Below are 132,391 nucleotides of genomic sequence, written 5' to 3'. Positions count from 1 at the left end.
ATCTTTACAGGTAACTTTTATGTAGCCCTAAGCAGATTTTTCTTGGTTGCTCGAGTCAGTTACCCACACTTGCAATTTACCCTTGCAAGTATACGGTCTACTAACGCTTTTTCTATCCACTATTCCTTTCCTTTACATTGTCTTACTCTTCTGTTTTACTTGGATTTTTGAGAATGGCCTATTCAATTTTGTGACCAACAGTTACAGAGTAGTTTTGTTGGTAACATTCTGTGTTTTTCTGGTCGTTATTATTTCTTTCTCTGGCTCTCATAAACTCTTTATAATCAGAAGTCATCTTCTTCTGTAATTCTCAGAACTTTCATATGATATTCATTTGAACCTATGACTAATTGTTCAATGTAAAATATTTCTTTTTATTGTATATAATCTCCTCATAGACACTTTTCTCTGGAATTTTTGTCTCAGACACCACTCTTTAGCACAGGTACAAATCGATTTTATTTATACACTGCTATTTTTGTAGTAAGACTTGGGCTTTTGAGTAGGGTGGTAAGGTTTGCCTCAATCATCTTGTTTCCACTGTTTTTACTGCATGATTGTTTGGACCACAATAATTTCCTTTGTTTCGATGGGGCAGTTTTCTGTTACCTTACTCACATTGCTCCATTTTAAGTCAGCCAACTTTGTCTTTTTTGCAACAGGATTCTTTTTTTTTTTCTGATGGTGATTTAACTCCTTTTATTTTGACCAACTGGTTTAAATAACTCCTTTGGCTTCTCTGTTCTTCGGTGACAGATAATTCCTTTTGTCTGTTTAATGTAACCTTCAATAAAATTCATCACGTTACACTTTCTTCTCCTGTAGCTATTGACATATCCTGAAGAGATATCATAGTTGGGGATGTGAATGACTCTGACATTCATGTTACATTTCTTATACCAAACTGTAGTTTTCTTCTGTTTTATACATGTCATATCCATCCAGTTGCCATTCTCCAACCTTCACAGAGGTTCTAAATTAATATTGCATTTCTTTTTCTAGCAGCTGCCACAAATAAAACCCACCGAAATACACACTATAAATATATATATATATATATATATACACATACTTGAGACAACGGAACTCACCAACTGATCATTGTTATCTTACAAAGTACATATCTCTCTCCCAAAATCTACATCAAGTAAAGAAAAACAGAATGGGCTCAACACATATTCTCTCTCACTATTGAGATAAAGTTTTCTACAAAACTGCTTTGGAAGCTTGTAAATTATGTTTTTTTAAGCCATACTCATACTTACAAACACAAAACATTAGGTATAATTCCCTGCCCTTACATCTGACAGGGATTGCACCAACCCGATGGGAACTATCCTGAAAGGCATCCCAAGCGATTTTGAATTTTGATAAAAGGTTTTTACATTCTACCAGAAGAAAATGAGAGGAATTTCTATATTGGAGAACTCTGAAGAACTGCATGGACCAACCAGAAATAATCTGTCACCAACATAAAGTCCAATGCTGAGTGTTCGTGCAATAGATTACGACGAATATAAACAGCAAGAACTGAATAAGTCACACAGAGTTGGTCAGTTACTGGAATCTCCTAATCTATTAAGTTTCAGTTTAATTAATCTACTACACCTAAATAATCGTCATTATTACACACGATTTTTAGATGTGTGTATGTTTGTGAGTATATTTTCATACACAAAAACTAAAATAATATTGAAATATATATACAAAAACGGCTTGTTTTGGTTGAGAAAATATTTTACGTAGAAGAGCAAACAACGTTTCAACCTTCTTCGTTCATCGTCAGGTTCACAAAGAAAGAAAGAGGTAACTGACCGGAAGCTGACCACATGTTTGGAAGAGGTTGTGTAACTGAGTGTCGGAATGTAGGTGGCGGTGTTAAATGTTTGAATATATAATTTTATTTATTTTATTTTATTAATATAGGTATAAAGGCGTTCCTTTATATTGGTTTATTTTGGGTTTAAGGTGTTGTATAAGTAAGGCTATTTTTTTTACTCACCATCATGCCCCAAGTTGGATAAAGCACATTCTCATACTCTACAAAGTCATCGAATAAACTGAGCCACTCATCATAGCTGCCAAGATCATCTCATATAGTTTTGAAAAGTTAAGATACATATTTCACGTATCAATTGGAACGTCAGTGTTTTTATTTGGTTAATTTAATGATTACTAGAAAAGTTGGGATTTTTTTCCAGTTTTCCGAAATCAGTACAGTTGGAGTTTACAGGAGCTTGGTGATGACCTCAGTCAATAACTCACTTTTAAGTTCATACAACAATATGAATGCTAGTTAAACATTGCCAGAATAAATAATCATAACTCGGCTTTTTACACACACTTACTAATAATAAATTTTGACTTTAAAAAATTTGTTTTCGTCAAAGTTAGTATTGCTTAGTACACCTGGAGCTCTGAACATAGACTTCTTATAGAATCAGTTTTTTCATTATTTAGAATTCCCTTGAAAAAAATGTTTTTTTGCATAATTTTTATGTACAAAATAAGCAAATATACAAGTGTTTATCACTATGAAGTCAGATTTTCTGATTATAAAAGATAAAATATGAATTTATATTGTTGCAGCATTATGATATTTTTGGGTGATTGTGCGGATATTTTGTTGTTGTCTTTCAAAATTTGTAGGTGAAGCGTGGGTTTCAATAGATTCTGTAGAATTGCTACTGTGATGAAACTGCTCAGTTGTGAAGGAGAGCTCTTGTACTTAACTGGGAGATCTCTGATTAGATTGATTTGTTCTGATTTCTCTGTTTACCAACAAAATCTAAACATCGTTAATTTTCAAACCTAAGTCTGTTGAAAATTTGCCTGTTTGTTTCTAATATATATATGTATATATATATATTTAAATATTTCTTAGTTTGTAAGTACTCTGTCAGTATGAAGTATTAGCTATTTCAATATGCTTAACATTCAGTGTTTGAGGCATATTTGGCTACCATTATATTTTTAATAAATAAAAATTATCTTTATACATATTCTTTTTAAGATGATCAATACATTTGTAAAATTATACAAAAACAGGAAATTCTGTATACAACAAAACATCTGATGATACAGAACCATCTGCAATAAAATTATATCTCGCTGCTTTACCAAAAAAGCTGTTTATTCAAAATCTTTTTCAATGACATTCCATCTGTTAATTATCTTCATGGACAACCTCTGATGCAGAATTTCAAATTGCACATTAATTTTTGAGTATGTAAAAACAAGGAAATTCTGGACCCACGTCTACTGATTTTAAAGATGATCAAACTTTTTTTTCACCTATCTCATATTTTTCATAAGATTAATATAATTGCAAAATGAATCCCAATAACCAATATTACATTCTTACATGCAATTTATGAATACTAAAGAAAATTCAATCCATAACTTAAATTCATTGAAGAATTTAAAGCAAGTGCAAGAAATTGTTTTGATAAAGGAGACAACATGTATGTATTCATGCTTAATCAATGGCACTTTAAAATAAACCTAGTATATATAATAACAAAGCTGTTTTTTAAGATTTAATTTGTGGTTAATATTTCTGCTGTTGAATTTTACACATATATAAAGAAATAACAGCATAAATTGCTCTAAACCTGACCGAAGGTCAACATGATCTTGCCTGTCAAAAAGATTTTCACGTCTAACATCAATATTTGAAAGGAACAAAGAAATATAATCACCAATCTTCCTGCTGCCATAAACAATTGTACTGTAGTTATGAACAAAGTTCACTATCTCAGTAAGAAACATAAACTGATTCAGAATGGAATGTACACAAAATTAAAAAGGATCCAACTATGAATAAAAACTAAGGTCATTGGGTTATATACATGTAAACCATTTAACAAAAAACAAAATATTTATTCTAATGATTTCAACACCTTGTAAGTAGATCGTAACAGGTTATCAAACTTCATAAATCATTAAACTAAATATTCCTGATTCTACTCAAGCTTTTCCATGACATACAATAATAATTCAATCACAAAATTAAGCACATAGTTCCAATTCTGGATGTGATTTCTCCAAATAACATAGAAAGTTTTATGACTGAAGTAAAGAACATTTGAATAAAATCTGAAGCTTTCAGTTTTGCCTTACACAGCAAGTTCTCTAACATTCCATTAAAAGACAGATGAAGCATTAATGAGGTTGTTAAAAATCTTGAGATTTTGTGCTTAACATATTAACAAACTGATAGCCATATTTCATAGTAATAAATTCATATTTCAAGCTATCACCTAGATGTACAGGTACTATATCAGAATGTTACTGTCATGTTAGACTAAAAGTTGATTTTTTTAGTGATAGTGCTTTATCTTTCCTTTTTTTTTTTACTTTAAGACATTGTTTCTATTTTTACCTGAGTATTGGATAAATTTTTTCATATTTTTATTGTGTATCTTTTCCCAACAATCCATATTGTGTATTACATGTCGATATAATACATTAGCACATAACACAAATTAATCTAAGGACAAAAATAATTAGTGGGAACAGACAGAGTCATTAAAATGCTGGCCATGTTTGAACCAATGTTCGTGGTCCATGAAATATTATAGATTGTGTTTTAAGAAAGTTTGTAGTGCATGAAGCAATCTTATGTACTGTAGCATGTATAAAGGAAAAGCATTAGTTATATTCAGTATTTAGCAATTTAAATATGCTTAGAAAGAAACCTGTAGAAGATGGAATTCAATACACTATTTTCTTGAAAGGCTCTTGAAACATGTGTTTGTTGCCACTGGCAACATTAATTATCACAATCCTTAACAATAATCAACGGTTTCTATTGGAGAAATGATTAAAATTGATGTGAAAATTTAAAGAAACAACAAAATACATCAGCATGACAGACTCGGTAATTTCCAAAAGTAATTAAACTGTGGCTACAGTGGTTTTCCTTTGTGGTTTTTCTGCCAAAGGACAGCATAGGCTACTTTGAGTGAGGAACAATAAGAAAAAGGCTCGATAATACATTTGAGGAATCCAAAACAATATAACTTTCATCTTAGCAACTGTGTTAGATCAATTTTAAAAATTATATTTTGTTGAGATTGTTTGTTGTTTTAAAGAGCAAAGTTACACTGGGGCTATCTGCTGTATCCATCACAGTAAATCAAATTCTCAATGTTGTAATTCTGTACACTTATCACTGTCCCACTGGTGGACTTTAAAAAAAATAGAATCAAGTGGTAAATGAGAGTATGCTTGAAAAAAGCATTGATATCGCTAATTTCATAATAAAATGTATTTGAAGATAAATACAGGAAAAATTAATCCTCATCTGTTAAACATTTATGGCTGGAGTTCTAGAATTTATTCTGTGATTAATACAATGAACTTGCATGCTTTAATAGACATCATTGTTTACACAGTTCATGACAAAACTACTCCCACCAGTTACATTATATTTGTTACCAACAGTCTCTTAATATGGTAGAAATTGCACTTAGATAGAATGAAAAGTTCCTGTCAACCCCAACAATCAGTGAGTATAATGAGTTCCTCTTCTCAAAAACTGGAAACATATAAGAAGCAAAGAAAAACTACTTGCTTCCACAAAATACAGAGTAAGTACAGCTCTTATTTAACAACTTCAAAAAAAAGTGAACAAATATACTTAAGTGAGAAATTCTAATCATAAAAGTGAATATTACAACTGCCTCCAATAAACAAATATTAAGCTTGATGTGATTAAAAATATTTACAAGTCCAATTCCTGGAACTATCAAATTTTTAGATTGGACTGCAATTAATTCCATTTTTCTTGGTCAAAGGATAGTGTGGTTCTATGTTTTATAAATATGCTACTTGTTACTTTTTCTTTCAAATCATTACTTATCTACTGTCATTGAAATACATGTGAGCTTAGTAGTTTGTTTATTAAAAACAGGCTAATCAACCTTCAGCCTGACGTAAAAGCTATATGCATGACTCAGTTACCAAACTGTAAATTAATGTGTCCATTTATTTTCATATTTATAATACCTTATAATCATGTGATTAATTGTGACTAGGATTAAAGTAGTAATTTTTTTTCAAAAAGCAAAACTTAATTCATACAAAATGATACAGCTGTTTGGGTTAACTAACTTATACTGCTTACTAGTATTTCTGTTCTCTTCTTTCTCCCTTGAAGGTGTATTCCTGTACATGGTGAGGAGACCTCCCAGAGAAGTTTCTGTACTTTTAGTTTACCTCACCTATGTTCTTAACAACCACCCACGTGTTTACCGTGTGTGGCAACCCGTGAAGAGGAGGAGAGGATCCTGGTGGTTGAGGTTTCCAGTCCTAACACACCGCTTTGGTCTTGAATTCTTGTAGACAGGCAGTCTTGGATTGGCTCACCCAGGATTAATCGGCTGGTCCACTTGGGCTAGGATAAGCCGAGAACTTGTGTTAGACGTTCTCAACGGGTGTTGTAGACATTATATCTGATGCTGACATTTGGATATAGTTCTCATGAAACCCTGGTGCTGCTGCAAAGTCCTTGTTTGGCATTGCAGTGCATCCCCATAGGGATCCGTGGTGGGTGGGAACAGTGAGCAATGAAATATATTCTATTTATTATGAATGCTTACATCCATTTAAAAAATAAAATTGAAAAAAAACATATTATTGGAAAATGACTATGAATGTGGTGTGTGACAGAGGATTTCTCAGACAATTAATTCATAATGAGAAATTTAGGGCAGATGTCTCCATTCTTCAATCAAATGGGATCAGAGGAGCTTGCTGGCTCCTCCAAGTCAGTAGGAGAGCTGAGCTCATGAGACATTTTGATGGAAACATCCTGCCTGTCACATGGCATAGGAGGCTAAAAAATAGGCCCATGATATTTTTCGTAGAGACCCCACATTTTCAAATCGTATAGCTTTTCAGGTGGCCCATACATACATACGGCCACGTAAGATGTTAAAGCCAGAATAAATCTTGGATAAAGTTCACAGCTAGCATCTCTTTTACAACCAGTTTCATACATTATATCGGACAAGATTCGGAAGGTCAGCAGGCAGTATATTTCCCTTTCCCTTTAGATCTTGCTCTCAAAGGGCCAAGAAGTTGCTGATACTCTCGGTTAAAGCTTTTCTCGTACATCCAGCACTTTTGTTTTATCCCCTACTTTCTAAGCCAGCAAGTCCCAGGCAGAGTGATTGCCTCTTTTCTTTCAAGCCAATTGTTTCTATGGCTATAGTCACCCTTTTACACTAGTTAAAGTTAAGCTTGCTCTTCATCAGTCTGGCAGTACATCTATTGGACCCGATGATATTCACGACAATATGTTGTGTCATCTCTCTCCTGCCTCTCTTGTTTCTTCTTCTAGTTGTTTTTAACTGGATTTAACAGGAAAATGCTTTTCCTGATACTTGGCATCTACCTATTATCCTCCTTTTCTCTAGGCTTGGGAAAGATCCCAAGATTCCTAATAATTATCGTCCAATTGCTTTGACTAGCTGTCTGTATTATGTTTCAAAGAAGATGGTTAATGTTCGTACTGGAATCAAACAACCTCCTCTCGCCAACTCAGTGTGTGGGTTCTGACAACAGCGCTGTAACATGGGCATGATTCGACTTGAAACGTCGGTTAGAGAAGTCTTTCTCAAGTGACATGTGTCTGTATTCTATGACGGCCTGGGAGGGCCAGGTGGGTTAAGGCGTTTGACTCATAATCTGAGGGTCGCGTGTTCGAATCCCCGTTGCACCAAACATGCTCGCTCTTTCAGCCGTGGGAACGTTATAATGTGACGGTCAATCCCGCTATTCGTTGGTAAAATAGTAACCCAAGAGTTGGCGGTCAGTGATGATGACTAGCTGCCTTCCTTCGAGTCTTACACTGCTAAATTACGGACAGATATCGCAGACAGCCCTTGTGTAGCTTTGCACGAAATTCAAAAACTAGCAAACAAAAAAACTGTATTCTTTGATCATAGAAAAGCGTACAACACTACATGAAGGTATGACATTTTGCAAAATTTCCACTCACATGGTTTGGGAGACCAGTTGCCCAAATTTATCAAAAAAAATTATGTACAAGCATTCCAAGTCAGTGTGGATTTGACACTTTCCCTTTCTTTCCAACAGGAACTTGAAGTCCTTCAGGGTTGTGTCTTGAGTGTCACACTCTTCAGTGTGAAGATTAATGCTATCATTAGACAACTTCTTCCTACATTGCAAACTAACTTTATGATGACGACTTCCACATTTAATGTAAGTCATTGAGCATGAGATTTATTAAGCGGTAACTTTAGATGGCTCTCAACTGTTTGTTGAAGTGGACCACAGCAAACGGTTTTATCTTTTCTTTCTCTAAAACAGCTTGCATGCATTCACTTTTGCTGCCAATCGGGTATTCACCCCGATCCTATATTTCGTGTCAGTGAAGCTGTATTTCCCGTGCTCCCTGAGGCAAAATTATTAGGATTATCTTTAAAGATAAGCTGACTTTTATTTCATAAACCAACCAACTACAAACAAAGTGTATAAGAACACTAAAAGTCCTCCATGTCCTTTCTTCCACTTCTGGGGAGCAGTGGAGTGGATCGATGTTCTATGCTGAAGATCAATCATACCCTCATTCGATCAAAACTGGACTATGGGTATGTGGTGTATGACTCTGCAAGGATCTCAGCCTTGAAGATGTTGAACCCGTTTACTATTTGGGGCTTTGGCTCTGCACAAAGGCCTTCCTCACTTCTCCAGAACAGAATCTGTACTCTGAGTCCCATGAACCTCCTCTACACCTCCACCATTTGCAACTTTCTTTACTGTATGCTTCAAAGCTTCTAACTTTACCACAGCATCTTCCCTGGAGTTGTATCTTTCTTCTTCAGTAGCTCATGCTTTTTCTCATCTCACCATGGATTATTACCATCTCAAAACGTACCCTTTCTTTGGATCATCTGAGGAAGACAGGTACTCCCGATTGGAATTATCGTCTTCTGTTTGACAAACGTTTTTTGAACCATTCTTCCATTTCCATGTACACAGATGGTTCGAAATCAGGTGACTCTGCCATGGTTTGTTGTGGTGTGGTGATTGCACACAGAATTTCCTCTACAGTTCCTGTGTTAACTGTTGAATTGTACGCCATTTCTCTTGCCCTGGATCACGTAAAAGCTACGCAATTTACTAAGTGCAGTATTTGTATTGACTCGCTTAGTTCTATACTGGGCCTGGAATTGCTTCACGTTAGTTCTCACCCTATTCAAAACCAACCAGCTCATTTCTCCTTATCATCTATTTCTATTCAGATTTTTGGATACCACGCCAGTATTCGCGGGAACAGGCTCACTGAACCACAGCTAAGTCTGTCTGCTCCGATACTATCAAAGCCGTGCCTGTACCATATTTGGTTCTGTATTAAAGGCTCGACTCTGCGTCAGTTGACAGTCAACTTGGAGTAAGCCTTTATTGCTTTTTTGGCCGTTTTGTTTCCGTAATGATCGGAAGAAGGAAGTTGTCCTGGCTAGTCTGAACATTGGTCACAGTTTATTGACTCATCGTTTTCTTTTATCTGGGACTGATGCACCAATGTGTAGTACTTGTGACACTCAGGTTACAACAGCTCACATTTTATTGTTGTACCGTCGTTACGACTTTGAACAACGGCACCATTTTAGACATGTTTTTACCATAGGTTTACCCCTGCATTGGATAATGTCACTGGCGATGGCGACACTGTCCATATTATTTGTGTTTTTTAACTGCTTAAGAGCCATTGGTCTGTTTAATTGTATTTGAGCTTTTTATTCAAATTTTGGCCATTGGTTTGTTTTAACTAAATTTCCTTTTACAAATTTTAATAATTCTACTACTATTTTTTTATTTATTACTACTATTTTTTACTTATTTTTTACTGGTGTTTGGCCCAGATAGCCAGCCTAGTTGCTTCGCTCAATAAACGCCAACCAACCAACCAATTCTTCTTCTTAGGTACAACAGAAAAGGGTGAGGTGTTCCAAATACCAGACTGCTGTCTGGTTGTTTTGATTCTGTCATGCATATACATTCAGGCTAAATAACATGCCAAAAGACATTATACATTTTGAAATTATCACGTTATTTTGAATACGTGATGAATATCAGTCTTCATGTTAACTGGTTCACCTACCCGTAGAATATACGTTTGGACCAACTACACTGTATTTAGTAGCATATACTATTTGTTTTAGTTTTCCAATGCCATGAAATTGTTTGTTTGTTTTGAATTTCGCGCAAAGCTACTCGAGGGGTATCCGCGCTAGCCGTCCCTAATTTAGCAGTGTAAGACTAGAGGGAAGGCAGCTAGTCATCACCACCCACCGCGCCAACTCTTGGGTTACTCTTTTACCAACGAATAGTGGGATTGACCGTACATTTTAACGCCCCCACAGCTGAAAGGGCGAGCATGTTTGACGTATGGCGATTCGCACCCGCGACCCTCAGATTACGAATCGAACGCCCTCACCCACCTGGCCATACCGGGCCTATTTAGTCATTCTCACTAAAACAGATATATGCTGCAGTAGAATTTCAGCTCAGCTAATGTATTTCTTATGGTAAAATATTACAACGTTATAAATAATAAAGGCCCGGTATGGTCAAGCGCGTTACGGCGTGCGACTCGTAATCTGAGGGTCGTGGTTCACATTCCCATCGCGCCAAACATGCTCGCCCTTTCAGCAGTGGGGGCGTTATAATGTGACGGTCAATCCCACTATTCGTTGGTAAAAGAGTAGCCCAAGAGTTGGCGGTGGGTGGTGATGACTAGCTGCCTTCCCTCTAGTCTTACACTGCTAAATTAAGGACGGTAGCACAAATAGCCCTCGAGTAGCTTTGTGCGAAAGTCAAAAAACAAACAAACAAATAATAAATAATAAAACAGTGCCTTATATTTAAAAACGTAAAATTATTATCACATTCATTTAAAATATTAGGGATGTAAATTACTAATTATTTATTTAAAGTGATTTTAAATAATGAATTAGACTGATACAGATTATAATGATTTCACAGGCAACCATATCATTGTATTACACACTAACTTCAATAATATTTAACATAAAAAAAGAGGACCACTTAATTAATTTTTTTTTTTACACTTGCAATTGCAGTGTACATTATTTAAATATATTGTAATAGAACAGTAGAAACTGTTTTTGCAGGGGCTTTTCCAGGGTTGTTTTCAATTTTTCGAGAAGTAGTTGCCTTAACTATTTCATACATTTACCACATGTACTAAAGAAAATTACACATTAGGAGACTTTTGAATGTTCTGGACTTCAGAGCGAACAGCCTGCTTCGGTCAAAAGAAAACTGTAACTCAAGGGACACTGAGTGTGTTCCTTTCTTGTGTTTTCAAACATTATTTCAATGCACTTCTCCCACTGGCATATTTAGGTAGGAGCAAGAGCGGCTCAGCCTCAGGGTCCATGGTCTTAATGGGGGCTCATTGATAATTTTTTCTGTGTAAAATGACATGAGATGTAGGGACCACAAAAATTATTAGCGTCTGAGCCTTAAAAACACCACTGCTTTATCCATACTTGAGAAGAGAAATTGATCATGCAATTATTAACCACACAAAAAAAACATCCGTTCTGATGCTCTTAACGGTATTAACCCAATCTTTGTATAGTGCATTGCTCACCACTTTACATTATACATGCACAATGGTCTTTATTTACAATGGAAAAGAAAACAACCTTAAAGAGCATTCTACTTTTTGTAAAACATAGCTTGCTCAGCCACATACGTGTATCCTTGTATTATTGATACAATGATAAAATCCAAAGTATTCAATGTGACAATGAGTGTAGGTTAATTGTTGCTACATACCATTACCAGTGTTGCCATGCTAATTTATTTTTCTTTAAAGTTTTTTTTTATTATTTTCAACAATAAAGCAGACAAATAAAATAATTTCTGAGTAAAATTTCAAAATATGTGGATTGTGTGATTTCCCTTTGATATAATTCATGAATATTTTTTTTTCCTTTTCTTGACTAATTCAAAATTTGGTTGAATGGAAAATACCTAATAGAGTAAATAATATGCATATTTTAAAATATTTTATTAAATGTGATAAAGCATGTAAAATGGTATATATAAAAAAAAATCACTTGATATTCTCTCATTCAAGCTTTCTGGCAGGCAAAAGCCTGAGTAAAATTTCAAAATATGTGGATTGTGTGATTTCCCTTTGATATAATTCATGAATATTTTTTTTTCCTTTTCTTGACTAATTCAAAATTTGGTTGAATGGAAAATACCTAATAGAGTAAATAATATGCATATTTTAAAATATTTTATTAAATGTGATAAAGCATGTAAAATGGTATATATAAAAAAAAATCACTTGATATTCTCTCATTCAAGCTTTCTGGCAGGCAAAAGCCTTGTTGTAAGAAAAACTTAATCAAAATTTTCAATCTTGTAGCTAAAATTGGTTACACATTAATAAAAGAGGATGTACACATAAGCACGATTTCGGTCTCATTTAAGTGAAGTTTTAGAAAAACTAATGTAATTTTAAAGGTTGATGACTAATGCCACAGTTTATTGTTGCCCAATAAATCGTTTATGGCACTATAAAAGAAAATGATGATTTAGTATCTATTGCAAAAAAACAACAAACTTAAGCTAGGTAAACAACCATAAGCTTTTATTTTGTCACTAACACATTTTCACTTTTCTTCTTTAAGTTAAGATTGTAAATCATAATATTTAATGCATCTTTGGTTTAGTTTAAAAATTAGTATCATTCTGTTGCGATTTCATTTTCACAATTTTACCATTTTCAGCTACCTATTTCAAAATGATGTTCCCTATCATCTGTGGATCCATGTCTATTTGAATGTATAAAACGTGAATGAATTATGGTTAAAACAATATAATTTATATTTACAACGACAACAGTTTCGTAGATTAATACTGTACAAACAAAGTAACTAACTTCCTTTCAAGAACATGTAATGCTGTAATGATTTCCAAATGACGTTTCACCAAAATTTCTCATAATCATGTGACCTGTGACACAGGGAAATATTGGGTTGAGGAATAATTCATGAGCGTTTTTTCAAGTTAAAAAAATATATTCATAAATGAAACGCTTTCGCAAAATAGTTCATGTCATTTGGTAGATAAATTTTTGCTCTAATAGATGGTGTGTTTGATTTTCATATGTCTTTAATTTTTGCTTTCATTTTCAGCTCATTAAATGGAATGTCAAGTGGACAAAATCGACCATTTTCGACACCATCTGCTTTTCGCATTTAATTTCTTGCAATTTCGTTTAAAACAATGCATACTATATACCTAGGTATTACATAAAATAAAGTATCATAATAAATGTTTTGGGTGTAATGTGTTCATGCATTGAAGTATTGTATAGTCTTGCATGTAATGCTTGAATGAAATTATTTAAAAACGCTCACGAATTATTCCTCAACCTAATAGATTGTTACTGTTAATTATGAAGCCAAATTTTAGATATTTCCTAATGAAGTTAATAAGAAATTGCAAAAGAAAAATTTATTTATATATAAAGTTTAACACACATCATATTAACAAGCAGTCGTGGCCGAGTGGTTAAGGCGATGGACTTGAAATCCATTGGGATTTTCCCGCGCAGGTTCGAATCCTGCCGACTGCGAATTGTTTTGTTTCCAGTTACAATTAAAAAACCGTTAAGAGGCAATGTTTCGAAAGCGCAATGTTTTATTTTAAAAACTGTTTGTAAAAAAAAAGTTTTTCTTATCGAAGAATATGTTCTACATTTTGTATTCCAAATAATTATAACAATAAAATTCACAGATGGCAGCACAGATTTGTGAATCAGAATTATTCATTCAACTTGTAGTAATAAAGCAATATACTTCATAAATCATTAAAAAATAAATATTAGTATAGAAAATGCTGGATACCATTTATTCTTAATGAATGCTCAAGTACGAGTCTCAACTAACGGATGGATTAGTTAACTGAATGCAGAATAAGATTTTAATGTGTGATATATTTAATTACTAAAAGCCGTTATCGTTTTGTCCTTGTACAAAATAATAATATTGGAAGTTATAGAGCTTTAGTTGTTGCTGTTTTTTCCTCAGTGGTTGTTACTCATCATGTTATTTTGATTTCAGTTTACTTGAATGATAAAGTTAGCGCTGTTATCGTATTCACCACATCGTAGTTTGCAATTGCATCAATTGCTCAAACTTTCTGGTAAGTTGCGCTGTAAGTTAGAAAACGACTAGTCTATGAACCTTAACAAAGAGAAGAAATAATATGCATATAATATTTGAATAATGCATACTTCAGCTTAGTTTAATATTATTAAAGACACATATTAAGTTCTCAAATATTTTATTGTTGCAGAAAATGTAGCTGATTTATATCGTCAATTCCTACACGATACTTTTATTGCTTGTGCTCTTTCGTGTGAAATTGTCCAAGAGATATACCTCTGCATTACAGCAATAATCAAAGTAAATGGAAAGGAAGGAAGCCAAGCTGATCTAAAGGCGATCAGTAAACTTTTACTGAATGTTCTCCTAAATTCATCATGATTCTAAAGTTTTATACAAAGTTCACGAGGAACTAGGCTCAAAAAAAACCAAACGGAAAGCTATTGAAGATGAGTAACCCCCAACTGATCCACTTAGATCTCCTCAGATGGTCTATACGATGAGCTGTGTAGGTTGTCTAGATTCCCAAGCCAATTAAACCGTAACTGTTAGAAGTGATTAAAAACGAGTTTGTGTGAGTATACAAAGTTCATAAACTTGACATTATCTTTTTTCTTTTCTTTTTTTTTGGCAATAAGATTGTCATTATGCTGTATACACGATGTACCCTGGATAAGGAAAAGCTAGGAAGTATTGGAAGCCTCAAGTGTTATGGTCATTGATATGGTAACACGTCGCACAATTAGGCACAAGTAAAGTAATGCGCAAAAATAAAATGACATACAATTTATTGAAAAGAAGCTACATATTTATTTAATTTAAATTTTTCTTGTTCAGAAATATTGTTTGCAAAATGCTATTGCCTAGTTTATCCTGACGCCATTTCATGTCTCACAGTAAAAGTCTGGGAATTTTACTTCCCAAAAATGATTGAAGTCCTTAATCCCATTATATGTTTTGTTAAAAGACAAAACCAGATACTATTTAGTAAATGTGTTGTACGTCTTAAACAGTTTCGTGAATTATTTCTACTGTAAGAAAAAACAATCAATGGATATAAATTACACCCCTCTGTTCTTTGGATTGAGGGTGGAGTCTGTATTGGTTTCTTACGCGGTATTTCCAAGTAATTGCTTGAATATTTCTAGACACTCAAAAACCTGGGTTATCTGCTGTGTCCACAGAAATAAATTAAATCCCTGATTTTAGCGTTGTAAATCCAAAGACTTACCACTCTCCCACAGGAAAACGTGCATTAATCTAAAAACCAGGCTTAACAACAATAAAACGGTTTCTAAGTGCGGATTCGTGCTGGCGTTCTCTCAAGAATGACATGTGATAGAAACAAAATACATGCAACGCTAATATTTTTTTAATATTTTACATTATTTATAATTAATTAAAACGTCAGGAAAACATACTCAAAATGTATTTGTCAAAATTTTGCAGAAAAAGTAATCGTTTTTTTGACAAACAGTTATTTTACAATTGGCAGGCGCTGCACAGTTACAAGAAATATTAGCCTTGTGTGATTGACTAAGTCATAGTCTCCAGTTTAATTAAACGAGTTTTAAACATTCATATTTTCTCATATTAAGCTCTTGTACTTAAAGTCAGCTCGCGTACAAATCACAGACACGATGTTTTCAGCATATGTATATATATATGAAGAATATAAATCCTTTATTTCATGAGTGGAATTAAATTCAACTGTACAAAATAATTAATGCATGAATACAAAAGTAAGTGAGCAAATAAACATTCAGAGGGTTAACTGCATTTTATAAACATAAATAATATTTTATATACTTTTGTATGCGAGCTGTAGTGTTACAGGTGACATATCTAGGAGATATATATCTGGTTCACAATGAATCCCTGACCATTCGGAAGTGTAATGATGCTATATTTAGCTTAAGGATAAAAATTTCTCTTACAGCTCTTTCAAAACAAAGATATTTCTACAAAGAGCTTCTAAACAATCTAGAATTAAAATGCACAACACTTTAAAGAAAGTGTCTTAAAAGTCATCCAAAGAGTTAAAAACTCGTATTAAAAAGCATTCAGTACAACAGTGAGTTCCGAAATCACCTCTCAAAGCAGTGGTCATAGTTATGAAGGAGAATTTTACGACATCAAATACATTGAGAAGATTGTAAACAAGAATTCGCTGAGTAAACAAAATGGGATATAAATCGAATTGGGAGTAGTATAGGTAACGTGATACACAGATTATATAAAGTGTTATGCATGCTATTAGAATCAAAATAATAGATAAACTATAAATTTCAACATTATAATAGAGTTTAAGATATTTTTTAAATCGCAAAATATATAAGCTTCATAAGAAATCTGCTGAATTATATTTTAGTGATATATTTACATTTACCCTACTCTGTCAAGCAGAGAAACCACAACTTGAAGGTTTAGCGATTTAGCATGAACGTTTTTGTTTTGTTTTTTATCGTATAAACGGAGTATACAAATATCTTTATTTCCAAAGGTTTGAATCAGGGTAAATCCCACTACTAATCGCATACTCAACTGACCTTGAATTTAAAAGTCTTATTCATTTCGTTAGAGAAAAATCAAATGACACAACTACTAAACAGGATTAAAAAACATTTTGTCTTATCTTAGATCTAGAAGAAACGTAAATGATACCTTACAGTAATGCATACACACAGAACATTGAAGATATTAAAACTTCACTAAAGTGCTTGAAGGTAGAATAATATTTAATATGTGTTAATAATTTAAAAACATTTACATGTTGCAAGAATACAGCTCTTTTATTGATTATTCAACAAGAAGAAACAATACGAAACCAAAAGCTGAAACTAACCTGTGATTGTCGTGAAAAAGAAAATAGCATTTAAAACAGTATGTTAATTTCATCGAGCATGAAAACAACTGTATAAATTAATATTGTGTTTACTTTGAAACTTGTCTCAACATGTTCAAGAAATTTCAATATTATTTTGTCTGGAGTACATAAGAATTATTTCATAGCAAAATTAGAAGTACTGTTATCAAATATTATTCATAAAGTTGTAAACACGAAGTGTTTGTTTGTTTGTTTGGAATTAATCGCAAAGCTATACAAATGGTTATCTGTGATCTACCAACCACGTATTCGAAACCCGGTTTCTAGGACTGAGAATTCACAGATATTCAGCTGTACCACTGGGCCTGGCATGGTCAGGTGGATTAAGGTGTTTGACTTGTAATATGAGGGTCGCGGGTTCGAATCCCGGTCGCACCAAATATGCTCTACCTTTAAGCCATAGAGGCGTTATATGTGACGGTCAATCCCACTATTCATTGATAAAAGAGTAGCCCAAGAGTTGGCGGTGGGTGATGATGACTAGCTGCCTTCCCTCTAGTCTTACACTGCTAAATTAGGGACGGCTAGCGCAGATAGACCTCGAGTAGCTTTGCGCGAAATTAAAACAAACAAACAAACAGTACCACTGAGCGACAACGGAAATGTCTTTACTTACGTGTATATAAATACTTTAAAAGTGTTTCCTCTAATTACCTTTTCTATGTTTAACCGTATAATTATATTGCAATAGTAGTATATCATTATGTAGTTATTATTGCATTGTTCTGTTTTCTTTTCTTTATTCGTTCTCCATGTCCTTAACGCCTGTCAGATGAAACGTGCGTACAAAAGTTATACACTTATACCAATCTTCTTATTTCAAACTGCAATGGCTGTTCCATAGAAACTTGTATACAGCCTGACCATGTGTTTATATCCTAGGATAAAGTAAAACTATTTCAACGGTTTAAAAAGACACTTTCATAAGTGCTTATTTAGAATATTCTTTGGCATAGGTAACCCAAAGAATGTCCTGTTATGAGTTTAAATTGTGGTATTGTACTGTTCTTGGTTTGAACTTTGTCGTGTGCCAACATATAAGCTATCTGTTCACTCCAACATATAGTTAAACTGCGAATAAGGAGTCCGTAATTAAGTAAAAACACCACTATTGTGAATAAACCTATTGTTTATTTGATCCCTTGTGTTTGTTTTTATTTAGTGTCCGTTTTAATCGTAATACTTTAAATTCCAGCAGAATAAATCCTGTAGATTTTGCAGTTACTTGATTTTTATCTCTTGGACATCAGTGTACCTGAATTACATAATCTAGTTACCAATTCACGTTTTAATGTCATGCCAGCAGATCTGTTTATTTTGGGCTTATTTTCTCTGAAATCTCCTTTTTATTTGACACTAGTTCTGTAACTCTCATAAATCGTGTCTGATATGGAGCTGTAGTTAAGAGGGTTCAGTAGTGAATCCAAACACGTTTGTAGAAGGACAGAGCAACCCTGCTGAAATGTCAGTATTCTAATGTTTGTGGACGTTTCTACAGAAGCTTCATATCTAATGCATGTTAAAACAAATAAGCAATCAAAAAGTAGTAAAATGATTGTGATTGTATTACACAGAATGTTAACATTTGATGACTTTATTATGGAATTATTCCTCGTAACTACAGGGTTAGAACTGATGACTTACGCGCCTAGAAGCGCGATCAACTCTGAAATGTAGGTATAATAGTGTAAGACGTGGAATCCGTGTTGGTGGTCCCTGACAGATGGGAGTGGAATCCCATTTGGAGTTTGAATTTTACTCTGTAAAAAATGTTAAAAACACGAAGTAGCGATAGTTCATCATCCTATTTTAAATACCTAAAAAGTTAAAATAAAGGGTTTAGTTGTATAAACATATGATACGAATAAAATCAACAGAAAAGACAAGTTAAATAAAAGGGCAAACTGTGTAAAAAATGACGGAACAATGAAGTGAGAAAAACTTGGCCCCTTTTCTGTAGCATCTAGAACAAGCAGACCTATTACATTACACTTTTTTTTTTTTTTTTTGGTATTACTTATAGATTTTCAATTGCATATCGAACTTAAACATTATTAGTGATTTGTTAAAGAATCATGCTACAATTGACCAATCATGTAGTTACAAGATACGGCAGTTGTTACTAATGAGTTCTGCGGTGAATTACAGACTTTTCACTCTAAAATCCGGGATTCGATTCTCTTCGATTAACATAAATATAAAACCAACGAACATACCTGATAATCGTAAAAGTTAATTTGTTAATGACATATATATATATCCTCTCCTTCCTCCTGTGTGATTTAAGTCATTCTTTCTGCTAACAAGCTTACAGAATTACCTCCAAGTGACTCTATGACTTTATAAATTAAATATATTCTTATGCTATTTCTCTATCCGTATAACTGTAATTTTTATGTGTATAACAGTAAATGAATTTTTGACACTATGTATGTAATTTTACGTATGTTAACAGTTATCGTATTATAACAAGCACAAGATGGTTATAATGTCGATCCCTGGAGCTGAGCCCATAATGAGAAAATTAAAGAGTGCATGTTGCGGTCTTTTAGAGTTATTATCAAAATTATATTAATTCTTTCAGCATGACTTGGTTTCAGGGACCGATCCGCTATGACCGGGTGGTGAGGACGCTCAACTCACAATCTTACCAAACATGCTCGCCCTTTCAGCCGTGGGGGTGTTATAAAAGGACGGTCAATCCCAGTCAATTATTTGTTGGTAAAAGAGTAGTGCAAGACCTAGCAGTGGGTGTGATGACTAGCTGCCTTCTTTCCAGTCTTTCAATGCTAAATTAAGGACGGCTAGCGCAGATAACCCTCATGTAGCTTTGCGTGAAATTCCAAACACACCAAATCACTAAGATTTTTTTGAGGTAGAGGATATTGTTATGTTCTACAAAGGCGGATAGTGTTTCTGTATGTATATATTGTTATTGTACTTCCGTAAGACTGCATACAGGTTTCAACTTGTCTCAACTTATGTTTGTAGTTTTTATTTTTATAATAAATTGTATTCCATATGCTTTACAAATGCGAATGGTTTTATTAGGTAAATTGTGTTATCAAGGTTTCATTGGCGGATGGTAATACTTGACATATTGTATTACAAAGGTCAGTGCACGTTGAACATGTTTTTATACACAGATAATTCAACAGGATGGTGAGCTCATCGCAGGGTGTCTTAACATTTGATCAAACATACCGTAGTTGCCCAAATATAATATACCTTATATATAACGAGCACCCAGTCTTGAAAGGTTAAAATGAAGAATTTCTTTTTCACACACAAGTTATACAAAATGCAGTAAATAGTTTCTAAGTAGAGTAAACAAATATTAATGTAATAAAAAATTTTGGAAATCTCTCATTGATTTGTGTGTACAGCTGTGTCAATTTTACAACATTTGTTGAAAGTTTATACATGGCAATACACTAAGCAATTCATTCGTCTTCACATAAATCCTTTTCTGATTTCCATATAATGTCATCATCCATACCGCCAATTGTATTAGATATGCAACATTTTTTGACACCTTTAACGATTTTTGGTGGTAACTTCTAGTAAAATACTTTTAAAAATTGAACATTAATAAACACAAAACATTTTCAATTTTTGGAGAGATATTTTTAGGAAAAAAGTTTATTATATTTATTATATTCGGGCAAATACAGAACTTTTTTTTTTCAGTTTTGTATTCATTTGTTGTATTGATTACCCGATAATATTAAAAGTTGTTGTGTATAAAATTCCTGATTTGTCCACGTATATTTAATACACACACTTGAATTACACTAAAGTGACATAACTTTAGTCTCGTACATTTTACAACGCAGAAAATGAAATATTTTACCAAAATGGGCTATGGTAAAAGCCCATGTGCTATAACATTTTCTAACTCCACCTGTCAGTTTCAAGAGGAACTGCTTGTTTAGGCACATGACGACCTTTTCTGCTCTTTGTTTGTTCTAAGATTTTTAGGTCAAATGCTTTTCAATTACTTGAATTATTGTTTGTTTGTTTGTTTTTCTTATTTTCGAGCAAAGCTACTCGACGTCCATCTGCGCTAGCCGACCCTAATTTAGCATTGAAAGACTAGAATGAAGGCAGTTAGTCATCTCACCCACCGCCAACTCTTAAACTACTGTAATGAAAAATTAAGATTGACCGTACATTATAATTCCACCACTGTTGAAAGAGCAAGCATATTTGGTGTGACGGGGATTCGAACCCGTCACTCTCAGATTACGAGTCGATCTCTCTAACTACCTGGCCATGCAGAGCCTCACACCATCCGAGTTGGATCTTTTCGGCAGTATTAGTGAGAGTTAGAAATATGTGCAAGATAATAATTGCAGATGTATTGATTTAAAGGTTTATCTATAAGTTGTACTCTAAAACCACAAAGTTTTCTACATAAAGTTCCAAACCCGCAAAAACAGAGATTTGTAAAACTTTTCTACAGAAAGGTAAGAATAGTATGCCTACAATGGTATTTGTTAAATATACGAGGGATGTTCAAAAAATACGCGGACTGTTTGAATTGCGCGACTCCAGTTGGTTCCAGGGGAATCCGCTTGGTGTCGCTAGGTTCGCACAGATCAGCTGATTACGACGCCATTTCCCAATTGCAGATATCTTCATTTGTGTATTAGCTACGCGGTTTTAAGTGAAGTGCGATGTTTTCGTTTGGCGGATTTCAGAATGAATGACTTGAAGGAGCAACGACTTGCTGTGAAATTTTGTGTTAAACTTGGAAAATCTGCGACTGAAACTTTTGCTATGCTTAACACGGCTTACGGTGATGTTGCTATGAAGCGTACAGCATGTTTCAAGTGGCATGAACGTTTTAAGGATGGTCGACAGTCCATTGAAGATGATGAGCGTCCTGGACGTCCTTCCACGTCAACTGACGACCCACACGTCGACAAAATCAACATACTGGTGCGGGCAAATCGACGTCTGACTGTCAGGGGAGCTTGCTGAAGAGTGTGGGATATCAGCTGGATCTTGTTACGAGATTTTGACCAAAAAATTGAAGATGCACCGTGTTGCTGCGAAATTTGTGCCTCAGAACTCGTGCGTTTTTGGCCAAACACTCGATCACTGTTCTTCCCCACCCCCCCTACTCACCTGACCTTGCTCCTTGCGATTTTTTTTGTTCCCCAAACTCAAAAGACCCTTGAAAGGAAGAAGATTTGAGACGATTCCCGAGATTAAGGCAAATGCGACGAAGGAGCTGGAGGACATTACAAAAGTAGCGTACCAGGACTGTTTCAACAAGTGGAAACAGCGTTGGGATAAGTGTGTGCATTGGGGAGGAGAGAACTTTGATGGGGTCCCAGACCTGTAACTTCTAAATAAAGTACATTTTGTTTTATGACGTCAGTCCGCGTATTTTTTTTGAACAGACCTCGTAGTTATTTGCAAAGATCCTTTAAATATAAATTTTAGTGAGACAAATATCAGGCCATCCCATAAGTGACGTCTGAAAATTTAATACAGAAAGTGCATCATAATTTCAGTCTTTGTAGAAGGCTTTAATGACTAAAATATATAATAGGACTTGTATACCAATGTTTAGACAAATAAAAGAAACTAATCCAACTACACTTTTTCAAATCATTAATCAAATAAACTCTTATGAAGATGGATGTGTCTGAGGAGCACAATTGGCATATAATGCTGTATGAGTTTAAAAAGGCAATAGTGCAACAGAAACTACACGAAACATTCAAGGTGTTTATGGTGCCGAGTCTCAACGAAATAAAATGTCGAAGGTGGTTTAAGAAGTTCAGATCATGTGACTACAGCTTAAGTGATGCTCCACGTTCAGGTCGTCCCGATGAGTTTAATGATGATTTGCTGCCGGCTGCACTTGATGAAAATTGTGTTGCAACAGTCGAAGAACTAGCACAGAAGTTTGATTCAACCCATTCAACAGCTCACCGTCATCTGCAACAGCTTGCTTAAAAAAGTGTCAAAACTTGGAAAATTAGTCCCCCATGATTTGACAGAAACCAAACTTAGAGCAAGAGTGGACATTTGCACTTATTTGCACTCTCGTAAACGTGACTCACCTTTTTCAGACAAGTTAGTGGCTGGAAATAAAAAAATTGAAATATTATAAACATGTTGAGCTCCACAAACAATGGCAGGTAAGCTGGCTAAAGCACAGCCCAAAAGGGACCTCCACCCTAGGAAAGTCTCGTTAAGTGTTTCGTGGGATATGTTGATGTGCTCCACTTTGAGTTGCTGCCACTCACTGTAACGATTACATCAGACTTCTATTGTCAACAGTTAGAGCGCTTGAACGTTGCACTGTAACAAAAGAGGCCTGCTTTAATCAATCGTAAAGATGTTGTGTTTCACCAGGATAATTCACGGCTCCATACAGCAAGGATCACATCTGCAAAGATTGAAGAGCTAGACTGGGAAAACTTCCACATCTTCCGTATTCTCCAGGCCTTGCCCCAACTGATTATCATCTATTCCAAAGTTTATAGAACTTTCTTGATGGAGAAGAGCTTGGAACACATGAAGATGTCATAACTACCCTTTCTACGTTCTCTTCCTTCAAACCCCAGGAATTTTATAGAAGTGCCATTCAGAAGTTTGTGAACCATTGGCAGGAAGTAATTGATAGTAATTGAACATACAATATTGATTAAAGAACTTTAAAAGCGTTTGAAATCCTTTATCTTTTTCAGAACCTAAAATTGGGCATTACTTAAGGGATGACCTGATACATAGATTAATTTTACAGCTAAACATGAGATTTAAATAATCCTCCTAACATACGTAATACGCTAGGTTATAATAGTTGTCTAATTCAAATAACCTTTACTCGTAAAAGTAAATTAATGTGTTAAATCTTATAGAACTATAGAAACATTGCCATAAGTTTCAAAGTAACACTATTATTAGTAAGTTCATGTGATAGTAACACCCACCTCTCCATAGAAGCACTGTCAGCCTTTGTAAAACATGTAATATATAAGTGAAAAGTATACTGCTCAAAAAAGTAAAAGAACAAGTATATATTTCAGTATATTTTTGTCGCAACTAAATTATTGTATGAAAAACATATCCGTTCGTCTACAAGGGTGCTCCTAGCTTGCGAGTGAAGTTTAAAGCAACTCAAACGAAACTCACCTCACTCAAGGAAAATACAACACAAGGTACCCTATATAAAGCTGTTACATGAAACTATGCATTCTCTATTAATTCTCGAAACAAACACCAACATGGATCTTTTGCGGCTCATTGTGTCAGTATGAACTTTCATCTTGTGTACCCTACCAGTCAGGCGCCATCTGACAGAGAACGAGGTGGCCAGGAAGGTCCAAATGCTGGGGGATGACCAGACCCAAAGGAGAGTGGCACAGCGCGTCGGTGTGTCACCAAGCGTCATCAATCGACTTTGGCGTCGCTACCAGGAGACGAACTCTTATAGCAGGAAAATAAGTCAAGGCCATCATCGCTGCACAACAGCCAGAGAGGACCGCTACAACGTGGCTACCGCTCTGCGGAACAGTTTAGCTACGGCTCGGTCACTGCGAAATGACCTTCAGCATTCCACTGGAACCTGTGTGTCGATCCAAATCATTCGTAATCCTTTGCAAGAAGGACGTCTTAGGGTCAGACGGCCTGCAAGAGGCATTATTCTGACAGCGCAACAACGTGCAGTCAGGTTGGAGTTTGCTCGTCAGCACCTGTACTGGGAACTTTGTCAATGGGCCACCGTGCTGTGGACAGACGAGAGCAGGTTCACTGTGTCTCGTGATGATGGACGTGTGAGAGTGTGGAGACGCCGAGGAGAGCGATTATCCGCCTGTAACATTGTGCAAGTCGACGCTTGTGGAGGAGGTTTTGTAATGGTCTGAGCAAGCATATGCTTGGGTCGCCACACGGACTTGTTCACGCTCGACAGGGGTACTCCGAACGTACTTGATATAGAGACAAAATTCTGGAACCCATAGAGGCCTTTTGCACATGCTGTTGGCGATGGGTTCATTTTCATGCAGGTTAACACGCGGGCCCACGTCGCCAGATTGTGTATGAACTTTCTTGACGAGGAAGGAATAGACTTTTGAGTGGCCCGCCAGATCTCCAGATTTAAATCCGATTGAATATTGTTGGGATATGTTGTCGAGGCGTGTTAGTTAACGCCAGCACTCTCCTCAGAATGTACAGGAACTCCCACAAGCCCTGGTAGAAGAGTGGGCTGCCTTACCCCAAGATAACATTGATAGACTGATTCGAAGTGTGGCAGATCGGTGACACAGCCCGTGGAGTTCACACTAGATATTGAATGTTTCAAACATTTCTTGAATAAACACATGTAAACTGTTTAAAGTATTGTTTCATATGGGATATCAGTTTTGGTGATATTGGTCATTTTTAAAACTTTTATTTCTCCATGTTAATCCGTTCATCACAAATTAAAAATTGGATAAAGATGGAAATGAAATGAGGCAACTTACCCAAAGAATAAAAATATTACCACATTTGGAACGCTGCGATAAATTATATAAGAAAACGTACTTGTTCCTTTAATTTTTTTGTAAAAGGATATATTTTGTCAAGAACTTATTCATGATGTTAGAAAAACATGTTGGCACAAAAAGACTTGATGTAAATTAATAAAAACTCTATAATCCGAAAGCTTTCGAAAGATGGACAAACCTCCTTCAGAAGCAGTATCCCCTGAGTCAACACCACATTTTGGTGCTACTTCACGGAACTATTGCGTCACATTAATTTGAGACAGCTGCGTTCACTGGTGCGTGTACGTAATCACACTCTAATATCTATTATATAATGGCTCTGTAACCTTTAGGTGGGGGAATAACTTCCATATTACGTAATAACTATATGACGCTCAGTCGCCATCCTTTGGGTGATGTGGTCTGGAGATTACTGGAGGTTAAGCGTCCATTTTTACTTCTTATGCAGTAAAGATTTTTTTTTTTCTTCAAAAAGTAACATAATAGCGTTCTACAAACGTGTAACTAAGGTAAGCTCAATGGAGTACTTTTATATATTTTTTAGGAAAAGAGCAGGAAAACATATCTGATGATAAAGGCCCTATTTGAATTTTAAAACATGAAAGTAGCAAACTAATATGAAAAAAAAAGAAGAGAAGGTAGTTAGCAAGCTCGCTACTGCATCCACTGAAGGGAATCGAACCATTGGTATCTGTGCTATAAATTCGAAGGCTTACCTCTTCTCCAGGGGTAAGATAGTGGTAGGAATCGCAAAGGTCTTACCTTTATTTTTGGGACGTAACAAATTAGAAGACTGTGTTATTAGAACGAGTCCAGAAAGTATTAACTTTTAAATCCAATGAAAGATAATCTTACAACTATCTTAAAAACTGGAGTGACCACAGTTTCTGATGTCAAAGACAACTGAAAAGAGTAAATGCAAACAAAATGAAAAATACACGAGCATTTTAATTTGGTCATTCAGCTGTCTAAAAATCGATTCATATGTATGACAGCCAGTGGTTGAAATGTGTCTCGCACGGCTGCAGACTTTCTGAAAGGCAACATGAGAAAAATATTCAAAACATTATCAACGCGATCACCTGTTACTGGGAAAGTGTCAAAATATTTCAATATTTGGTCACTGGTAATACAATGTTTTTGCTACAATATTTATAACAGATAATTTTTCATTGTTGTCAATCGGTACAAGGACTGCATAAACTGTCAGGCACTGTTAAGCAGACCTGAAAACACAGTAAATCATCTGGAGGTATTTCAGTAGTACAAATTTTTAAACGCCATGGTAGTCACGTGTTAAATGTTTCTATAACATTTTCTCAAGCTTTAATAGATAAATTTTATACAGAATTCTAGGATTTTAGTTTCAGTGTGCAAATGAAAGTAAAATGGAAGTTGATACGAAAGATTGAGAGTTTGGCAAAGGTTTGCAAAGTAATTAGCATTTGGTCCAATTGTAACTACACACACACACATCTACAAAAACAAACTTCTACAAATATATATGTAAAAACGGCTGGTTTGGGTTGAGAAAATTTTTATGTAGAGGAGCAAACAACGTTTCGACCTTCTTCATAACTTCTACACATTTTCTAGCAAATGAAAGGCATATCCCATTTATATCTATTATTCTTACGACTTAACATTACTAATTCTCCATTATTGAAATATTATTATAACTAAATATTTAGTATCATAAATATAATTCACCAATAATACTTTAAAATGAATAACTTTTGAGTTGCATCTATCAATAATTATAGAAAAACAACAAGCATGTGGAATCAGCTCACTTCATTTCAATTCTATCATTTATTTCAATTTCCTTAAAATGGCCACTTTTCAAACAAAGGTGGAAAGCATAAGCGACACAAATGTTCTTACAAACATCTTCAATAAAACACTTTTTGAATTAACATGAATACATATGTCAATCAATACTTAATGTACTTGGTTAGATTGATGTTTATATAGGTGCTAAATTATGAGCAACAATTTAGGGCTCAGATGCTAACCTAGTCAGAATCACATACCAATGTTAACCAGTCTGATTAAAACCATGACATACGAATCCACACTAATTAAAATACATATTCAATGCTATAATGAGTTCAGGCCTGGTCAATATCATGTTGTTACGCAAATAATTAATAACTGAAGAGAAGATTGTGGTAATATGTTTCAATGTAATTATAATGATTCAGTTGCACATTTTCCAGACATTCTGTGTATTTATTCTAGAATCTTAACAATTTTATTTAAATATGCACAATACTGATTTATTAAAAATAAATGAGATGATAATAAATAACACAATTATAAAATAACTTACAATACTCTTACTTAAGTTTTGTGTTTTCGAAAGAATGTTAAATGTATATCACACTGTTAATAAGTATGTTGTGTTTAGTTAAATACAAACAAGAACTGTACAGAAATGTTTAATATAATAATACTTCAAAGAAAGTAAAGATAAAAAAAATTTATTTACATTAATTCATATTTGTACACTTATTTACAAAACTGTTTTCTCAACCTACAGAATAAATGAAAGCATGTTACAAGTAATAACTCACATTTATTCCTCTCTGATATATTTCAATACATTTAACAAATATTCAATTTTAAATGCTTTTGAAGAAAACAAAAACAAAAAAATCAACTGTAAAAAAAATCAAGTCCAATTTTTATCACCTTGATCACATAATTTCAATATGAACAAAATTACTACAACCCTAGTTTGTTTGATTTTTATACAGCTGTTTCTAGTTACACAAAAATAATCTAAAAAGGATGAGTCACACATTTACCATTGTCAACCATTTCACTACCTACATCAGGGTTTGTTCTAAATTTTATGTAAAGCTACATGAGCACTAACTCCCTGTGCTAGCCGTCCCTAATTTAGCAATAACAGATGAGAGGGAAAGCAGCTAGTCAACACCATGCATCGTCAAATCTTCAGATACTCTTTTACCAATGAACAGTCAGATTAATAATGCCCAGTTAGTTACACTACTGTGTTAAATACAAAACAAAATGCAAATAAGCAGCATAATCTATGCTTGTTTTCCAAGTAATACTTACAACTGATGAATATAATTTAAAATAATCATTTAGCTATTTTTCCTTTTCTAAAAACTTTATTGAACACCCCTTTTCTGTAGCTCGAAAAATGTATTACATTAACATTACATTTAACTTTTATCACATTTACACTCGAAATATTTTAAAGTAAGAAATTTCATTATTTCAACAACACACAGCTTTGTTGTATTTGCCTGTTTTGAAAATATTTCAAAATTTTACAGCTAGTGTGTTTTCAGTACGTTTGTCCTCATAGGCCATGGACTACTGGGTCCTACTATGCCTTCCCCTCACTTCCCAGCAATATTATATTTATTTGAGCTTTGAATTATTCTGCACATGAATTAAAATATTAACAAAAAAAAATTTGGGATGCACTACCTGTAAGTCTTCAGCATCAAACTCAAACTCACCAAATAGTTATTTGACTGCTAGGGACCCCAAACTGCTAGCAAATACAAGTAACATATCAAATTAAAGCTAATGACATTTTGCCTTCATTTTATATGTTCAGAAATAGCTTTTATTTCATCAGTGATTGAATGTGAAACTTTGAGATAGTTGCCACAGCTTAAGCAACTTCTTGCAGGTCATTCAAGAAGTACTTTTTCTCATTTCGTCCACTATTAGAATATATTTATTGTTTAAGATATTTAAAATCCATAATAAATATATTTCCTTCAAATACAACACCACTGACATCAATTTTGTATTGATGACGTCTTCAGTGATAGAACTGATGCTGCAACCATGTTGTGTGCTATGTTATCTGCATTGGAAAAATTAGGGTTTTGATTTTACAAAACTTCATGGTCAATGGTATAATGGGTGCAGTACTATGAGTGGTGAATTATACAGCATAAAACAGAGAATTCAGAGAGATACCCCAAAGCAAAGTACTTTGTCTACTGTAGAAAACATTGTTTAAATCTGATAGTAACCAACAGTTGAGAATCTGAGGAAAGTCCAGTCCGAGTTAATTTGGTTTATGATTGTATCAGTGAATGGAAAAATATTGTCAAAAAAAGCAACCGTGGGCCTCAGCAATAGCTCTTTTGACTTTAACCTGATTAACAAAACTGAGCAAGACCTCTTCAGCACATCATCTAAAGTATATATGTATCATCTTTCTGAAACCAGGTGGCAGTATAGGTTGGATATATTGACATAGCTTGTAGAACAATATAAAAATACAGGTGTCACTTGGAACAATTTCTGATGAACCTTCAGGTGCTTCATCATCAAATGCATATTCACACTTACACACTTGACAACTTTGAGTTCATCATGTCAGTTATGATCACATAGTTTGTCTTTATATGCATCCTCTCTCGGTGTCAACACAGTCAACCAAGTGCAATCTGACTGAAGCATACACACGTGCTAGAAGAGTAGTCAACATTATGCAGTCAAGGAGGTATCATGCTGCATTTTCAAAGATCATGGACAGGGCAGCTATTACTGCATACTGTAAAATTCTGAAGACTGAAAGAAAGTTAAGGGGAAGTGAACTATAGAGGGAATGTCTCACTTTGAACTTAACGTTATGATAAACAATTCAAGATACAGCAGTAAAATTAGATGATGATGAGATTTTGACAAGGATACAGAGACATGAGCTCTTTGCACGTGAAGCCCCATCTTTACATGTGAAATCAAGTAGCACAAGTGATGTTGAACAAAATATTTCCAAAACCCAGAAAAATGAAGGAACACTGATAAAGACAAAAAAATTGAAACAAGCATAGCTCAAAGAAGCTCATAGTAACGTATATAACAACGTATGCCAATTCATCAACATCATCATGGTCCAATACAAAATAGTTGAGTTTTGTGAACTATGTAAGATCTATATTTAAAGCTTACAGTTGACTGCATTTCCAAATCAAGATTTCTGAGGAATAAAACTGAAAAACAAACTTGACAGAGACAAGAAATATAAAAATAATTTTATCTTCTGTGAACAAGATAATAAGTGAAACCTTTAATCTTACATTGTATATAATTAGGCTTACCATACGTTCTGATTTGGCCAGGACAGTCCCGATTTCAGGGGTCTGTCTCGGTATCCCGTCCAGTTTACTAATTTGTCCTGGTTGACAGTGAATTGTCTTGGAATGTCTAGGTTTGTGATGAAAAGGCATAAACTACAAAAAGGATAAACAGAAAATATTAAAATCTGCATAGAGTCTTGACTTGGTGTTGAAAAAAAAATAATTTTTATGTTTTCATTTTATTAGTTGATGGGCAGAGGGAGCCATAGTGCTTTAGCATGTAAATTTTCAAAGGTACTGCATCAGACGAAATTCACAGACAGCTGATAGGATACCAGTACAAGTATAATGATTCATCAACGGACTGCTATTGGGAGTACACATGTAATGGCAGCTGCACAAGCAGCGAGCAGCAGCATATGCAAAGCTTTCTTTGAGCAAGCATTTGTGCTCTGTGATTGCTTTATTTTATCACAGTATTTATTATATTAGTCATATGGTATATACTGAATTATTTTCATTCTTTTATTTTAGAAAGTAATCCTAGTTATAATGTCCAAAGTTGGTAAAAGAAAGTTCACATTCAACAGTGAATTGCAAAATGAATATCCATTCTTAAAAATCTTTGTGGAAAGGAGGACAGAGTCAAATGTTTGCAGTGTTCATTTGAGTCCTCTGTTTCACATGGTGACTGCTCAGACATAAAATACTAGTTAAAAAGTGCTAAATGTGCACCTAGTCTTTCAGTAGCTGCTCAAAGTTCAAGAGTTGATGTGTTCTTCAAAAAAAACAAAAAAACTGTGCCTGAAAAAAGTGACTCGTTAACAGCTGCCAAAGAAGTAACCTTTGCTTATCACACTGCTGTCCATAGCATAAGCTTTAAAATGGCTGATTGCTCTTTCAAACTGATAGCAAAGTTATTTGAACCAAAGTTCAGTTCTGCCAAAACAAAGAATGAGGCTATTATTTTGAATGCAATTGTTCCTTTAGCAGCAGAGGAATTGAAGAGACACTTAATGGAAGTCCAGTTCATTTCACTTACAGCAGATGCTTCAAACCGAAAAGATCCCAAAATTATACCTGTCGTGGTGTGATATTTTTTGCCAGAAAGAGGAATGACAGCAGAAATTTTGACAAATTGCTTGGTGTCCAATTTAAAAAACATGATTCATCAAAAAAGTGTTGCTTAGTGTGGTTAAATCTGCAATACAAATTTTGGAGGTGTAAAAAGGAAGGGAAAAAACAAAGTATATAGTCGATAGAAGAAAGAACTTAGCAGAAATATTGTGGGTGTTGGTTGTGGTGCTGATATTATACATAACTGTCTCCAAACTGCAGTTGATGTCCTTCCTATTGAAGTAGAAAGCTTGGTGGTCAAAATTTACAAGAATTTCTATATTTACACTGTCCATGTTACACACCTCAAAGAATTCTGTGACTTTGCAGAAATCGAGTACAAGAAGATTCTCCAATATGGAAATACGCATTTTCTGTCTCTGTTACCAGTTGTTGAGAGAATTCTCCAGATTTATGAAGGACTGAAGTCATAGTTTTGTTCACAAGAACAGTGCCAATTGTTGATAAAAAGATTTTTTAACAGTAAATGTGGAGAAATGTATCTGCGGTTTGTTCATAGACAACTAGGTTTGTTTAACAAAGTGATTTTAGCCATGGAGAAAAAAGCGACTGCAAGTGATATTGTTGCAGAACTTAAGAAGTTGGAAACCAACTGAATGAAAGACAAGATAATGACAAGAGGGAGGATGCCAACTAGACTTGATTAGGAAGAAATTTACCAGTTTTTATGATTGCTTCTTGTCTTATACTGAGCTGTGGGAAAACAGTTTTGGTAGTGGAAAATACTTTGTTTGAATAAAAAAACAGGATTTTCATGTGGCCAGACATAGAAGTAGCTGCTGAAAAAATTAATGAAATGCAGGGAAATGCTGCAATCAATGTTGATGATCTGTTTGATGAAGTTGTTCTTGTTAAATCCTTCTGGTCTTCAAAATGTGGCAAGTGGAAAGTGGCTTTTCAGAAGCAAAAAATTAAACACCTTGATGAACAGAATGGGACATCCTGAATTGGAAAGGTGAAGTACTCTAACCTCTCTGAAAAAGTAACATCATTAAAAAAAAATATTCTATATACTCATTATTCAACCATAATGAGACGTAAAAGAAAAAAAAAAAACAATACAGAATTACACTGGTTATTGCATCATCTTATTTGATCCACTGTTCAATTGTTTACTGACATGCATGTGCTCATGCTCTGACTGTAAGAAAATGAGTAAAGAAAAAACAAAAGTCAAATCTAATCCATATTTCTTCCCTATTCCTTTTATATTATCTTTCCTTTTCTTCCCTCCTTTTCCTTATTTTTTAATCTCCCTCTGAGAGTGTATGGTTTTTCTCCAAAGTGGAGGTCAAATGACCCCCCTTGCTCTGCAGGCATGGATGTGAATGATGAAATCTCTATGAGCTTTACATTCACATGTGCATTATATGAGAGCACATCTTAATCCTACCAACAATCTTTAGATCATTTGAATGGACAAATTGTGAGACACAAGCAAATATCAAACAAATGAATCAGTCAAAAACCATAAATATTGAGATACTAGCCCCATGCCAAAGTAATTTGAAGCAACATATAAGAAGGGTGAATAACTAAGTTTGTGTATAGAAAAGGTCCCATATTCTACATCCCGGTGTTTCTAAAGCCGCTCATAAACAAGACTGGATACCATGGTATGATGAAATCATAGAATCTCTATATTACAGGGTGTTCGGAAAGTCACTGTGCAGTTTTGTCTGTTAATAAATATATGAGTGAACAGTGACTTTTCGAACACCCTGTATGAAGATAATGCACTTCCTCAACAGCTGGCAGATAGTATAACCAAAACAACTGCTTAAAGTGACAAAGATTACTCTGAAATTAATGAACCATTCACACATAATGTAAATTTGTTTAGCTATATAAAAGAAAGTGATGTAGAATACCAGCTTTCCTAGAATGAAAAACAAGCAGCATCATGATTATGCAAGAGTATCATATTTTATTTTGGTTATCTTGTATATGAACACCATTTCTTGTACATAATAATATACTGTACAGTTAGTAGAAATTTTGAAAAATGTTATATGTTTTGCTGATATTGTTATGGCTTTTAAAATTGATTTAATATCATTCAGTAAATATGAATAATAAAGCTATATTAATATAATTCTCAGTGGATGTCAATAACAGACTTATGTTAATATAACTTGGATATGGAATTGAAAATCACTTATTGTAGATATTACTAGATCACTAACATACTGACTCCAGCATTACCTAAGAATCAGTTTTATGTAATCACTGCCATCTGGCAAAATATGTTACAAATTAAATACAGAAGGTTAACAGTAATTTAGAATGTGTTTGAAGAATTATTAATACATGTCCCTTACAGCTATCACATCTTTCTAAAGTGGATTGCCAATACATAATTGATGCTAATAGTTCTCTGCTTGGAGAAAATATACTTATTATGCATTTTAAATATCTTAACTAATACCAGAAGAAATGAGAAAAGTACTTCTTGAATAACATCCAAAAATTTGGTAACACTGTGAAAACTACCTCAGTTTTAAAATCAAACACTAGTAAAATAAAAGCCATAATATGATGGATAACGTGATTAACTTTCATCTGATAAGTTATATGTGGTATTTTCTAGCAGTTTGGGGTCTCTAATGGTCAAATAATTATATGGTGAGTTTGATACTCAAGGCCTAAAACATTTTTGATTCATGTTCAGAATATCTTAAAGCTAAAATAACAACAATGCAATCATGGTGGAATGTGGAAAAATGCATGGTAAGACCAAGCAGCCATGGCCTAAAATCATTAAACTGAAGAACCTGTTAATGGAAAATGGTTTAATTAATTAATTACTGAACCTTGTTTCAACTACTTAAAGCCACAAGCTTTGAACACAACTCTTATTAATCTTTATAATAACAACAACAAAAACACATCACAGTTTTGACTTGTTTTAACTTCACACCATGGTAAGGAATATATTTATAATTTTTATATCTAACAGAAACCATCATTATTTATTAAACAATTAAAATATTACTTTACATATTAACATTCAGTGATATGGCACTACTGCTTTAACAATACAACTGTATGAAACATACAAAAACCCATTCAGTACTTCCAAAAACATGGTTTAGTAACACCCAGTTAAGTCCAACCAAAACAAAGTTGTGTTATAAATAAATCTGAAACCTGATGATAGATCACAAAAAGTGAAACTAATATTTACTTGTTGGTTCTAACTGCAACTGTACAGTATGGTCTTCTTGTGTTTTAACAACAGCTTTCCCATTCTGTACTTCCACAGGTAACATCAATGTCTGACTATTACTGTCATATGTAATATTACCATGTGTTAACTGCTCCAAAGTTGTTGAGTCTGCTGCTACAAAAGCATACTGTGAAAAATAAAAATTATAATCCTTCAGTACCAAAAAACAGACAAAAATTCAAACTGGAACATGTTTTTTTATCAAATTAATAGTTCTTACTAACATAATTCTATAAGGTTCACCTACAAAGTTACTGAATAAAATATTTCTGTACACTTTCTACAATACAATTTCAGAACATATTTCTCTCAAGTGTGTGATGTTCATAATTCCAATAAGATGGGTAATGAGGAACAACATACCATATAGTTAAGCTTTTTGTATCTAATGATGAAGTAAAATAAATACAACTTCTTAAATAGTAAATTATATTAACATCAACAGAAAGAAGATGTTATTCATTACATAATTCTTCATAAAATGTGGTTTATCTATTTTATTGCATCCTTACCTTAATTAAATCTCTCTTACTAACTATAAAATAAAATCATAGATATGAAAAATAGTAGTTCTACTTGTACTTACATATATAATTATAATTAATATGTTGATAATGCATTGGTTGTTGGTGTTACTGCAATTAATATTTAGTGTACTTACTATATACTTAATAAATATTGTTGATAATTAAATTCAGTTAGGTCACTTTTCAGTAATCAACCACTCAAAAATTCACCAAGAACTAAAAATATGTACAATTCATGAATGAATGAATAATACATCAAACTAAAACCAATGTAATGCATTATCATACACATACTTAAATCACTTCTTTCTAAAATAAGTGATGCTTATTGTTAGTGGTCTTATACATTCACTGAAGTATCAAGAAAATGTTCTTTAAACAATGATGAAAAAAAAGAAAAAGAAGTTCATGATGTTACTCCATGAAGTGAATGTAGATAAACAAAAACCTCATGATGTTACTCCATGAAGTGAATGTAGATAAACAAAAACCTCATGATGTTACTCCATGAAGTGAATGTAGATAAACAAAAACCTCATGATGTTACTCCATGAAGTGAATGTAGATAAACAAAAACCTCATGATGTTACTCCATGAAGTGAATGTAGATAAACAAAAACCTCATGATGTTACTCCATGAAGTGAATGTAGATAAACAAAAACCATCATATTACAATATCAGTTTTAATGTAGCTTTAATAATAATATTGTAATTTTAAAAAAATACAAATTTTGTATTTAACCAATTTAGTCTTCTTTTGTTTTAAATAATATATACAATTTCATATAGTTTACTGTTTCATATAGCTATGGAACAGTCAAATTTGACATCTATGCTTTTCAAATGTATAACTGCTACTAAATCTTAAAAAGTCGGTTTCACATCTGCTATATGTATGTAGTCATAATAAGAATGTTTATTTTGTTTTATAATGCATTCATAGGCCCCTTACTAATAATATATTTTTTAAATCACAAAAACAAATTGTACATCTTGCATAATTCATACTCTTTGAGGACAATACGTCACTGAACTTTTTAAAATACTCTTGCCTAAATTTCTGTTTGCTATGAACTTTTCTGTGGAGTTACTGGGGATGAAACAGAACTTTCTCCACCATATTCCTCTCACACAATTATCAGAGATGATTATTATTTACATGCTTTTTTATAAACTATTTCAACTGTTTGTAAGATTTCGATGCAAAGTAGAGTAGAAAAAAATTCCAGTGAAAATTTTCTAGAATTTTGCATAAAATTGTAAAATAACACAACAATTTGTACATGTCCGTATTCATGGTTAGATACTTCCAACAGTAATTGATGTATATACCTGAGAGTCAGAATTCTCAGAGTTTGTTAATATGGCTAATTCACCATTAGAAGTATATATCTGAGGTCCTTGGAGAACAATCTCTCCATCTTGAACAGCAAGATCTTCTATTGTTGCAACTGATCCATCAGCAAGAGTGAAAGTAACTCCAGATCCTTTGAAAATTAGAAAAAGGTGCACACGTTTTTGTTATATTTTATGAATTTTAGAATGTCGTTCTATATAACTATTGTTTTTGAAGTACATAATTGGAGAAACAATACCCTTAATATTGTAATAAAAGGAATAGGACATTCAAATAAAGGTATTACTAACAGCCTTTCACAAAATTTCAATATACCTCAATATACAAAGTACATTTACTTTTCATCTTATTAAAATTACTGACCTAAACTATTGGCAAGGTTTCTCATATCCCAAACTACATAGTTTTAAATAAGAGTGGATATTACTCTATTTCTAGTTATCATTGAACTATGGCACAAGTGTTAAACGTGTTCTGAAAAAGTTTCTTGTGACACTAATATTTCAATTATATGATGATAAAGAACCAATTCCAGACTTTGAAGCAACAAATTGACAAACTATACTTAAATATGAAGCACAGAAAGTCATACACTTAATGAAAAATGAAAAGACAACTGAACCAGATGATTTCTCATCAAAAGTGGTGAAAGCATTAGATAATTATTCACATTATAACTGAATTATGTAATGTAATATATAACATTGGATACATACCAATCAAAATGAAACAACCTATACTTGTTCCATTACCAAAACACCCCCAAGCACATAACTCTACAGACTTCAGAATAATCACTTTAATGAGTCATAAACAATTGCTATTGAAAGTAATGAATAGCAGCTAAACAAACCAAGAAGAAAGCAATTCACAGAGTTGGCTTAAACCAAAATGTGCAACAAGGAAAGGTATTACTAATCTGAAAACCTGTGAACATGCCATAGAAGTAAAAAACATACATTACGCTACATAGCACATTTACAGTAAATAGAAACTGATCACAAAGCTCTTCAAATCATCACAAAGATGTATTGGAAACAAACAGTGGTAATAATAAGAAAACAAGGAGTAACACCATAAGGTATAAGACAAAGATGTGTATTATTGTCTACTTTATTCAATATATGTACAAAAAGATATATTTATGGAAATTGAACATATAAAGGGAACAGTAATCAGTGAAAGTAACATCAACAACTAAGATATGCAGATGACACAGCACTACTAAGTCTTCAGTTCACCAGACATACAAGAATTAGTAAACAAAAAGACAAATGAATGGAAATGAATAATACAAAAAGACCAAATTAATGATAGTAAATAAGAACCAAGATATATCTAGAACCAATCTAGCTATAAAGAGAACATTATTTCAACAAATCAAATTTTTTTTGTATTTAGAACTTTAGAGTACTGAAGATGGTAAAAAGAAAGTGAAAATTTGAAGAATAGCAATAGCTGGGAGTGCATTTAAAAACATGTAAAAATATTAACAACAAGAAAAATTATCATACCAACACAAATGAGGCTAGTCAAATACAATGTGTGGCCAACCCTACTATATGGTACTGAAACATGGACAATATCTAAAGTAATTGCTAAAATGATTGAGGTATTTGAAATATGGATCTATAAGAGAGTACTGAAAATATCTTAGAGTATAAAACAAATGAACAAGTATTAAAAATAATGAAAACTAAAAGAAATATAATTAGAAGAAATGGATCAGAAAGTGTTGCTGGAAAGCAAAATGAATAAAAAAAAGAGGAAAAGGCATATCAAAAATCTGTGGATGGATAACATCAAATACTGTATGGATTATCATACAGTAACTGTTTTAGAATGGTAGAAAGAAGAGAACAGTGATCTCTGGAAGAGTCAACCTGCTTTATGCAGATAATACATGATGATGAATGTTTGAATGACTAAATGATTCAGAATATGACACTTGCTTTTAAAATACTTTAAAATTAGTAACTCTTCCTTTCATACATGTTAATAAACTTCATTTTTTACCCAAATGAATACTGATATTAACCATGCATATAAACAATACACCATAGATATGACATACTTTGAGTAAAAACAAATCTGATATACTCACCTAATGATGTTAACTGGTCATTGGTATCTGGCAACTGATTCTCCACTTCACTTTGCATACTCAGATTTGTGTGCTCACCTCCTGTAACTTGGACTTGCACTGTTTCTTCCACTGTAGGCAAGTCTTCTCCACTATGACTTGTTTCTTGATGTTCCTTAAATATGAATTTATACGTTATGATAAAAACACAGATATGCATATTATGAATACAGATATATTTTCAAGACAATTTCACATAAAGATATGCAATTACTTAAATAACATTTTAATAATGCAAACATTTCTTTTTCATTTGTGTCTACAGCAGCAATATTTATCTATATATAGAACAGTTAAAAAACAAATAAAACAAGAAAATAATAACTAATAGTTTCAAAATATGAATTAAATTACTAATAGTAAAAGAAAAGCAAACCTAACACACAGGAAATATTTTCACTTGTTAAAGTGTGAGCAATCTAAAAGAATTTTTCTCATGTTAGCCTGGTAGAAAATGTAAATATCTAATGCTAATCGACCTAACATCCAAAATTTTATATTTTTTTCACAGCATCTACAGATTCTGACCTGTTAAAAAACAAACAAACTAGAATTATAAAGAAAATATTCAAGATAAAGCTACATATATAATTCACTTTAAACCCAGCTGGAATTAACTAAGTGAGAACCATTTTATAAAAAGGATAATGAAAAGGAAGTTACTAAAGCTAATGCTTGGAGAAAAATTATGGCATTTTAATCTGTTATAACTTTGTATATTAAAGTATTTCAGATTATATATTTCATTTGTATTTTGAAATTGTTCGTAAAAACTATAATTACAGTAGAAAAAGAATACAGTAAAAGAGTAAATACAGTAATCCAGACTAAGAATACAGCATAAAAAATTTAATACCATTATGTATAGTTAATAAAATGGTAGATAAACACTATGCCACATAAAAAAGAAAAGCTGAATATTGTGTCATTAAAGTGTAAAAAAATCATTCTATAAATGTTAAACATGCAGTATTAATAATATTCAGCTCTCAAGAAATAAGGAAATGTGTCCATATATCCACCACAGTTATCAATATACACAACTATTTATTGCAAGACAAAGTGAAATAATATTCTTCATATGTCCACTAAGTTTCATCAAAATTCAATAATTTCTGACAAAGTTAAAGAGCAAAAAAATCAGCTGTGGATTAAATAATTTAATAGGTACTACAGAAAGCCTAACTGAAGTACAGTTATCTGCTCAGATCGAAGAATTTAATAATTTTCCTATTGAGGCAATTCAAGATACCCCCTTTTACATAGCCAAGTATCTTAATATATTGCATTAATGTGTTTTTTTTTCAGCTTTGAATCTCAGTCTCCAAGTTAATTCTTTATTCTAACTGTAAACCTCCTTCATTTAGTGAGTTGTGTACTCCACTCTCAACTGTAAATTTGGATTTTAAATAAATCTCTTGTTAACTAGAATAAATTAAACTATAAACAACTAACCTACACAGTAGTCCACATTTACAGAATAAAATCACAATTGGTAGCTAACACTTATGGCAATAATAAGAATTTTACAGTCAAGAGAGGTAACTTTGTAATGACCAGTTTTACATTCTTGGGCACTGTAACATAAGTGCATGCATGCTGTGTAATTGAAACTTCTAAAATGTTATCTACACACTGCTGAAATGTCAATATAATATATATAAATGTGTAATGTTATCACATTTAAGCTATTCAGACTAACCATTTGTGTTGCTGTTATCATTTATACTCATTCTAGAATAACAATACAGATTTAGGTTAGAGAAAATAACAGATATAGTCTTACTGAAAACCAACAATTGAAATGCATTTAGGAAGTTTTAGAGATTACAGAAATATTTAGAGGTTTGGAGGATGGAGAATCCTTTTTTAATCATAATGTTAAAATCACTTGACATTTAGATCAGTAACAAAATAGACTCAATATATTTACAAAAAAATCTTTTAAAATACTTCATTAAAAATTCTGATCTTCTGTGTATAAAAGACTTGTAATATTTACTAAACGTTAGTCAAATTTTGTGATGATATACATACTACATTTAAAGTTATAGTACAAATACTTAAAATGTGCAAATGTGTATGTGGATTCATGTGTTTTATAACAGGCTCATCATGAAAGGATTAATCCCACACACTCTATTGTTGTAAACAGGGTTACCTTTAACTGTGATTTATTCTTGAAAGCCTGCCCACAAAGATTACATGTAACAATTCTTGAAACTGGATCTGAATGCCTTCTCTCTATATGTTTTCTTATATCTGTAAAGGTGTAACCATAGAAGTCGCATACACCGCATTTGAAGTCTCTCTGCCCTTTATGCCTAATAAAAAATTCAAAAGTTTTTGTAATAAAAAAATGGATTACACAATCTACAATATTGTATATGAAAACATTTCATGCTTGAAAGTTAAAACAGAAAATCAACAGACTGAACACAAGTTAAAAAAGGTGTAGAACAAGAGACTAGTATTTTATAAACATTTCTTTCTATTTTCATCTCAAACTTCCCCCTACAGAACTAAAAACAATTGGAATACACAACTGTACATATTATGTAATGCACAGTATGACTCAAATCTGTGTATACATATGTACATATTCTCCTTGGAACACTGAGTGACAGAATAAAACAGAACATTTAGCTGCTGTTTATAATTAAATTTTTTTATATACATTTTAATTTTTCAATTTCAAAATAAAACATTTAAAAAATCCCAATCTTCACTCTTGTCACATGACACAAGCAGTATCAATCATTTTGTTTTAGATATCATAAGTTCAAACCCTAACATATACACTTATTTTAGAAACAATCTACAGACAGTTCCAAGGTCCGATTTACAGTTTTAACTTTCAGCTGTCTACACTTATTGAAATACAACAAAATTTCATCAACCCACAACATAAGTCCTGTCATCTGTCCTTAACTTTATAGGTAGTTTTCAAACCACACCATCTCACTTGACTTTGTTGTTTATACCCACTAGGATGAGCTCATCTTAAACTTCAAGATTCCAATGTCCTTTTGAAATTAGAGGAATGTATGTTAACAGAATATCTTGATCTTGTAACTAGGCAGCAAAGGAAGTTTGCACTCATAACATTAACACTTTTTTGTAGCCTAGTTACATCTTGGAATGACAGTTTTAGTTGGTTATAGACATTCTATTTTATTGAATATAATGTATTATTTAAAATCCAACAAAAAATTTGAAAGGTAAAATATCTGCTTCTTTATAAAGAAGTTAGGGAAATCTTTTAACAAGAATGGGCTTCCTAAGGAATGAGTGCAAACTTCACTGGCACAATGCATGAATATATGGGAAAATGGTTGTGTGTTCATCTACTTGTGATTTATGCACAAAATTAAGTTATAGTTTCTAATTTATCAAAAAATAAGTTAAAAAATCATTGATTTTTAATTTGTTCTAAGTTCAAAGCTACTCAAGGGTCATTTATGTTCTGCCTACTAGTGCTCCATATATGTAATTATTACAAAACACTGTTCAAAGGCATGCTCATCATTCATTTTTTGTTTTACTGCTCATTTTCAGCCCAACTGGAGACACCATCTTACCACTGGCAACAAATATTTTTACTTGTTCAAAAACCTGTAAAAATTTGAAATTTTGTATTACCATTTTTATTTTAATTGAAAGATCGACAAGTTGCTTTACTTTTTATTGTACTTTCAAGTTTTTATTGCAGATGTTTTAATGTAATATATAAATTTTGAACATATAATTTGAATTCACTACCACAAAATTTATTGAACATTATTTATTTAGTGTTAGATGAACAATGGATTAGCCAAGTTTTAAGGAAATGTTAAGGATACATGATTAGTGGAAAAACTTGTATAAAGCATTTGCAAAACTTTAAGGCATTTTCATGCAATTTTCAAATGGTTCATGAAACGACAAATATAATTTTCATAAAATTCCACGTATGATACACAACCATGCAGTAAGAAGAAAAGTTGTTCACATCTAATGAATGCATAAAAGATGTTACACTAAAATGCTTAATCAAGAAAGAAAATGTATTGTCAAGATGCATTCCAGGTGGTATTGATAATTAACCGTTTACATTACATATAGACCAATGCTACAGAAGCAGAGAAAAAGGTATGAAAAAGTTTATATTAACTTCATTGGAGACTACACACAACTTTTATTAGAGGAATTAGCAGAGAAATACACGCAAATAGGCTGTTAATTTACCATATTTAGTTGTGACCAACTTTAGAACTAGTTTTAAATTTACTTACAATAATTAAAAGGAGTCAATAAAATTCATCCAATTAAGTAACAGATCTACTTGCAAATTTGATGTGTACACTATTTAAAAAACTGAAATTCATATAAAAAAACCCATGTTCTGGGGCTAAAAGCCAGACTACTAGCTCATAATAAGAAACCATTGGTCATGCTGCCAGAATGTCAACTGAACTCTTTGCAATCTCTTGTTATGTATGAAGAAACTAAACAACCTGCTGCTGGTTGAAGAAAAATGATGCTATCTGATCCAACTATATCTGAGCCCATAATGTTGAAGATGTCTAACATTTTCCACTGAAGATCTGTGTATACAATTATTGCTATCTCTTTCTTTCTCTCTCAGAGTCAAATGATGTAGTTAAAAGTTGAACACACAGTGTTTAATATTAAATAATTAAAAATTCTCAGGGTCAACTGATGTTCAAAAAACATGTTTTGAGACTGAAAACAGCAGTGGAATCATTACATTAAAGATTATAATAAACTTTCAGAAACTGTACATTTACAGTATTTAGCATGTAGATTAGTAGAATACAGAAATTGCAAAACACCAAACATAATTCTGACACGCACAGCTTGTACATTGTGTCCAAAATCTAAGTGCAGAGTATGCACAGCTTACAAACTTCTGATGAATTGATGATACCCTGAAGTCAGATTATGAGCAAGGTGTAGTCAGTAACACACTTGCAAAAATGTAAATGATTGTTTGTTTGAATTTTGCACAAAGCTACAAAAGGGCTATCTGTGCTAGCCATCCCTAATTTAACAGTTTAAGGCTAGAGGGAAGACAGCTAGTCATCACAACACATCACCAATTTTGGGCTACTCTTTTACCAATAAATAGTGGAATTGACTGTCACTTTATAACATCCCCACAGTTGAAAGGGCAAGCATGTTTGGTGTGGCTGGGATGCGAACCTGCAACCCTCACATTGCAAGTCAAGTGCCTTAGCTACCAAGCCATGCCAGGCCAAATGTAAGTGAAGCAAACATGTTTGGTGTAACCTTTCTTGATCTAAATGAAGTCACTAAACAAGAAGAGCTACATGAAAAACAAATTCATAAGCCCCAGCATTTACTTCAAATATAGTGGGCAAAAACAGAGATGATAAACCAGACTGGCAAAAGTAACATAATAAGCCTGAAGGCTTAAAATGATTTAACTGTAGCAAGATAGGTGATATAGTGAAGAAATGTTATCAGGAAAGAACTGAACGGGGTTGTATGTTTTAACAAAGGAATCAAAGCCCACATTGTCAGAAACTGCAGACATCCATCAAAAGTAGAAAATGGAAAAGTCCCATAAGCTGGGTATTTTATAAGGAAGTTCCCCAGAAATAACAGTAGCTCAACAAATGTGGTAGAATTCCTGCTTGTAGAGATAATTCTGACAGTTTGAAAAGAAATATTGAGTGTTCATGGTATTAGTGAAGTGTCACAAGTATTTTGAGTGGAAACAGAGGGTACAGTTACTGATTGAGATAGACAGTCAATCTTCTCTGTTAACTGATTGAGATAGACAGTCAATCTTCTCTGTTATTGCATAACTAATAAATAAAAACGTGACACTGTTCAAGAATGCTTGGAAGAAAATTTCTAAATGTATTTTAACTTCCCTAACAGGACATCCTTTTAAAACAATAGGAAAGTGTAGGTATTATCATATGAGAATAGCAGACTTAGGAATAAAATGCTCATTTTACATGTATAAGCAGATAGATTTAGAAACAGGGCAGAATTTCTTAAGGGCTTCTGACACTAAAATACCTCCTACCAGACAAACTGTGCATAGAAACTGATAGCACAATAACTAAAACAATCTACTGTGAATAAGACAAAATAAAATATATATTTTAAAAAAATTACAATGTTGTCTTTCTACTGATCCTAAAGAATGTAGTAGCAAACATAAAAGAATTGTTCACAATTTGTGAAAGAGAAATGAAAACGAAATATCTAAGAAATGCTACTTCTAATCAGTAACTGATCAATATTAAAAACTGTTTATGTATTTTACAATTTTATTTAACTTCATAATTTACAGTTTTTCTTATGTAGAACATGTAGTTACTACTGTTGTAAATGTATATCTACAATACCAATAAAACTGAGAATATTTTGCTTCTTTTTAAATTTACTTATTGATTGTGAATCCAGATACTCTTTTCAACATCTGACACAATTTTCATTCATAATTACAGAATTCTTTGCTATTCTATTGACACAAACTATTAAACTGCAGTATCCATCAGTCATTAAAATGGAAAAATAAATCATCCAATAACATATACATTGTCCACAGCTCAAATTGCAGTTTCTTAAAATTTTTGGAAACTAATAGATTTCAGGTCTCAAAAACTTATTGGTTTAAAGTACAGCTCACCTTTGCCCAAACAAAACCAGTCATATTATGATCATGCTTGAAGCATTTAAGACCCAGCAGTAAAGAGAGCCTATTCTGCAAGCATGCTAGTTTGAAATATGTCTGCTTTCTATTTTCACTTTATCAAAAAACATCAGTAACATCCTCCAATACCAAAACCTTTAACATTAAATAAACTTGTTTTTAGTTTTCCAAATGAAAATGAGAGAAAATTATTTTACCTTTTCATATGAATTTCTTTGTTCTTGTAGTGTCTAAATGTTCGACCACATACATTGCAAGTGAATTTGGGCTCTTCATGTATTGCCCTGTGCTTTGTTATATCTGATCGTTCAGTTCCTCTTTGTACAAAAAAACAAAAAAGTCAAGATTATATTTCAAAACCTAAACGTTTAGTACATTTCTAATGACACTACAACAATCTAAACAGTATTATGGTGAAAACAAAACTTAGAACAAAACTGATAATGTATTGCATATAGTACATTAACTCTACAAGACAAATGTTTGTCATTTTGATGCATCTGTTCCATGGTTTATTTTTAGTGATAACAAGCTACTGGATGAAATAGATTGAAATGTGTCAGAATTTCTATCTACTAATTATGTGGCTTTGTATATAAAATAGAGAAATTTTCAGCATTGAAATTTTGATCATACTTCACCTTGTTTTTTTAAAGAAACTGATAATACTATATATTTCAATTATTGATTTTTAAGTCTTTCACATTCTTCAAAAACTTTCCTATAAACTATTTTATAAAACTGTAAATTTTATCCTTTTGATTAAAAACCATCAAACAGTTTCAATATCTTTATGCTAACTGGCATACAATAAAAATAGCTTTTTAAACCATACCAGCATTGTGTAAAAAAGCCAACTTTTCCTTTTCACTGTTAATCAGAAGGTTCTAGTAAATATATGTAATACATCTTAAACCTGTTTTACCTTCATTTATATATTTCTATATTTCTTTCAAGCAATTTTCTTTTCATACTCAAGCAGTTACTTTTACTGATAAACTCTATAGCAAACAGCAACCAAAGGTTACACAATTACCTTTTTGATGAAACAACTTTATATGGTCTAGTGCAAAATGATTTAACTAAGTCTATATCATATTTCCATAAATAACATTTTTCCTACAATTTCCCAATATCATAATTAAAATGATAAAGCAAGTTTCTCATTAGGTTTATAAAAAATAAATGTAAGTGTAATAACTTACTCGCAAACTTATTTCAGCAACACATCACCAAGATAAGCTTCATTGTTTTGTTCCAATCTATAAGTGAATCTCTACTCAACTAAAAGTCTTATTGAAAATAATGGAAACAATTATTTTTTTGTAATATGCTTAGATCAATAGCCTGTGATTTGTTGAGGTTAAGAAATAAGTTTCGGATACAAACTGATAGAAATATACTTGTATTCAAGTTACAACAATAAATTAGCACTATTTTGTTCAAAAGTATTATAATGTTCCTTCAAATGCTATATAACTTGCAGAAAAAAATAATGTTTTTATTGACTAAATTTCAACCCTGAAATAATTTGCTTTTTCTAATGTGTAAGAAAATAATAATTTTTTTTTCTACAATATCTTAAACTCGTTGGTGCAGTTTTCACCTACAAGGCAGTGGCATCCATACAAGAAAAAAAAAGAGCATTTCATAGCTCTCTTCCAGTGCATAAATATCTTACAACTATAATTTACCAATGCTGAAAATGTACTTCCAACAGGTAGTTACCTCCCCTCACATAATTAACTATTCTCATTCAGTGCTGTCCTCTACATGCAAAATATTTTTTTTTACACATCACAAACCTTTTGCCTCCCCTCCACTAGAAATGACTCATTCCAATGTGTCTTGTAAATCCTTGTGTAATAACCCTCCACCAATGAGAGTACCACACATTCTCATTACTCACACAACTTCCTCTATTCAATTCTAATAAATTATCACTTCAAACTTTGATAGAAAATAGAAGCATTAATTTTCAGTGGGAAAGAGTGGGTAAGTATCTACCAGAAATATATTTTCAGTGTAGGAAAATTATAACTTCTGAAATGGTATATTACCTTTATTCACATAATCAGTTAGAATCACACAATGATTAGGTGGAGAGACTAGTGTGAGGAAAGAAAAGAAGCATCCTTCAAGAGCATACTAAGGACTAAGAAAACAGATTTGAGGATCTGATGTGGGAAACATCAGATACTTCTCAACTAGGCATACTCTTCACCCATTGGCAAAAATGTTATATTTATGGGTAGAAAACAGAGGAGTACATCCAACTGGTGTGTTTGTTTGTTTGTTTTAAATCTTACACAAAGCTACTCAAGTGTTATATGTGCTAGCTATCCCAAATTTAGCAGTGTAAGACTAGAGGGAAGGCAGCTAGTCATCACCATCTACTATCAACTCTTTTACCAATGATATTGACTGTCACATTATAATGCCCCCATGGTTGAAAGGGCAGGTAAGTTTGATGTGATGGAGATTTGAACCTGCAACCCTTAGGTTACGAGTCAAATGCCTTAACCCACCTGGCCATGCTGGGCACCAACTGATGTGAGGAAAAACATTTGAAACTCCCCCAGGTATAGAGTGGCTAGAACCTTCACCATATCCCACAGTGCAAACACAGTATGGTTGAGGGAGAGAGATAGACATCTTTAATACATGTATGAAGATTTATACTGATTGGTTTTACTTTAAATCCAAAACTTGGGGAGAAAATAATTTATGCCATTAAACTATCCACCAACCATGTGGCTTAGAATCTGAAAGTGGTAAGGACTCTCAATCTCCACTAGGAGAAAGGGGGAATGAAACACAATGGAGAGGCCAGAGGAACACTAACACCTGAGACAGTGCAATGGGTGACCACAAAACCCTATAATTAAAAATACTGATTTATTCACTACAAGACATGACAAAGATGGGCAGCTATCCCCTTCTGCTTGACCTATGTAATCCATTGGTGGTACACAGTCTGGAATGGGCAATTTCATCATAAGGAAAACGGAAAACCTTCAAGTGATCTTGTGGAACACCCCACCTAAACAGTGTGCACTTCATATCTATGAGACACATTAAGCATGTTGACATTGCTAAACAGTGTTGATTTTAAAGGTTAAGGAATGCCTGGCTAGGTAACAACTGCCACAAAGCTGGATAAAAACAATGAGAATTATGGAAAAAAGGGAAATTAAGTCACTGAGAAATTCTAAAAAGAATAAATATAACTTACCTAGTTTTATAATCACATGAAAGTCTGAAGAATGGCTACAAGTGGAACACAGTATCCCCCCCCCCAAAAGCAATTGTGACCCTAAAGCAAATAATGAGAGATGAACATATTAGGTCTAGCCTACCTGGCAGACAGAAAAACTTCCTTCAATGGAGCACAAAGATGAGATGCCACAGAAAAGGAAAGATGTGAAATCTGATGGGAAAACATGTGGAACAAAGTACGGTAGGATGATTAAGAGAGGAATAATCTAAATCCAATTGATGGTTGCCAAGGGAGAAAGAGATGGGAAAAAGCACCAGGGATAGAAGCTATGCAGGCAATATAACAATGAAGAGTACGTTCAGGACATAGAAGTCAATTGAAGTCAGATCAAAGATAAAGATGGGAAATGGCAGGAATCTGGTAAAAAAGAGGAGTAACCCTCTCCAACTACTGAGGTTTTAGAGGTAAAAACAATTTGGATAAAGGAAAAGATATGTGGGAAGATAACAGTACATGAAACATTGATGACAAATCAGACTATCAATGGCCATAGGCTAACAGAAGAAAACAAGACATAAGTAAATGATTAAATGAGGAGCATATGGAAAGTGGTTCAAAGTGGTGCAATGAAAGACCAGAAGAATGAATGAACAAGGAGAGTGTAGAAGTAAGAACATGTGATATTGGAAAATCTTGTAGGCATGGGAGAAAACTGTTCAATAATAAGGTATTAGGGAGAAAGAGGGTCTCTGATAAAAAATCCCATAAAAAATACCTTAATACAAGGAACAGTGGGTAATCAGCCAAAAGAAATGCCAGTTCAGAGACCCAAAATATTCCATTTGTGCTGATAAACTTCCATGGTAGAAAGGCATGTAAAATGATAAGTTATAACTGCCAGTTGTGAATTAAATATATTTACTTACACTTCTTAAAAGTATAAATACATATATTTGTTGTTGTTAGGCTTAGAATTCTTCTACAGTGAGTGTCTGTGATTTACTGGCAATAAATTAAAAAAAATAAACTAACAACACTTATTTCACTTGTTAATACACACACACACACACACACATTTATATTTTATCTCTGTAATATATATTTGGAACTAATACCTTACACAATTATGACAAATTCCTTACACTATAGATGATCACAAACAAATCATAAACATTATATAGTTCTCTTCTTTATGTCAAAAACTCGCTTAGGCCTATTTAATTGCTTTACAATTTCAGTTGACAAGCCAAACTATTTTTCTCTGTTACTACCATAAAACAATCTGAGCATAGTTCATTTAGATTTCGTTATCACAGTTATATTCTATATACTTATAAAATCACCTGCTCCTTTTTAATATTTGACCTACTTTCATTAAATGTTTACTTTTTTTTGTCAATGTCCATACCATGCAGAATCAATTACTTCAGAGCTCTCTTTGATGAAATACACTATTCTTCTTACCTCTTTCAACACATTTAGTCTTGCTCTAATAATATATCAACTATTTTTTCTCTGTCCGAATATCATTTAGGTAACTTTGCATTGATTCTTGTCTGTCTACTTTTCCTGCTCATCTCACTCTATTTGTATGTTTATTACCTAATCATCTGCTTGCTTTATTGCAGACATCAATAAACTTCATGCAACATTCAATAATCTCAACAAAAATAAGTTACAAACACAACATACAACTCTTATTAATTTAAATAACTATACTTGTCATAGCATTTACTTTAAAATAATGCCTCTAATTATTTGGTTACAGACAAAACTAACCAATCATAAAACATTCAGTTACAAAATAAATTAACTGATAATAACTACACTAAAGTCATATTTCATAACAGGGCAGATGAAATAGGACAGAAACAAAGTTACAAGTCTGGACAATGCTGATCTCCTCACCAAAGACTGGATGAAAATGGAAAATAAGAATAGTGAGATAAAGCACTGATAACTGAGGTTGCTGAAAAATGGGGGAGACAGAAGAAGTAGCAGCAAAAGAGTAAATTGAGCTGGATAAGTCGAGGAATCCACAGCAGAGCCAATTTGTAATGAGCAATCAGAAGGACCTGACAAAGAATGGTAAAGGTGAGTGAAATCACCTGGTGAAGGAGTTGAACGGGAGGATAAACATATAGGTATTTGTTGGTCTAATTCTGACTGAAAGTATTTACAGACAAGGTAAGACAATGATAAAGATGATCTGCAACAAGACAAAGCACCCAGAACATGACAATCAATGATATGGATATCTTGCATGTGAAAACACAGGTATAGAGAACAAGTGCTACCCTGGTGATTGAGATAAGCAACCACGGTGAAGTTGTTGGAATGAATTATTATCAGACAATGTCTAGCCAGATAGAGAAAATGGTTCAAGGCCCGATGAACAGTAAGAAACTTCAGAATGTTGATAATACTTCTAGGCTACAAACCAACATCCCAAAGCTTCCTGTTGATCATCCAATGCCCCCTATTCATGGAAGGAAGCATTCATGAAAATATGTAAATCTAAACAAGGAGGATGTGGGACAAATACTGACATGTAAGTCCCGTCCAGTTGCCAATGCAGATCATCAACTACTGGAGGAGAAAGGAAAAAAGAGCCTGCAAAACATTCTGTGCAAGATTCCACTGGTCATAAAGAGCCCACTGAAGAGGTTGCACATCAGTACAACCTAAAGGGATAAGTGTAGCTGTGGAAGACCATATCCCCAAAAGTTATAGAGCCTCATGAGCTGTACAAAAGGGAGAAGCAATAATGTGGCAGACTGAAAGCTCTATTAAAGTCTTGAACCACCTCTGTGAAACACTAGTGGGTAATGGGATCCTGATACAAATGGAAGAAAATAGGTAACTGTGACAAAGGAAAAAGGAACTGTAGGGCAAGGCTGTCTAGGAGAACCTGAATAGCACACCGATTCATAACAAAATACTGTCATTGGGAAACAAAGTCACACAATCGAGCTTCCACCAGACCTGAACCCACCAGATAGGCACCAGTGCTGATCTATATGAAAGGAAACAATGAAATGTGGAACCCCTGAAAGAAAGAACAGGTAAGGGCTAAGAAAGACTAGCATGGGAAATGCAAATAGAGGCTTGTCATGATTATGACTATAACAAACAAGCTACCAAAGAAGAAAGGGTAGAATGTTCATGCAGAATTCCATGCAAGATTCTAAAGTGTCTGGGATATGATAAAAAAATACAGCCTAAGAAAAGAAGCTACAACTATATGTCATACCCTGAGATAAGTGGGTGTTTCAACTGAAATTGACAAGGGCATATCAAGACCCAAAAGATTCCAACAACAGAGAGACTATGTGTAAGGTGAGAGTTGAAGATGACAGATGAGCCAATGTAGAGGTAATAAGGGTGAGGCTGTCCAACAACAACAACAAAAATCCCTCAGGATTTCACTGCATTGGCTCTGAAAGATGTATAGCAGAAAAATGCCATAGTAAGGAAGTCAGGGTAAAACAAAGGCATGGAAACTGGGCATAGGTAAAATGCTTCAGAAAAAAAACTGATAAAATAGACCCCAACAACTGAGAGTGAATAAATGGACAGTGTGCATGATGACATGTAAAACCAAATTGATTCGTAGTCTGTGAGGAATGAGGTAAACTGACACTCACAACCAAATGGAAAACAAAATGCACGACATGAACCCAGATATCTGAGGAAGGTGGGAAAACTAAATAAGGAGAAGAAGTATTGTACAACAATGGAAGACAAGAATCATAGGAAATTGGAAAAGGAATAAAAATCATATCTAAAAATGATATTTTTAATTATGCCTAGCTGACTCTGTAAGTGGGGCAGAGGGAGCACAGCAAAATCTGGTGGTGGAAAATGCTATCAAAATCTTCATCAAAATGAACAGGTCCAGTGGTGCAACTTCAGGAGAAGGTGGTTGACCCATATAACGATCAAGCTTTCATTGAATAGTCACTGATAAATCCAATGACAGGCCACCCCCACCTATAGACAATGAAAAAAGTGCTTATGGTAGGTGTGAGATGCAAAGTGTTCACATTAACTTTAGAATTCATGAGAAATAATAAATCAGTTAAATTGTTGGTAGATAAATGCAAACATGCAAAAAAAATACAAACTAGAAAGTAAATTGAAAATAAAATTGTCAGCTGTATAAACAAAAAGAAGTTAAAAACCAATTTGGCACTTTTATTGCTAATGTTAGAACAAAGAAGCACCCTAGAGCAAAATTTGAAATGACTAAACATAAAACTGCTAAACAAGAAGTAATAATTTGGTAGAGTTGAATACAGGAAGTTACATGAATAAAAACATTTTTTGCTTATAGAAGACACCCCTGAATAAGAATAGCCAATTATGTGAGAGGAGGTAATGTACCATACCAGAAAGTGACAAATTTCATTATGTCATCACTTATATGCTAACTTGACAGATATCAATGTGTCAGAATAATTATATACAATGAATACACAAACTGCATTTGGCTAACTCAGAATTAAGTAATTTTGCATAATGTACTAAAAAAGCCTCACGAGTTTTAATTTAAAAAGAATAACACTGAAACTCAAAATCCCTTTCTATCAAAATATAAGCACATGCATAAAGAAATATCAGAATCATATATTAATAAAAAATTTGGCAATGACTCGGTATTTGTTACATAGATTTTTTTTATTTTATGAAAGTAAATTCAAAATTGTTTGGAAAAATTGTTTCTATTAAAGAAAATATAGTGGCAGTACTAAAAAAACACAGATGTTAACACTGAAATCTCTATGATCAGTTACAAACTATTTACAATTTGAAGACAAAAATAATCTTTTTCTCATTGTATAAAATATAGTATCGTTAAAAAATTTTTTCCTTTCCATGTTTTGTTTCTTATTTATACTTCAAGTAGGACTTAACCAATGTTAAACTCAAACTACAAAACATTAGTATACAATCCCTACAGAAAATGAAAAATACCAAGTTTTCTCCATCTCAGCCAACTGGTTGCAAAAAAGTGCTTTACTCAAGTTGAAAAACTGGAAGAGTCCTTTTCTATTAAATAAGCTTAAAAATAAAATTTTAAATTACAAAATTCACAACACTAATAGTCACCCAGTGAGAGAAATGACAGCAAGTTATTACATATCTCATGCATAAAAAAGCAGTTTCAGAACACTGTAACATCAAATATATAGAACTTGTTGTATTTGTAAAATACTATTCCATTAATATATTTAAAATATATTTAAAAGTAATCATTACTTAACATGATAAACAATAAACTAAGTAACGTAACAACACAATTTTCAATTTTCCTACCTATAATCACAAAGATCACACTGGTAAGGCTTGAAAGGATTGTGTGTTCTCACATGACGTTTCAGATGTGCTTTCCGAGTAAACTCTCTTCCACAGATACTGCATTCAAAAAGCTCCCCAACTGGACAGTGTTTAGTTCTGATATGTGCTTTAAGCACATACTGATCCTGAAAGTTTTAACTTACACAATGTATTTACAGCATACTGCATAAACAAAATCCACTTATAGTCCAGAATCTATTAATAGATGTGAGAAACAAAAACATATTTTTATGCACCACCAGGTTCATTGAATGAGCAAGATATTTATTGTGATTTTTTTTATTCAAAAGAACATGTAAAAGCTTTAGTTTATTAAAATGAAAACATGGGATGACATGCTTCATTTAGACATTTTTGAAACCCACAATGAAAAATTTTTTTATAAGTTGCCAAAGCAAAATTCTTTAACTAAACCTACTGGCAAGATTGGCTAATCTTTGTATTACATCTGAATTATAAAATTATTTTTGTCAAATAAACCACTTAAACAAGAGGAGAACACTTTATCACTCTGACTTTGCAAAAGCATGATTAATAATTAATTTACTATCTAAATGGCAATGGTACATTTAAAACCACTCAGATATCTAGCATACAGAAACTGATTTTATCTTCTAGTGAGCCTCACTTAATGTTCATAAATTTTCAGTATTTCAATAATGTTCTAAGCTACATAACATCACATGAAAATAATTCTTTTAAAGTAGACTCATTGTATAAAAAAATTCTGTAACAAAAGTAAACATAAGTTTCCTTGAAACAGCCACGTAAGTCTCTTTATTCCTTCATTTCTATTCATATACTTCAGTATTTTAATTAACAGAATGAGGCCCGGCATGGCCAAGCGTGCTAAGGCATGAGACTCGTAATCTGAGGGTCATGGGTTCACATCCCCATTGTACAAAACATGCTCGCCCTTTCAGCCATGGGGGTGTTATAATGTGATGGTCAATCCCACTATTCTTTGATAAAAGAGTAGTCCAAGAGTTGGCGGTGGGTGATGATGACTAGATGCCTTCCCTCTAGTCTTACACTACTAAATTAGGGACGGCTAGCACAGATAGCCCTCGAGTAGCTTTGTGCAAAATTCAAAAAACAAGCAATTAACAGAATGGATCTTCAGTAATATACATAGAATGCTCGCTTTGTATTGTCATATTAATACATTTTGTTTGTTACTAAAACCTTATAATTATGTTCAAAACAAATAAAGCCATGACAATTTAATGAATTAACTGATTAGTATCACATAAACTAATTAATCAATATTAGTTTCCAATTCTTTTAAATTATTCTAACCTTCCTCATACTTTTTCATTGTTAAGTACAAGGCTGCACAATAAGCTGTCTGTGCTCTGCCCATTATTAGCTTTGTAAGTTTTCATCATCTAACATTTGTTTAGCTTTGGTGAGCTAAGGAGAGGGTGGATACAAAGCTACTTAGGCTATCTGCAACTGTCACTATATTTGAGCTACTGACTAAACAGAAGACAACTGTCTAGCAGCACATGCCATTTTGTTTCTTCTTGAAGTACTGACCAAAAGGAAGAATTGCTTTTGCTTTTTTTTGTGCCAGTCACAGAGACACTGTATCAATCAAAAATACTTTATTAAAGAAGCTGTCAATTAATCAATTAGCAAATCAAAATTTTACACTATATTTGCATGTCTCACAAGTGTAAATACTCCATTTAGAAAAAAAAAAATCACATTTTTATTAATTTGTTGTTAAGCAAAAATGTCATACAATAGGTTCATCATAGGAACCAAACCCTGAATATTAGTATTGCAAACTATCTAGCTTGTCACTAAACCAATGTTAGCACATCTCTAACTATCAAAAATGTATTATTTCAGTTCCTAACTACATATGCATATCTCTGGTAAGTCTTCACATTGTTGAAAATGTTAATGTAACAATCCCCATACACATTCAATAGACAGTTTTGTTGTAAAGTGTCATACTGTACTATTTTTGCGACTCAACTGCTGTTCTTAAAGAATGTATGATATTCTAAAATAAATACTTCTATCAAGTACCCACAGAAAACTTTCATACAAATGTAAAATAAGACAGCAAATTGTATTCAGCATATAAATCTGAAGATATTTATGTATAAAGAGATGCAATAAACAACATGCAACACTGGTTTCAAATATGCATATATACATGGGTTGAACAAAGCATTAAAGACATCAAGTGGATACAGTTCAACAATGTGATATATCAACTCTGTCAGACTGATCTGCTTCAGTTACATGCCATTACTCAGGATCATAATTTATTTAACCTTATCAGTCTCTTAAAGTTGTAATAATATTTCAACCATTGGCAGATTTATCTGATGGGACTTATGGGATAATCAATATGTTGTAATAGCTTCTGATATTGCTTTTTTTCCACAGCTTAGATGTGAAATTTGAACCTATAAAGCAGCTGTTAATTCTCTCACTACAGGCTTGGTCTCAGGGGTCAACCTCATAACCATTTTATGTTTGTTATATTTTTCATGTAATAACTTTTAATCCAGTATGTACATCTTCACAAATTTTTGCAGATTGTCAGTAAACATTATATAGCTTTTATATGCATAATGCCAGTTTACTTTTTTTGTTAAGTTTTAACATTTTTTAAGTTACGTTTTTCTCACATATATTTTCTATTTGAATAGTGGCTACCCAACATGCCAAGTAATTCTGGTTTTATGATTAAAAAATACTTTTAGCCATAAAAACATTTTGAAATTTCATATGTAAAATCTTTATAACTTCATGATACTTACTTTTTATTTTTTTACAAAAAATTATATATTTTATCTGTTATTTTCAATATTGTATCTCTCTATGCGTTTTGTCAATTTAATGTACCTTGTAAACCACGTTACTCCCAAAAGTGGTATGTGGGAAAAATAAAAAAATAACCACTTTTAACTTATATGCAGAATACTTATTAAACAGTAGCAACATAACCACTGCTTAATCTATAGAGATATTAGAAAAGATAAAACATCTTTCTTAAAAGCAATGAATTTCTACACACACACACACACACAGATGGAAGAATATACCAGTGTGTGTGTGTGTGCGCACGCGTGCATGTGCAACATACTAAACATTAAAGTTTTAGTTGTTATACAAAAGTAATCTAAGACAACTTCACCTAGGAAACAATAAACACTAGTGTGAACTTACAGTAATTGATTAAACAAAACTATACTGAAACAATACATAATTTATGAAACAGAATAGCAATAGGCAGAAAAATCAGGTCTCCTTAAAGGTATCAAAAGAGCAAGAAAAAAGTCTTGAATGACTTTCTTACACAGTCATATCCTCCTAGGGATTCTGTATTTACTTATTTCATATACAAATCAATAAATTTTTTAAAACGTTTCAGTGCTCTTGAATGATAAAGTTTACATTTGAAAATCAAAATATACTCCAAAGATATATTTAAATCAATTTATACAGATGAGCTTAAAGAATGTTTGTCAGGCATTTTAATTGATAACTACAAATAACTTAAATGGTAAACAATTAATCACAATGGTATATTACTTTGAATAATTTAATAGCAATACTAAAAAATGTTAAAAAAGTGAAAAATTAGTCTCATTTAATTATCAACCATGTGAATAAGAAAACCCAATAAAACCCCTATTTCAGAAAATCATCAGCAACACTGACAAAACAAAAACATGTTCTTACCTTATATGATTTTCCACATATATTACAAACACTACTTTTCTCAGTGTGCCTCATCATGTGTCTTTTAATGACATACACATGCTCAGCAGTGAGGTTACATACTGAACAAATCAGCTTTGGATGAAGAACCTGTAAAATAAATTGAAAGGCAGTCACTAGTTAATGTGTAAAGAATATATATATAATACCTATCAGAACATAAAAAGTCAATTACTATTTCCTATGCAAAGAGTGACAACTGTTTAACAATACAGAACAACAGTACATATCAATAACTCAAGCATTTGAACTGTTCAATCTACTCACACAAATAAAAACAAAATCCAGCAGTGTAATAACTACTTAGACATACTATAAAGACACCAAGTAGTAAATACAAAATGTAACTACTTTTTAATTTACACACATACACCACACTATAATGGAACTCTTACTTATATAATACTGGAAAAACGTTTTTTATTACATGATGTTCAACCCCCAACTTCATGAAATTTTTATCCTGGATTCATGTAGATCTGCAATATGGGGTCACAATTTTCCCATTTTGCCTTCATTTTTTATCACAAAAATCTTTATTTTTCTCCATTCTCAGGGTGCAAATATGACATTATGAATATGTCACATGCAGATCTAATTCACCAACACCACAGGTAATTAAAAATAATCTTTCTTATGAAATAGTAGAACTGATCTTCCAAAAAAAAATAACTTTTAGACTACATAGGTAAATCTAAAAACATGATTACAATTAGTTGAATGTGGAATGTGAACCCAAAATAAACATTATTTACTTTTATTACACAAGTAGAAACACATGAACCTTCTTGTTAGTATAATTCAAAATCTAGGAACGTAACCATTGTTAATGTATACACACATTACAAGGTTACTAGCACTATGAGCTAGCTATATTTGAGACCTTTTTAAGACTAAGCTAAAAAAAATTTAAGAACTGTAGGCATACATTATTGGACCACATAATACCACAAGAGGAATATTAATGAAAAGTACATCATCACTAAGAATCTACTCTCTTATTATATTGAATTTTGCCTCAACTTCTTCTAAAAAGTCAGTGAAATTTTAAAACTCAAGTAGGCTTTCTACTTACTGCATCAGACAAATTAGTGGCTGTATCAAGTGTCCTCCAACCACTTATTGAATATCATGACATCATTAACATTTCAATATGAGGAGCAATTTACACACTATGGTTAAAGTACTTAACCACCAGATACTAATTTTGTTTTTTTAGTAGGGAATATTACTCTTGTCATACTTAGGTCTAAATAAAACTAGAGGATGAAATTATATATATAAAAATGGCTTGTTTCGGTTGAGAAAATAATTCACGTTGAAGAACAAACAACGTTTCGACCTTCTTTGGTCATTGTCAGGTTCACAAAGAAAGAAAGAGAGAGGTAACTAGATGAAATTGTTTAAAATTTGGCAAGAACATTCCTAAAATGTATGTAGTTTCAGTAAAATAAAACATTTAATTTCGATTATTTCTAATAAAAAATTTATTTCATATAGTTATCTATACTCAGAATTTGAATAGTTCACTTACAAATTGAATTTTATATGAATTATATAAATACTATTTTCATCTTATAGTTTTCATATTTCATTTGTATAAGCAGAAGTTTTTAAGATAAGCATTTACATTTTATTTTCCCATTTTCTCCATTATATCATGAACTATACCCATCACCATTAGCATACAGTGAAATAAAATGTTTAAAATTAACAAAGAGAAATGTGTACACACCTTTTAACTCTGCATATATATTTTGTGTGTAATTTCAAATCTTTGTTGTTGTTTTTTCACATCGTTTATTTTTAATTTTTCTTTTAAATTCTTTGATTATTATCATTTATTCTCATATGTTAATCAATGCCCATGGGACTTTATGAATGTATTTCAGCAGAAACACATTGCCAAAATATAGTGCTTATACATATCTTTTTTTCAGCCTTTCAAAATCCAGGTGACGAGTTAAACTCATAAAAATTATTAAACCATTCAAATATGATTTTTGAAACAAACATAATTAACTAAAGTAAAAAGTAAGGCCTAAATACAACTTAACTGTCTCTTTAACTATAGCATACTTAGGTGAGAAATCACTGTACATCCTATAGTTGATAAAGCAGAGAACAATGGGAACAACAGTGACATGTACAATGTAAGAGAAACTGCATGCCAGCTCCTAATTAATCACTGGTAGAGTATAATGTAAAATGAGCTCTTTCTAACAAGTATATGCACTTGCATCAACTAACTGTGTGTACATAGCAAATTTCAAGGCAAAGTATAGAAAGGGGAATGACAACTGTCAAGGGTTGGAAAATTTAGATCTCTTTCTTGGACAACCCAGCTTGTAAACGTTTATATCTCACATGTCAATTAGGTCAAAAATATGTATTTAATGTGTACAAATTCCTCTTCACAACATGTGTGACTAACAGTGAGAGTGCTGAAGTCAAAATTTTTGTAAGCATGTTGATCAAGTGATGTAAAATATTATAGTTTAAGTATTTTTTAAAGGTTTCCATTGAAGCAAGTTAATTAAAACTCAGATAATATAAAAATTCAAATTATAACACACATTTTAAAAGTAATTTCATTTTGAATGTAATTCATTACCATATGCAGAAAGGAATTTAAAAATGGTACTAGGAGTCATAGAATTAAAGTCCCAGGCTTAATGCAAACAGACTGTAATAAAAAGAAGTGGCCTAGTCTATTTCTATCAGCAGCACTGCATATGTCTCTCAAAACAAGCCAAATCTGATTTTGTGCTCCTGGTACAAGTAGTAGGCCTAAGCAGAATAAATGGCACTGAAACTTGATTTTGTACTACCAGTTTCTTGTAGGCTTATATAGAATGAATACAAAGCACTGTAACACTGTTAAGCACAGATGTGAAATAAACCAGTTAAGGAAGATACAGCATCAATCCCAACAGACATTAAATTTACAACCTTTTTAATACCTTAAAAAATAAAAGATAATTTTAAGATTTTGTAAGAATTGCTGAGAACCCTGTATTAGTACAAAAAAAAACCACAAAAACACCAACAATGGAACTACTGCTTAACCTATATATATATATACATACACACACAAAAAAGTAGGAATGTTACTACTTCATAAAATACATAAAGTGCATAATACAACATAACAGTTTCAAGTTTTTAATCTACACACGCACACAACTACACAGTAGAATTCAACAGTGAACCACAAGTATATAACATCTAGAAATATTACCACTTTTCAATCTAGTCATGTTCTCATACATACCAAGACCTGGGAGTGGCATTACAGTTTATAGTGTGCACACACACACACACACACACTCATATATACAAAAAACAACTATAAAAGTAGCCACCTTCAACTCTAAATAAGAAACTGTTATATACTATGAAAAAAAATCATTTTTCAATCTAACACACACATTAATGAATAATAAATGACAAAACTAAGGTATGAAACCACTTTATTTACAATCTATACAAATTAGTATGCAAGGAAAACAAATGTTAACATTTACAAACTGCATACACTTAATTTGAGCACTGTCAACATAACAGCCATTTAATTTACACAAAGTTGAGTACTGAATACAATACTCACTTTTAATATAGCAACTGTTTACAAAGTACAACTAGGAATAAATAATTTCTACTTAATCTAAACACATAGCAGACTGAGGGATATAACCACAGTTAAGTCCTATATAATGGTAAAAAAGACAAGGTAGTATTCTCTGTTTAATATTTACACATTACTACAGGACAGAACCTAGGAAGTAATCACATGCTAGTGCAGTAAAGCATATACAATGTAATCTCCAATTAATTTAATCCAATCTGGACTAGTGGGCACCTTCCAGGTGTCAAGTGCACATTTAGAAAGTAAAATTTAAATAAAAATAATTCTTATTTTATTTGAACAATGCTTTATTTATGTATTTTAAAATGGATATTTTGTAATTTTGTAGCCTTTATTTAGTGAACCTTGTAAAGAAAAAAAATATCAAAGTAACATTTCTGCAAAGCTTGAAGAAGTTTTGCCTATAAGCAATGCAACTGCTTATACTTCTAAAATTTTACTGTCTATCCCAAAGCATATATATTTTTTTTTTTTTATAAGAAACTGCTATTCCTTAACAATTAACCAAGTCTTGTTTCTTTCATGGTTTTCCTTCTCCTGATGATGATTTATGACAAACTTTGTTCACATCAAATACTGTGATGTCATAAAAGGATGGAAACAACCAACCACAAACCGATTTTAAAAATAATTAAAAGGTAAAATTCAGATACCACTGATGTGAAAAATAATTTGTGGTTTCATAATAAAAGTGATTATATGTAACTTCTGCAGAAAATAATGGTACTTTCTGGGAAGTTTTGGAGACAGGAACATACCACTGATATGTGTATTTTTTTACAGCTTCTTTAGACATTGTCTTCATTCTTGAAAATATTTTTGTATTCAATTATACTTGTATGAAACATATGGTAATTTTCTTCTATGATAAGACATAAGGTAAGCCTTACTAAATAAATTTAGAGTATAGTAGCAATGGCAAAATATTCATTCCAGCAAATCAAATCTCTATCTACTGAAAAATACTTCTAAGTTTATTGTACCCAATAATTTATTAATGTCATGAAAATAAACAACTAATCACAATTAGTATTTCCAATTATTACTGTGTTTGATTATTCTAATAACTGATTAATTGAACTCACAAATGAAATCAACTGCCATGACAGTCATCAATGAATTAAAATTGACATTTTTTTTTATTGTTGCAAGTATCCAAACATTGGAAATACAGTAATTATGTTTGTTGTTAAGTGCAAAGCTATATAATAAGCTTCAATGGCTCAATAACAAGCCTATAGACTTATAACTCTAAAATTAAAGATTTACTACTCATATTTGGATGAGGGCGTAAAGCCCATGAGATGATTCATAATTTAAGAGCCTTTGAGTTTGGTCCCCATTGCCACTAAATTTTCTTGCCAAGCTTTCGTTATTGCCACTGTCACTAATTTGGAATTGCTAACTATGGGGAAGGCAAATGGCTGATAGCAGCCATCAGAAATTAACTGTGACAAAAAGAAATGTAAATAAAAATACTACTATACTGTATTTACAAATGCTAAAACAACATATACATGGGCCTTTGCTGCCAATAAATATGAAATTAAACAAACTTAGAAAAACCCTGAAAGACTGTTCAATGTGTGGACAAGATTTGTTAGATGTATTTCAAAACATGAAACTTTATACTTCAAAATAAGTTCAAATAGCTTTATAGTTTATAGTTTTTAAGACAATTTCTAGTCCACATTGTGTTTTATGATAAATACCACTGATGTTGGCACATTCCATTATGAACCTTTAGTTTAAACATGTATAGAAATCTGACAAAACATCACAATAAGACTACATATGTTCTTAACACTTTCAACTGGAGATGTTATTGTTTTAGGAAGTTCCATGGAAGTAATTTTACAAAAAACTAAAAACAGTTATAAATCTATTCATTAAAACTGTTCAAAATTTAAAATAATCCTTCACATCATTCACATTGATAGAAAATGAGCAGTACACATTATTTTTTAAGGTTTATACATTAAAAGTTTGGTATTTTGTGATCACACTGCAATGTCATTACTACTTTCATACATTTTCACAGCAATCATTTTAAAGCCTAAAGTATTCAAAATGTTGCTAAGTTACATAATAGCAATTCAGTACCTTGAAATGTTCAATAAGTTCTTCTTCTGTAAAACAGAGGAATGAGCACACTTTACAATGTTTTGCTTCTTCAGAATGTAAAATAAGATGTTCCTGATACTGATGAGAATAGTATGCTTGAAAACTACACTTTGGACATCTCAGATCTTGAAGTTCCTTTTCAGTTGCTTTTAACCCTAGACAGTCATATTTATCATAAAAAGGATGATAGTACAAGACAGATTAACACATTACAGAGAAGTATCTTTTGTGAAAAGTTAATATTTTTCATACTTGAAAATGTACTTCTGATACATACTATCCCTATGCTTTTGAAATTTTTGTGCACAACACTAGCCTGGACTAAATTGCCACCTGAGACACACATTACAATATGAACTCTGCTATAACGTGCTTTAGGCGGGGGACAGCTCAAGACTAGTGGCATGTGCAAAGTCTCAAAGGCAGACATGTAAGGACTACCTTACTGTGTAGAGAGAAATAAGTATCTTTTTAGAATCATCAGTTTTTCCTTTAATTACAGATTATAATTTGTAAATAAAATAGATAATACACATGAGTAACTCAATATTGTTACAACTTAACATCTGAATGCAAGAACATACATTAAAGCAAATCAAAATGTCATAGTGTCTAAGAACCCAGACAAGGTATCTTACAGTGCTGCATGTTAGCTTTAATTAAAGACTACGCACATGGTAAACATTCAAATATGATATTCAGAAATTAACTATTACTAAATTAATCACATTTTTTATTATTACAAATATTTCAGAATAAAGTGTGTAATCACATTACAATTTTAAATCCTTAAAAAGTAATACAGTTTTTATATTACTCGCAGTTCATAAGCAAAGAAGACTAAGTTCAATACAGATAATTCCCATTAATTATTTGAGTGAACAGAAGGATAGAAAAGTAAGAGAATTATCAATAATTTACAAACTTAGGAGAACTGACTTGATCAAACACTTTCAATAGTGAATACTTCATTTTGCCTCTAATAATTTTATTTAAACATATATCGCTACTAAGTCAATCAAATGCAGCACAGTAACGTAACAGTAATTAACTAATAAACTCCTCCGAGATTTTCCGAAATGTGTTTTAACTAATTTCTATATAATTTGCTAGAACATTTTTTGAAAAGTTATTCGACCAAGCAAACAAGGGAAGAAATTAGACACTTCTCTGTCAGATGCCTGTAACTCACTCATTTGGTCACTTTGCCTCACTCTGCACAGTGAAAACAAAGTGCAATCTTCTACCTTGCATTACACCCATGATATAATCAAATTCTACAAAACTTTATTTTTAAAAGTTTTTTTGAACTACAGGTTCTGTGAAAATAATTTATTTACATTTTTAAAATATCATTTGAAATGCTAGCTGAGAGTATGTATAATGAATCATACTTATACTCTTCATATAGTAATTCTACACCTGTTGCACAACAACATAAACTGCCTCATCTGATTATACAACAAGAGCTAAATGAAGTGATTTGTGGCTTATCTCTATTAAATCAGCATGGGGAACATCTTGGATCTTGTTTCCAACAGAATGTATTAGCTCTAGAAACAAGAGTTTCAATTTAATGAAACTGCCAAAGTCTTGCTTCTCATGATACAATGAAAGATATTTTCTGATTCTGTACAAATGCTGATGCACTAATAAAAAAATAAGTGGTGAGCATCATCCTAAAAAATAAAATATTTTATCAACTCATCTAAAGCTTGCCTGAAATACAATGGAAACAATACATCATTGATTATTGTTGCTCATGTTGTGAATGTGAAGGAACTTATCAAAGCGTGAAGATTATACTTGAGGCCATCAAATACAAGTACTCAAGGTGGAACATATGCGATGATCTAATAGTAATTGCACTAATAAGCCTGAAGAGTACTTATTCCAGACATTGTTGTTTTTTGTGTCTCTGAGGCAGCCAATATGATAAAAAAGCAGAAATGGCCAACAAAAAACAATTACATACCAATAAAACAGAATATCATATATCAAAAGTTACTAAATCCCCAAAATGCATTTCTGCCTCCACTTCATATTATACTGGCACTCAAAGAATTTTGTAAAAGGAGTGAGGGAAAGATGATGATATTTTCATGTACTTGTGCAACAAGTTTCCAAATCCCAGTATAGCAATAATGAAAAGAGGTATCTTTATTGCATCACAGATGTGGGAAGTGTTGATGGATGATGATTTTAAAATAGTAGTTCGTCAGAAAAAACTGGAAATCAAACTGGTTGTCAAAATTTCTTAAGAAATCACAATATGAAAGTTATGCTGTGAAGATTAATGATATGCTTGAGACCTAAAGGAAAAAGGAATGTAGGATGTCACTAAAGATGCACTTCTTACACTCCCATTCAGGCTTTTTTTCCAAATGATCTAGGTGGAGTGAGTGATAAGCATAGTAACCAATTCCACCAAGATGTTTCTACAATGTAAGAACAATATCAAAGATGATTCTGCAATGGTGGGAGATTACTGTTTGTTCCTACAGTTTGAAACTGAGAACATACACAAAAAACTCAACAAGTCAAACAGATATTTTGTAACAAAAAAACAATACAATGAAAATTTTGAACACAGCCTAACTATATCTTCTGAGTTTAACCTTACTCTACTAGTTGCTTTTTAAATGGGTATTACTATTATGTACTGTGTTTGAACATTCTTAAATGCATTTTCAATGAATAAACAAAGTTATAAACCTTCTCACAATGGGAGCCCACTTTTCTGCCCAAGTCACTGTGTAACATCCAAAATTTAATTAATCACCTTTAATATCAATGCATGTATATGAAATTAATATAATAGTACATGTTATGAAATAAAGGTTTATTTTATGCAAGTTCTAACTTCTTCATTTCAAAATAAACTTTTAAAACCACTTAAAACCACATGAACAATGAGCTACAAAAATTTTCTACTTTGGCTTACTGTATCTTCAGTGAAAGTTGAGTAAAAGTATGTCTTGGCAATAAATTGCTTACATAAACTTTTGACCAAACCATTTCAAAGTTTCCTGGATGGATACAGTTGAAACAAGTAATACATGTTTTTCAACTGATGACAGATGCCATGCTCTCTTCAAGAGATTTCTTTGAGCTTTATATCCTAGGTGTTGATGTTACACACATATGTATAATCACTAGACAGAATTCATTTTATTCAATAATGTAACAGTTATTTAAAAACTGGCCAACAGCTTTCATCACAGATTACATGTAACTGAATATTATATTTTTGCTTGTTTAATTGATTATAGCATTTAGTTATTGCTTACCTAAATAAGTTATAGTTAGAGATGCAGTTTAAACTGTATTTAGATCTTGCTGTTACATTTTAGTTAAATGCTTTAAAATGCATAATTAAAAAAAATTAAACATTTTTTTTTTAAATTTACATCATACTTTGCATTCATTCTCATGGCTTACAATATTAAGCACTGAATGAATATTTTGCAAAACAGTTGTCAATGTCTCCAAAAAAACTGTACTATACTTCATGAGTATCACTGACTTGTATCAAGTTGAATAACAAGTGGTAAAAGACAAGAAAGGAAAACAAAACATCAATAATTAACTATACGTGAAAAGGAAAAAACTAAATGTACAAATTTAACAAAAGAAAGTCCTTAAAGATACTACAGAAAACAGTAAAGGGCTTGTATTTTTTTTTTCTATTTCCTAATTTTAATTATTTCACTGCATTGTATGTTGATGATAATAGCTAGAAAATAAGTATTTTTCTTAAAAACTTTTGATATCCTTTTAGAACGTTCTAGACATTTTGCAGATGAAAGATAAAAACTTTAAGGCATAGAAAAGTACTTTTAAACTTAAATTGATAATCAAATTGCACTCGACTTGTTAAACGTTTGAATGTAAGTAACTACAATAGAAAAATAACATTGAGTAAAATCAATTATAATGCCATTCTTTGTGTACAACATACTTCTGATTCTTAACAAAATGTTACTAGTTTTTGATAGGATACAATAAGAAATTTTAGAACTACCATATGTATTGTTGTAGAAGTGAAATTTGTGACTTGGTTTGACAAACTGCATGAGCCTTCATACAAAAGTTAAAATAACTTCTATGATATATAGCAATATTTTGAATAAATATATCACAATTCAAAAACTACATACGATCCATAATTTTCAACATAATTTTTAGAATAAACATCATCAAACTATGCAGCAACAGTTGCTTTTTTTCTAGTAGTAGAAAATGTTTTTTTTCCTGGTATTAAAACCTAGAATATCTGAAATAAGTATATTAACTACAGCTAACTGGTACAAATAAACATTCATGGTAATAAACAAAATATGTTCTGCCAAATACTGAAGTGATCATTGACTAAGTTTAGTAGTATAACTTCCACTGATTATGAAGTTGGTGCTAATAGAGTATCAGGGCATTTGCACATCATGTTGAGCATCAGGCATCACTTCCACTACCAAAGCAACCTACATAATATTCTGTACAGTGGATAAATTATGGTTTTTCTTCCAAGTTATATTCAAGGAGATTCTGGTGAGAATATATACAAACTATACTACAGTGAACAAAAGATATTTTGTAGAACTTAGGCAGGAATTATGTACATCACACACAAAAAAATCAATACCCCAAAATACAAGTGAGAACACAACCCATAACTTTTGCTAAGGGTACACGTAAAATAGGAACATGTAATGATGCTACATTGGTAATAATAAGAAAGGCACAGTATATATGTGTATACTTTATACAAAACACATAGTGTTAGCAATGAAAGAAGATAAATAGATTTTTGGACACATATGTACAGGTCAGCCATATTAATACCATATAAGCAGAATTATGAGATGCTCTAGTATTTACATCAGTGCAAGAACAAGATCTTTTGTTACTTTGTGAGGTTCACAAAATAACACTAATATATCTGTTACATAAGTAAATGAGCTAGAATTGTTGTTGTGTTGGTATAAATTCAAAATAAATTCTACTGTGTTTTCAAAATGTAAATGTACTTGCAGTGGTATCACATTGTTAGAACAACAAAGAAGCACTACTATAGTTTAAAACAGGTGCATATACCAGAACTTCTATCATATTTGTAGAACTATACAAGACAATCAAATATGTGTAAAACAGATATGAACTATTCTCACATTGGCAAAGCTACAAGAAACTACTATCAATAGGTTCATAAGAAAGCAAAATATATTGACAAAAATAGAGTTGTTAAAACAAAAAGCATTTTAATTTATTTAGATGAATTTGATATTTCAGATTAAACTTACTCCATCATTAGCCAAGTCTAAGAATGAGATGCACTAATCTCATGTGCATGGGGTTAATCCATTTCATATCCTTGTACTGGAAGATTATTGTTTACTATAACTCAGAAATTACTCAGTGTATGTTCACAAAATTTAATGTTTTTTTAAAAAAACATTACAAGTATGTCACATACAAAAATAAAGTTTTTAACAAGGTATTTTGCTAAAGATTTGTTTCTGAACATATTTTACACAGTCCAACTCAGAAAGGTCTTAGTGCAAGATGATTTTCTTGTTAACAATGAAAATACCTTTTTCATATTACATTTTCAAACTTTTATTTACCAAAGTACTATAACCTATATATTATTCAATGAATATCAAAACTTTATACTTCATCTGTTATTTCCTCTATCCTAATACTATGTGAGCTCAGTCCATTTGACGAATCTTGTAACCATCACAAAAAGAAAAACAAATACCTATTAAAATTGTTTTTCTTAATTTTAGAATTACTACAGACTGTAAAAGAATGTCACTTTTCCTAAACAACCTCAGTTTCATAACAGTTTGTTTTTATCTTTTGTTTTATTGTTCTTTGAACCATACCTAACTGAAATCTGAATAACAAAGGTCTAAATCACCTGATTAGGAAACAGACCAAATTAAGGTAAACAAATGACTGAATTACGGAATGAGTTCAGTATGAGCTTGTATGCATTTAATTTTTTTTCATTTGTTTTCTTACATAACCTAATTAGTTTATAATTCTTATAATTAGTTATTTTCATAACAATAACTACATAAATACATAAAAAACAAGAAATTTAATACCTATGTCTAACTTTTATTGTTTTTTTCACTCTCAGCACCTGACAAAATTTTACTTTTCTGTAAAGAAAGTAGTAGTATTAAATAAAATAATTTTGATTTAAAATGTTTAAGAACACAAAAATAAATAACCTAAAATGATAATTATTTAAGTTTTTTAATTAAGCAATAATTAGATTAAAATAATTCTCTTACTGGATCATGTTTACCTTAACAGCAACAATTAATTTGTACATCAAAAAATATAAAATTTGTTGTCAATATTCAAATCTTTTCTTTTTATTGGTTATAAATAATTCAGTAGCAAATGTCAGAGAATTGCCGACATTTTTTGAAGAAAGGACATGACAAACAGGTAGGATATGTGGGTTTAACTTTCTGTTTATCTGTCCATAAAGCAAGACAATTGAGGACTGTAAAATTAGATTGCTTTAACAATGTCAAGGTCATAAATGTGTAATTTATATTAAACTTATAACATCATATAGGGGTAACAGAAATACCTAAAATAAACAACTCAGAGTGAGCAAGTGCCACATGATTTATTTATATTAATTTAATTTATATTAAACTTATAACATCATATAGGGGTAACAGAAATACCTAAAATAAACAACTCAGAGTGAGCAAGTGTCACATGATACAAAGAAGTGAAGACTGAGAATTTATTTTAATTATTTCTTTTTGAAAATAATAAATTACAATTTATATAACATTAAAGCTTAATTTATTAGATACTTTTTTATGCCATGTTTATTGGCATACACTGCTAATAATGTAATGCCGGAAAAGTTCATGACACATATTTTGATCCCAACTTGTGTACATAGGATTAAGATATATTAGTAGAAATAAAGTAAACTCCAAATGATAATTAAAAAACATAAAAAGAAATTAGCAGTAGATATATGGATACAAACTACAATAAATACAATCAGAGTATAAAAACATACATAATACTCTTATTTTGAAAAAGAGTAATGCAGATATTTATACATTAAACATCACAAATAAGATATAAAATAAAACCATATTAACTGCAATTTCAGACTTATGAAATAGTTACTGATAGTTGTTTCTTAATAACTTTAGTGGGAAGATGTGTTTATCAATTTATAATATCTTCTGGATTAAATTAAAAAAACTCGAAGTGTATAATGATATCAACCATACTGTATCCAGTACCAACAAGACCATTTGCCCAATACAGAGCACTTAGGTCAAGATAATCTTTCACAATTAACAAATATTCTTTAAAAAAGAGGTTGAAGAGCTGTAGATTCAGTTGTAACGATGGTGAAGTTGTTGATTTATATCTTTTGATCAAAGAATTCTTCATGTGACCAATGTACTGAGTGAGAAAGTTTTACTATATAATTGCTGGTTCTACTAGTTACACCTAAGGCATTAAAGTAGTCATAAACTCTAGATTTTTGTGGCTTTATAGTATTCATTTTTGTCAACATATGAAATTTTACAGCACTTACCCACATTTATATATAATTCCTGAACAAAAGTGTTGGTTTTCATATCTTACACTGAGGAAGTTGGAAGTTTTTAATTTTGAAACTACATTGAGTAACAAGTATTAGTCCAGAGATATTCTTTTTAACAATTAGGTTTCATGAACTTGTTTAAAAGTAGGTGAATAATGAAAAGAAATATGAAGACAGTGTAAAGTTTGTTACAAGGTTTGTTATTAAACAGCTTTCGTATGATGACAGTTAAAACAGCTGCCCAATAAACATCGTGTTTTAAAAGTTTTTTTTATCAATTTTCTTGTAATAGTCTGAAACTTCAGCAAAATTTCAGATGCTGTTAAACAAGACTAGAATACATTTGAAAATAAACAAAATGGACAACTACTAAAAGTATTTTCATGAATAGTTACTGGTATTTATACAAATAGTTATTAGAAGTAAACAGAAGCAGAAAAATTATTACCTTCTTTAGTTACCTTGCTAACTTGAAAAGAAAGAAATTCATTTTCATCAAGTTCTGAAGTGAACATAAAATCAGAAGCTGTTAATTTAGATATGTTAAGAATTTTGGAATATTTTATTTGCCTTACTGATAACTTCCCAATAAAATAAGAGCTTTCACTATATACTGTAATTAACTTATGGTTATGAGCATGTATTATACTTCTCAATTTCTCACAATGTTTTCTAATCTTCAGGTTCTTAAATATCATTCAGAGTTTATTTCATTTATACTGACACAATTCACTTTTCTTTTCTTTTTTTTGTAAGACATTACTGATAACAGAATAATTTATTTAGAATATATGACACTACTATACTTGTAAAAGAAACATAAACACTACCATGTTTGCAAAAAAAGCATACATGTACCAGGACTGAAAAGTTATTTGGGTACAAAAAACAATTAACTAACAAAATAATGATCAGTGCCTTATCTCCCAATGGATGAGCCAGGTAGCTGCACAAGGCCTGACATTTACAAGTCCTCAAACCTGCAAAGCCTGAATGGACAATTTCTAAAAATAAACAATAAAAATAACATACAATATTTTATGTTAGAGTATTATGAAGACAATACTAGCATGCAATGCAATAGTAATCCTATTGAGAATTGTGTATCTTAAAAACATTCATATAAAGCCCCTGCCTTCTAGGAAAGGGCCCCATCTTCTCTCCCCCCCTTCACTGTCTAATTTTGCCTGCTTTACAACTGCTTTTATAACTAGCTTTTACTTTTCATATGCAGAGAGGGGTAGGGGCTTTTACACAATTTCCAGGCCCAACAAAACTTATATATAGTTCTTACATCTATAGTGGTAAATTGGTAATACAATATATGGATATTGATACTACACAGCTTCAAATTGTTAGGACTACAAAACACTAATAATTACATAAAACATCATCAGTAACAGCAACCCAGTAACAGGGATGAAAAAAACAGTTACAGATATTGTTAGCACTAGTTGACAATTAAGAAAGACATGTCTGTACAAATATAAGTACAAATAAAGTAATAAAACATTGCAGAAAAGTCAAAAACAAACTTCATTATATATGTAAAGCAAATACTCATTAGCAGGGTTAAAAGCCTTTAGGAAACATACACTATTTCCAAAATTATACAATTATAAATAATTACTTACCTATTTTGGCTGTAGTTTCTGGCTTTGGAAGAATGACTGGTAATGGATTTGCTGGAATTGGAGTTACAGTAGCTGGTCCTGTCAAACCAGAAACAACTGTTGAAATATTTGAGTTGCAGGAACTCTCTGGAACTGCAAGAGAAGCATGTATGATATTGGAAACCAGTGAGATCACAGTTGAAGAACTGGTGTCTTCAGGAATAGATTGAAGTGGATGTTTTCTAGGTCTACCTCTCTTTCGTTTTATTGGTACAGTGCTTATAGCAGAATTTTGAGCTACGTGTGAAGTCTGAGAATCTAACTGAGCCTTACAGCTGGGAGACTCTCCTACACTTTCTGAATAGTTAGAATTAACTAATTCACACTTCACAGAAGTAACAACTTCTGCCACACACTGTGCTTTTGTATTTATAATATTGTCTCTCTGGCCAGTATCACAGCTTTTAAAATTCACATCAGTTTTTTTGTTACTTACATGTAACTTTGGAATGGTATTGCATTCATGAACATCAGGAAAATATGACAAAATACCACTGTCTGAATTCACAGATGTTGTAAGAGTACTTGCTGAAGACACACAGGACATTGAACTTGAAGTCACTGTTGTACAACTTAAAGTATTTTCATCCATGCTTGTTTTTGTGTTCATATCAGTACTTGTATTAGCCCCCTCACAGCTTGTAGAAGAATCATGATGAATTAAAATTTCATCATCCAAAGGTTTAGATATTTGAGATGAGATGTTTACATACTCTGTTGAATATTCTTTAGAAACAGATGATTCAATACGTATATTTTCTAGTACAGAAGGAAGAGATAAAACAATGGACTGAACTGGTGTAGTTGCTTGACTCAAAACCGAAGAACTACAAGAAACATTTGCCAACTTAGCATTCATCATGGCAGAAACAGCTGGACTTTCATTACTCTGGAGAACACAAGTTTCTATAAAAGATCAAACAGTACTTTAGATTATAAAGCAGTTTAAAATTGAAAAAAATTACACATACTCTGTACCCTATTTCAATAATTTAAACTTTCCATTCATAAGTATAAAAAAACTACTCTTAACATTTTACTCACTTTATTATTTATATATTTTAAAACAATAATAATTTACATAAGTGTTAACCTTTCATTACAGGTTGGGTGAAACCATGCGGCTCATAACTACAAAAGTATCCATGAAGGTAATTATGCACATGTTTACAAATTTTGCAGGCGATTGGTTTTCATATACAAAATGTCAGGTTTTTGAATTTAAGTATTAAGATATTTCAGAATTTTGACAATTCAACATGCATAGTAATTTCATATTAAGATTAAAAAAGTTTTATGCAACAGAAAATTTCCAAATTTGCATGTGAAATCTTTATAGCCTCCAGGTAATTTATCATAGGATTTTTTTTAAAGAACTTGATTATATTTCTTCTGGTATTTTCACTATAAAATCATAATCTCTGTACATGTTTGATAGATTTGACTGGTCTCATAACCACCATAACAAATTAGGAAGGAAATAAAAATTATGTTTTTTTCTTTCTAGAATGACTACAAATTATAACTTAAAAACAGAAATGTTTAATCTAAATATCTTAAATGACATAAAATTATACACATACATGTGTGTGTATAAATTTATATTTACTATTTTTATTATATTGACCTTACACCTATTGCTGGCTAATTGACAGAAGCAACAATGACGTAGCACACATGAACTTACGTTACCACATCCAATAATGTAAAAACTGATCTATACAAAGTAACCTGTCTGTGCTTTAGTCGAACTAGTATTTTGTAATAAAGCAGCCACATTTCTGTTATAATACATTACATACGTATATAAGTTATTACTTATTTTTTTTAAAAGTAAAGCAAACCATTAACTCTTCTAGTTGTGACCTTTGTACTCACAGTTGCTGCTTATTGTAGGTAGATAAGATATAAGAAATTTGCACTTAGAGGATGAGAAACAGAATATTTTTAGATTTTATATATACATTTGAATAACCAAAAACAATCATAAATTACTATACTAATACCATAAGAATTGCATTATAATTTATCTAGTCTAATAACTTCACTGTACTTGGGTATAAAAAAAAAATTCAAAGAGGCTAAAATTCACCTTACCAGTACAAAGGCCTGTCTCAAAAGAAAGAGATATCATTATATTTTAAAATGGCTGGAAAAAGTACTTGTGGGAAACTGAACTTTTGAATGGTTATTTGCATCATACATAGAATTAAGTGTGCATAACAGACCATTTCCAAAAATTGAAGGAGGTGAAGAAGGCCACTGTAATAGTGACAACTCAGTGTAAAGAAAAGATGGTTTTTTTTTTTACTTTATATTCTAGGTTTCAAATATTGGTAATCTGGGTTCCTAATTCATACAAATCTACAGACTTTGTATTTTGACATCACAAACTTCTAATTTTAACCAGTGCTACATTCAGCATACCACCTGACACACAAATATCAATGTTCAGATATGTTCTTTAAGTATTTAATATTAAATTAAGAAATTAAACAATGTATAAGAGAAAAATTTGAATTATAGCGTATAGTTCGATAGCAAAGTTAATGATAAATTCATAAAATAGTAGTTCAATAAAATTTTGAATGCAAGTCAACACATGCAATGACATGGCCCTTGACCATTCTCATCCAGCTCTTCCCTCTTTTCATAAACTTTTTCTGTAAGTATGTGACTAGCCTTCTGCTCTCCCCAAATAATTCCAACATGTCTCTCATGCAATTTGTCATGCATCATTTCTCTATTGATAGAATCATGACATGTGACGAATGTGACTTCATCTATACATTCCTGCCAAATCATCACTTCGAAGTTTGACAGAGGACAAAAGTACTGAAGGAAAGTGAGAAAGATGATTTAAAAATGTGAGAGGAGGTAAGTATCTACCATAAGTATGTTTGCAGTATAAATACCTATTAGAAATACATTGGCAGTATAGGAAAATAATAACTTCTGACATAGTAGTTACCTCATCTCACATAATTAATTAGAATTCAACATTGAATAAAAGGCAGGGACTGGTGCAAGGGATTGACAGAAGCAGCCCTTGAAAGCATCTGAAGGATATTCTTTGAAAAGAGAGACAGTCAGACCCAAAGATCTGATGAGGGAAACTGCACCACTTCTGAACCTAGTATACTCTTCTTCTGTTCATGAAATGCATAGGAGGTAAAGGTGGTGGGAAAAAAGGAGCACGTTCGAGTGGGAGAGAACTATGGCAAGGTATTGATTCCAACCAAGACCTGTATAGAGAACTCAATCACACAGAGTATAAAACTGGTTAAATGTGCCCCTACTTCTAGTGACTAAGGCACAATGGACAGTACTTGGCAAGTCAACTATATCAAAACCCATGCTGCTGGGAACCAACACCTGTGCAGGGGCAAGATGAAGATGATAATAACTTCACCTCAAATTCAAGAGACCAGAGGGAAACTAGAATCACTCCAACTCTTGAACATGATACATGTAATACCTTAGATCTATTAGTCCAGGAAGTTGACATCAGGTATCAAAAGCATGTCTATATAATAAAAATTAACTTCTCCAACAGCAAACCTGCCCAGAACCATCTAAAAAGCAATAACATCCTCTGCATATGATACAATGATAGCTAACAAAAAGGACAAAACTGGAAAAACTTCCCCTAACTCCACCATGATCCACAGACTGAATACAGACAACCATAAACACGTGCGAGGACTCATGTTGATTGGCTGTACTCTAAATCCAACACCAAATCATGATGTACTAACGTCTACATGGGAGTAGTATGAGGTTTACTAATTGAAGAGTGAATTGAAAATTGATGTCTCACTCTTTCACGACTATATAATGCACATGGAGCATATCACATCATATACACCTCACAACACCACCAACCTACTCTACACTGAATAGTTAGTCATCTTTGTGTGAAAATCATTTAGGAGAGTGCTTTCACAACAGACCAGCCCAGTGATTTAGAACTGGAAAGTGGTGAAGACTCTTACACTCCACTTGAAGAAAAGTGTGATAATAAAATGTTGGAGAGTTCAGAAGATTGTCATCACCCGAGGGTGACTATGAAACCCTATTTTGAAAAGTAGGTTTATTCAATACAAGACTTAATATGTTTATCTTGTGCTTATTTGATTTGCAGCGTTCAAAAATGTGCAAAAGTGGTTTCTTTTGTTCTTTGTTCCCATTTTTCTGGTTGTTTCTCCAATACAGAAGTCATATCATAGCAGTTGTTGCATTGTATTTTATAACTAATATTGGTATTATGTTTGTCAGTGTAGTTTTTACATAGCAAAATCAAAAGCTAAATCCTTAAAGTTACTTAGGATAAACAAATTTAGTTTTGTGTTACAATGTGAAGTCATTCTAGTAAGAGGGTAATATAGATTAACTTCAAGATAGGGTAGAAAAAAAATGTTGTTGGAAATGTATTTAGGAAGTTCTAGGGATTATTGAGATGAAGAAGAGTATTTTTAATCTTCCGATGAAAAGCACTTTGCATAACAGATTATTCAAAACAAATACTCAATATATTCATTGGCAAATTTTTATTTTAGTTTACTAAAAATACTTCAAAGAGATATGATTTTTGTATGTCAAAAATTTATAATGTTAACTGAAAATCTGTCAAATTTTGTGAAGATATACACACTATATTGAAAATTAGAAGCATTAAATCTAAAAAGACTTTCAAAGAGTACAGAAATTTCATGTGATCGGTGAAACTAATCAAGCCTGTATTGAGATAGTTAATGAAGTAGAAGATGACTCCCTTTTTTTGACATCATTCATAAAGATACTCTGACTGTAATCAAGATCCCAGAACACAAGGACTTTCTTTATGATCAGAGAAAAGCAGATGTTTTGAGTGCATGGGTCTAGTAAATAAAGTTCTTTCTTTACAGAAATCTATGATTGATGAAATAAGTGAGACAAGTATGGACAGGAAATGGCATGCAGAGCAGGAACAGCAAATCTTGAACTAAACTATCAATACCAACTACACTGATGAGGATAGAGAATCAAACTGGAAAATCATAATCTACTAAAAAAACAAGTGGTAGAAAGGCAACATTTTTCCTTACTGACACAACTCATAGCCTTGGTTATGATATGCAGGAACTAATCATTAAGTATTCCCCAATCTAAAGATTTTCACTTCATTTCCAAGAAGAACTTGTGAAAAATAAATGAATGGTTGAACCCAACAGCCTCATTTGTAGTTCACTGAGATAGTAAGCTACTTAATTACCTCAGAGAAAAAAACAATAGATTGTCTGCCAGTGATCTTGTCCACAGCAGGAATTAACCAACTCTGAGGTGTTCCAAGATTGATTTCTAGCAGTGGATAAATTTATTCTTCTGCTGTGGTACATTTGCTCGAAAAGTGGGGAGTAAAGAGAGTTACAACAACAAGCAACTCTGGTCACAGAAATGGAGCATGTTTGCTGTAAGAGCAAAAATCATACAAGAATCATCTGTACTTAGCATACTGATACCATATCTTAGAATTTGACCTAACAGGTGTTATCAAATACTGTATAGAGGATTGCCTCTGGTCAAGATATTGCAGTTAACTCCAATAATCTCAAGAAAAAATGGATGAGTCTAATTATAAAACTGCAGCTGACCATTATAACATAGTAGAAACCAAAGAGGAAGCAAGGACAAGGTAAATAAGTTTAGTAAAAGACAACTACAAGTCAGCCAAAACAGACACAAGTATCAAAAGATTCTTGAACTAGCTGGGACCTTTCTTGGCAGCATCTCCACTTGTAGAGTGCAACACATAGCAGCTGAAGCACTGCATCATGTACAACATATAGCCAAGGTGTATAATTATATACCATTGAGATTTGCATGTTTATTTAACAGTTTAATCACAGTGACTGTAAAGAAAAAGCACTCTGTGATGTTTGCATCTTTGTTGAGTCTATCTGAAGGCATTGTTCAATGTTCCTGAAACCATTTCTGTTCTTTGCAATTATCTCAACTACCTACAATGTCTTGTTAGAAGAAGACGAATTCTGCTCTTATGACATCTGCCTGTTATAAGTTTGTTGGACATCTAACATACCTCAATGAAAAACTCATTGATTTGACATTCAGCTGCATTCAAAGATGAAATGAGCAATGTTAAAGGCATTAAATTGGAAGAAATGCATGAATGAACCTCCAAAGCAAATCTAGCCAAATATAAGGAAGTTGAGAATGTGCCAATTTAAGATTTAATTACAAAGAACATAACAGAAATCATCCAGGTGTCTCAAAATTCCATCTTGATTTCTGTACTGTAACCATGAGTCAGCAGAGTTCAGAGAGGACTAGGGTAGGTACTAGAGACAGTTCAGCACACAAATGTGGTAAATGACAATGCTGACAGAGATGTGACACTTATTTAGGAATATGAAATAAAAAAAACTAGAAATCTGTAACTAATAAACTTATGGTCTCACATGCAATTTAGTCCAAATATCTATTAGAATAATGGATTTCAAAAATAGATTGGGTCTACATGGATCCTGTCCATAATTCTATACTTAACAAACATTTACAGTAAAAAAAAAAAAACACTTCAAAATGCTGTACTCTTCATAAAATAAATGGTTTTCATACAAATATTAATATGTTCCTATAAAATAAGTTATCTTTCAAACAAATTCATAATAGAAGGCTAGCAAACTTTACTGATATAGCCTGACCATTCATGTTATGCTCTAATAAAATCAAGGGGGAGGATGTAGTACTATCAATCAGTGTACACCGTAAAGAAAATACACATAAAGCATTATCAACCAAAGTTGAAAAACAAAATAACATTAAACATAAGCCTAACAATAAAAAAATACCAAGTTTTAGGAAGAAAACTGGTTTTTGCATGCAGTTATACACATACATGGTTTAAAATATGAAAAGATTAAATTAAAAATTAACAAATAATCAAACATACATCCAAACATTAGTTTTAAGATGATATTAAGCATTTATTTGACCCTTCTACCATATATGACAGTTTATAAGGGATGGTATTATCCTCTTATAATAATAAAATATAACAAAAAATTCAAAATTTTCAACAATAATTTACATTCTGTACTTTTTAACAGAAAATAAATCAGTAACACTTCATGTTATGAAGTGTCTGAATATTATGATTTATTACCTACCTTCAGCTGATAAGTCAGGAGCATTTGAATGCTGGTTGGTATCTTCAGACTGGAAAGTTGTTTGAATAACTGTCTGAGTACCTGTAGTATTACTAACAGAATCTGTCAGAATATCAGCATATGTTTTTGAAGATAATGGTTGTTCTGGCAATGAAACTGCAAGCATCTGAAATACAACACACATACTATTTGCACATACAAAGGTTAAAAACATTTGAAATACTAAAATGCAAAAATTACATATAAACATATCATTTCTATGATATAAAAGCAGTTTTTTTCTCATATAATGAAAATGACACTACCTCAAATTTACAGACAATAATAATAAGCTGTTACTTAGAAAACAAGTTATAAGACATTATGTTCTTGAATGCTATATTTAATGTCACATGCACTTTTCTAAAATAGATAAACTAAATTTAATTCAAAATATAGGAATAAGTCATTACACAATACATACTGACAATCCACCAGTCTTTATAACTATTTCCAATAATATTAGTTTTCAACACATGCAAATTAGTTTAAATACGTTAGCAGTTTCTGAAAAATTCCAGCTAATATCAATAATTATACAACTTCACAGTCATCATGTAGATGTAATAATAATGGAAATAAGTTAAGTGAAATCTTTAGAATAGTCTGAGCTTAATGACATAGGCAAATTTTATGAAGATGACCCTTGACAAATTATTTACAACTGTACAATACTATACTAACGTGATATATCACCTAATTAAAAGTGTGGTATAATAAAATTCTGCTAGTCACAGCCTTCTAAAAATATGTTAACTTTATAGATTTAGCACCTGGCTAAAATGTTAATAAAAGCACCAGCTATTAGTTAATATAGAGAATTTAGTCATTCAAACACAAATCTACTTTCAATAACATGCTGATGAAACCAATCAAAACCAACTTTATGTATTGATGTGAAATAAAAGTCAAACTGCTGCAAAATGAGCAATTTTTGAGCTTTGCAAACTTTGAAACAAAATGCATATCAAGATTACTGAAACAATTTCACTGTAATGGATCATCCATACTCAGGCATAAGAATAAGCTGGAGTTAAAAGTTGCTGACTGCAGGCCCAGAAACTACAGCTTGCCCAAGGCTCCAGCAAAGACCAAGGTCAGAGCCCTGATGGAGGTTTCAAAGGCACACTACCCCCTTTCAAATTTTTAAAATATAGGTGATTTCAAAAAAAGTAGAAGTTGTTCATTGCACATACACAAAAAATGCACATATGTTCACTTGCATACCTGTACGTAGGAAGGTAAACTATACTTGTTTTAAAAGTGTTTTAAGATAAGTTTTGAATAATTTAGCTAAGCATATTGAATGAGCTTTATATTCACCAACAAAAACTATATATATAACTTTTATTTTGATACATATACCTGATTGTTCAAAACATTAGCAATCTGTTGGGCCACATCTTGGAGGGACATGTTTGGAGGAATACTGCTGTTTGGAACCTGCATCATCAAAGTTTTCCCATCAGCTGTCTTAATGAGAAAAGAATGAGTCACTGGCTTTTCAATACCATATCGTCGTGGACGACCACGTCCTCGTTTAACTGCAATATGTGACAAACTTGTCATTTTAAAAAGATGCATTGTGTCACATTTTCAAAATAAAAACACGTTTCTTAATTCAGGATAAATATGAATAGATACACTTTAGCAACACTGAACAAAGTCTTTTAACAAAATGCTGTACAAGTTTAAAATAATTTGATTAAAAAGTATTTGCTATTATATATCAGTTCTTAAACCATGAATTTTTAAGTAATTAAAGTCAGTTATAAGAATATTCTGTGCCAAATACACACTTAGATCAAATCAAAGAATTGTACTGAATTAATTTTTAAAATTCATGTCAATTACACATTTACATTAATAGCATATAAGAAATGAAAGAAAACTTAAAATAATTCTTATTTCAATTTTTCTACATAAATATATCAAATGTGCAAGCTAGGTTTTTTTTATATGAATTCAATGTTAATTGCTTACTTTAATCATTAATTACATAAGTCACATACATATTTAGTTTTGTATAGACATTTTATAAATTGTTCCTGAACAACAAAACATTAAAACCTCTGATTCATACTAGGTGTAAGGAAGGGAAACAAAGACCCAGGAAGTGAAGTTGGTAGTGATGTCTTACGAGGCCGACCACGTCCTCTGAATTTTTTATTTGCTGGCTCAGAAACCTCTTCATCTTCCTCTGTTTCTATGTTATCTTCATCCTCACTATCAAGTTTAACTCTTCCTACTGCATAATCTGCAAACATAACATAAATCCACTTTCAAGATCATAAAGTTTACATTCTCAAGAGAGAAATGTACATGTACTACATAATATTGTAGGTTTTAATGCCTGATAATGGTACTCTTTCTGTTATATAATTTCATCATTATTTCTACATTAAAACTATTCTGCTACTATTATTCAGGATGATTATAAAAAATAGTTTTACCATACGTCACATCTCACAGTAAAACATAAAGTAAAATTGCTCAGGGATGTTAAGAGTATCAAATGGTTGTAAATTCCATAATTATCACACATTGTTACCAGGGGTGTTACTATAACCTAATATTAATCTGGCCAATCACAGCAACTGTTCAAAATATTCTTCAGTGTCCAAAATGCATTGTCTCCATATGAAATAGGCATTACAGCAACACTATGCATCTTATCTGGTATACTGGCCATTATCTTAGAAAACAACTGCATCCCTGAGCTATGGAAATGTAATTTTCCCATGGTACATATATGACATAAAACATACCAAAACCAGAAGTAGGATAGTGTTAGACTCACTGAATAAGGTGGCCATTCACAAGCAAAATTTCATGAAATGATTTTACCAAGATACATTTCACTTAATTACAAGTAGACATCAACCTACGTGGAAACTCTAGTGTCTAGCACTCTTCACTGCTGCAGTGCGGGAACAACATGATTTAAAAATATTGCATGGCACTGTACAGTACTGATATGAAAAATTTACAGTATGTGTGCTAATGGTTCTTAAAAAAAAAAAAAAAATGCTCCAATAGCAAAGTAAACTGAGAAACAACATCATACTATTATCTTAGTTTCACAGAGATGTGAAGGAAACAGGAAATGCTACATATAGATTAGTTTCTGATAAGATGACACATTTGTTCTTGTTGACACTTCAAGAAAGGGTGAAATGTGCTTCATCATTCCATAAGATACTGGCAAGTCATTAGTCATAAGCTTTCAGTTTTGCCAAGAACTATATTGCAAAATCAACACTTCAAGTTAAATACCACTCCTTCAGTACTTGAACATGATGCAGCTTGTACAGAAACGTTCACAACGTTGACCAAAGAGCCTTATGAATTGTTAAAACGAGCAAGTCCAGACAACATGCAAAATAACATATGCTGCTATCCACGTGCAATTGTGCTATCTTGTTCTGTTACAACATGGTTGACTTTAGCAATAGTTTCTGTAATTTTTGGTGGTCTGATTGTGTTTTATCACAAGTGCTGCTTGTTTCCTAAATGTTTGTTTATAAACTTGTGCACAGCAACAATGAGCAAGACCCTCTGTTAATGCTATGCACTCTATAGTATTCCTCGAGAGTTTCTTTGGCATGCCGTCATTTGGTACAAAACCTTTTCACTGGTTCAACTCTCAACACTCTTATTACTTTTACATAGGTTAAATGATCTGCACTGTGATAAGCAGGTATATTTTGCCTATAGGAAATACATGAAAGAAAGCATAGAGAGAAATATATGACAAGCATGGAACTTCCATTCATGTGGTACTAGTAACATACATGAGCAACTTCACGCTCTTATGCCATACTATTTGAGATATGATGAAACTTTAAAACTTTCCTTACACTTACCCTTTATAATAATATTGCATTTTAATATAATTTTTACAGAAGTATACATTTATTCATACGTATAACCTATTATTGCACAACTACTAATTCCAACTACATAATAACACATATAACACTAAAAGTTTAAATTATACTCATCTTAAACCTGTCCAGGTGTGTTAATTTTATAGTATGAACATCTCTACAACCATAAAATTAATGCAGTACATTTATACTAGTACACAACCAATTTTACTGTAACAATGTCACCTTTCAAACCATGTGCCTGTTTTCTTTTTCTAGAGCTTCTCCTAACCACAGATCCATCTGAGAAAAAAAATAAAAAAAATGCTTAAACTTAGCTGGTTGCAACATATCAGTGATACCTTTACAGCCAAGAAATGCTTTAATATTTTCAAGATAAGAAAAAGTTTTTCCATTGTTTATAAAACTTAACTCATGTAGTAGTCATCTTAGACATGATGACTTATAGATATTAACAGAATAATTGTTAATTTATATTTAAATATCATTATAATTCTAATATGGTGGACAGAATAGGAAAAAATATAAATATGAAACATTTTACATTATACACCATTCTTTACCTTCATTTGTAATCACTATCATTCCCTTTTCACTGTCTGCTTCTGTTTCTTCTGCTTCTGAAAGCAGTTCTTCTTCAGGAAGAGAATGTGACTTTTCTTCTTTCCTTGTAAAATGGATAGAGAAAAAGTGGGATTATAGTACTGTATACAAATAGAATTTTAGTATTAATTGAATTACCTCTATCATTACTAAAAGTATTACATTTCCTCCATGTCTTCCTCTTCTTCCACAGTAATTCGTAATTTCATACACATTTAGAATGCAATTGTGATTCTCAAAGTTCTTGCCTTATTCAGCCACAGTTTCTCACATATGTATACAAGCACCAATGCTACTTAACAGAGTTTACCATTTAGTGAAACTGGTTAATAAATTAACCATTCGACTCCTTCATTAATTGCATACGCCTAATCCATATTCTCACATAGGACTCGATTGGAATATTGAAAACAGTAATAGCATAAGGAAACAAAAACAACATTCCTTGCTACTAGAAAAAATGCAACTGTCTCTGAGTAGTTTAATGTTGCTGATTCTATGTCATATTGAAAATTAATGATCATCTCTAGTTTAAGTTCTGATAGATTTATTCAAAATATATTCTTATCTATCATAATAATAGCTTTATTTAATCATTGAAAATTCATTTAAGAATGTTTAGAAACAGTGAGTACAATATGATTATATGTTAAAAATACATTCAGACTATCTACAAAAAACTTTTATGATGGTGTTGTTTTTTATTACAAAATGTCTGCTTGACTTGTTGTGCCTTTAGTGCATGTTCTCAATCTCACACTGTAAGAACCAACAGTAATCTTCCACCATCACAGGATTCCATTTTCCTTGATATCACTGTTCCATTGTAGAAATATCTTGAATCACTTACCATGCTGATTGCTCACAGCACACATATCATTGAGAAAATAATTCTAAATAGGAGTGTAAGAAAAATCTTTAGTGAAATCCTAGACCCCATTTTCTTGTAGTTCTCAAGTATATCATCAATCATCATAGCATATTTTAATCTCTGCAAATTTCTAACAATTTATTTTACAATTAGTTTGAATGATTTCCAAATCTTTCTGATTGAGTAGTATTTCTAAATCAGCACTTTCCCAACATAAATACCTCCTTTCATTTTTGCTTCACCTATTTTTAGAAATTTATCAATCCATCATTACCATCCTTTTGCAAAATTCTTCACAAGTCTCACTTCAATATCAAGTAGGGAAAGAAATACATTTTGAGAATTCATTTAATGTTGATGCTTAATATTCTGTTCCCTTCATATTTAATTCCCTCTCACTCGCTACTCATTCATTCTGAAACGAATTTTATCAACTTGTTTGTCCCAGAGACACAAAAAGTAATACTGTTTAGTATATCCACTCCACAGGCCTAACAGAAGTGCAATAAATTTTAGACCACCACATATGTTCCACCCAGGGTAATCATATTTAATGGACCCAAGTATAATCTCCATGCTTTGACAAGTTTATTTCATATTCAGAATATGAACATCAAATTATAGCCTGTAATTTAAATTTTAGTATTATACATTATTTAATTTCTTAAAAACAAACCTTAAAACAAAATTCCTAAATATTAATTTTATCACATGGTATGTGGAATGCAGCTTTGATTCAAACAAGATCTAGAGGTCCAATTCCAAAGTCTAGTTTCTTATGAAAAAGAAACTCAAATTACCAATATTGACAAGCTAGAATACAAGAAAAAAACACCTACTGTGTGTTCATAGCCAATTTACAGTTCAGAAATTCCCTCACACAGTTTTCTAAGCTAATGAAAGGTGTGTATTAACAAGAAATGATATTTATTTTTCAAAACTTGAAGAAAATTGGTTAGATGAAATGATCAAAAAATATTTTTATACCCCAACACAGCTTGGTTGGTAGGCCTGATAAATTACAGTGGAATTCTATGGTATTGATATGGTAATTTATAATTTTGTTTCAAAATGCATGGATAAAACCTAAAAAAATACTTTGTTTTACATCTTCCACATCCAAAATTCAATAAGGCTTAATATGCAAGGTACAGCAAGCAAGTTCAAACTTTTTAATAAGTAGTAGAGATCATTGTTTTCTGTATTTATTTATTTACTTTTATATGTGTTAAGAAAAATAATTGAAATTTATCAATTTATTTGTAAATGGTAATTATATGTATGTATTTATGTACAGACACACACTCACACACAAAGTAACAAAATTTAAATGTGATTTTCTTTTCACAAAATAGTGGTCTAATACAACAAAACTAAGAGAAACGCACTTTTAAAAGGCCAATTTTATGCTAATGTATACAGGAATATGAGCTGCACATGCATCTCATAATTACAACTTCTATAAAGTTAGTCATACGGAGTTGAAAGGTCAATAAAATAATAAATATAAATAGATGTATAATGTTATAATATTTAAGCTAATTAGAATAAACATGGGTGGTTTCCAGTTACAATTTGTAATCATTCTAGTACAAAAAAAGAATAATTTATTAGGTTTATTTCCTAATTTTTGTGGTAATTATGGGATTAGTCTTTTCAATCAAGCCTATGCAGAGATAAGATAGAGAAAATAATAGTTAATAGGATAAAAAGTTTTCCAAAAAAATGATTTGTTAGTTATCTGGAGGTTAAAAAAATTAAATAATGCACCAAAGAACATAGACAAATAAGATGCAAAAAGTAGACAATTTTCCCTAACCCACAATTTTCTGACTTTCTAACTATGAAACAAGAGCTACTACAGATTTATTCAAGCTAGTTGTCAAATTTCTCACTGCAGTGTTTATTGTACTATGAGTAAAACTGACTTTTATATGTCCAGAACAGAAAATTAAGCATTATGTCATTTGACAGACAGAAACCTTGATTTTTAAATTGGTTATATGCAATATCTAATTAAAGTAAGAGAAAACTATTAACAAATCTTGAAAGAGAGGATGTAACAGATGGATGTGGCAAGAAGGGTACAATTTTCTGTTGATAGCTCTGTAATCAAACAAAACTGTATGCTATAAAAATTGAGATTTATCTGAGCATTGATGATTTTGTTGTGATTAACTTACATTTGACTTTGTATGTCATACATGTGATGTATGTCATATTAGGGGAAATTCAGGATTTTTAATAATTCCTTATAGAATTAAGAATGTAAATTTTATATGGATTATTAGCTAAGATTTCAGAAAGTTGTTCAATAAAATTTTGAATGTAAGGCACTAAAACTTTCTGTTATGTATAGTAAAGGATATCTAGGACAAAGGGGTTAATGTAGTCATTTGTGCTCAATCTCTGAATAGTTCACCTACAAGGTTATTTCCATGTAAAGTACAAAAATATTATCTTTTATATTAAAGGTTTTGTATTTCACATGCAAATTCTTTAAAATCTCCTAAATAAATATCAAAGTTTTTTTTTATTTACAAATTATATTTTGTTTGGCATTTTCTCTACAATATCTTTTCTAACTATCTTCTTTCACAATGCACAGTGCAATAAGATGTTCTAAACTATGGAATGGAAATATGTACCTACCTTTTATCTCTCTGTTAAATAACCTTTAATGTTCTTTAGACATATGTATAATTTCATTCACTTTTCACAAAGCTGTATTTTTATTTTATGTTTTATTTTCCTTTCCAATTCTTTATCATTTATTATTTATGTTGACACACTTAAGTATTTCCCTGCAGAACATATAATGTTATGACTGGCAGAAAGTCTGCTTTAGAGTACAGCATAATGTTTGCCCTTAACTCTTTTTAAAACCCATGACCAGCAAAGCAATGAGTAGAAAAACGAAAATCATTAAACTTTCAAATATGAATTTTAAAACATAAATAATACATAATTAACTAAAATATAACAGTAAAACTCAAATGCAATCTCACTGTCTATAAAATTAGCATGTATAAGGCAAGAAAAAATAACCAACTGTTATAAACACTGCTCTGAATAATGGACTAAGCTTTTTTCAACTTTCTCTCTGAAATGTAAACATCAATTAACTTTCTTAACCTCATCAGGAAATACAACGTGAAATCTTCTCTTTTTAGTGGCTATAAGCATAATATTAAACTTAAAAGTGTCACTTTGCAACAGTTTCTACTTTATAAATGGTGTGGCTTATCTCTAACCATAAAAACGTTTACTGCTGCTATCCTGGGGACAACTTCGAATGTTCTTGAGCTACTTGTAAGCAACCCATATACCCTGTACTGTACTTTGAACACCTCAGAGTAACATAATTTCTTTTATAACAGCTCTTAAAGTTGATGTTTGTAACCACTCCACTTAACATGAAAGAAAAAGCAGGGTTTTAAATTATTTTTTGAAATAAAGGAATATTAACTTAGATAATACAGAATTTGTAATTATAAGGTATTTGATAATAATCATTTCCCTTATATACATTGATGATAAAGTGGTTTAATTAAATTTGAATGTAGCAGTATAATAGCAGAAAGGGGTATAAAAATGGTATCCTCATAACAGGGTTAATACTGCCTTCCAACAAATTAAAATTACAACTTATATACAACTAAAATAAGGATTATTAGCTATATTTCTATGCTAAATTTATTGGTATATCATAAAAAGAAAGTAGTTTAATTAAATTTTGAACGTAGGTCATTAAAACCTCATCACATGTACAAAATAAGATGTCCATGGAGGGTTAAATGGTCTGATTACTGCAGGTTTTGCTAGTTATAAAACAGTAAAAAGTTTGTAGTTGTATTATTTGTTAAGCTAATTCCAATAAATTAAAAGAGATGCTTCATTATTGTTTACAAACACATGCATGAAGAGTAAAATTATTAGACTGATTCTGTTTTGGAGAAACTAGATCCAAAAATGTATTCAAATCTGTTCCTTCATTTTGATGTCAGGTAGGCCTGAAACATATTTTACATTTCTTCCACCCTTTCACATGCATCTAGACTCACCCTATTTTTTATCCTATGTTGCAATTTCACAACCTCAAATAGATACTCAAATTTCACTTATTAGTTGACAACAAAAACATTCAATTGCCAATATAAACAAAGGGGCAATCCACATTTACTGCTCTACATACAATGACACACTGTCTTTGCTGCATTTTACTTAATTTTTCTCAACATACATGTCATGATATATACACTTAGTATAAATAGCTTCTGTTTTTAAACAGCAGAAACATTTTAGGCTTTCACCTTTTCCTGCCAGGTTTCTTTCGTTGTTTCTCTGGTTCTTTCACAGGATAAGCTACCACTTCTCCAGTGTCAGGATTGTGCTGAAGAACACATTTCTTCCCATTAACAACAATCAAAGAGTTTTGACTTAACTGAATAGGTTTGGAAACATCAATAACAATAGTATTGGTTTCTTTGTCAGCTGCAAAAAAATATTTGAATTATTCATAGTTAGTAAAAATACAAAGAGTATTTAAGCACAAATAAAACTAGTCAAATTTAAATGATATACATCACAAAAATACAACTCAATGACTTTTAACAACCTTTTTGTTCCTTTACAATGCATTACAGTATACATCAACTACTTTATATAATGTAACATTACGAATACAGTAAAGTGTGATTTTTGAGTGATAAAGTACAAAAGAAAAATGTTTACACATGACAGAACCTATTAAAGATCTGGATATAATGAAAGTACTTTAAGTAATATTATCCAGGAAATATTTTAATTAATGGCAAAATAAAAATACAAACATCATAGAGCTTATGACAAATCTCAATATAGCAAAATATTTGTTCAGTCATGTCATTTCTTACTGCAAGGTTTTGGTTACTTTTAAATTGAAAGCAAGCATTTCAGTACTCAAAGAGTGTTATGCATATAGTTCTATTAATTATTTAGATGAATATAAAGCAAATGCAAACAAACTTCCCAGGTAATAATGTCATAAAATATCTTCTAGACGCTGAATTAAAATTACCTAAAAAACACTTATACAGTTGTAGCAGAATACACACGTATTATAAACAAATACAAATTAGGTTTTGGCACAGGAAACTACATTAGAGATGGGTATTAGTACCAACTAAATGGAAAATATTTTTTCCATATTTGCTATTATGCACAGTATACATTCAACACCAAAAAATAAACCACAATCACAAGAACACAACTTTGTGGGTATTTAAAAATGAAATTCAGTTTTTATCAAGTATAAAAATAGATGCATAATAGATTTGTAAATTCTAAACACAGAGCATGCAGTATTACCTTAACAAAATGGCCTTTTTTACCCAAGGAAAAATAATAATATGGTCAGAATAAAATTAACTGTTATGACATTACACACAGGTTTCTCACTATTCTGATTGCAATACTGAATGTGATCCAAGTCACCCAAAATCTCACTTAGGTATTTGCAGTCCATAGATTCTCCTCTTAATTATTTGTTTGTTTTAGGGCAAAACCACATTGGATTACTTGCCAGGTCCATTATAAAGAATCAAATACCAGGGTTTAGTGTTGTTAGTCTACAAATTTACCACTGTCCCACCATGGGATCCTCCTCTTAATCATACATATATATAATAAAGGTATTAAATACTGTTAGAAAATCATATAAATGTCAAAAATATCAAAGCTGGTACCTGTTACACACATTTTAAAATAATAAACGTCTTCCAAATGTAAAAAGTCACATTTCCTCATATCAAACACTTATGGAGAATTAAATTTTAAAGTATTATATATCACACTTATGCTAAAGTTAGTGCCTAAAATTGCATTCAGAAGTTAAACAAGTGATCAAAAATGTTTTTTTCAAACTGCATCCTTTATGGTGTATTTAAAGAGTAGTTAGAGGATATTCATTATTTTGAAAAAAATATTGCTTACTTTATTTTAAGCCAGCGCATATATTTAACGGAGGCAGAGTGCTCGAATATTGAGAAAAAGACAAAATAGCACCTACAAGAACTATTTTTAAAGGCCCACCAAAAACAAACTTGCTGTACAGGATCCTGAACAATAAGCCACTCACAGCAGGCAGAAAACATTTTTCTTAATGCTTAATAATCAAACCTAAGTTACACTAGAAAAACATTTTAAAAACTTAAAAGTGACACATAATAGGAGAAAAAAAATTATATTCTGCATTATCTTATGAACCCTACAAACAATGGTAACCAGATATAATCTTTACACAAAATATGAATGAAACATTTTATTTGCATCATGTAGTTTATTAAAGATTGTATGATCTAAGAAACAGTCTTGTTCTTGATCAAGAAAAGTTACTTTTCAAAAATGCTTAAGTTAGAAACCTTATTTGTCTTTTATTGATTGTAAATTTTGAGAATTTCATAGGATTTAATAAAAATAATAATTTTGATAATGAAAAATTAAAACAGAAGTATCATCATGTTATCAACCTCCTAGTTTACATACTTAAAAAAATTTATATTCTTTAGACAGCAATCTATAATGTACTCTACAATGCAAATATTGTATAAGCATCACAGAGTTGAAAGGTTCTTGTTATCTCTACTCTTGGAAGACTTAAATTTACCTTCATTACATGGCTGGTTTCCAGTACCTGAAGGGTCTTCTAACTGTTGTGGTTCAGTGTTGATTTGTTTGCTAATATTACTGTCCTTAATGCTAGAACTACTGCTTTCTACTGTTTGTGATTTTGATTGAACAGGAGCTTTAGTCACTGCTGATACTTGGACATTATATTCTGATTCACACAACAAACCACCTAGATCAATTTCTCCAAAGGTTTGTTCCTGTAAACTGACTTTTGTTGTTTCTGGTTGCTTAACAGAAGAATCTTCAGATGTGTTCTTGAGAGTTCCTGTTGACCATTGGCCACCACTATTATCTGTTTCCAACTGGCTGTTTGGAGCACTGACCACATTGGTTATATTCAAGTTAGTATTCTGATTTATGTTAACAGCTTCAGTAGTTAAAACACTAACATCCTCCTGAAGACTACTAGTCTGTAATGCTATCACACTTCCATCAGGTGCTATCTGTAGGACGGTGCCTAGAAGTATGTTACACACATATGAAATACCTATAATTCCAGAAACAATAATTTTCTTGTGTCCAGTAAACCAGTTACTGCTAGCAAATGTCTCAATTTTGATCTAAGTTTTCTACTAAAAAATGTAAATTTATGCATGGGTGAAGACAATAATGTTGTTAACTTCTGTAATAATTGAAATAAAGACAATTTTTCATTTTTACATACTTAAAATACAAAACAGATTAACCTTTTTAAGAAAACAGAGATAATTCAAACACAATAATGTAATTAAAAGTTAATAGAACAGCTGTTAAAGGAACAAACATGGTGTGTGTGTGTGTGTGTGTGTGTGTGTGTGTGTGTGTGTGTGTGTAATGAAAATGTACAGAAAATTTATTTAACCCTCTTGGCTACAGGCTTGGTCAGAGTGAATGACCTTTTAACTCTAAAATGATCATCAGTTTCCAGTAAACATTAAGTCTTTCATACAAAAAAAAAATCAACATAACTGCAGACAAACTATTATATTTAAAAGAAAACAGTACATGCAAAGATCAGAAACAAGTAGAAAAACCACAAGATAAAGAGTGAAGATGAAAGTACAAGCAATTATAATGACAATCTCAGATTAATTTCCATCTGCAGGCCAGCAACATCGGTTAGTAAGTCATTAATCATTAAGTTTAACAGTGTACAAATATCCATGAATATCTTATAAATCAAGTTATTCAACACTTTATTATACTTTGAAAATTTACTTATACCATACCAATTTTTATCTCTCCCATTGACAACAATGAACATAGGTTACAAAGAATCAATCAGGTAAGTGGCAAATTTTGAATTTTTCTTTGTTAAATGATTATTGAGTGATTCACTACATGCAGTTGGTTTGTGGTTACTACCAATTTCTTGAATAGCACAATCCACATTCTAGGACAGAAATGAGGCTTATTATTCATAGGAAACTTTCAAACCTGTTGACAGTGATTTCTAATAATATATATTGTAAATTATTTTATCAGTTTAAACAAGATCTTTCAAAAGTTTCTACATTTTTGCAAATCTATTTTCAACTGCAATTGCTCATAATTCCAGGTGTTAGGATGCTGTGATTTTTCTTGTAGAGTCACTGTTTCACTTCACTGCAATTTAATTGAGAAACTTGTACACTAACCCTAAGGGGGAATTATCAAAGTTCTGTTGCTGAAACAGCTGAGGTAAGCTCTGCCTATTGATTGTGCTAACATTTCTGATAGTACAGGAGCATTCAAAGTCTTGTAATCTCTCAGTGTGTTTTATAATGACAGGTGGCTGCAAATGCCATAACATATACGTAAACTTAAGTACAAACGTACAACTCAAATGTTACTGTCACGTGAAAATACTGCTTGCACAGTACAGGTATTGTGTAATAACAGTCAGCCAGGGTAAACCATTAAAGATTACTTTGTTTCATTAGCAGTTATCAATATCAATGAGTTAACAGTATCCAATCAAAGAAACAGTTGGAAGTTTTATACTTTGCTACTAATTTAGTACCCATTTAAACACAATGCATTGTGAAGATCAATGATAAGCCCATTATTATTAACTGTGAATTATGATGTAAATTATAATCGTGTTAGTCTATGGATGTTTATTATAATTTAAAAAAATTTTTTTTTGCTTAACTAGTTAAAACCTGAGAGAAAAACTGTTACAAAATAAATATAAAATAACAATTAATTCTTTCACTTGACCACAACATTAAAAACACACAGCTTTCAAATTTTAACTTCATTGTTGTATTTATGAAAATTAGATAATATTCTATACAAGCTGAAACACTGCTTCATTGATAGTTTTACATTGAACTCACAGTATGTAATTTTTTTATAAAATACATTTCTACTACAATATCTGCAGTTATAACTAGCACATTCCAATATTATTACTGCTGGTTACATAAGTGCATGTGTATGTTATGCAATTTCATATTTTCCATCCTCAATCTGCATACTACCTTCCTGAATACAAACATTTTCTGTACAATTTTTCCCCACCTGCTCTGTAGATACTGAACCAAAGTTATTATAAGCTATCACCCTAATTAAATCTTAACTAAAATATATATTTACTGAAGATAATCCAGTATTTCTGAATTAAAAACTAATGTAAAATGCTAAAATATACGTTATAATGTCAATTATTAAAGTTTAAAATAAAACATAATTTTAAGTATACATTCCATATAATAAAAGTCAAAGAGCTTAAAAGTTGGAACAATTTTATTATATTAAAAGATTATTGTAAACAATGTTTCATACTGTTTTTTTTATACTTTGATCTTTAATACAAAAGTAATTTAAGTTTGATACTGTTAAAAAGTAAAATAAATTCAGAACAACATATATGCTTAAACAAGTACAATAAAGTGATCACAAACACTGCAAGTTATTTTAGTGTTGTCACAGTCACAAATCATTATATATGAACATTTCCCAACATAATCATCTTCAAGACCAAATCTCAGGGAATCTCATTACTCTTTCATTATTACAGAAATTACAGATTACATAGAATTATGTAGCACAATCATTAAACATAGGTATTTCTTAAGAAATAAATCATAAACTTAAATGCAGTCTGCAAGCAGCTGATTTAATTATAAAAATTTTACTTCTTGAGACAGTTTAGTAATATTACAGCATAAATTATTCAATGAAATTCTTTTGCATTTTGTGAGGTAAATTTGTCTCTCACTTGCAAGTCATTATAAAAGTGAATGACACCTTACATTCTACACATAAATTCAAATCAAATGGCTATTTCAAAATATATTTTACCTTCTGGCAAGGAAGCCAAACTGCCTTCAGAAAGAACAGCACTTATTGTAGCATATCCAGTATGGTTACCAAAAGCTGTACCTGGCACAGCTAATTGTGTAACTGGTATATGAAGCAAGTTTGTATCAGCTACCTGGTCTTGCTCATTATTATCTGAAAAGAAAACAAACTTTCCATATAAATAAATGTTCAACTCGAATCACCATTATAAATAATGTATGTATGTGAAAATTTTAATCATATGTATACAAATATATATTGACAGATTAAGACACTTCAGAGCCTTGGGACAGGGAATAATATGCCCCCTCTACACATATTATTTTTGTTGTACAGGACAAGTTACTTCATGGTTAAATATAAACCATGGTCTACAGGTCTGTAGGTTTATAATTAAATTTCTCTATACATTCATTTTTGACTGTTATTAATATTTTAAGAACATAAATCTTGCTCAAAAGAAAGTATATATTCATAAATATCAGATAATTTCATATGGCACATCCACTTTAAGAAAAATATTTTGTAAAAATACATTTCACTTTTAATAATTTTTAATTTTTCAACAGAACTCTTTATATACGATATCCTAGCCTACAATTTTGACACACACACACCCTTTCCCTTGAGGCCCTTGGACAACAGTATCATGTACCCTTCTGTTAATCTGCAACTGACAGTACATAAAAAGAAATATAACATGAAATGAACACAGTATATTATTAGTATATTTACTGCTGTTTTAACAACTCAATAATAGCATTACATTCTATATAGAACCACCACAGAATAATTGATAAGATTTAGAAGATAAAACAGAAAGAAGCAAACTGTGTACACTTTACACCCCATAAGCACCAGTGCTCAATAGTAAACACTTCTTCAGCCTCTGTATTAGGAAGTCTTGACCCATTTTGTTAACAGACTGTATAAATAAAGCCACGGGAAACACACAGCGTAGCAGGGGGTATATATTACTGAATTATTGGTGGCAAACATGAGAATGTAAAGGTAATAGAAACTTGACTGTCCACAGAGTGTAGTTAAATACATATATAACCAATTTATAAAAGCCAGCTAGATATAATGGCTCATATTACATTAAAATAGATATCACACAGTAGAAAAGGAAGCAATCTACACTAGACTAAAGAAAAAAAGTAAATTTATAAAAGTACTCTAGGAAAACATATGAGAAGGAAATTAGAGAAACACAAAACAATGTTGACCATCAGTAGAGATATTCTATAATTACAGTGGGGAATCTGTACACAAACAGGAACACAAGTGGACAGCAGTTAACAAGACATATAATAGCACTCAACAAAGCCTAAAGAACTGGTCAGTAAACATCTCCACAGTTGTATATTTGGAACAGAAGCAGAAGAGTACACAGCAAAAAACTAGCAAGATGATACTATTAATTAATACAGGTTGATAAATGTGACGAAAGAACAAATTCCCAAAAACACAGAGTGATAAATATGTTAAATACAGAAATAACTTAATTTAAACCACAAACTTCTATGCACAATATTCATAATTGAAATTAAAAATTACATTTGAAGAATTGTAATTTTGTTTCTTTAAAGATTTGGCACATTCGACTTTGACCTCATGTTTCATTACAGTGTTAACATAGATGGATTTGGCCCTAAACCAATTTCACTTTTATACCATAAAATTATAATTAAAAAGAATTTAACCTTTTGGCACCTGCTTTTCCTTCATAATAACTCCAACATGTATTATTTAACATGTTGGTTTCCACACAATCCACCAGTGGGTCATGATAGTCTTCCAGTAAGACCCACATAACTCACCAGTGGGTTTCACTCTATTTTCTTTTTAAAGGGCCACTCATTGGCTGGGATGCAATAGCTACATATACACTATTCCTAAAAAAAAGTGACTGTAAAATGAGTAGTGGGACCCTGGAAAGTACCAGCAAAATAGGCTTGAAAGCCAAGGTGTTAAAAACTCAAGGTTTTCTCAACTTTCTTTCAAGCAACTATACAAGGTTAAGTACATCATGTTAAAATTATTTTGAAGATGTAAATCAACAAGTCATGTGACAACTACAGTGGACATAAAGTCACAATAGAACAGATTGTACATAATTACAATTTGGCATTTTTTGCATTTTGGCTGCTTTCCAAAGGACATGTAACATGTCAAAAAGTACTTAGAAATTCTCTGGCTGGCATATCCTTTGTACTTAAGGACATTGGAAAACAAAGCAACATGGGGCAACTTGTACACATCAGGATCATTTAGAAAGATACCCAGATGTTTTACTCAATTCATGGTAAACAAAATGCCACTTCTTGAAACAGGTGAGAATCCACAAAGGACAGTGACAAAGGTTATCCATTTGGCCTTGGTTATATAATACAATATAATCAAAACAAATTTTCCTTGGTAATAAAGCTAATAGTATGAAAAGCCTTCCAGTCATGTCTTCCATTTATTCATTTCATATTTCAAGTAGCTGAAAAATAAAACATATTCATGGCATTACACATGAAGGCATACCAGTTATGTTGTTGGACACAGTGTTGGGCAACTGAAATAGATGTATAAAAACTGTTACCCTCGTACAATATATAAAGCATGAAAAGCTTGCAGGGAGAAATGGTATATATTGGTCATGACAGCTTTATAAAAGAGCTTTATGCAATGGAAGTAATTCTACAGAGCAACTGTCAAGAAACATAATCATCAAAAAGAGCATGACCAGACACAGAGAATAAAAACATAGTGATGCTCTAAACTCATTTTAACTCTGTGTCATTGGCAACAGTTCACTGGACCAACCTCAGTTATACATAGCAATGTTTACCATAATTCTGAATTTACTAAATGTATCTTCATGAATTACAGGAAAGCTTTTAATAAATGCTACAAGACTGTTATGTTTAAAAACATGATACTTTAATAAAATATTTTTGTCTGTGAACTTATGAAGACTATGCAGTCAGAGTGACTCAGACTTTGACTAGTCTGAATGCAAGGTGATTTCCATATTATGGATATAAATAACTTTAAGATAGAAAAGTATAATATCTAGAACCTCTTCAATGAATAGCAATTTATTTTGGGTAAAACTTTATACTTTGTTCTTTTCTCTACCATAGCACCATGACAAAATTAGCATCGTATAGTAAAATGAAAATTAAAACTAAAAACAACAATACTTTTATTCTTCTTGTTTAAGGTACTCATATCACTGAATTAATAATTTTCTTAATATCACAGTTTCAACTGCTAACCTCCATAGATATGTTTTCTTAGATTTTATGTTTTAATATTATAGTTTATACCTGCTTGAGCAGTAATTCTCCCATCAAACAGCAAAAAGAAACTCCAAGTATATCATTAACATGTAAAATAAATTACCACAAGCAAAACATATATAACCCTCATGATCTTTGCAAGTACAAATGATAACTACATAAGGCTGTACATTTTTTACTAAATCTGTTCTTCAAATAAAGATTAATGGAGCTTTCAAACATGCATCTTAAACACAAACACATGTCAAGCACTAGAACAGTGTCCCTTAATTACTATAACTTAACTAACTTTCTAAGTTATAAACAGGTTCAAGTTCCATGAGCAGCTTGAAGATAAACATTTATAATTGTACATGATTCACCTAAGGCAAATTGTCTAGATCTTCCCACTAAAAAAAAACTGTAACAAGATTCTATTAGATGGAAAATTACTCTTTATATTAAATAAAAACATACCCTTCAACTAAGGTCATTTGACATAAATTTATTTGAAACTATAAGTTGGGAGGAGCTTCATTAATGGATGTAACAATTTTATTTCTCAGCAATTTGATATTGTGCTTCTTATTTGATATGTACTAAATACAGAAGAATTAAAAGGTGAGAAGCATTAGATAACATAGAGAATTGAAACCTGAACACCTGAGTATTTTCTATTGAAATTAGCACTCTGGATATGGATGTGTTAAATTGGATATGTCACAACCTTTTTACAGGATTGTGTACAAAATTTAATTATTTTCAATATATGTCATAAAGCTTTCCATCAACAGTTTTAACAAGTTTTAATTCTCAATTTAAAAAAAATATTTAAATAAATTTTCAATCTTCACTTCCCTCATGTCATGTGCCTCATGTGCAATCACAATTCTAAATTTTAAATTTCTCTATCTACCCTTTTATGGATTTCAGTGTCCAAACCAATTAAAAATTCATACTATAGAAAATGGCAAGCTAGAATATAAAATATGAACATCCAATCATTTTGCTTTACTGAGATATCATTAAATTTTCAAACACTCACATGACATACTATCCTATATCACTGCCTTTCATGACATATAATCCCCCCTCACATTGTTACTGTAGATGTTCATATCAAACAGAGAGAGTAGTTTGTGGACCACAAGTCTCACAATTGTTTATTTCATTTTAAAACTCAAAGCCAGTCACTTGCAAGGAAATCATGAAATGTGTTAACTTGTTTTAACTTATAGTTTAGCTACAATGCCACTTACACTACAGTAATGTTTGAGCACTCTGTTCTAGTACCTGCTATATTATTTTATGCCATAAAATGTATATTTCAAAGCCACATTACGTATTTCACACTATCAACATAGCACCAGAAAAGTAGTCTTATTAAAGTATATTTTCATGTGGAACTAAGCTTATCTGCTTAGATAAGTCTTAAATTTCTTGTTTTTTTATGTACATTTATTATTCAGTTATAGATCTTGTAACAAAATTTACCAAGATATAAAAAATTAGATATTTATTAGGTTAGATAACAAATTGAGACATGACTCACTTGAGTAAATTGTGTGATGTTACTTTTATCTGATTAGTTATTTACACTCTGTTCTCACTACCTCCAATATGTGACAATTCATATAGCATCCTGTTTTTACCTGCTAGAATTAGCCTTCTCTTCCATTAGCAATCCAGTTCAACTCTTCAGATGTCCTTTACTTTGCAATGCTAAAAATTGAAAGATAGCTAATACCCTGTCCCAGTTCTGTAACACTTTTGAGCATCTGCCACATCTTTGAAAAAAACTCTCACCCCTACACATTAATTGAACTCTCACAATCTGTGATACAATCAGCATTGGACTCTACCCCTCTAATAACAGGTGAGAGAGATCTTCACCCTTATGCAGTACCCCACTTAAGCAATGGAAGAGTATCAAAAGCTTATTTTTGATGAGACAAAACACATACAATGGAAGTGGGAAAAGGAGCAGGTAGTTTTGTGTACAGTTGATATATTAGAGTATCTCAAATATATTTTCAGGTAAGAAAAAAATGTTCACTTCAGAACATGCTACTCACCTACCCACAGAACAGGTAGCTAGAATTTCACATTGAGAACATGGCAGAAGGACTGGTGTAGAGAAAGAAATTTTAAAAAAAGTCTCTTTTTGAGAATACGATGAAAGAAATGGAAAACACGGAGAGTTGTTCTCCAACTAGGTGGGTGGGACGTGGCAAAAGAAATAGTATCCAACTCAAGCAAATAATACTCTTTCACTCAAAAGGGCTTCCTGCATATTTCTAGTGTTGTAGCTGTTGGTGGAAATTGAAGACTGCTCCCCTACTTTATATATTCCAGAAAATTAGCAGATCACAGAAATTAACTATGGCAATACATCAAGCTGTAGACTATTTTAGGAATATTTTACATGAAATACAAGAATAAGCAGATTCAAAGATGAATAATTCCAGACCTGCACAATGAAGAGAATTCATTACCCATAATGCTTATCATTACCACTGAGAATAGTCCAGCCCTTAGTGATGGAGCAGCTTGTACTATTCTTCCAAGCAGACACTCCTACCCTATTTCTGATCAAGTGATGTATCCACTCTGTTTCTTACCAGTGGAATTACACTAATCCAAAGGAGAGCACATTTCAAAGCTCTCTGAATAAATACAGTTAAAATATGTAATATATTTTTTCAAACTTTGACAGGTTTCATGTCTACCTTCAACAAATTTGTTTGCGCTTAATAGCCTAAATGTAGTTGTTACACACATACATGTATAATCATTAAAAAGAGCTCATTTAAACTATAATCTAACAATGGTTAATTAGAAATTGGCATTCAGTTGTTGGCTGCCTGATCAACTATAACAGTTGTTTCTTACTTAAATATGTTACAGTTAGAGTTACAATTTAAACTATATTTAAGCCTTACTATTGTGTTTCAGTGATGTTTAAAATGCATAAATAAAAGGTTTAAAAATGTTACTAAGATGCACATCATACTTGGTGTCCATTCCAAGGCGTACAATACACAATTAACGAAACTTTTGCTGCAGGGGATGCGCATCTTCCAAGGACACTGTAATATGCCTCAAGGGCACTGTTGATTTACTTCAAGATAAATAATAAATGGAGAAGAAAGAAAGAAAAATAAAACAAAAAATTACCCATATATGATAACTGCCATGACTTTATATTGGAGAAACAAGTAGCAAAATGGAAACCAGATTCAAAGAACATAAAAAGTCACCTTCACATGTTTTTGAACACTGCAAATCAAATAACTACAGCATAACCATAGAAAACACCCAAATACTAAATAAAAGAACAAACATAAACAAACGCAAAATTAAGGAAGCCTTACTTATACAATAACTCAAGCCCAAAATAAACCAATACAAAGGAACACCTTTATACCTATATTAATAAATATATCCAACATCTAAGCATGCCCTCTACATTCCTGCACTCAATTACACAACCACCTTCAAACATGTGGTCAGCTATTGGTCAGTAACCCTTTCTTTTCTTGTGAACCTGACAATGATTGAAGAAGGTCGAAACATACTTCGCTCCTCTATATAGTGCTTTCTCTATCCATACGAGCAGTTTTTACATCTATAATTTAAACTATTCACAGTTTTAGTACAAATAATTACTACAGGTAAATAACATTTTTATTAGAAAGATGTATTTAAAATAACTTCATTTTTACTATATTTTTGTCGGACAACTGTACTGCCCTAGTTGAGCAGATAGTAATAACATCCTCCCATCCTGAAAGGATTAACCAAATTGGAACAAGAGATTAAGGGCTTTTAACACATCAATCAGCAAAAAAGTTTAACTATGTATGGGCATAGAAAGAAATAGTATTTAACACTGTACAATGAACACATGTTCTGTTTTGGTTTGTTTTTTTTACTAAAGTCACATGACTCAAGATTTCTGCAGTTTTTTTTTCAGTTACCATTATAGCTACAAAATGACAGGGTTACACAAATTGTGAATTGCATACTGTTCAGGCTACATACATTAGACCAAGTGGCATTTCTTTTACTACACTGCCTCAAGTGTTTGCAGGTTTGCTGTTGGCTGCCATTCCAGTCAACATTTTCAAATTGGTTGTGATGGATAATGTTGTGAATTTTGATTGTTGCTGAAATGAATAAATTGTCAAACACTTCTTAGAACTGAACCATCTAAAGCCTAAAACCAGAATGTGCCAGTAACCTGCAACTGATGAACCTCAAATAAGAAAATTTCTTGGCATTCTTCTTTCATGATTATCATGAAAAAACTATTGGTAGAAGATTACTGGACAAATGATCCTACTCTGACCACTCTGCTTATCTCAACTGTTATGTCACGTGATTGTTTCAAATTATTACTTACGTTTGGGCACTTCAGCAGTAACAAATGTGGCTTACCAGCAGCAAATGTGTTATTCTAAGTAATAACAGACCACAGTATGGCTAGGAATTAGGTGGCTGAACATAAAAGTTGTTACCAGAAATTATGAGCAATCTACTATTAAAAAACTTCATATCAAACCATCAAAGACTGTCATTTCAAAATCATTTTGAATTTTACTGTGGTGTCTTATCATACCTATTAATCTGAAATGTATCAAGCATCAGCAAAATCTCTATAAACTATAACATTAGCAAATTTCATGTCAAAGTTTTACTAGAAACATGCCATCATTAATGGTTCCACTATAAAATGTACTCAAAATTCATCAGCATGGATATCAATTCTTTGCCTTATTAACTCTAACATTAAAAAATATAGTACATCCAATATTTTAATAATAAAATGAAGTACTCACCTAAAGGTTCTTCTAAATGAAATTCTTGATTTTCAATAACTGAACAAACACTTTCTGACATACCTATAAATAAGAAACAAGTTGTGATGTTAGTAAAAAGCAAAATCACACAGTTGACTATGTATTTTTTAAGCTTTCAATGTTGCACAATAATTATATAAAGCTTATGATACACAACCATCTGTTTTTATACATAAAAATTTTAACTCAAATATATTAAAACCCTAATTTAACTAATACATTATTCAACTCTATCAAATTTTTAACAATGGCTTTTATTTTCACCAATATACTTCACCAGTATTGTTTCAAATGATATTTTAACAAACACATTTCATATCACTTTTAATAAATTTAGAATTGGTCTATTGTTCAATTATAAAATTCCAAGAATAATGCATTTCATCATATTTAACCAATTTATATTATTTTAGAATTCATAAGCAATTTTGAAAATAGTATAAATTATTTCCACCTTTTTAAATAGCTATTTACCTCTCTGAAAATCAGCTTTCAAAACTAAGAATCCTATCAGTAATGTACTTAGAAATTTAATCAAGATCAAAATAATAATTATAACTAAACAGTTTTCAGCCAATTTCTAAAAATTATAACTACTGATGCACTAAATCTACAGTTATCAAAATATTATGGAAACACACAAGTAATATACAAACAATGAATAATAATAATTTAGACAATAAATTTATTAATGGTACAAAACAAAACCAGAGAAAAATTGAAGTATTTCAACAATGTGGAGAGGACACATGAAGGAAAAAAAAAACCCTGGGGATAACAGGAAAGGTAAAATGTAGTTAATAAAACTACCTGATAACCACCAACAGCACAATCTAAGCTTGAACAAAAAAGTGAAAAAAGCTGAAAGATGAACCTTATTAAGACAGCCAAGAGGAATGGAGTAGCAGATGGACCACTTCTACTGATAGATGGACAGAGATGAAGCATAACAGGAATAGGATAAAAAGGCATGTTCAACAGAGACATATCCCAGCATCCATGAAGAGATGGAAATCCAGTTGGAACAACAATGGAATGTCCACCATGGTGTTAGCATAGTTAAGTCCTCAAAACATCTCCTCAAAAAAAAAAAAAATGGAAGTCTTACAATTAAAGACAACAGATTCTAAGAGAGGTTTCATTGGATGTACATGTGCACAGCCTAAAGTAAAGATGGTTTAGGGAAGCCAGAATCCTCCAAAGTGAAAAACCCTCATGCACAGACTGTAAATAAGAAGTACAAATATTGGTGATAAGATATTAAATTGCACATAGGAAGTCATTCCATGTCAACTCACCTATGGCTTCCCAGTTCATGTCATAGATTTTCTTGAAAAATTTAACAAAAACTTCATTTTGATTTATTCAGCCATGCATTACAGAGGTGGGAATTCAAAAACATGCCCAGATGTACTAAATATTGGGTGGGAGAAAGAAAAAGACTTGGATAGCTTGAAAAGATAGAACATCTGAGCATTCTCTCACACAAAATATAAGTGCGAGAAAAGTCCTCCTGAGAAGTGAGGAGAAGCCAATAATCTGTTTAATAATGGAACCTCAGTCCCAATCTGTGAGTGCAGTGGGCAACTGCCCTCCCAACTTGACTGAAGATCCAAGAAGCAGGTACATAATCTTTGTGATGGACTAAGAAAAGTTCTGGATCAGTTAAGGAGAGAAAATCTTAAGTTAAACTCACTAAGTACAAACTGTACCATCAACAGGCAAGTTTTCTGTAACACAAACAGTAGAAAGAATCTTCAGACTCATCTAAGATTAAAAACATGTCAAGAACTGACCAATATCTAGCAACTTGCATGAGATAAGAATTATTGGACTGTGGGTCTTACTATCACTGGTTTATACAAGCATTCTCTATCATAGCTCATCCTCTATACAAATTACTTAAAAAACCCATTATGTTTTGTAGGGCTGCTAATTGTGAGAAAGTATTCAATAAACTGAAAACAGAATTAACCACCATTTCTGGATTAACAAAACCAATTATTAAAGAACCACTAATTTCAAAGCTGAGCTATTACAAGTATAAAATGGAATAAGATGTGTCATTACCAACTATGGCAAGGCAATACTGCAGGAGTAGGTAGTGAAAAAGTTGAAAGAGTAACTAAGTACTGTTAAGGCCCCAAGTCATTTCCAGCATTACCTATATCAACAGAAGTTTACACTTAGGGCTTAAAATTAGCTAGCAGGCCTGTAAAAAGTGACTTCTATGTAGTCTGCCTGGCCCCTTAAAATTGAAAGAGTCATTAAAAGTTTGACTTCACATAAATTAAGCTAAGCATTTCTTAACTAAATAGCACTTATGGTAATCTATGAATAAGTGTTCAAATTTATGAACACTTATCAATCACGTGCTATCAAAACCCATTATGAATGCTCGTACAAGGAATGTTTAATTCAAAGACAAGAGTGCTAGCTGTACTGCTGTAAGACATAGTACACAGTGTATATAAATACATACACACATATATATACGTGTACTCACTACTTGCTACTCAACAGTGTGGATCCTTAAGGATAGTGCAGTCAAGTGAAGAGTACTTTAGCCACGACAGCTGACAGACTTAGCAAAGGTTATGAACCATCCTGCTTGTTGATCCATTGGGGGTCCATGGCAAAAATAAAAGTAAAATTCCTTGAGAGGTATTCTAGTTTGAAAGCTTTCAAGTCTGAAAGGTAACCATGAGCAATCAGAAACTACAATTTCTATTTGTTTCATTTGTAAAGAATGTAGTTGAACAACTACCATGTCTACAAAAAATTAATATTTTTTAGTGTTTTGATGAAATAATGTGGAGCTTTATCCTGTGAGAAGTGTGATTACACAGTAATGAAATTACAGTTCACAACAATTTTTTGAATTCAGTTACAAATGCTGAAACTCAGATTGCATATTGAAGATTAACTCAAATAAGCTGTGGAAGTACAAACCCATTCCTATAATAAAGTTTTATTCATCAAAAATCCCAAAAAAGGGATTAAATTTTGATTTTATTTTGGAAATAGAAATACAGATTTAAAATTGATTTCTAATACATCACAACATTCTGTTTGAATTATGTAGCCAACTGAAGAAAGTATAATTCAACAAAGGAATAACTTGTCTGTATATGCAAGTGAATAATACATCAAATACCATCTGATAATACTTGTCTTTTCACCTATGCACTCAGAGAATTGTATTTTTTTTATTCTTATGCTACTTCAAGTCTAATGATATGTGTAGCATACTTTCAGCACACTCAGTCCCACTGTTTTTCTTCATTATATTCTTTTTCAGATCTTCAAAATTTGGCTTTCTTCATTTAAGAAAAATTTTAAAGTTCAGATGATTTTTGTGCAATCATGGATGACTTTTGCAATATTATCCATGACTCTGAATATCTTTTGGCAACACTGGTTTGTCAAAGTAGATTCTTATTCATAAGTACAGAGTCCTTTTGCAACAACAATAGGGCAATATCTACAAAATGTAGGTGAAAAAAAAAGAAATTCTTTCATTACTTATTTTGATTAGAAAAGGACACTTAAGTTTCACTCATCATCACCTAAGTCATTTCATAGTTATTTGCACATTTTCCATATTTTGCTAATTTGAGGATTCTGTTTATTATGAATTCAAGTTCGAGAACTAACATCTGTTTCAGCATATGAAAGAACTGTTTGTGAACTTCAATTGCAGATTTTGCAAATAATTTCCTGCATCAAAGTCATGAACCAACATTTCTATAGCAATGAATCTGTTGAGCCTTTTGTAGTAGGTGTTAGCTTTCATCACCTCAAGCATGTTTCTGCTTAGGTGACAATATACCTAACCTGCCAAGAAAATACTTGTACAGTACTTTTACCAATTCACACTTCCTTTGTTAACTTGCTAACTGCATGATCTTTTCATCTCTCAATCAAAAATATTTGAAATTTTGTTGATAAATGTGTCAGCTAGATAGTAATGGGATATATGGGAACAAGAATAGGTTACATTGATGGTGATACAAAAATTGTTTTTCATTATTCATTTTGTTTAATAAAGGATACTACTTTAAAGGAGATAAAAATTCTCTCTAAAATATAACAGTAGGTTAAAATCATATGTGAAATAAAAATAATTTAAGTAGTCTGAAAGAGATGGAATGGTTTGACTTGTTTCTTCATGAAGTACGAGTTCACAACAAAATAAAATTGAGATGTGTTTATACCTTTAGTTTCATTGCTATTTAATGTAACAACAACTATTTAATTCAGTAATATTTCTCAAAACCTGCACTTATAAGAGTACATTTTACAATGAGGTACAGGACTAGCCTCTAAAAATGCACATTTCGGAGACATGTATAGTTCCCTAAAAAAAAGTTAAGTATGAACTCTAACACTCCAGCCAGATCACATAGCACTCAAGTATTTTTTGAACTTTTGGAATGTAGAAGGCCACATATCAAATTGGTTAGAAAAACATTAGGAGTACAACTTTAATACCATACATTGCTGAGGACATAAACACGGAAATCCTGAAGTATTACTCCAAAGATAATTGATCTTAACATCATATGCCCTATAGCTAACATCTACATTAAAACACTGAAATTATAGCTTATTGCAATATAATGTTAAAAGGAAACAAGAATCCTGTTACTCCTCCAGGGTTATTCTATCCAAATTTAAAAAATAAAGAAATTCAAATCTGGCCTTAATCATTTAAACTTTTATCAAGCCTTTCTGTGTAAATTCTCCTCATACACTACATCTGAAGGCAGCCCATTCAAAAGACCAATCACTTTATCAGAAATATAAAACATTCTGAGCTGAAAATGAATTTTGTCCAATCAAAATATGTTCCTCCTTTCCCTAACTTTCTCACCATTAAATATTACACACACACACACACTATATATATATTACATATTTTGACAACCATTTCATTCCAGATGTTATTCATCGAGTCCTCCTTGAACCCCTAACACTTCATCATCTTTCTTATGGTACAGATTGGAAGGCTGAACACAAAATACCACAAATTAGATTAACCTGCAACCTATATAACAAAATCAGTGGTCCAGATAGTAAAATATGCATCATTTTTTACTTTACATGCATCAGATGCACGTTTTATCAATTATATGCTACAATATTAGTGTGCCTACTGTTGAACACTGTAAAATGTATTTTCCACATAGATGCTTATACTGTGCTTAAAATGAAACCAAACCAAACGAGAAGTGTATTGATACAACAAATTATCAATAGATTTTGATTATGTACACCTCAATATAAATTCATCGATGGGAATGTTAGAACTCGATCATTTTTTACAGTAATGTCAACTATTGATGTTTTCAATAGTTTGCAAACTTAATTCTTTTTCTCATTCTGTTTATTTCTTAGTAATCTTCCTGTTTCAGACTGGTTTTACAATCTCTACTGAGTTGCAAGTTTAAAAGCTTGCAAATCTTATCCATTATTAGCAATGTTGTTTGCATAATGGGCCAAGTTTGTACTGGAGAAGTAATTATTACCACAGTTAACAGTGTTGCTTGCATAATGGACTAATATTATAGTGGAGAAGTAATGAAAGTTTTCATATTTTATTTACATTATCTCTAGAACCTCCTAAATGAACATCAAAAGTATTTTTCAACAGAATATTTCATCTACAGATTTCTCTACACAAAAAAAATACTTGAGGCCTATCTTTGATAAATATCAAGCACATAGGGCTATTACTATTCTTACAGATTTTCATGTAACCAATAAACTCACCAAACTTTCAAATGATAATAGAGAAAACACTGAAACTAGCAATGCTCTTGTTTCACAAAAATGATTTGGTACAAAATGAATGGCCTAGGTTCAAATGAACATAAAAACTTGAAACTGAACATCACGTTAGAAAGTTATTCAGCTGCATCATGATCAATTTCTTAATATATCAAAGTTGAGTCAAATAGCTCCATGATTTTGTGTACTGAACGTGAAAGAGCCTTTTCTATACAAAACAGTCTCAAGACTTTTTCAGATGCTCTATGAAGAAGAGAGACTATTTAGTGGGAATTGTAATTTATGCCCAGATCTCCATTCAAAGTATTACGCATTGTTTAATCTCTAAATAAACTAGCATATAGATGCTTGTTTGTGGTTCTGAATTACTGAATATCAAAATATTCAAAATAACGTGAAAGAGCCTTTTCTATACAAAACAGTCTCAAGACTTTTTCAGATACTCTATGAAGAAGAGAGACTATTTAGTGGGAATTGTAATTTATGCCCAGATCTCCATTCCTGCAATTAAAATGTGAAAAAGTGCAAAGAACAGAAGGATAAGGCTTTCACAACCACACAAAAAGAGAATTAAAAATTTAAATAAAGTGGTAAATTGCATGTGTTTTTTGCCACTTCCTCAGGCCAAATATACAATAAAATAATAGTGACCCATTCAAAGTATTATGCATTGTTTAATCTCTAAATAAACTAGCATATAGATGCTTGTTTGTGGTTCTGAATTACTGAATACCTTTCCCACATACACACAGACACAAAATGTTATCAGTACCCTATATGAAAGATAACAGTATATATCAAAAAAATATGCAGCACTAGAATTATATCCTTTTTACATACTTATTTTGAACACTTCTGTAATTACAAACAAAAATCCTATTCCTACAATTAGCAACAGCACATTGTTTGAATGACTTATGACAGAATTTTCCAAAATGTGGGGCATACACCTTTCTCAGGAAGGCCCAAGTTACATTTTGGATATGGAAGGCAAGACATTAGGGTGGAATCAACAGTGCAATAATGCAAAATAAAATATTTTAATATATATATATATATATATGTATGTATGTATTTTATTAATGAAAATAAGTGATTACTACAACATACATAGCACTTGAATGTGTATTCATGTATTATATCTTATCACTTAACTAATTTTAAAAGGGAGGTATGCAATAAACTATAATTATTAACCCTTCTAATATGGGTAAGTGGATTTCACACATCCAGTATTCCCAAAAGTAATTATACAGAAATTATAATGGAACATTTAAAATGAACACACATCAAAAATTTTGCAATTACAAGACATTCGGGCATAGAGTATTTAACTTTTATATCAGGTTTTACTATTTGTTAATTACTTATTTGCTTGCAAACTTTTTTTTATTTCCAAATAGTAACTATCAGATACGTAAAATAACTTTGTTTTTAAGATTAAAAATACTTTTACGCATCAGAAATTGTCGCACCTCACACATAATCTCTATAACCTTTAATATCCTCTAGATAATTATCAAACATTTTTAGGAAAAAACTTTTATATTTTATCTGTTGTTTTCACTATCCTATTTTTGTATAGATTTCGTCAATTATTATGGTCAACCTCCTCATAACTACCATAAAAAATAGATACAAGTTGCATTTGTTTTATTCTATAATCACTACAAATTATAAACACAAAACCACAAGTTTTTAGTCTAAATGGTTTAAATCTCATAACATTTTACATATACAAAAAAATTATTTTTCTTTTACTGACCTTAGAAACAGCATCTGACTACTCTATCCAATAATATAAAACCAGTCTTGGCCGTGTTCAAGTGAACCAGTATTTTGTAAAATAGTCATATTTTGATCACATCACATATGCGTATACATTATTACTAATTACGAAAAAGTTCTTAAGTTTTAGTTATGCTTAAAATACAGAATTTAACTAAAGACATCAACTATCTCTTCTAGTTACAAATTTTGTACTCATTTGCTGCTTACCATAATTTCCTAAGCCTTCTCAAATATTGCAAATGGAAAATGTAAAAGAAAGTTTTTTAAAGTTTTATATATGCATTTTGGAATAACAAAAAATAAATATTATATAAAAACCACAAAATGTTTAAGCTGTTTATTTGCCACTCCTTTATCTACGACAGTGGAGTGAACCAAAAAACTGTGTGCATCTTAACATTTTTAGCATAATAAATCAAGAAGCCTCAATCCATTTAATAACAGCACCTCTTGCCCATTATTTCTCCAGAGAAAATAGACCAAGATATCTTAAATGATCTTTTATCACCACCCATCTCCACAATCATTCTATTTCTAGCATCCCTTATAAGAATTTCAATAAGTCAGTGTCCTTACTTAGAATGCTAGATAAAAAGACTAAAACTGTAAAACTGTGCACAATATTCTAAAGAATCCTAATAGTTACTTTTTATTTGTAATAAGTATGTCTAAATACATCCTAAAATATCAGTAGCATTAGTTGTAACAATAGTAACACAACCATGTAACACAATTTTGTATTTAACTACAAGGCTAGTATTAATAATAGATAGGTAAACAATGATATGTAAGCATGAGGAAAAGTTTTATTGATGGTAGAACATAATATAATCTGAAAGAACTAAGATCAGTACTAAGAAATCAAATGTTTATATACCATTACAAAGATAATAGAAATTAAATTTGATGGAAATGTTGTCAGTTTGCAACAGGATGTAGGTCAAGTGAATGATGAACAGATCTTGCCAAATACAGCTGATACTGCTGGGACCTTTATCACAATTTAAAGAGAGGTAATTTGCTCTGATGATTTCTATATCTTCTACATGGTACCTTTCTTTTTCAGTTTCTGGGTTAATGTAGGAGAAGAATATTGTACCAAAGTATTTTGGTATCTTTTTAATATTCACATGTTAAGACAAATAACTGGAAATCATCTCTGTGCACATGACCTCATAGCAATTTTCTTTGTATCTTGTTTTCAAGAGACAACATCTGTCCTACCTTTCTTTTCACATTCACATGAAATTCAGTATTATGCCCTATTTTTGTTCTTTTAAAAAGGATTCTTTCAGGTCATGTAGTAAGATGTTAATTTTATGTTCACTGTTTTAAAGTTTGATACAAGCCCTAGATACAATATTAGGGTTAAAACCTCTAGATAGTACTATGTTCTTTAGGTGGTTCAATTTGTGTAGCATGATTTACATAGGTGAAGAATATTTTCCGTGATAGGTCTTGTGTGACAGAATACAATTCCCTTTATATACTGGTCATAGCTTTATCATTTTATATTCACATCTTAAAAGGAAAAAAAAACTGTTTGATTTTATTTCATATGTGAAAATAATGACATTGGATCATTAAGAATTCAACAAAATTAGTAGCCTACCTTTCCAATGTTATCATTTACTGAAGATATTGTCTATATTCTTTAACCAAATTTCTAGTTTCTTTGTGTGTATGAACTTGTTTCCAAACAATTCTTCTAGAATGTACATCTAGAGGTCACTAAATGGGGGGTAGGGAGATACCATCACTAATTAATTATTTTGTTTGTAAAACTGACTTTTCTATATTAAATAATTATTGTTCAAACAACATTCTGCAAGGCTGATAAGGTGTACTATTAAATGATTGTTTGCTAGTTTTCCTTTAGACAGTGTAAAATTTGTTGTACTGATGCTGAGCAAAACAAAGATTTTATGTTGAAAGATACTAATATATCTTCTTAGTTTGGTTTAATATCTTTTCACTCTGTTGACAATAAGGAATTTAGTCTTTGTAAATGTTTGGAATGTCATAAAACCAGGAAGGTGATAATACTGTGTGGGAATCTGGGAAATATTTTCTTCAGCAGCGAGGATAGAGCAGCCTTTAACTAGTGTTTATTCATCAAAAGAACTTCATTGGTGGAAACTGCCCATGAGTACAATGCAAGATCCACCCTTTTGCATATAAATATTTATTTACTTACCTATTATTACATCAGCATAATGTGCTTCCTTACCCGAGACTAGTATTAGTAATAATAAGTATAATACAATCAGCATTACTGATACTATAAGAAGTACTAATTGTATTTTGATATGCAACCTCAATAATAATACTAATAAAACTTCAGACAGTAAAGTTTAAATCGTACTTTGAGTTTACTTGTATGAGTACTCGAATCACTGTCTTAATATAACAAAATGTAATAATATGAATATAAATTTATAACTCGAATAGTTTATACTATTATATTAATAAATTATTACCTTTCAATAAACTTTGAAATGTTACTATTAATTTTATAAAATATGTTAACTATTTTTTATTGAACTACTTACTACTCAATCCTAGGCTTCTGTAAATTATAACAATTATTAAAATAATTACCAATAGACATAAACCTTAGATTAGTTTACTTCATGAACGAGAATATAGTACGCGACTTTCGATACAAAAAAACTTGGAAAAGTCTGCCATTAATATTCTAGTATCAATAAAGATTCATCTTATGTATAAAATACACTATATGATGTTAATACCAGCTGTATTTCGTGTGTTATAACTACACCCGCCGACAGTTTTACATTTTAGTTTACTTACAAAGTCCGAGCGCCAGTCTATTATTATTAAAGATGGCGGGTAAAAAGCAGCTCCGAATATCACAAAAAAACATTTAATTAATAACATTTTTTTCGGACAGCTACCTCACCTGTTGACAAAAAATCTTCTAAAAAAATCCTTCTAGCAGAAAATAGTCATAAAGATACTGCTAATTGTTTTTAAATCTTTGTTTGATATCTCGATTTTCCCTAACACTACCTCAATTTTATTACAGACTTATACATAAAGCAACTAGGTGACGCCAACGTCAAAATTACTAAATTTCTCAAAAGTCTCAGAAATTAGTTAAACATAAGTAGAAATCATGTATCATATTTATTTAAGAAAGAACATTTTGCAAAAAATACTATTTTATTTGCTTTGTCAAAAAACAGTTTAACTTAGCAGTATGAAATACTACGAAATTACATCTTACCAGTATAAATATTTATACTCTGGGCAATTCAGAATATATGCGCATACATGTGTTAGTTGTTTTAGTCACACCGCACAAACATAAATAGTTGCTCTTCCATAGACACAGAGTGTAAATAATAAATTCAAATGACACTCAATTTCACTTAAATCCTAATTATTTCAAATATTTCAATAAGTGACAAATAAACAAATGTGCACTTTACATTGTGTTTTCGTTGTTTCCTTTTTATATTTAATAAACATGTTCATAACTTGAAATCAATAATAATTTAATTGTATTTTCTTTGACGTGTAATGTAGGTTTAAATATTTCATAATGTAGTGCTCTATCTATTTAAAATTACAGTTATAGTACATCACCATTTGATGGGCTGGTGTTATCAGATAAAATGATTTGCTACAGGGTAAAGTAGTAGCTGCAACATCCTGAGGATATTGTTATGCAGAGTTCAGGCGAATTTCTAAAGTGATCAAATTAAAGAAAATATTTAAAAGAAATTAAGGCATATCGTTCGTGTTATTTGCGAAACTTCGTACAAAGTTACTCTGGGGCTGTTTATATTAGTATCTCTAATTTTGAAGTGATTCACTGAAGAGAAAGTAGCTAGACAATACCACCCACCGACAACTCGTGAGCTAGTCTAATAGAAACGGTAGGTTTGACCATGGCTCTCATAACACACGTACAGCAATGGCGTAGCGCAAAATAGCAAGGCCTCCCCAGGAAAGTAATATCCCCCCCGCGGCAGATACTTCACTTAAATTAAAACTGTTCTTGGTTGTTAGTTATGCGAAACTTCCCGCGGAACAACACTCTTTTCCAATCATTTTAAAATAGACTAGTCTGCTTGCACTTTGCTTTGACAACGGCTGTGTGAAAAATATTTTTTTGTTCTTTCTGCAATAAAAGCAGCAATGGAGCTGTTAAACTTAACAATAACTATGAGCTTCCGGTAGGGCCGTCTAACTAAGTTAATTCCGAGCTTGTGCAAGCTTCAGAGCGAGAATTATGAAGTATTCCTTTACCCTTGGCTTCCCTGTCTTCCTTGTGTTTTCGAGATTCTGCGTGCTGGATGTACTTGTATAAGATTAAAGAAATTGGGGGCTTCCTGGTCTCTTAGCACCTTAGGGATTGCAGGAGCATTTGCTACCCCACTAACCCACTGCCTAAGATGCAGAGTTGTTTTGTTTTCTTTTCCTTATTTGGTTAGTGCGTCGCAAACCATAAACCATAAAATATCGGCTACACAGTCCGACACACTTACTATATGGACTGCAAACAAAATTAAAGGTAATTTATATTCACTTCATAACAAATGAAATCGAATGAATGCTCGAGACGCCAGATATTAGTATTTTTTTAGGATCTGGAGAAAATTAGAACAGAAGAAGATTTATCCAAAATGTGAAATACACTGGAGAACAAATCACTACATACTTAACACAACAGAGTTAATACTCTCAGAATACACTTGCCAACTGACATTACTAGACAATGCATATGGTATTAAATCTTATAGTTCTTCAGTGACACCTTCCTTAGGAAAAGTCAGCAACATCAAAGAAGAATGACGTGTGGTAATGTGCAGTTAGAACACAAGATAAGTTAGATACTTTCAAAAACTGATATTTTTCGTTGTTATAACCATAGTTCAGACATAATCAAATACGTATACTGTAATTACTATGGTTATTTATTTCAATAAGGAAGAAAAATGTGATGACAAGCACAAAGTGATTCTCTACTTTTGGAATTTAGAATTATCAAACGCCCTTTACGCTTTGGGTTTAATAGTGGTTAGTTTTAAGTTATTAAAAACATCCAAGTACTTGAAAAATACGATGTTAAATGTATAGTTACGTGTATTACTATTGACTTTTGCCAAATTGTAATAAAAATTATATTAGTAATATTTGTCAAGATTTTCCAAGGTTAAACACTTTAGATTGTTATAAAAAGATTATATTATTCTTAACAACAAAAACTTACTAAATCTCCCACTAAAAACTACAAGTTATTTTATTATGGTAAAATTATAAAGTTAAAGTATATTTTATTTCAGTGTGAAACTAAAATACATTGATAACCTTTATTACTTAAAATAGCACTTCATTTGAACTTTATTCATTAAAAGGTCTTTGAATGTTCACTAAATAACAAATAATTTTGGTAACCATGAGTGTTGTTAATTGAAATATTTATTTATTTTATCTTTCTGTAACTGTTGAAAAAAATATATATATTATGTATATACAGTGAACTTTTTCAAAATCAATGTAAAGGTGTTTTACATGAAATTATAACATTGCTGTAGGCTGGATGGATATGAGAAATTCTTTGTGTTTTTTTTTTGTTAATCTTCTTCCTTAGACAAAGTCACATACCACAATATTTGTTTTATAAAGTCTGTATTTACTTGGTCCTATTTCTGTGCTATGCTCTTCTTCACTGAGATCATAATTATTTTGTAGTGTATTGCTGAGATGTATACCAGTTAGAATCATTTGAGGCTTAACTCCCTTGAATATGTTTAATTGTTATTATGAGTATCAGTTAATGTTGTGTTATCTGAAATATTACCAATCCTGTAGTACTAAATCCTGCCAAAATCTGTGAAAAAATATCAAAACCTTATTTCAATTATTGTGAATCCATTTTAAATATAGAAAATATATGCCGTTCTAAAGGGAAAAACACCTATGTATCAAATAAAAAAATACTAAAATTACAACAATTATTATTCTTAACTTGTCGCAAACTGGAGTTTATTATGAGATATTTCAATAAATGTAAATAAAATAAGCTGTAATAGCTTATAGATGTTATAGAAACATAACATTAAAACAAGTTTTTAAAATGCGTATCTTATGAATTTGCTAAATTTTTAACTGCACCACAGTACTAACAGTTTCAAATTTTATAATACCTTGTATTCTTCGTCCTGCAAATACAAATTACTATAAAAACAACCTTCAATATATATTATGTGAAAAATAAATCTTTTAAAAAACGTTGTAAATTCTAATTTATTAAGTTTGATATAACAACCATTTGACATGATAACAAGAAAATAACGGCAAAAACATTTAATTAATTTGCCCCCAAGTGGCACAGAGATATCTCTGAGGACTCACACCGCTAGAAATAGGGTTCCGATACCCATAGTAGGCAAAACTCATATAATCCATGGTAAAGCTTTGTGACTAATTCCCATCAATCAATCAATTCCAAATTTAACGCTCTCACACTTGGTGCCTACACCAGCTCCTTAGGGAGAGTGAAAGAAAGTCTGCTAGACAGTCTGAGAGAGCTCTGCCAGTGGACTCAGAAAATCACAAAGCGTCAAAGTATTCCCTAACAATCCGAGAAGTTGGTTACTAAATACACTTAATTTTAAGAGTAAAATTAATAACTTAATTTTATATTATGAACATATTTTTTGTTTTTGAAGTTTCAGGGTTCAGATCCAAATTCAGGTGCGAGAGATCAAGATCCGACAGCACAACATTACTTGTTGAAATATTTTGATTCTAATCTTGCCTCAACTGCCAGTATTAATTGTCAATAACGAATGTACGAACCAGCTGGTGAATTAAAACTTACCTTTATCTGTAAAGAGAAATTCAGTTTATTTGTTTACTAATTACTAAATATAGTGTTTGCTTGTTTCTTGCTTAGCTGTTTATGTTACAATGTTATTCATATATTACATTTCATAACCTTAAATTTTGGGAATACTTTATACTTTTCTAATAAATATTTGTGTATTTCAATAACATAAGGTTAGATGTTTTTGATAATGATGAATATTGTTTGAACCTTGATGTTCTTTGAAAGACTCTATAATTCATTCTACGCGGATATGTGCAGAAGCTATAGCTTTGTTTTTTATAACGTTTTGTTTGATGAAATAGCCATAAAAGGAAATGATGGAATGTTCTGTCCCAACCTTTAACTCAAATCATTCCATATGTAGTAGTTACAGTTTGTGTATCACTTGTTATGGAATGTGTTGACCTCATTCTCGTAAACAGCATTCCCACTTAGGTGTTCCTGAACTTTTCGACAGAAAATGGCACTAATGATGCTTAAAAATATATTTTCTCTATTTTCGTTACATATGTACCATCATTTTCCAACACAAAGTATCCATATACTCGGATCATAAAGACGTGTAAAGATGAGAAATTTAGAATTATCAAGATGGGAATATTTATTGTACAAAATATGGATCAGCTTGGAACTCCAGATCACCCAGAAAGAAACCTGCAACAAGCCGTACCTCAGCTATGATAAGTACAGTGTGATATCATCTAACATGTAAATCCACGAACACAAAAATCAGTGAAAAGCTATTGTGATTTTCCAGATAGAAGTACAAAAGATGAACACCTGGAAACAAAACAAAAAAGTACTGATTATTCAAGATGTGTTTTGAAATCACACCCACCCCATTCACCGTTATATACTTCGAGTAGCTGGAGAATGAAACATGTATCCATGTTATTCAATCAAACACATGAAGTCCAGGAATCGCTTCTCATAAATGATTTATTTTAGGAGTTTTCTCAACCAGTACCATATACAAAGTTTGACTGTATATTATGATAGCGCAACTCTTCCTGTTTAAGGTTTGATGAGGTGTCAGATTAAATTGTTGTACACATTTTTCACTAAAGGTCGATATTCATGAACTGATTGCTTACCATTGTGCAAAATTTGTCTGTCGCTAGAAATATGTCGTGTAAATAAACTGCCACACACAAAGGCGTGTGCAAATGTGACCTTTAACTGAAAAATCGATGACGATAATGATGATAGTTTTGATAAAATGCAAACTAAAACTAACCAAACTATATATATATATATACTATTCACATGTGTATATAATATATTCTATTGGATAAAATTTCAAAATGTACATATTAAATTTTATTTCAATCGTTTTGTATCTTTGTAGCTTGTAACATATGTTAGCTGTTTATAGGATAAACCAACAAGTTACGCTTGTGTGTGTCACAGCCATTAAATTGTTTTGTTAAAATGAATCTAAATTTTTCTTTAGAATGTTTATTGTATATTCAATATAAAAATCCAAAACACATTAGTTTGTTTGTTTTTTGAATTTCGCACAAAGCTACTCGAGGGCTATCTGTGCTAGCCGTCCCTAATTTAACAATGAAGGCAGCTAGTCATCACCACCCATCGCCACCTCTTGGGCTACTCTTTTACCAACGAATAGTGGGGGATTGACCGTCACATTATAACGCCCCCACAGCTGAAAGGGCGAACACTTGTGGCACAACGAAGATGCGAACCCGCGACCCTCAGATTATGAGTGGCACGCCTTAACACGCTTGGCCATGCCGGGCCCGAATATGTTAGAATACAAAATTAACTGAAGATATCTGATACAGTTATTTTTTCTGATGCTTGAAAGGCATATTCCTGTAAATATTTACAAACGCATTTTAAGTCTATATTAAAACAACTCTTTGTTATTTGAAGTTTTGTATATACATTAAAACATTTTATCTAACTCATATCATTATTTTCATTTTTATGAGCATTAAAGAATGCTCTCCGTTCAGCGTAAATGTTTGTTTTACTACATTAAAATTTGGATGTAATGTGATTTCAAAATCTCATATGAATATAAATACAACAATAACAAATAAACATATCTTAAAACTAGAGATGCAATTTAGCTAAAATTGCAAAATGGCATGATTATGATACTTCTCAGATAGCTTGGTGGGTTAATAAAAAGAGATATACGTATATTCAACACTTGTATACAAGTGTAATAACTTTTCTAATTCGCTTGGTGATGAAGTGCATATACTTTTTGTTGAATATTTTATGCAGATATTATATGAATAGTTTGATATCAATTTTTGAGACGAAAGTTTATCGTTTTTATACACTGGATCATTATAGTTTATATTTCAATAATTAAGTGGTAGGTTGAATGACTTCTTAGTAAAATACCTGTGGTATTCTGCATCCCCCTCCAACAGTAGCACAGCGGTGTGTCTACGGACTTGCAACACTAGAAACCGGATTTCAATATCTATAGTGGGCAGAGCACAGATAACTCACTGTGGAGCTTTGTGCATAACTACAAAAGAAGAAATAAAAACAGGATCCTGCTAAATATGAAAAACATTCTTAATTACAACAATGATGTGTAGAAAAAAATGTATATCACAGTTTTACATTACATCCCTATGTGGGTGTTTGATTTGGTTGTTCTTAACTGCAAAGCTACACAATGGTCTATTTGTATTTTGCCTACTACAAAGCTACAAATGTACATAAGAGAGAGTTAACATAACAACATATGATATCAGACCTTATATGTGGGGTAAGGTATCAATTACTATTTCTGGTCGTTGTTAACTCCTGCACTAACTCGAGTTAAGTTATCCAATGCGCGATTTATGAATTTATTTATCATTGAAATGTTAAAATGGGCACTTGGAAACCGTCGTACTTATACAATAAATAGACTATGGCAAAAACGTAGGAAGGAGAACATTGCTCTGAACATGACAATCTTACCACTAAGCCCTTTCAATGGAAAATTGTCGCAGGACGATTGACAAAATATACAGTTGTCTGTTGGGACATGACTGTAAGTGGAGGCATGGACTGAAACAATGTGGTGAAGCTCCAAAATTATTTATCCGTTTTCGATAAGAAGAGGGAACAGAAAATCAAGAAAGGTCTGAAAGGTAATTAGAAATATCTGGTTATTTGGAGAGTAACCATGCTCAAATTTATGACACTTGTGCTGAGGGTTCACAGTGTAAAAATTCGAGACACATTAAGGGAAGCTGGGATATCACATCCAAGAAAAAGGAAAAATACCTACCTTATTCCTGTTATTAATTTGCAATGCATTGATCTGGTTATCAACTGCATTTTGTACCATTGTGCCGGAGTTTAATTCTCTCCAGCCAAGCAAGTTGTAGAGATGAAATGCAGTTCAATCTGATGCCTAGTTGTATAAAATTACCAACGACTGGAAAATTGCCCTGTACTTGATCAGCAACATTTTGACATTTATTTTCATCAAGGAAATGGCTATACCACAAATGTGTATATTAAGTTGATGAAGGTTCTCTTTTTATTCGAAAGTAATAGCACGATTCTTCCAGCCCCGAAATTCACTGAACGTACATTTAAGTCATCAGCAACAGCCAGGCAGTGAAGTTAGCAAAAAAAACTCTTTACAATTTATCCTCAGCTTTACTACAGTATCACAATTCATTCACTGGTGTTTGTGTACCAACTTAATAAATTCTATGCATTCTTGAAGTTTACGAGATCATGATACAATATGAATGGTCCAACTTATGTCTAAGCACTTATACTTGTTGGCCGAAACGTTAAATAACATAAATTGTAAAAATGGCCTAACTAGTAACATTATTGATAGTGTGTAATAGCTGGCTAGGTTGTATCTTTCCAATCAAGTAGCTTATCAGGCACTCACCCCACAGCCTGGCATAGGTTATGTGAGATGTAGCTAGGGAGAAAGTTAATTCTATGTTGATAAAAGGCATTGCCCATTCTTCTTAGAGCCCATCAATAGTCACTATCTAAAAAAGAAGGAATCTGGATAAACGTGTGGATACATTATGCTTTCTACACATAGATGGATGCTTTGGTACACTGCAAAAATGCATTGTAATTCAGTTATCTTGATCTGGCATCTATGTTTTGTCAAGCGTAACTTGAAGAAGTCAACTGACTTAAGATTATTTTAATAACCAGCTGAAGCTTGTTTGAATTGAGTATACTGCCATTTTTACTCTACCTTTCACTGTCTAACCTTTCAGTGGCTAACAAAACCAGCACTGTGGAAACTCCAGTGTAAACTTTGTTTTACAGATGATGTGATGATGTTTGACTTCTCATTTTATTAGGCCTCAGCAAATATTTAACTTCTCTTTTTACTAATTTACCTATAGGTCTTAAATTTCAAAGATAAAAATGCTCACTCGTGGTTACAACTTAAGCTACTTGGGTACATAGTTGTTTAGGGATACTTATCTTGATATCCAGTAAAAAGGAAAAAGAACAAAACATTATAACTTTTTCAGCTCAAATACCAAAAATTTAGAGAATTTTTTAGGTATCTTGTGAATTTGCTATTACTTTGCTGCTACCATCTCTGTGGTTGTGGCATATTCTACCATACTTTCCATCAACTTTTATTTGGAGAAATATGGAATGCACTACTTGAAGCCTTTTTACTTGATCTACACTTAATAATAATCTAAGTTTATTATTGGTAATATCGCCAAAATGCTGATATAGTGATGCCTTTTCACGTAATCAAAATTTCTAATAAGGAGTAAGTTTATTACAGAGGACTTACTGCCAACAGAAATAGTGATAGCAATGATAAAAATTTATGAAATCTTTAGGTGTCATTTGTAAAGCAGAACCTTTGTGTAAGTGTAGGTCATGCCTTTCTTGAAAACGTTTGTAGAATCAAAAGGTATAAGCTCACGATATCATCCTCAGTACACATTTTGCATCTCACAAACACCAGATTGACATTATAAAAATGCTCACAGTTAGTCGTACTAGTACAAGGGCATCGTAAGCATCACCCATTTGGCAGTCATAGCAATAGAACTGTTGTTTTTGTAGTATATCTGTCCTAGGTAAATACAGTCTTTTATGCCTAAAAGCTATAGAAAATCCAAATGAGTAAACCTAGCAACGTTTGGTTGCTGAAACAACAATACAGTGATATAAGATTTCTGTAAATCCCATATCTTATGCCAGTAAGTGTGAATGGTATGCTCTACCAGAATATTTCGAGGGTTAATATAAAAATTCATCAATATTACACCTCATGATGCTAGTATCTTTAATACACAAATTTTCAATGCATTTTTAAATAAAGCAATTGTTGATCATAATATTATCTCACACACTTTACTCATTTTAAAACTTTGCTTACATTGGTTGGGTTGAAGTAACGTCACTAGGGAATGTAAATGTCAAACAGCCTTTCCTAGGAATTCTAAAGTCTGGAGAAAAGAAGAAATGATGAAACATCTTGTTTTTCACTCCAATAAATAACAGTCAGGAGCATTGTAAAAAGAACGTGTTACTGGTTGTTGACTATTTTAAAGGCAATCAATAAGAGATTTAATTTGAAAGAAGTTTGCAACTTATATCTTCTTTCAGAAAAATGCTGCACTTAAAAATTTATCTATCTATATGTAAAAGTGAAATCTGTTGTATATTTGTCTTCTAACTTGTCGCACACTATTTGACCAGTCTCTATCAGATTTGGCATGATGACTCTTGCGGGCTTCTTGGAGGATTCACAATTCTGTCTGTCCATCTGTAACGCCGACAACTTTAGGATTATAATAGATTAGATTTGAGGGTAGGTAGGTGGGTAGAAACCATGATGAGTAATAGAAGCAAATCAATTATACACATGCTCCATGCTTGGTATTGCTGGTACTTAAAAATTGTAATAATTGGCTGAAATTCCCATTATATTTGTTTGGTTAACACAACATCACCAAATTGTTTCCAGTCTGTACTTTTGGATACACCTCTATAATTTGTATGGTTTAGTCATAGTACAGGCTAATCAGGTTTGTCAGGCTAACAAAGCTAAAATCAAGAACACAGTCTAAAGAAGAAACTCCCAAAAATATATATATAAGCAATGAAATGGTGTTACAAGTGAGAAACACCACTTCTACGTTTTCACACAAGTCACCAATGTCTGTGGGTCGAGCAGAGACATTATGAACAAAGAGAAAAATTTTCTTTAGCACAATATTCTTTAAAAGCTGGAAAAGCATGCAGAATGAGCAACTCAGTAAAAATTGTTCTAGTTACCCACGCCTTCTTATTGTATTATAAATCATGGGCAGATTGTTCTTGCAGTACCTCTTGAATGCTCTTTGAATAGTAGAGTGAGAGATTAGCAGCAGATTCATCTTCATGTTCCATGCTGCATTATCTCCAAGTAGCAGAGCAAGGTAGCCTCTTGTTTTCTTGAAACTAGGAGTGGCCTTTTTTATTGGGATATGGAGGTACGACTGGATATCCACTTCCAGAGGAGACTAGTTTCAACAACATTAAACATTTGCTTAGAAGAGTAGCCACCTTTGAATTTCCCTATCTGAGCATGAGATTTTTCAGCAACAATCTCATCTGCACTAGCAGCTTCGCCGTCACCTTGACGTTCTGATAACTGTAGCATTGCTTAAAATTATGAAACAATCTATTGCTAGCAATAAATGTCTCCTCTTATGACGATTCACCTTTCTTAGCCTTAAAATCATTGTACAAACTCCTTGTTTTGTTCTATATCATCATCAAGTTGAGTGGCATTCGTCATTGGCATCGATCGCTAATCTACACTGACAGTAGCTGCTCCATATTTTCCACTTCTTGAACGGTCAATCTTTACAACATTTAATGGTGTAGAATTCTGATCACTCGTCTTGACCTTGTCATTATTTGCGCAAATCGTCCTCACTGTGATATGAATGAGGTCTAGAACACTGGCAATGCACACAGCAAATTCACCAAAAGGCCCAGGAAAGTTTTTAATTTTGGCAAGAGGCACTTTACTATTACTAGGTGACCACTTTGAAGCCATGTTATATTAGTGGAAACAAGGCTTTTTTCAGCAAAAAACAATGTGCTCTGACAATGAACACAAAAGGTTTACATCCAACAATGTTTTAATTAAATAAAGTTACATCTATAATTATTATATTTGTCTGACTGCATTTTTTTCAAATAGTAAAATATGTGTTACTATTTGTTAGTTTAAATGTTTTGCATGAAAATGATAAAATAAGGAAAGTTCAAGTAAAAACATGAAAATTATCGCAAATGTTTTATAGATAAAGGTTAGTATACATTTATAATGGTACTGTTTCTCTCCCTCCATTTCTTTCTTACGTTTTAATTACCATGTTTATTCTACCTGTGCTCCTATACTTTAGAACACGTTCATATCGAGCTGCAATGTTCAGAGTCTGTCAGGTCTTTTAACAGTCTTTTGAAGCTTTTTCACCTGACTGTCAACTAGTATAGACTGGTCAGCAACATGTGCTTTGAATGGCTAGAGGAATAGTACATTATTATTATCATTTCTTACCAAGATGGTACTACAAAGCCGTGCCACGCATCTCTTTTTTAAATTTTACTATTTGTTTGTTACAGGATCTCCACAGAATCAAGGGTTGAGCCTATAAGTAATGATGCAGGTGATTTCAAAGCAAAGCATTCTCGAATCAAGTGACGAAGAACAAGAAAATAAAAACACTTCCACATCAATAACAACATCTTCGATGTGTGGCACATATACTCAATGTAGAAGCAACCGGTGATGTAGAAAAGGATTTGAGCAATGGTACGTTCAAGAAAGTCTCCCAATTGGCATTTGTTTAGACACTTTGGAACAAACAGAGCTTCAGCTAAACTAATACAACAATAACTGGGTGAATGTTTTATTATTCCATATGCTATGCAATGGAATTCAATGTACAATTAATTCATTCATTTAGAAAGCATAATAACGAAGAGAGAGGGTTCAGTCAATAAAAAGTATGTGACGAGCTGGGAATTGTTTAATTCAACATTTCTAATATAATCTTCATCAAATAGCATACAATCGTCATACGACCTTTAATACAGTATATAACACGGCGTATACACGGTGGAACAACTTATGTGAAACTAAGGCCTGTATTGGACTACTACTACCAACAGTTGTCATATGTTTAAGAAAACTGAAAGAATGGTACACCATTCCAGACTTGTAAGACACTTATTAGTGCTTTGCCAATGAGGATTATGTCCTCACAGCTGCTTGTTATTCACTGATATGGATTAAGTCCAAATACTTAGAACCAAAATAACAAAACAATGATGGTTAAATACTTTCAGAGAAGATTGAAAGTGGTGTTGATGAAAGTTTAGCAAATACCGTTTTAAGTGAGTTTTCACCTTTTTCTCCCCTTTTTAAGCAACTATAATACATACATAATTATTCTATTAATGTGAAAGGTAAACAAAACCTTTTGGAGAAAGTTTTGGTTTTAGAAGTCTAGGTTTGTTCAGCAGATGCAAAATTCATAAATGAAGGGTATGAAAAAGATCATTTACTTTAATTTTAGGAAAAGACAGAAAGGGTAGCTTTAGGTTTCGAAGGAGAATCCTTTCGTTATTTAACGAAAGATCTTGACTACTGTTACTTCAACAAATGATGTTGAAAGAATTTGTATTATGTATTTTTGTACGTGAAGCAGTATAAAAGAAAAAGTTGGGTTTATTCATGAAGTAAAACGTTCCGGAACAGCTATTTTTTTTGTAAAGTATTTTAACTATGTATACTTTGAATAAAAAATCATGGTAAGTTTTAGTTACCAATATTCTTTTGTTGACTACTAGATGTGCAAAATATTTTGTAAGGCAACGTTAGACAGTTATTTGATTACTGCATGCAAAATGGATTGGTATTAAACATAATGAACAAGCGTAAGAGAAGTATTTATTTCATGTATAGAATTGATCAATTAAACGTAAAATGGCCCAACATTTTCATAATCTTAAAGGGCACAGAAATATATATATGTATATATATAATTATACATATATATATATATATAATTTTAACTCGAAAACAAGCCCAAACAAAAACAAATTAAACAAAAAACGCTGCATCAACTGAAAAGATCCCAGGGTAAAAGCTACAATGTGGGATTATAAAATGTACCCATTATGTAGCGTGTTTTGTTTAATTTGTTTTTTTCGGCTTGTTTTTGAGTTAAAATGACAAATTATATAATTAGTCAGAGGTTTGGATTTGCTGTTTTTAACGCAGTCCTTCCTTATGATTTTACATATGTTACTATTTAACTTCATTAAAATGTAATTATTTTCACTAATATATATATATATTGTTCATGTATGTTGACTGACTCATAAAATTAACTATATGACCATATGAATTTAGAGTAGATAGAAAGATCTTGCTGACAGATGGTATGGATAGAAACCTCTATAAATCCAACGATAAAATTATTTGATATCGTTATGGTTTCTGAAATTGTCAGAAGCCATTCTGGAGCATTCGTAGTTGTAAACAGTATTTTCATGTCGTAATATCTAAGGTAAAACATACTTTATTAATTTTGCAATTAGAAACACATTTGTAGTAGATTAACTGCTGGTCCCTACATAACATTATTTTGTGTGTTTTGTGTAATCTGGAAATGAAGAACATCTAGTTATAAAGTGTTAACAGGGATCTCAATATATTCTTCAGATTGTATATTTTCAATTTTATATCAATAATAAAAGGATTTATAATGCTTATTTATTTAATTGTGAAGTATAATATTGTTAGATAGATTAAAAAGTTGGACTGTAATCAAATCAAAGCATAAAAATGATATTATTCATTGTGTATGGCTTACATATCTTCGTTAGGTCTCAGTTTAAATGTACTCTCTAATATGTAATAGTTTAAAGATAAATACTAACAGTTTTTAATTCAGGTGTGTTATTTATTATTGTTATAATTGTATAACTGGTATATAAAACTGATACGAATAAAGTTTTCCTCCTGGTATAAATATATAATCAAATATTGCATAAAATAATATTTTGTCCTTGAATAAGGTATGCTAAATTAACATAGTCATGATACGTTGATAACATGTTGTTTCTCTGAAGCAAAGTTTACATGCTTACTTCAGTTTTAATAAATTACGTTTTAAGTTGTCTAAAAAATATGTGTGAAAATATTTAATGTTACTAGAGTTAAAATGTTAAACAAGTAAAGAAAGAACCAGATTCACCCAATTTTATAAAATATTTTAATATACTGATGGAGTTTAATTCATATTTTATTTGTTTAGTCTTTAGTTTGATTTTCTAATTTCGCGCAAAGCTAAACGAGAGCTATCTGCGGTAGCCGTCCCTAATTTAGCAGTGTAAGACTAGAAGGAAGTCATCACCACCACTCATCAACGCTTGGGATACTCTTTTACCAACGAATAGTGTGATTGACCGTCACATAATAATGCCTTCATCGCTGAAAGAGCGAGCATGTTTGGTGTGACCGGGATTCGAACCCGCGCCCCTGAGATTACGAGTCGAACGCCTTAACCCACGTGGCTATTTCGGGTCTAGCCTTTAGTGTAAATTAAATAAGCATACATTTTTATAATTAACGTTAGAGAGGGGAGGGCTTTAGAGTCGGCCTTATTTTCAGTTACTTAATCATATCGTATTAAGGTTGATAATGTGTGATATCAAGTGTCGTACTCTTCATACTTGAAAAATTGGCAACACACTTGCAAAAAGAACGACATACAACAACTGGATGACCTAACGATGACCTAGAAAGGTCGAAACGTTGTTCTCTGCTTATCAATAAAAGTGTTAATACCCATACCAGCCATTCTGAGATATATTTTTATTTCTTGCACACTTGCAAAAAGAACGACATACAACAACTGGATGACCTAACGATGACCTAGAAAGGTCGAAACGTTGTTCTCTGCTTATCAATAAAAGTGTTAATACCCATACCAGCCATTCTGAGATATATTTTTATTTCAACTGAATTTCTCGTTGTCAGGAACCACTGGATGTCAGCATACATTGCTGATGTTAAAATTGTGTGTTGAGAGCAGGATTGAAGGCCGCTTATCTACTGCAGCAGAATATACTTTCTTTTAGATAAGAATTCTAAAGACGGTTGATATTGGTATTAAACCTTTAACTGAAATAAAGTACAGAACAACATTTCGACCTACTTAGGTCATCGTCAGGTTAACAAAATTAACTTCAAGTAGGTTTCTCGTCATCATGAATTTCTTTTAGTAAGTATGAAATTCACACGTTCACCTATGTATTGATAGTATGAGAAATTCTGATGTGTAATTATAAGGTATGTTTCACTAATCATACCTTATACTAAAACTTGAATTCTTAATTGGTCTCTGGATAAGGTGACAAGCCTGGTTTTATTACCATCTGAATTGTTAACTTGTTTAGAGTAATTTTTGAAGTTTTCAATTCTACCCTGGCCGCTGACCTTTTCCATTGAAGTATTCGTTTTCTATATATATCATCAAACGTTCAAGTTTTCATCTGCCACCAAGAAGGAATCATATCTTTAAATGTACACCGTAATATTGAGTTGGAGAGCGTAACCAATATTTATAATACCATTCAATATGTAGCATCCATGAAATATTTAATACTGCGGTTGATAAAACTGTTCAGACTACACATAATCACCCCAGAAGATAATGTTAAAGGAGTTTCTCGGTCGTTTGGATCCTTTTACTTGCCATGGTTCTTCCAGAGTTATACAAACTGTAGGCGTACAGTCTTATTCATCTTCTGGATATCTAGATAGCTTTTCTTCTCAGCCAAAAAAGGTTGAAGCAATTACCCAAGACATAACCAGACCAACAGCAGATAAATGTGAAGGAGTATGGATCCTTCTGGATCAGTTAAGGGTCATTACTATGCAATATTCCCATCAGTGAGGTATTAAAAGCTGAAATATTACCTTTTTGTAGCTTGACCGCTCAAGTGAGTAAGTTGTGTATTAAGATATGAAAAGCAACATTACAAAGCATGAATTAAATCAACATTTTTAATGCAAAGGACCCGACACATTTCGACACCCCTTGATTGTCTTGTTTAGGGGTATGTACCTGGTACATAACAGTGTCTTTATAAAATTTAGTAACGGTACAACATTGCTAACTATAACTGCTTAATAAGAGCATTATATAACAAATATATTATTATAAATAAATGCATTTTAATTCATTTGTATGTATGATATCAGGGTAATCCACCAAGAAAACGTTTATTACTTCTATTGGAGCCTGTCTTGCAACCAATAGAAACACATATGTTTCCACAATTGATGTGACCCGTGTACTTCGTCTTCTACCAATAAAATTATTTTGTCGAACAAGAGGTAGATTAGTTATTCACTGATTACATATTCAATAGCTGCCGAAACGTATCACTTTCTTTAATATGATCAAAAAAGTATTTTGATTATTGGTTTATACGTTGTTGTTTTGAAAGGTGGACCTTTCTTCTTCAGGGGCAAACTTAGTTTTCTCGTTGGTTAATAGTACTATGATATTGCTTGAAGGATTTTGAGGTTTAAATTATATCATATTCTACTGTTTTAATATAACTTTCTGAATGTGATTCTCTGTTTGGTGGAGATGTTCTTAAAGACGTTTTTTTGAAAATTGGTGTATGTTGATTTTTAGTAGGGTGGGGTTTGTTGTGAAAAAAACTGCGAATTTTTGTTTTTTAGAGATTCTTGAAGGTCAGAAAGAAGTTCGAGCTCATTAATATAGTTGTTATTTGGACAGAAGTTTAAACCTTTACTAAGGAGACTGGGTTCTGCTTCAGAGATAGTTATATCTGAAAAATTAACAATGTTAGAGATATGTGAGGAGTGTTGATCGTTGTCTGTACATTTAATAAAGTCAATGTTATTTTTAACAGATTTGTTAGTTTGAAAAAGGTTATATGCGAATGAAGTGTTTTAAACTTTTTTATGCTGTTCATTGTGAGATTAAAAAAATCATAATTTCTGGTAGAGCGCTTGATGCAATAGTAGTTTCTTTACGATAAGGAGGTGGATTCCACAGAATGCTATTAGAAGCGCTTTTGGAATTGGTGCTATTGATAGGAAGTTGAATTTTTGTATTATTTTTTAAATAAATGTATTATTTCCCTCTTTAAATGTTTATACTTCTTTTTTATCCAACGAAAGGTTGTACAGATGATAATAGTGGGAAATTTCTTTCTCTAGAATAGTGAAAGAATTTGACAGAAATTTTAATGATATCCATGAGTTCTAAGGAAGTGTTTTCAAAGATCTATTGCCATTTGTTGCAGAAATTCTGATAATGTGTTCCCACTGTGATTGGCACTTTTAATGAGAGAAATTGAGGTATGTTTCGACTTTTATGTTATACACTAGTGACTTGGCATGTTGATAATGTCTTGTGCGTCTCTAAGTTTCTGAAGTAGTTATTTTCTAGAGTAGTTGAGTGATTCTTTCGCTGCTTGGTTCAAGTTGAGTTTTGAGTTTCGTAATTGTGAAGTATATGGTGGGGATATTCAAGAGAAGGAAGAGGGAGATAACCGTTTTCTTCAGAGTGTGATTACACATTGACGAAGTATAAACAGTGCATTGCTGATCATTGTAAAGTTGATGCTAACAAATGAAGGATTGATGCGTCCTAATGAAGGTAAATCTACAAGAGACTGATTGACTGGTGAAGACTGTAGTGTAGAACATGCAATGTTTACACTAACCTTGATTTGGTGTAGTTTTGGAGGTAAGGGAGTGAAAGGGTTTGTGAGTAAAAAAAAGAACAAAGAACAGAGCATAATGTTTCGGGGGAAATGTGATTCGAGTTTAGTCCCCTAATAGAACGTAAGTAAGAAAAAAACTTAAACGATTACTGTGAAAGTGCAAATGAGTTTTTAGTTGGGTGGTTTGAGTGATATAGGTATTACTGTGAGACGTTAGTAGCTTCGAAGATAAGGCGAAATATAGAATGTGGATAGGAAAGGATAGAAGAACCATTGTAAATAGAAATAAGAAAAGACTGAGATAACTTAGCAAGGAAAACAAGAGTGGAAGAATGCTGCAAGAAATAAAGTATATGAAGTTTTAGGCCAAGGTAAAAATACCAGAAAAGTTA

At 31.8% G+C, this 132,391-nt stretch overlaps 1 protein-coding gene and 1 non-coding gene across 14 annotated transcripts; one reads left to right on the top strand and one right to left on the bottom strand.

Annotated features, from left to right (window-relative positions):
* The first annotated feature begins 13,575 nt into the window (after positions 1-13,575).
* TRNAS-UGA (transfer RNA serine (anticodon UGA)) lies at positions 13,576-13,657 on the top strand. Its single transcript has one exon. It is a non-coding gene; the product is annotated as a tRNA-Ser (tRNA).
* A 13,708-nt stretch (positions 13,658-27,365) lies between these two features.
* LOC143253178 (uncharacterized) lies at positions 27,366-114,668 on the bottom strand. 13 transcript variants are annotated; one of them, XR_013029431.1, is made up of 22 exons: positions 113,966-114,158; positions 103,760-103,822; positions 95,644-95,796; positions 92,354-92,833; positions 90,021-90,201; positions 84,797-84,900; positions 84,459-84,515; positions 82,427-82,600; positions 81,709-81,887; positions 80,305-80,470; positions 73,097-74,041; positions 63,836-64,011; positions 58,045-58,173; positions 54,295-54,461; positions 45,953-46,072; positions 41,223-41,385; positions 39,023-39,176; positions 36,894-37,048; positions 34,992-35,160; positions 30,689-30,820; positions 30,282-30,388; positions 27,366-30,158 (listed from the first exon to the last, which is right to left on the bottom strand). XR_013029431.1 is itself a non-coding variant. In XM_076506575.1 (21 exons), the coding sequence occupies exons 3-21, from the start codon at positions 103,818-103,820 to the stop codon at positions 30,795-30,797; spliced, it is 3,759 nt and encodes a 1,252-aa protein (XP_076362690.1). In that variant the 5' UTR covers positions 103,821-103,822; positions 106,287-106,470; positions 114,288-114,404; the 3' UTR covers positions 27,366-30,794. The 13 variants fall into 13 exon arrangements, 8 of the variants coding, with proteins under 8 accessions (XP_076362690.1, XP_076362692.1, XP_076362689.1 ...); XR_013029429.1 differs by having other exon boundaries at positions 30,282-30,820; XR_013029428.1 differs by having other exon boundaries at positions 27,366-30,388.
* Between the last annotated feature and the right edge of the window lie 17,723 nt (positions 114,669-132,391).

Source organism: Tachypleus tridentatus, chromosome 6 (genome assembly GCF_004210375.1).
Source record: "Tachypleus tridentatus isolate NWPU-2018 chromosome 6, ASM421037v1, whole genome shotgun sequence".
Taxonomy (NCBI): Eukaryota; Metazoa; Arthropoda; class Merostomata; order Xiphosura; family Limulidae; genus Tachypleus; species Tachypleus tridentatus.
This window is presented reverse-complemented; position numbering and strand designations above follow the sequence as displayed.

What these genes read in the sequence shown, in the direction of transcription:
- LOC143253178 (XM_076506572.1), bottom strand. An exon ending in AAGAAACCTGGCAGGAAAAG is followed by an intron (nt 84,901 to 90,020) that starts GTGAAAGCCTAA and finishes CCATTTTACAAG; the next exon opens with GAAAGAAGAAAAGTCACATT. An exon ending in CTAATGTTTTGAACAATCAG is followed by an intron (nt 80,471 to 81,708) that starts GTATATGTATCA and finishes GTTGTATTTCAG; the next exon opens with ATGCTTGCAGTTTCATTGCC.